The sequence below is a fragment of the Talpa occidentalis genome, unplaced genomic scaffold (genome assembly GCF_014898055.3).
Source record: "Talpa occidentalis isolate TD23 unplaced genomic scaffold, MPIMG_talOcc4v2.1 talOcc4.11, whole genome shotgun sequence".
In the NCBI taxonomy this organism is placed as follows: domain Eukaryota; kingdom Metazoa; phylum Chordata; class Mammalia; order Eulipotyphla; family Talpidae; genus Talpa; species Talpa occidentalis.
The window spans coordinates 57,334,775-57,456,670 of NW_023601104.1; the positions used below are offsets into that span (position 1 = coordinate 57,334,775).

A 121,896-nucleotide genomic window follows, 5' to 3' on the forward strand; every position below is an offset into this window, starting at 1 on the left:
CATAAATTTTGTGACTTAAAACAACACAAGCTCATTCGCTTACAGTTCTGAAGGTCAAAATTCCTAAATGGGTCATAAAGAGTCGGGTAAATGGTCATGTTGTCAGCAAGTCTATGTTATTACTAGAAGCTAGGGAAGAATCTGCTTTCTTTCCGTTTCCTATCTCTATAGGCTGCCTGTATTTCTTGACTCATGGTCCCTTCCTCTATCTCCAGAGTCAGCAGGATAGCATCGTCAAGCCTCTATCTTTAGGGGGGCCATTATTCTGCCCACCATACTGGCTCTATCTACTCTATTTTTTAGGACAAGGTCCTCACCTGCAAAATATGTGCTTATTTGAGTACATCCCTGCTATTTAACTCCCAATAAAAAAAAGTACACAGACACCTTTCATTTTAAAGGTTTTACCCTAGAAATATGACTGCAGAACTAAGGCTGCTAGAGGGGGAGAGAAGGTGGAGGTGGAAACTAACAAATAGTGAATTAGGCCCAATGACCTAAGATTATGGGTGCTACAACACTAATGATAAAGGACTGATCACAAAAATCTACAAAGAGCTGCCAAGATTCAACTAAAACAAAGTAAATAACCCAGTGAAAAAATTGGCAGAAGAGCTAAAAAGAAACTTCTCCAAAGAGGAAATGCAAATGGCCAACAGGCATATGAAAAAATGTTCAACATCACTTGTAATCAGGGAAATGCAAATCAAAACTACAATGAAATACCATCTCACACCAGTGAGAATGGCACATATTTAAAAAACTAGCAACAACAAATGTTGGCGAGGATGTGGAGAAAAAGGAACTCTTCTGCACTGCTGGTGGGAGTGCAAACTGGTCCAACCACTATGGAGAGCTGTGTGGAGATTCCTCAGCCTGCTAAAGATGGAGCTTCCATATGATGCAGCAACTCCACTCCTAGGTATTTACCCAAAGGACACAGAAACATTAATTCAAAAGGGCACCTGCACCCTTATGTTTATAGCTGCACTATTTATATAATAGGTAAGCTTTGGAAAACAACCCAAATGCCCAAAAATAGATGACTGGCTCAAGAAGATGTGGTACACAATGGAATATTACTCAGCAATCAAAAAAGATAAACTCGTGCAATTTGCAGCAACATGGATGAAGCTGGAAGGGATCATGCTCAGCAAAATAAGCCAGAAAAAAAAAAGAAAAATACCGGATGGTCTCACTCATAGCAGGAATTTAGAAAATCTAAATAAGGGACCAGGAAAAAGACACACAATGGGGGGGGGGGAACAGAGAAAAGGGAGTAGGAGCAAAACAAAGGGGGTGGGAATTGTATGGGGAATATAACCAAGATGAAAATGCATATATTGTGCAAAAATGAAAAATGATGTAAATATATATATATAAAATAAAAAATAAATAAATAAAGATTATGGGTGCTTTGATGGTGAGGGTGTGTAGTAAGATACATCTGACAAGGTGTAAACCTATTACCCTAAATCATATGCAGTGTTGTAAACCTATATTACCTCCACAGAGAAAAAAAATAAAAATAATTCATAAGGTTTTAATTGCTAATCTTCATAGAGACTTAATGGGAACAATGAACGTATTAAATAAGCAACACACTAAAGGTCCAGGAAACCTGACAAAATTAGAAATAGTGAATTAGTGCTCAGACTTTAGCATTGACAGAGCCAGAGTCAGAAAGCCAGTTACCAACTTTGACTGGCTCAATATATTCCTCTTGGTATTACCAAACTCAGATTGTGGACCTGTTTCAGTTTAAATTAACTTCCTCTGGAAGGAGAGAATTAGAATTTTTTTTGTCCGTGATTGAAAAACATAGCAAGTATGCAAGGGGCTATAATATCCTGATTGGGGCATGGCCTCTGGAACCAGGTTGTCTGACCAATTATTTCAACTCTGAATGCATCTAAAACACTTAGAACATTGCCTGGCACATAGGACAAGCTATGATGCTGTGGTGATGGGGACTTCCATATGGCCATGCAGGAAATGGCCTAAGAGAGAAGTAGACCTGATTACATGAACATGTAAACACATATTAGGGCAAACTACAATGTGGGTGACAATGAAAGTATTAGTTAACCTTGAGCACATAATGTCAGCCACCTTGCTCAGGAGTTTAGAATGTCTCATTTATGTGGAGTAACACACTGATACACTCCCTGAGCACAGGCCAGGTAAATGAAATCAAAGGGAACTGCTAAGCAAATAAAATTTTTCCTGTTTCCTGCTAAAGAGTCATAGGCAGTACATAATGCAAATTAAGTGTAAATAACAAGTTTGCTTCCTTAATAAGCATATCTAAACAAGGTTGGACAGCCTGCCAGGTTGATTCATCTCCCCGGGCATCCTCAATTATCTGCATCTTTCCCCCTTTTGTCAAGAATTTTTATGCTAACTGACCAATGTTATCAATGTAAGATGGTTATGTATAAAAGAAACCCTTTGTCTCTAGATGGGTGCTCGGACCTTAAGGGGCTACCCAGGTATGAGACCTCATGCATGAGTAAAAAAGCTTCTCCTGACCTCAACAAAAAAAAAAAAATAGGATGTCTCATTTAATTCCCACAATACTTCAATCAACTCAGTCATTTATACTTAACTGGGAGGTTTTTATAATTGTCTTTTTTTCCCATCTGCATATGGCAGTGTTGTTTCCAACCCCACTGGTGTTGCTCATACTCCCTCTTCTTCTATGTCATCATGTTACCTGCAAATAGTGATAGTTTTATTTCTTCATTACCAATTTGGATTCTTTTTTTTTTTCTTTTGCCTAATTGTTCTAGCTAGGACTTTCAATGTTGAACTGTAGTGGTGAAAGTGAGCAACCTACTCTTATACCTCACCTTAGAGGGAACATGTTCAGTTTTTCACAACTGAGTATAAAATGGTTTTGTCATCTATAGCTTTTCTTACATTGAGATATGTTCCTTCTACCCTCATTTTATTGTGAATTTTTAATCAGACTTCTATTACATTTCTCTTTTTGCCTCCTCTCTCTTTTCCCTCTGATTAGGAGGTTGCAAGAGAGTAGGAGGAAGAATGAGAAGAAACTTTTTTTTTTAATTTAGTTTATGTTTTGCATCCATTTTCCACTGTCATGGCAAAAAATCGAATTCTAATCCTCTCCCCTGGGTAAAGAGCATTATTTTCATCCTTCTTTGAGAAACCTGTCCACCTACAAGGGCACCTCCACCTGTACCATTCCCTAAAACCAACAGTGTTCTCTAGGGTTTAAACCGCACCCCTCCCCCGCCCCCGCAGATGTGCTCTCTGGTGGTTGACCCAGGGTTCTTCCTGCTTGTACTCCTCTCCAGAGCAAGAGCCCTGTCCAGTGAGGTCCTTTCAAGACCATAACATCCTCTTCAGTGTCTACTTGACTCATATAACAGACAAATATCTGTCTCCTCTGATCCCCACTGTTGCCCTCTCTCAGGCAGCCTCCCCAAATCAGGACTCCCCAAGTAAGATGTGGTCATCAGTTTTGATCTTCCTTAGATTTTAGCCTTAAGCCCCATGCAGATGTATCTAGTTCTATTACAAGCTCTCTCATGCCCACATCTCTGCATTTGTGCTGCTCAGCATGATGCGGTCTGTACCTTTGTGCTGTTCAGCAGACATACAGCAAAGAGAGGAGCACAATGTCAGACTCTCCTTACAAGTAGCCTCCAACCTCACCAGGAAACCTCTTTTGTTCTCTCATTTTTCCCTGTGGAAACACTCAAAGATGCATCTACTATAGGCTCCCTTCAGAGAATCCTGCTATAAATGTCCAGACTTTACTTAAAAAGGTTGCTGATGATGATGGATATTGGGATGTTCAATCCTCTGGCACCTTGCCTAGTACCTCTTTTGAAAATCTGGGACATTTACTGTGCATTGCCCTCAGCTTTGAGGATTTCACCAGAATTCCATTACAACAGAAAAGATCTCATTTAACATCAGGTATGTATATATACTTTTACAAAAATGGTATTATGTGTGTATATTAATAAGCATTATGTCTCAAAATGAATTGCTGGCCTATTATGTCTTTGGTATTAAGAGAAAATAAAAGATGAATGATAAAATGCCTGTCCTTGAAAAAGCCTGCAATCCAGCAGGGAAGATAAGACATATGAACAAATAACTATAATAAAAAGCATTACAAGTGCCATAAAGTGACAAAAACAAAGCATTATAGGTGATACAGAAAGAGAAGATAGCTTCCAGGATGGCATATGGATGCACATTTCGTAGGAAATGTAAAATTTCAGTCAGGTTCTAAAGAAGTGGTAGGATTTCAATAGTGTAAAATGGAGGTAGGGGAACACATATTCCAGAGACAAGAAACAGCATGAGTAAAAATGCAGTGACTGAAAAGCCTAACATGTTTTCAAGGAATACTGAACAGTCCAGTTTTCTGCGAAATACGATATTGTGGGAAAGAACTGAAAACATTTTGGAGCTACATTGTGAGGGGTAGCTAGAGAATTGGAACTGTTCATTTGGTGCTAAGGAACTGTGACTTACAAAGAGACACCAAACTGTGTAAGGGCTAAAGGCAAGAAGGGAAGCAGCAAGGAAGCACATGAAATAATCCTGCCAGAACTAGAATCATGGAGGAGGGAATGCAAAGGGACGCTCTAATTCAGGTGGCATTCCATAACCTTTCAAGCATTCATCTCATCAATTACCCTAATAGCAGTAAAGCCTTGTTAGACAGGCTTTGGGTTGACCATCAGATAGTAATGAAAGATTTGCACTGAGAGTATGAATTCCCATTTCTTATCCCTCTCAAGTCCAGGGTAATACGTTTTTCTAAGAGCTGAAATCCTGCTCATAAGAGAATCAAACTCACCAACAGAGACAAAGGGTCATAGGTACATGTGAGGAGGTTTTAATAGCAGGAGAGAGGAAAGGGATGGCAAATTGACTAGCATCTTCTTGAATCTGCCTCCATAGTAAAATTTCCCCTAAAAATATTGAAATGCCCAGGTTAAGCAATGATCTGTACTAACTGAGAAACAAGAATAAATACTACTATGGATCGTGAATAAACTTGTGGTGCTAATTTGAAGTGCTATAGATCATTCAATTTTGTACTAATGCCCTAGTAATGTGTCAATCCATGACCATGAATTTTTAATATCCTTTTTTAAAAAGATTATTTTTATGCATACAAGAGTTAGGGTACAGACCAGAGGTGCAGGAGGGTGAGAAGATTCACCAGAGACAGAGTGGGGAACAGAACAGGCAGATTTAGTGAAATACACTGCTGAGGGGAGCAGCAGGTGAGTCAGGAGAGGTCTGCTGCGCCGTGTGGATTGCTCCCTGGCAGGGGATCAAACTCCTGCTGCAGTAGCTGAAGTTAGCGTCATAAGTTGTGTCTTAATCCTTGCACCACCAGGGAGGCCCCAAATTTTTAATATTCTAAGCTTTTTATTGTTAGTATCATTAAAATGTCAAGTTTAATGGATATAAGACTTTGTAACACACTAAACCTGATCCAGCATCCTGTAGATTGCTTGATGTTTTACAAATTTTACTTTGATGCCAGATATAGGGAGCAAATGTTTCAAGAGTGGGTCAAAATGGGAAATAATGAAAGGAGAAAAAGCTATCATTGGCAAATGAAGGTCATCTTTGTAGAAGCAGAACACCAGTTGTGCACATCTTGCAGAAACATCTTCAAGCTTCTTTAATGGTACTGTACTGCCACCTAGAGGCATAGCAACATGCCAATAACAACATAGCTGAAACTGTTAAACGGAACACCTAAAACAAATTCAAGGACAATTAAGGAGAAACAGAAAATGTGATATTCTAGATTAATCTTTTCAAAGAACTACTGCCTCAACAGGAAATAAAAATGGCTTCTGAATTTTAAAAAAAAAGGTACAGATGTTTTGAGGTAAAGAATATGTATTTTCTGAAATACAAAAAATAGTTAACTATGAACTTGCAGCAGTGTAAAGACCAGAATATAAATGGGTAAAAAGAAATCTGGAGAGGGGACAATAAAGGGAAAAGTTTACTGAGGAGGCAAGTGACATTAAGGACTTAAATAGTAAAAGATGGTCTAGAATTTTACGAACGCAATATAAAGCTTGGTCAATTTTATTAACTTGGTCAATTTTATTAATTTTATTAAGTAGACCAGCCAAATTATAAATCATTTGAATTTTACTTTTTAATTATGAAAAAAATTTTTTTATCTTTTCACATACATCCTATTTTTCAGGAAACAACTCTGAAATAACATGCTGTCACCCCTGCTTAAAGGCAAACCACCAAAAAGATGAAATTGAGGGCCTCCCCAGTGGCGCAGCGGTTGAGCGCTGGGTTGCGAGGCTGCCCGCAGCCTCTGCAGCACCGGTTCGATCCCAGGCTGCTCCCCGGCCACTGGAGGAGGGTCCCGCATGGCAAGCAGACCTCTCCTGCCGCCCGCTGCTCCCCTCAGCAGTGTACCTTGGTCCTTCTGCCTGCTCTGCTCCCCGCTCTGGCTCTGGTGAATTCTCTCACCCTCCCGCACTTCTGACTGTACCCAGTGCTTGTATAAATAAATAAATAAATAAATCTTTAAAAAAAAAAAGATGAAATTGAGCAGTGGTCCAGGGTTCTCAGCTGAGGGGATCTCACTTCCTGATCTGACATACATTTCTGAAAATCAGAAATATCATTCCCCAAAACTCTCAGGGGTATTGTAAAAAATAATCGCATCATTCAATGTTATAGTTGTAGAAATGAAGTAATTTTTTGGCTTTTGGTTTTTTTAGTAAAGGTAAAACTAAGAAGAAAATGCCACTTAACATTGTTGCTATGTCAGGAAAGTTCATCAGGAAAAATACTCTGATAAGGTTTTCTCTTCAACACCAAGAAGACAGTCCAGTCCAAGCTTTAATATTCTTCGTGAGGTTTCACTACATGTTTATTTTTATCTTTTTCCACATTTCATGTTAAAAGATGAATACAGGCTTTAACATATTAATAGGAGCAAATCCAGTAGCCACTGATTTCTTCTCAAGAAGAAATCTAACCAATTAGATAGCCTGGGAGTTTCAGTCTCATGAACAACCTAGCCATGAAAAACTTAATAGAATACAGATGAGTCCAGTGAAAAGAAGGAGGACTCTACTGAGTTTTGGAATATTTGGTGCATTGGATTGGTCCAGGGTTATGAAACCTAAACCTCCTCCTTTAAACAGGAAGATGGATATAGGACATTCCATAATACATTATCCATTGACTCTTGGGCCAGGAAAGCTACTGGTCTCTAACGCCCATGTTCATCAGTCATAAATCCAACATTTGGAGGTTCAACAATCACATCATAAATTATTCTTCCCATGTTACGGAAGTAAGACACAGCTGCCAGAGCATGTACCATCACTAAAGGCACGGGCACCCAGGGTGGCTTTGTCAGCTTCAGATTGGGATATAAGAGCACTAAGCACAGGACTCTATACAAGGTCTTCATGCTGGTAGTGGTGGGAGCAGTCTATTTGCATTTTTTTAAGATTTATTTCTTAATATAAGCACTGGGGTACAGGCCAGAGGCACAGGAGGATGAGAGAATTCACCAAAGACAGAGCAGGGAACAGAAAAGGCAGAAGAACCGAAGACACTGCTGAGGGGAGCAGTGGGTGAGCAGTGGGTGAGCGAGACAGGAGAGGTCTGCCTCACCATGTGGGAATCTCCCTGGCCGGCCAGGAATCAAACCAGCGCTGCAGAGGCTACGGACAGCTTCACAGCGCTATGCTCAACTTGCTGCGCCACTGGGAGGCCCTATTTGCATTTTTAAATGCTATTTTTTAATTATCTTTTAATAGCATTTCATTCAACATAAAACAATGCTATAAGTATGACTTCTCATCAGTCCAGAAAAAGAATTATTTAAATACTGGTTTTCTCTGTCATTTTACAGTCCTTAACCCTTCTTCCAGAGTTCTCAGCTTTGGGCTCCACTCATCTGTGATAGTGTCTGTGTTCCTAAACCTAAGGAGACTTAGGAACACAGAAGGTAAAAGGATCACTTGGATGTCATTTGGAGGTAGTGACTCTGATTACTGAAATAAACAAGAACTGTTTCAAAATCATATCTAAAGGGAAGGCAACTGTGTACCCAGGATTTCAGAGAATTTGTGAAGACTCATAATCATCTTGTACTTGATTTCCTATTGAACTTTCTAACTCACTCAAATCTCATCTCCCCAGTCATTTCCTAATTTGGAACCAATGCATCCTTAATTTCATAAAAATGCCACTACACTTGAACGTTTGGAGGACAAAAGATGACAGGGCAAATAAACTAGCATTGATAATAGAGAATAGAGACCTTTAAAAGTCTAATGAAGGGCCTCCTTGGTGGCCCAAGGGGTTGGGACACAGCCTGTGATGCTGCCGCAGCCACTGCAGCACAAGTTCGGTCCCCAACCACACTGGGGAGAGTCCCATATGGTGCAGCAGACTTCTCCTGGCTCGCCCACTGCTCCCCTCAGCAGTGTACTTCGGTCAATCCGCCAGTTCAGTTCCCCACTCTGTCTCTGGTGAGTCCTCTCATCCTCCACACCTCTGGGCTGTCCCCAGTTCTTGTGTGCATAAATGAATCTTTAAAAAAAAAAAAAGTCTAATGGCAGTGACAGTTATGCCACTCCTTTGGGGCAGAAGCAGATGCTATTGGCAAGTTGTAGTTTTAAGTAACAATTTTTTTCTTCTGATTAATAAGTCAATTAACGTCCTTCTTAACCCAAAAACCTATTAGCTCCACCATCTCCCAAGTCTTCCAATTATTACATATAATACATTAGAAAAATATTATTTTATACTTGCATTATGCCACATTTCTTAAACTGATATTGGTACCCAACAAAGTGATCGAAAAACAGTTAAATAGACTTTCAAACTATTAAGAGGCATGGGATGGTAGAGTGGTTGTTGATTATGCAACATCAAACATCATAGAGTCAATTTCTTCTGGGCATTTTATACTTTTTTACTTTCTACTCAACTCTGATGTTGCTATTTTTCTGCATATTTAACCTCTCAGTCATCACCACCCTGCAGAGATGGAGGCACAAGAAATGTAAGGAAAAAATTTCCATGGTAACAAATGTTGTTCATGAATTACTAAGATCGAAAAAGTAAAGTTGCTTTTTTTTTAATTGTAATTGATAGTGAATTTTTTTAATTCAGTAATCTCCTTCAGATATTACACATATTTTCCATTCAAGACTTGTGACAAATCCCAAGCATGAAGAACTTTTTAAAAAATGGTGCAAGGCAGGGGGATACGCAGGAATTCTGCTGTTTCTTACAGTTCAACTTCAAAATGAATCACTCTTTTCTTATTCTCATTTTTCCTTTTTTTTTTTTTTCTTTTTGGTAAATACAATCTACATAGCATTTATGTATCTATTTTCAGCTTAAGATTTTACTATGAACTAAATGTTTTTGTCCCCCAAAATCCATATTTTGGAATCCTAACCTACAATGTAATGGTATTAGAATGTGGTACCGTGGAAGGTAATTAGGTCATGAGTACGGAGGCCTCATGAATGAGATTAATGCCCTTGTAAAGGAGATATTCCTTTACCCTTCCACCTGTTTCTGGTTTTTTCAAAGTGGTCTATTCTTACTGGAATGAAGTGGTTCTATCACTAGTTCTTAAAGTATAACCTGTAGGATTCAATGCAATGCCTATCAAAATTCTAATGGCATTTTATACAGAATTAGAAAAATAATCCACATTTTGTGGCATATCTAGAATCACAAAAGACCCTGAATTAAAACCAGAATTACCATAGGATACAGTATATCCAAAGGAAAAAAATTCAGCCTCAAAAAGATACTTGCTGCACTCCAATGTTAATCACAGCATTATTCATAATAGCCAAGATAAAGAAACAACCTAAATATTGACAAATGAATGTGTGTGTGTATAAAGAGAGTGTGTTGGCCTTCCCAAAAGGATCAGAAGAGTTTTCTCAAACATACCCACGGATTTTTTTCTAAAACCAATAGTACTAAATACCAAATACCAATAGTACTGTAAGAAACATACAATAGTGCAATTCACAATAGCAACCACTAATTGGTCTTAAAGTCTAAAATTGCATTTTTTGGTTTAGCTTATCCTTTTGTTTTTTCTATATACCACATGTAAGTAAAACATACATGACTATCACTGCCACTACGCCACTCTTAAAGTTTAGGACCAAATGTGACAACTTCCCCAGCACCATTTACCAGAAACACAAAGCAAAGTTCTCATGTTTACTGTCATCTGCCATAGAACATGGTAGAAAATGGTGTTATCTGGTGTAGGGTAAGGAAAAATATCAGGCTTTTCTGCCTTCCCGCCATCAGGATAGATGATGGATCCTTGAAGTCCTGAATGCATGCCTGATGGCGGGCTCCTGGAATAGGGTATGGGCATAGGTAGATGTGATTCACCTGGGCTAAGACTGGGCTTTTAAGGGCGGCGTCACATGGATGCCAGCAGCAGAAGCTGAGAGAGAAGCCGAAAGAAGCCCAAGGCAGAAGCAGAGAACACCAGAGAGCCCAGATAGAGTGAAGATTTGCTGGGGGCTGGGAGGCCTGCCAGCCTCCCGGCCCCCCAGCACCCCTGTCTGCCATATACCTGGTGAACCCCAATAAAAGACCTGCAAAAAACCACTGAGGACTCTGACTCCTCCCTTATCCGGTCTGCATGGGATCAGAAAACCTGCACTGTGCCTATTCCTGCCCTTTACATCTGGGAAAAGAAAGATGGACAGAGGCAAAAGAAGACAGAATAGTCCCTGTTGCTTGTGTCTTGCCAGGAATACTGGTTAGTCCATAATAAACATTGGGAGACTGGAATGTATAAAATTAAATGTAACTGAATTTAAGTAAATCCGAGGCTTAAACTCAAGTTATTGGTAATCTAAGAGCTAATCTGCCAAGTGCTTCGCACCAAATCTTGTTTCCCTCAGTTTTTAATTCCCAAGGCTTTGGTTCATCTTCACAACCACAACATCAACAACAATGATCCCTTACTGCCATCTAGTTTCCCACTGCCAAGGACCTGAGCTTCTGCTGAGAACAAAACTTGCCTTGCTGACAAACTAGTGATACTGAAGAACAGAGTTTGGGGAACTGCTCACAGTTTGCGGGTTCTCACCGGTTCTTCACAATGGTAAGACAAGACTCTATCTCAGGGCTCAAGCACAACAGGGTTTATTTACAAAGGGGTGATTGGGTAAAAGGAAAGAGTCCCTGTAGGGTAAATAATTGTCAGGCTTTTCTGCCCTCCCGCCATTAGGATTGATGACAGAGCCCTTCGGTCCTGAATGCATGCCTGATGGCGGGCACCTGGAGTGGGGTGTGGGCATACCTAAGTGGGTTCACCTGGGCTGAGACAGCGCTTCTAAGGGCAGCATCAGGGTACAGAACCATCAGAAGTGAATGGGAGCAGAGCCGAAGAGAAGCAGAAGAGGGAGAACAAGACCACAGGGAAAGCTGCAGAGCCCAGAAAGAATGAAGATTTGCTGGGGGCTGGCAGGCCTCCTAGCCCCGGGGCACCCCTGCCCACCATTTACCTGGTAAACTCAATAAAAGCCTGAAAAAGCCCCTGACGGCTTCAGCGCTTTCCCTCTTTCCCCCATCTGCTCGAATCACAGAGATCCTGCCCTGTGCTCTTCCTGCTGCTACAGTCCCGAAGGCCACAAATGGCTGGCCCTCCTACCCCAGAGAGTCCAGAGTCCCCACCGAAAGCTGCTCCTGCAAGATGGCGCTGGCCCTCCCATGAGAGCCTGGAACTGAGGGCCCTGAGGGCAAACAGGGTTCCACTAACCTGTAGCCTTGGGATAGCAGCAGGTGCCCCCGCTGAGCAGCGCCACAGCAGCATAGCAGCAGTCTGAAGACCAAGTATAGACAGTGCCAGACACCAGACAACTCTTCAGAGACCTGCGCATAGGCCAACGATACTCCCAGTGAATGCAGCTGAAGCAGAGGTCTCTCTCTGAAGTTTCTCCCAAGCTGAATCAAACCTTTCTCAAGCTGATTCTCCCAATTCCCCGTGAGGGCACCCGCCTTTCAAACCTGATTGGTCCGTTTTCCAAAGCAGCTGAACCTGAACCTAACTGGTGTCTGTGGGGACTGGAAACAAGTCTGTTTTCCAAACCAGCTCAGGATTCAAAAACAAAATCCCGGTAGTGTGTCCCGCCTGCCCTGCAAGGTCTCATGCCAGAGCTGGGCAGGTAACTGCTAGATGTGAATGGAGCTGGCCCAGTTCAAATCTGACCGTCTGTCTCCAAACGACCCTGTTTTATTCCCTTTTTTTTTTTTTTTCCCCACGTAGGGTAAGTGAAAAAGTATCAGGCTTTTCTGCCCTCCCACCATTAGGACTGATGATGGATCCCCGAGGTCCTGAATGCATGCCTGATGGCGGGCACCTGGAGTGGGGTGTGGCCATGCGTAAGTGGGTACACCTGGCCTGAGAGACTGAGCTTATAAGGGCAGCGTCACGGGGACACCAGCAGAACCATGAGAGCAGCAGAGAACAAGGCCATCAGAGAACTCCGGAGAGCCCAGGTAGAGTGAAGACTTGCTGGGGGGGCCAGGAGGCTGATCTCCCGGCCCCCCAGCACCCCTGCCTGCCGTGTACCTGGTAAATCCCAATAAAAGCCTGAAAAGTCACTGAGGGCTCCAGGACTCCTCCTTCACCCATCTGCTCGGATCATAGAGAACCTGCCCTGTGTCATCCTGCCCCTACGCCCTAAAACCCATAAACACCCTAAAACCAATAAACTTTGGAGTCAGCCACCAAAGCTGGTCACCTTGGCATAGTGCAGGTCGATGCCACTCTTCTGGGGGCTCCAGAGGCTTCAGAGAACCAAGAACCACCAGGGCTACTTTTAGAACATGAGCTGGGTAAGAGAGTTGGTTAATGCAACCTGTAGGGTAAGGAAAAATGTCAGGTTTTTCTGCCCTCCCGCCATCAGGATAGATGATGGATCCTTGCGGTCCTGAATGCGTGCCTGATGGCGGGCACCTGGAATAGGGTGTGGGCCTAGGTAGATGGAATTCACCTGGGCTAAGACTGGGCTTTTAAGGGTGGCGTCACATGGACGCCAGCAAAAGCAGGAGAAGCGGAAAGAGAAGCAGAAGCTGAGAGAAGGCCGGAGAGCCCAGATAGAATGAAGACTTGCTGGGGGCTGGGAGGACTGCCAGCTTCCCGGCCCCCCAGCACGCTTACCTGCTTTGTACCGGGTAAATCCCAATAAAAAGACCTGCAAAAAGCCACTAAGGACTCTGACTCCTCCTTTACCCGGTCTGCTGGATCCTAGAAAACCTGTACCATGTCCATTCCTGACCCTACACAACCTTAATCACCAAATACATTCCACAAAATCCAAGAGAGCTCCTTAGGAAGGGTTGGAAAAAGGGAGGACCCAGAGACCTAAAGACTCATCTACCCTTCAGAGAAAGGACCATCACTCCGCCCAGCTCTTCCTCTGGCAGCTCAGCTTCCATTCTTGCCAAGACCCAGAGTAGGTGTCCCATCACAGACACACACACACCATCTTGGAGTATGAGGATAGTGGAAACCTCACTTTTGGGAAGATGATTACAAGTAAACCATGGAAAACACCAATTCAGGTATGACACAAATACAGCATAAAGACCAATTACATCCCAGTTTTATGAATGTGAAAGATCCAACGTGCAATACACACGCCCACGTTCACCTTCAGAGTAATCATTGGTGACATAACCTGGATGGGTGAAGAAGGTGCAAGGAAGAAGGTGCATTCTCTTTTACTTGTAAAAGAGAATCTGCCACAATTTTCAGGCTAGAGTCACTTATGGAAACTGACAAATGTAGGAGGACATTCTTTAGGGGGGTCCTTGAGGTGTTCCTTGGGGAATTGTCCTTGTGAAAAGATCGGCTTTTTAAAAAGAAGCCTCCCGAATATTCCAACTACAGATTACATCCAGCTGCCCTATGAAATCACCAAGGAACCAGGCTATAATATATTTGGATACAGAAGAACTGAGTGCCAACAGACAGTATCCAGTCCCGTCGAACTATCCACCAGTTCTATCACTGTCTGTCATGGCTGTAGCAATGCACAGTGATGCCACTCACAATGCTTTGCAGTCTTTAAAGATGGTATCAGAAAGAGAGAAAACTTGGAGCAACATAGAAAACTCATTAGTAGCCCTTAAAAAGTTCCCCTTTCACCCCATCGCACATAAAAGGCCTACTATAATGTTTCAGTCTGTGTGTTGTTTCTAAATTGCTTCATAGATTCCATCAATACCCACATTTAATTATTTACTAGTTATTAAGCTCTTTTTAATTGCTTCAACTTTGTATTAGTATATTCTATTTCTAAACTTGTACCATAAGCAGAGTAGAGAAAAATTTTAAAACACGGTCCGTAGAAGAAAAAAACTACATGCTTATTATTATTGATGATAATGAAGAGTGAAAACTGCCAACAATCAACAGTCTTTCTTATTGGTACATACCCTCTTCTTTGCACAAGGCTTTGGAAAAGGAATTCTATGAGATTAGAATTAAGAGTGTTGAGTAAAACACAACAGGCTTTTATTGAATGCAATTGTTCTGTTGTGAATTTGAATCCATGTAATAAAGAGCTGTTGTTAAAAAAAAAAAAGTTTTAAGAATTTTTAGGACCAAATATACAACACGGATCTTTGACAGGGGGTGGGGGTGGATATATAAATACCAAAATACTGGGAAATCAGCAGTAAGCAATGAGATATTCAGCATTATTGCAAGAGCTGGATCAAATGAATAAATGAATTAAAAGGCCAAATACAGGGCCTCCCTGGTGGCGCAGGTAGTTGAGCGCCACACTGTGAGACTGTCCGCAGCCTCTGCAGCGCCAGTTCAATCCTGGCCGGCTGGCCCTCGAGAATCCCACATGGCACAGCAGACCTCTCCTGTCTCTCCCGCTGCTCCCCTCAGCAGTGTATTTCGTCAGTCTGCCTGTTCTGTTCCCCGCTCTGTCTCTGGTGAACCCTCTCACCCTCCCGTGCATCTGGTCTGTACCCCGGCTCTTATGTAACAATAAATAAATCTCAAAAAAAAAAAAAAGGCCAAATACAATCATTACAGATCTAATGTTTTAATTATAGCTCTTAAATACCTAAGTACCTTAAGAAAGATTTTGAAACTATTTTTTTATTCTATATAACTCTTGAACAAAATGTGTTCTCAATAAACTTTATTTGTGCTTTTAAAAAATGCCTAAAAGGGGCCTCCCTGGTGGCAAAGGGGCTGTCTCAGCGCTATCAAGCTATCAAGCATCACTGTGGTCCAGCCAGGGAGTTAATCCACATGGCGCAGCAGACCTCTCTCCTGTCTCTCCCGCTGCTCCCCTTAGCAGTGTATTTCAGTAAATCTGCTTGTTCTGCTCCCCACTGTTTCTGGTGAATCCTCTTACCCCTCCCACCTCTGGCCTACACCCTAGTTCTTGTATGCATAAATAAATAAAAATAAATCTTAAAAAAAATGCCTGAACACCAAAGTTTTGCCATTTTGAGGTTAGTTTCCTCTTGCCCTATAAAGAGTTTGTTCCTTCTTTATACCCTGCTCAAAACATCTGAAGTTGTCTCTGCAAGTCTACAAGCCCCTAAGTTCCTCCTCGTTCCAAGGAAGTAATTCTCTTTCCTAGCAAGACCAGATCTCTGCTTGCTCAGGCTTTGGTCTCAGTCAAACCTGTCCTGACCCCAAAGTGAACCCTTTTTCTTGCCAAACTCATCCAGGGCATCATGCAAGCAAGACCATCTGCTGCAGGGGGGCTGCCACAATTTAAGCCAGCTTCTGCACACCACACAAACGCCAAAGTCTTCCTACCCAACACTTGGACTCTAAATTCTACACTCTCTGTTTACTCATTTAGCCCCACAGTGAACAGCAATATTTAGGAATGCAAGGTGAGGTTTGGATGACATTAGGGTGACATTAAGTTCAGAGCCTACCCTGCAACTCACCTCTCCTGCCTATATTTTTCCAATCAAGAGAACTATAATTAAGGAACAGGAATCAATGGGAAAAAATACCACTTTATTAATAGCCAAGCTAGCAACCAAGTCAAAGCTGGACTGAAGACTGTGGCTTGGTACTAAATGGACTTCTCATCTGCTCCTGATCCCCCTGCCCCAAGATAAAATGGCAAGGTCTGAAGAGAAAACAGACTGTGCCATTATGTAGCCACCCAGATGCAGATATAGGAGTTGGGTGGAGGGTAGGGGGATAAGAGAGAAAACCAGTCTTGTCTAAACAGTCAATACAACAATTCGAGATGGAAAAGAAGAGGAAGATGCCTGGCCTGTACTTAAAAAATAGGACCTGCTTGAGTGTACTGACCACACAAAGGTGAAAAGAACAAAATGCGACACCACTCATAAATATTGACATGTGAAGCACAGTACCCTGTCTACTAGAAATGCAGAACTGAACGAACATTCTGGACCATAGCTAATCAGACTATTTTTCCCTCTTGGGTAGGAGACACTAAGGAAGGAATGAACAAAGAAGAAGAGGTGTAGGCTTGTGTATAGGACAAAGCTTAATTTCTGCAGAATTAGGACACCATCAAAAGCTAACAAATAACTTCATAAAAGTAGCATCCAAGACATAAAACTAGCTCTACAGGCAGAATCAAGACGAGGACTAAGGTGATCCAAATACGACACTTAAGAGACTCTTTAAATTTTGAGTCTTAGTCATTTCCCCCTAATCCTGACCCTAGGCTGATTTAACATGCAGAGAGGGAGGCAATATGATTCAGAAGTGAATGATTGCAAAAGCATCACGAAATCCAGGTTTAACTAACAAAAGAGACTCCAGAAACTGCTATTCAGCAGTCATTACTGGATTACCAGAACCTGAGCCTAAATGAGCAAGTATATCATGAAGTACATCTTTAGAACACTAAGATTTTAATTTTAAGTCTTTCATTGTGTTTGTTATTGATTGACACATAACCACTGGCCAAAAATTAGTGACAAACAACATTTATCATTGCAGTTTCAGTGAGTCAAAATCTGGACACTACTTAGCTGGATTTTCTGATTCTGGGTCTACACACTAGAGTCAATATGTTGGCTAGGGTTGGAGTCATCACAGGGAAGGATGTTCTTTCAAGCTCATATAAAATATATTTATACACATTTTAAAGGGTTTTTTTTTTCTTACAAGATAATTTTAATATTGAGTGAAATTTTCTTGTGTGTGAATTCCAACACAGGCACACTAGTTAGAGCCTCAGATTCCTCACTGTGAGAATAAGATAGGACTACTATACATCATATGAAATGCCATAAGAAATAAGAAAAATAAAGACACTAAAAAGACCAGGCTTCCCAAGAGTTATTAATTCTTCTTTTTTGGACAGAGCAATCTTTCTTTCCTCTATGCTCTGAGAAGCATCCAATTCTTCCCAGCTCCACCAGCAGTTATTATCTTAAGTCTACTTTCTTGCCAGCCTCCATTCCTTTATCACTGAACTTTTTTTTTAAGATTTATTTATTTACGCATACAAGAGCTGGGGTACAGGCCAGAGGTGCAGGAGGTGAGAGGATTCACACCAGATACTGAGTGAGGAACAGAACAAGCAGAGTGACTGAAATGCACTGCTGAGGGGAGCAGCAGATGAGACAGGAGAGGTCTACCGCACCATGTGGGTTGCCCCCTGGCCGGCCAGAGATTGAACTCATGCTACAGAAGCTGCGGATTGCTTCAGGGTGCTGTGCTTAACCCTTTGCACCACCAGGAAGGCCTATCACTGAACTTCTTCACAGAGGTCCATAAGGTCCCTGCCAGAGCTCTGGCTAGCTAACATTTGTTAGAAAGGCATCCAATCTCTGCCAAATTCAGCATGTGCCTGAGGACCACACTAATGTGCAGGTCTAGTTTCAAGCTCTCTGTAGCTCAATCCTTTTTTTAAAAAAAAGATTTTATTTTATTCATGCATACAAGAACCGGGATACAGGCCAGATGTGTGGAAGGGTGAGAAGATTCACCAGAGACAGAGCGGGGAGCAGAACAGGCAGACTGACTGAAATACACTGCTGAGGGGAGCAGCAGGCGAGACAGGCGATGTCTGCCGCGCTATGTGGGGATCTCCCTGGCCCGCCTGGAATCAAACCTTTGCTGCAGAGGCTGTGGACAGCTTCACAGCGCTGAGCTCAACCCGCCGTGCCACCAGGGAGGCCCTCAACTCATCTTTTAATGACTAGATAGGGAAAATGTTAACAGCATCCCTAATTCTAAATGCAGATGGGAATATTTTTTCAAAAGGAAAGCGACAGAGGCTTTAATACTTCAAAGGAGGGTGCAAGAACTAGGGCCTACAGGACAAGGAACAGTAGTTGAGCCCACAGACACTTAGCAGTGAGCAGTTCTAGCTTCAGCTTCCAGCAGCCACATCATGTGTGGGAACTGATGGTTCCAAAATGCAATTTTTCATCTCTACAACGGGGTAAAAACTATCCATTTTCCCCAAATATGATAAACTGCCACTGGAAATTACCATATGTAGGTCACTCATCGTAACACTAAAGAGCGCTTTTAATACATTAATTCAATTTTTCCTAAATACATCCTAAAATAAAAAAGCTTCAATAATCATAATTTACTGACAAAACAAAGCTTTCCCTTTCTGAGCGGACAACTTGCAAAGACAAGACTTACTAACAAACCTCGAACATAAAACCGCACAAACCTCAAAAAAATCACGTCTGGCCCACAAAGCTCCGCCTCCGGGCAAACCCGGCCCACTTCCGGCTGCCCCACCCACCCTGACACCAAAACCCCGCCCCTCTCTGAGAAATCCCGCCTCCGGCGCCAGATCCTGGCTCCCATTGGACGAGTCTGGATGTTGTATACACAGCCGCACACGCACGTTTGGCCAGGGCGTCCTCGCGCCTGCGCAGCAGTGCCGTCTAGCGGCCGGGGCCTGGGGACGGGGGGAGGGGGGCGGAGGTCAGGCCGAATCTTCCTCCGTAATAAGAAGCTACGCGTCCCGCGGTCCTGGCTCCGTGGGTCCGCTCGGATCGGGCCAAGGCGCTGGAGCTGCTGTGGCTCCCGCCGCGGCGGGTGCGATGGAGGCCGTGCCGGAGCCCAGCACGCACGCCGGGGGAGGCCGACACAGCCGGCGGTGCTAGTAGATGAGGTGGCGGCGGCGCGGCAGCACGGGCTCCCATGAGCAGGCGGCGGCGGCGGCGGGTGCGGCGGCACCGGCGGTTTTCGGTCCCCGGGGAGGTACGAGCAGCGGCCTCCTCGCGACGGAGACCGGCCGGTGTGGGGACGCCCTCGCGGCCCGGCCCTCCCGCCCCCTGCCTGCGGTCCCAGGCGCTCGGGGGCCGGAGCCCGCTCGCGGGCCGGGGCGCCCTGGCTTCTCACCCGCGCCAGCTTCGGGGACCCCCTGCCCTCGAGGCCTGCCCCGGGCGCTGCGGGCCGGGCGGGGTGGGCGTGGCCGCGGCCGCGGGGCCGAGAGGGGCGCCCCCCGGACCGAGATGGGCGCCCCCCCCCCCGCGCCCCTGGTCCCCGCGCCCACGCCCCGCGCCGCTGGCAGGGGAAGCGCGTGGCTGGTTTTCAGATGGTTTTGGGGCGCTCATTCAAGAGCTGAGTCGTAGGCGCCCCGAGTTTCTTTGCGGGTCCTGCGTTCAGTGTCTTGGGCAAATGGTCGGGTTCTCGGGACCAGCGGGCAGTACAGATGGTCACCCTGGGAAATTGAGCCGAAAAGAAAGGGGTCATTTTGTCGAGGAAATAGAAATCGGGCGAGTTTCCCAGGTTTATTGAAAATGAGGGCTTGTTGAATGGGGAAATAAAGTCACGGCTTCGAATACAGTATCTGAAGGGACAGTCGACCACAGGGCGAAATTTTAAGTACATTTTGGAAAACATATTTTAAGTGAAGTTCTTGGAGCTCTTTCACCATCTTTTTTATTGTAATTTGTTGGGTTAAGTTAATGCTGAAACCAAATTAAGTGTCTTCTAGTTCTTCCATTGCTCTCTGACCGCCCCCCCTTTTTTTAGAAAAAAGCTAAAGTTTCATTATATGTAGTAGACGGTAGCACAATTCTCTTAGAGTGTTACTTTTGCTTTGGAGATCTATTGTTACTCTTCATTTGATCGCGTCCAAAGAGAATTTGAAGAAAAATGTTAGAGATTTACCATTCCTTTCCAATGCTATATTTAGGAAACTGAACTCAGGTTCATAATCGTAATGAACTTGCTGCTGAATTCTTTAAACAAAAAAATTAAATCATGAAGAAAGCTAGTTTCATTTTTTAAGTTGTGATTTTTTTAAATATGCTCTGGGTTTCTATTAATAAGAAACCAAGTTTGTTTTCTCCAGGGTCCAGATTTACCACGCCCTCTTCCTGAATAAGGTTGACTGGAGCCAATGTGTTACGGACTATATATAAACACCTACTCTTCAAACTAAATATAGTATTGAATATTTTAGAGCCCACAGTATTTTGCTTCAAGCCAGAAATACTGTTTGTATGTTTCCTCACATTAATAAACCTAGAAATAACTGAATTTTAATCTTATAGTATTGCAAAATTGGATTGAACTTGATCTCACAAACAAAACATATAGGTATGCAGCACTGCGTGTAGTGTTCATGTTGTGCTTGGAAGGAGGTGGTACTTGAAAAGATGGTCAAAGAAAGACTCTGAGCCCAGTCACTTTCTTTCCTATCCTTCAGATATTTTTTCTTTTCGTAAAAATAATACTTTTCCACAAAAGTAACATTTTGGAAAACCCTATTTCTAATTTATTCATTTGCTTGTCCAAAGTAAAGTAAAGCAATTTTTTTAATTCAGTTTATTAGGACCTTTAATTTTTTCTTAATTTTGCTTTCTATAACATATTGATATATGACACAAATATGTTTACTGAAATACTGTCAGTGACTTTAAAACAAAATGTTTAGCGGTCCTCAAGACTGGAGGAAGGATAGGTGCCAGTTTAAGTAGGGGTGACATCTCAGTTCATTCCCAAAACAGGCAGATGAGAATCATGATACTTACAAATTTTGACTCTTCACAGCATAGCCTCTATATGTTATAGGATATTTATATATCTCCATAGTTAAAATTATGGGATATTTAACATAGTCCTAAATTGCAAGTAAAAATCCCAAAGTGCATAGAAATGATTTTTGAACCAGCTATGCTATATTAAGTTCTCAAAATTACTGTTCATATTTTGTCTTTGCTTGATCTTACTCTGTAGCCCAACTAGGACTTCTATAATATCAGTTTCCTAACTCATATATTAACACGTTAACACATATTAACAAGGAAATGAAACACAGCTTGTATTTTGGAGGAAGAGGTTTATATTAGGAATGCACCCAATCAGAACTTATATTTTTAAATAAGTTTATTTTCATTTAGGATTTTTTATGATAGAATAATTTTCACATAGAATATGTTATAATTAATATGTATTAATTATAATTAATATAAAGGCGGGCCTCCCCGGTGGCGCAGCGGTTGAGCGCTGGGTTGCGAAGCTGCCCGCAGCCTCTGCAGCGCCGGTTCGATCCCCGGCTGCTCCCCGGCTACCGGAGGAGGGTCCCACATGGCGCACAGACCTCTCCTGCCGCCCGCTGCTCCCCTCAGCAGTGTGCTTCGTCCGTCTGCCTGCTCTGCTCCCCGCTCTGGCTCTGGTGAATTCTCTCGCCCTCCCGCGCTTCTGACTGTACCCGGTGCTTGTACAAATAAATAAATAAATAATAAATCTTTTAAAAAAAAAAAAAAGTTTAAAAAAAAAAATATAAAGGCCTATCAAATAGTCCTTTGTACCCAAGAAAGGTTTCAGCTTCATTAAGTGATCTTTATAGAGATTACTTTACATTTTTTAATGGAATTTAGGCCAAATTGTTTAAATATGTTGGTACTTAGGGAGGTCATCTAACTGAATGTAATTTGAATCTTTAGATAGCTTTATTTTCATTTAAATATATTTCATGTATCTGACATACTAAGTCATAAGTTTATATTTCTATTTTAAAATGCAGGATGAAGACACTGTTTGAAGAGATCAAAGCATCAATTAAAAATAACTATAACCAAGATCGCTCATTTTGGAGGCCTGTTCTTCCTTGGGGAGGTGTTTTTACTATCAAAGCTGGCCGCAAAGCAGTATCCTGTACACCGCTGTATGTTGAAATAAGACTGAAAAATACTTGCACCATAGATGGATTCTTGATGTTATTATATGTCATTCTTAATGAAAATGAAAATTTCCCCAGGGAACTCTCTCTTCATTTAGGTAGAGAGTTTGTAGACTGTTTTCTTTATTTAATGGACACCTACAGCTTTACAACTGTGAAGCTACTTTGGATTTGGGACAAGATGGAAAAACAGCAATACAAATCTGAAGTTCATAAAGCTTCATTAATAATTGATTTGTTTGGGAATGAGCATGATAATTTTACTAAAAATCTTGAAAATCTCATGTCTACCATACAAGAGAGTTACTGTTCCAACTGGCGATGCCCAATTCGTGTGCAGGAAGATCAGCAGCGCACAATTAATATAAAGTAAGTTTCTCTAAAGTCTGTTTTGTCATTTCACCAAAAATCAACCTTTTTAAGTGAGTGTTACTATAAATATATGTACACATTTTTACATGTAAGTATATATACATATATATGTATTTGGACATACATAGTCAACATACTTTTTAAAAGTACACCTCTTGTGTGAGTACTTAAAGCCACCACACAAATGCAAGACTTTTTAATAAGTCTCATGACAAAAACATTACAGTTTATTATAGCTAAACATCTTAAAATTTACAAAACCAGCTGATAACTGTTTTGCTTGCAAATTTAAGAATTATTCTGTATGCAAGATGTTTTACTGTTGCTTTGAAATTTGCTAATATGACTAATTCCTGTGTCACAATTATAACCTCTGGAAGAACACAGCACTGTTTTAGAATGTTTCATCTCTTGAATGTATCTCTGTCAAGCAGGCTACATGAATGAGAAGATTGAAACTATTCCTTCAGATCATGGCCAGGACAAAATTATAGACAGAAATCCCAAACTTAGAACCTTAATACCAGGAGATGATATGGATGTGAGGAGTTACTTTACTGACTAGGAAAGGTTCTGGTAGCCTCCTGAGTATTTTTGGCTGTTGGAGGAAGGGCAGACCTCCAAGCTAGTCAGTGACAGGAAGGCGAAGCTGGTCATCCCTGATAGTGTTGGGAAACATTAAAGACCTTGGGGAACATGAGTTGGGAAGTGATAATTGCTAGTGGGGGAAATAAAAACAGGACCAAAAAAAACCAAAAACATTGTGGTCAAGAAGTATATTTGATTCTTTGGTCCAGAAAAACAGCCTATAAATGGTTCCTTTTTGGCATGTACATCGCCTTCCCAAATTTATTAAATTCACATTTCTTTATAGCATATTTAGGTTAATGTTATGCTGTGTATGGAAAGCATTATGCTGTGTATGGAAAGCTGCAGATCCTTTATCCTTCTGAGAATCTGCCACTGTCCTTTTTCTGAAATATACTTTGCCCATTTTCTGTATTGCTGATCGGATAATGTTGATTTTGAAATTTCTGTCAGGGAGAAGAGTTTTGTTACTCTGAATAGTAATGGACTAAAAAAGCTTTTCAAAAAACTTTGTCTTTTTAAAAACTATTTTATATATGTTTTAAAAGTATAATGAATTATTTATAATCCTTTATTAATACTATGCTTCTCTAAAAATATTTTTCATTATACTCTATATAACTTTTTAAATGATTTGTTTTTACATATATAAATATATATATACCTTTTATATCTTTTCTATGTATATTTATATATATATATTTAAAGCAACCTCAAATATGTAGGAAAAATTTTTTTAGCTGATCAGATTCAAAACATGTTAGGCTTCCTAAATAGTTTTTTTACTTGAGACCAACAGTGGCCATAACTTGCATTTAGAAGAGTAGAGCTAATCAGCTGCTCTCTCTCCCTATTCTATGTCCTGCTTTCAACCCTCCCCACCCCCAGTGCCTCTCTGTTGAAAAAACTCTCAAAAAACAATTTTGGGCCTCCCCAGTGGCATAGTGGGTTGAGCGCAGCGCTCTGAAGCTAGCTTGTCCACAGCCTCTTCAGCGCAGGTTCAATTCCTGGCCTGGCAGGGAGATTCCCACGTGGCACAGCGGACCTCTCCTATCTCACCTGCTGCTCCCCTCAGCAGTGTATTTCAGTCCTTCCGCCTGTTCTGCTCCCTGCTCTGTCTCTGGTAAATTCTCTCACCTTCCCACGCCTCTGGCCTGTACCCCAGTGCTTATATAAATAATTTTTTTTTAATTTAATAGCAGCTGCATATTTTAGGATCAGTTTATAGAAATATTTAATGTTTCTTGGAAAGTTTAAGGCATTAAGTTCAATGGGGTTTCTATACTTTCTACATGAAATACAAAGATGAATAGTAGAGTTTAACACTTTATGTACTTGGTTTGCTAATAATGAATTGACCTATAAAATTAGTTTTCCTATTATTTACCTATAATATGTTGAAGCAGTTCTTTCATGCATTTTGCAATTATTCTAGTCCTCCCCAAGAAATTCCACATGGAAACTTGATCCGACTGGCTGTGGATGAGTTATTCTGTTCCAAAATTGAACTGTGTGAAGAGCGTGGGTGAGTATATGATAGATACCTAAGGTGAAGGTATTTCTATATTGTTCATCAAGAAACCTGAACCAATAAACTCTTTTATATTAATACTTAATGAAATGGCAACTCATGACTATTTAGGAAGCCTAACATGTTTTGAATCTTATTAACACCTTCTAATTTACTATGACATCTTGTGTTGTCATTACCAAATATCGATATATAGAATGTAATACTACAGTTAATTGATGAATACAAAGCAAATGCCTTTTCTTTTTTTCCCCACTGCTGAGTAGGTACAATAAAACCTTGGTTAACCGGAACCCAGCTAATCGGGACCCTCAATTAACTGGATTTTTTTTCTGCACTCATTTAGGAGAAAGAGGTAAATGACAACCAAAAAATTTAACATAATAAAGACAGGAAAAAAAGAAGTTGTAGTTGTAGTCCATTTTTCATACCAATCTCGTAACAATTTCTATGTCTACAGTAATGCATAAGAATATTTAGGATGATCATATAGCTATTAAATGCAAAAGGAAAGAATAAAACAAGTTCAGTAAATTGTACTTAAGTCCAGAAAGTGAACTGATGTATTTTAGTCACAAAGATGGAAACAAAATGATTTTCTGGTTAACTTAGTTTAGTTAATAATGTTTATTAAGCAAAATACCATACCCTGAGCATTCCGGTTAATCGAGATTTTACTGTATAATTGTATTTATTTGTGTCTGATCCATATGCTTAATACTTGATAGTACTTAGAAAACAGAATTCGCTTCATCCTATGACAAAAGGAAGCAAGTAGGGAATTTTATCCAGTCTAAAGAAGACTATAAGAATCATATTATTCTCCTCTTTGCCATTATTTTTCTTTGAAACCAACTTGGAGAAAGAATCATTTATAAATGAAAGCCTTTATATCAGTCCAACAGACTACATGCTTTTATAAGCTTAGATGAGAAATCACTAGTTTTTCCTGAAGTTTTAAAAGTATTATAACTAGTATATAGAATCTCACAGTTTGAAAATAGGTATATAAGATATGAATATAGCCACACCATTACTATAAATAAAATAGATAATTATGCTTATTATGAAATTAAGTTATAAAGACAACCCAGAACTGATAAAAGACAGCTTTGTCCCAACTGTAATAAAGTTCATGCCTATTTTCAATTTTAGGTGTGGTGGCTTAAGAGAATTTTCACAGCGAATTTTCTGCCATGGTGCACCTCCTTTTGTTGTCTTAAATATGCAGCATTGGAAGTCTGAAGATCTGGCATATGTACCCTATCATTTGGATTTATCTGATCATAAGTAGGTGTTTCTGTTTGTTTTACGAAAAGTGACAAGTAAATTTATTTTATATTTTCCTGTTATTTTATCATGATTTTTGAGTAGCCCTCAAGGAAATATTATTGAAAAACATCATAGCTATTGCTAAATTTACAAGATTAGAATCTACTAAGGGAATCAGTCACTGGCATTATGTATAATGGTTAATTGCTTAGACTATGAAATAGAATGAGTATCAAAACCTAGCCCCACCTTTACAAACTATATGACCTTGGGCCATTAACCTAACCAGATAAATACATAAGTTTTCTTATCTATAAAACATAAATGACCATCTTTATCTAATGTTATTATTTTGAGAATGTAATGAAATAGCACAAATGTTTAGGATAATACCTGACACACAGTCAATAGTGGTTATTGCACTTCATGTCAAAATAGTCTATAGTGGGCCTCCCTGGTGGCAAAAAGGTTAGGCATCCGCACTATGAAGCAATTCACAGTCTCTGTAGCATGAGTTCGATCCCCGGCCAGGGAGCAACCCACATGGCGAGGCCGACTTCTCCTGACTTGCCCGCTGCTCCCCTCAGCAGTGTATTTCACTCAGTCTGCCTGTTCTGTTCCCTACTCTGTCTCTGGTGGATCCTCTCACCCCCCTGCATCTCTGGCCCGTACCCCAGCTCTTGTATACATAAATAAATAAACTTTAAAAAAAATAAAAACAATAGTCTATAGTATAAGGTCATTGTCTAACATAAAGTGATAGTTATCATTATACACAGAAATTATACACAGAAATATCTGCATTCAATTTGTGTCTTTCAACATTTTGCTTTTTGGTTTTTTTTTTGGTTGTTTTCTTTTTTTTTTTAAGAGTTATTTATTTATGCATACAAGAGCTGGGGCACAGGCCATAGGTGCGGGGTGGGTGAGAGGATTCAGCAGAGACACAGTGGGGAACAGAACGGGCAGATTGACCAAAGTACACTGAGGGGAGCTGTGGGCGAGTCAGGAGTGGTCTACTGTGCCATGTGGGTTGCTCCCTTACTAGCCTGGAATCACTCCTGCTGCAGTGGCTGCAGACAGCTTCATAGGTTGCATCTTAACCCTTGCGCCACCAGGGAGGCCCCAACATTTTGCTTTTAATTGTGTGTGTGTCTTGTATGTGTGTTTAATAGAACTGTACAGATTGTTAATCTTTTAAAAAAAATTTTTAATTCTTAAATTACATCAATTTCTAAAATTCTTAAACATTTACTCTAAATAACCAGTTGTCACACATAATTTCTACAGATGGATGTCTTTTTTTCAGGGAATAGAATGCAAAACATCTTAATTTTTTTATTCTTTAGTTACAAATTTAAGGAATGTTTATTTTAAGAAAGATACTAATTTTCTGCTACACTTTGTCATTTAATTTGCAGGTATTTGTTGGAAGGTGCCACATTATTTAACAAAGAAGAACATCATTACTCTGCAGCTTTCCAGATTGATGGACATTGGATGCACTATGATGGCCTCAGAAATGTGAATTTAATTTTGTTAAATAAACCCCCAGAGTTTCTCCTTTTGTCATCATTGGTTTATATTAGAGCTACAGAGAAATAAATATAGAATGATGCTAAATTAAATTGTTTTCCCTCCTGCCCATGCTCCCCCAGATGAAGGGCTTTTATTTTGTATAAACTTGGTATCCAAGGAAATTGTTCAACTATACTAGTTTCAGAGGTATATTTTCCAGTGTTTATCCCCAGGTGTAAAAGTTTTATACGGAGAATCTATGCAAAAATGTTTGTATTTCTTTTTTCTATATCCTGGGTTATTTTTATACAAGCATATTTTATGTTGAAATAAAATATATCTTGTAGCCTTTGTATATTTTATTTATATGTACCTCAAAGGTTGTTTATGATTCTTTGAATCCAAAAAAAATACTTCATTTGAATTCTAAATTTTTCTTTTTGGATTTCCAAATTAAACCTGGGTATAAGTCAGTATTTAATTTATATAAATTTAACAGTTCAAAATAAATTTGACTATATTTCTTTGCCCTACCTCACTTATAATCCAAAGTGCACTATTGGATTTAGTATGGAATTGAATGTACAACTTGTCGATGGCTTAGTTTATTTTTACCTGTTGATTTGTCTAATTGCAGCAATTTTTAAAAAACAATTTAGTGAAAATGTCTTTCTGGGCTTGAATTATTTATTTGTAATGACGAATTTACTTGCTTGAATACAATAAACTTAGCAGCAGATTTTAAGTTAACTAAGCACCCAAGCTTAATTAAGGTTATCATTAACAAATAAATTATATAACCTAAACAATTATTTACTAATTAAATGTAATGGAAATTCTCTAATAAAAATTTATTTTGTAGAAAACAACTGTAGAAAATATTAGGCAACTGGATGTTTACTAACAGTGGATTAACAGTAGAAATGTATTGTAAAAATATATTTAAGGGGAAATGGGTGTCTGGGAATATTTCTTCTCCAGTAAGTCATATTGGCACCAAGAAAAAGTTACTTAAAATTTTGGAGTAACATCTGCTGTCTCCCTTATAAGTGTAAATTGACAGCATGAAATTTTAGTTTGCAATTTAAATCACTATAATTTCATAGTTATCAGAAGATTATGATTTTTTTTGAAGATCTTAAAATCTTTTTGCAATTTGAACAAAAAAAGTTAAGAGATTCTCAAGGGAAACTACTTTTTTGAAATGTTATCACTATTAATTTTAGTGTTTACATTTCAATAAATAGTTCACATTAGGTTTTGGGTTGGATTGAGAACAATATATTTGAGACTTCTACATAGAAACACAATTCACTGCCGTAATTCAATATACGAAATTGCTAGGATTTAATTCAATAAATTGTCTTACATTGGCTTTGTACCATGTTGAGATAACTTACTGAAGAATAAATAAAGTAAAAAGGCTGAGAATGCCTCACTTTGAGCAAATGCTTTAAACATTCCTTTTTTTACATAAGAAAAAATAGTGATTTGCTTTACAAAAACACCCAGGGCCTATTTAAATTGTTCCCCACATGTATATCTAAATAGTATTTGATTTACAATGAACTTTTCTGGGGACACCTCATTGCATGAATCAAAGTATACAAAAACACAAATATTAGCCTATACGTAAATGATATCATTAACAGAATTATTCCTGATGCAGATTTATTCTTTTAGGAATTGCACTTTTTGGAATAATGCTAGTTTATCATGAAGCAATGATTTACCTACCTCACAGGGTTGTTGTGAGGATTAAGATGTTTGTTAAAATCTTGACTACCTTGAATATGCTAATAAAAAAATTACTGTTTTTTTCTACCTCTTTCATGTGCAGGCAAGTGTCCTAGATTCTCTTATTAATGAACTTTTCAGGTCTTTTTAAAAATCACTTAAATATGCCTTCTTGACCCCAGGTATTTGCAATTTAAGGAAGTTGGTTGATTGAATGTTTCCCCAACTGACCAAATAGTAGAAAATAGGTGAAAAAGGATGAACTAGATTATCTGCAGAAAGTGAAGGTGAGGTTTAGAAAATTCATTATAACCTTTAGCACCCTTAGCGAAATTGGAATACTTGGGAAAGGGGGAAGGGTGAAAGATGATGAAGTAGTCAGATAATATATATATATATATATATATATATATATTTAAGATTTATTTATTTATACAAGCACTGGGTACAGTCAGAAGTGCGGGAGAGTGAGAGAATTCACCAGAGCCAGAGCGGGGAGCAGAGCAGGCAGAAGGACCGAAGTACACTGCTGAGGGGAGCAGCGGGCGGCAGGAGAGGTCTGCGCGCCGTGTGGGACCCTCCTCCGGTGGCCGGGGAGCAGCCGGGGATCGAACCAGCGCTACAGAGGCTGCGGGCAGCTTTGCAACCCAGCGCTCAACCGCTGCGCCACCGGGGAGGCCCCAGATTATATTTTAATCAAAATGCCACAAATACTACTACATCCTACGGGAAAGCAAAAATGACTTTAAAAGCCTATCATCAATCAGTAGGTAAAGAGCAAAGCAAACTTGGGCCCCCAGCGCCAGTTAAATCCCCGGCTGCTCCCAGGCCACCAGAGGAGGGTCCCACATGGCGTGCAGACCTTTCCTGCCGCCCGCTGCTCCCCTCAGCAGTGTACTTTGGTCCTTCTGCCTGTTCTGCTCCCCGCTCTGGCTCTGGTGAATTCTCTCACCCTCCCGCGCTTCTGACTGTACCCAGTGCTTGTATAAATAAATATAAATAAATCTTAAAAAAAAAAAAAAAAAAAGAACAAAGCAAATTTAACAAAGAATCTCCAACTTTTCAACAACGTTTTTCTTCCACAACTTCAGTAAATAATCTTAACATTTACACTTTAAAAAGTAGCTTTTCATTTATTATTAGAGTTGATTTAATATCTGAGGCATTATCATTGGATCTGATCCAATAAAGAGGAAAAGAAACTAAAAACTACCATAAATTCCATGTTCTATTTCATTCTTAGAGTATAAGCAAACAATTAAGGCATATAAGCAGATAACCCCTGTGATAATTAAACAAAAAGTTGCACATATTGAGCATAACAATTTACTTCTATAATTAAATGATTTAATATTTAATAATTTGAGAAAAAATTATGACCCACAGTTTTCTCGATGAGATTTTCTGCAAAGTATGAAGAACAGCACTTGAAAATGAAAAAGTGAGCTGCTCTGCAGAGTCCTCATAAAGCCGATGGAATGGGATAGGAGCTTAGGAAACAAATTATCTGTATGGACAGGTTAGCAGTAGAACAGTAAGAAGCCTGATGTTGATATGCTTAGCTATGTTTTCAGTACTTGCTTTTGAAGTTGCACCTTTAATATGATTACAGAATTAATATATAAATCAGAAGAATTAAGTAAACCCAAATGAAAGTGTAAAGAAGATAAAATTCATAATTTCTCCACTCAGAGATAATCATGGTTCATGCTGATTAAAACCTTTTTGAAAAGTTCAGCATAGCTTTATAATACTGAAGAGAACCAAGAACCAAGTAGTTAGGGCTTTGAAGGAAAAAAAAGCATATAGTAGTCCTCTAATAATGTCTTTTTTTTTTTTTTTTCAGTTCAGCTTCGCTTTGTTATAACTTTGACAAGTTAAAAAAAGCAGTTTCCACCAGGGCCAGGGGGAGTGTGCACATTTTCACCATGTCTTGCTGATGAAAAAATATATTATTGAGCAAATGAATATAATAAAGATTCCAGCAGAACTTCCAGCTCAGGTGCACCAAACATTCCAATGCAGGCATAATTAGTAAGTTTGCTTACTTACAGCTCCTTCCCTTTCAAGATTCATGGCCAGGGCCTCATCATTCTTGTCTACAAGGTAAGGCAGCCAACCAGCTTGTATGTCTCTCCAAGGCCATCCCCACATGCCTGCATCTATCCCCTCTTGCCTTGCCCCCCTTGTCTGGGGACTTTGCAGCAAGTGGTTGTGCCTGCTGAATTGGTGCTATCAATGTAACACATATGGACACAGTTGTGTATAAAAGGAACCCTTGGTCTTCAAACCAGTGCTCAGATCTTATAGAGCTTCCCAGGTCTGGGACCTCATGCATGAGTAATAAAGCTTCTCCTGACCTCACCATTCCTGAAGTACTGCTTGTTCTTCCTCTGCCTGGATAAAACGCTAGAATTTCTTTCTACAACATTGCGGGTTTTCCCAGGCTACTCAGTTTCCTTCCCATCCCAAAGGTATGAATGTTAGGTGAATGGTGGTGTCTAAATCATCCCTGCCTGAGTAAGTGTGGATGTTTAGGTGAGTGCACCCCACAATGGAAGGTCATCTAGTCCAGGGGTTGGTTTCCATCTGAAGTCCTGAGATGCCAAGTAGGCTTCAGCCAGCAGAGAACTGCAATAACTGGATTCAAAAAGAATGAAGGAATTAATTAATTATGAATGTATACAAATTATTGCTTCATGCTGAAAGTATTTTTACTTAAAGTTGTGGTGATGTTTTTGTGACCAGAAACATGCCATAGGAAAGTTAACTCTTGTTTATTCAGTAAGCCTATGGCAAAAATGGGTTTATTTATACATTGTGTCACTTAAAGTTGCAGTTTCAAAGAACCTGTGCATGATGGTTAAGTGAGGACTTATTATATACTCTTGGGGGCTAGCATAGTGCTGATAAAAACAATCAACATGAAAAAGAAAAAAACTTAAAAAGCTCAGAGAGGAAAGTGAGACTGAAGAAAACTGTTCCAGTCATATGCTCAGACATTTCTCACCTTGACACTTATCTTTAGAAATGTTCATCTTTTCAAACCTTCAACCACACTCAGTTATTTTATAGAGGATGTCATCTCAAAGCTAGAATCCCAAGTGTCAGAGTTGGAAAGTAAGATCTTAATGGTATGAATTGTCCCAAGACAGATACAACCAAATAGATTTTCTACATCCTTGTTAATCTAATACGATTGTATAAAAAACATTAAATTGCACAGAGCATTCATAGCTTGCTTTAAGAGTGGAAAGACCCTGAGTGGGCAAGATTGTGAAAATGAGAGAAGCAAGCACAATGAATAGCTCCACTCACCCAACCAATATATGGGAATTGTAAGGTGGAATGAAAGAAGGGCAAAACACAGTAAAGTTGATTTGTGTTCAGGTCAAGAAGAGACCTGATAAAAGGTTTGAATGAAATGACTGGCTGGCTAGGGCTATCTTTACCTTAGCAGGCTAAGCTTGATGTGGGAGCAGTAAGCCTGCACAAATGAATGGGAGACAAACTTTCACAATTACTGAATGGTTTCACTCATTTCCAGAGTATAAACAACCAAAGAAAACTGCAAAAACACAACAAAAATAATTCATAGACTCTGTGAAAAATACAGTGGTTACCCGAGAGGATGAGGGAAGGAAAGAGGGAATGGGGAAGGAAGGTAATAATAGGGTATTGCCTTTGGAGGATGAGTGAGAAGTGTGCACACAAGGAGGTGCGAAGTTGTATTCCCAAAGTATGCAGTTAATCAAAAAACTTTAAAAGCATCCACTTAGTCACCACATTTTGATCAAGGGGACAATACTTCAAGAAGAAATAACACTCATTAACATATACTCACCGAGCGCTGGGTTGTGAAGCTGCCCGCAGCCTCTGCAGCCCACAGCCTCTGCAGCGCCGGTTCGATCCCAGGCTGCACCCCGGCCACCGAAAGAGGGTCCCACATGGCGCACAGACCTCTCCTGCCACCTGCTGCTCCACTCAGCAGTGTACTTTGGTCCTTCTACCTGCTCTGCTCCCCACTCTGGCTCTGGTGAATTCTCTCACCCTCCCGTGCTTCTGACTGTACCCAGTGCTTGTATAAATAAATAAATAAATAAATAAATAAATCTTTGAAAAAAAAAAAAAAAAAACATATACTCACCAAATGAAGGAGCACCAAAATATATCAGACAACTATTGTCATCTCTGAAAACAGACATCAAAGAAAACACACATATAGGAGACTTCAACACACCACTATCAACAATGGATAGATCAACGAGACAAAAAATAAGTAAGGACATTAAAGCTCTAAATAAGGACCTAGAGCTCGTGGGAGCTCATCTATAGAACACTTAACCCAAAAAAATCTGAGTACACATTTTTCTCAAGCACACACGGATCATTCTCCAGAATCGATCATATACTGGGACACAAGACAAACATCAACAAATACACCAAGATTGAAATCATACTGTTATAAGACAGGGAGAGGGGCAGCCCAAACCCCGCAAACCTGCCTATTCTAAATGGGTTCTGCCATCCGCCGCATCAACACAAAACATAGGAGACTTTAATGGGAAGGAAATTTAATAAAACTAGGAAACAATACAGGTAAGGCAAAGAGTCTAGTTTCTAAATGAAGCACCCAAAGTCACCCGTCCCCTCATGGGTAAAAGTCCATCCATATGGGATCAGCCCAGAGCAAGGCCCCAAAGCCTGCCACAAGTCTAAAGCATCTTCCAGTTGGGACCCACAGAAAAGGGTCAGAAACTACCAGACAAGCCCAGAAGGAAAAGAGCAAAATCAACATCAAGATAAAAGCTGCCATTGTCACCTCCCCATGGGTCTCACCCACATCTGTGTCACCCAGTCTATGACCAAAAGGCAAGCGCAGTTTCTTCACGTGTTTCTAGGCTCCTTATGCCTCCTCCAGGTCTCCTGGCTCCATCCTGCTCCTTCCTTCCTCAGTCTCTTCTGCCGCTTCTCCTCTCCCTGCTCAGCTCCACCCTCCCTTGGGTGGGACAAGGAACCTCCCCCTTTCCTGGGGACCACCCTGTTACAATACCAACCATCTTCTCTGACCATGAAGGCATCAAATTGGAAATAAACCATAAAAAGAAGGCAAGGAACTCTCCTACCTCATGGAAATTGAAACCCACACAACTGGAAGACCACTGGACTAACGAGATCAAAGAAGAAATTAAAAATTACTTTGAGTTGAATGACAAGGAGGACACCAATAACCTTAATGTATGGGATGCAGCAAAAGCAGTAATAAGAGGAAAACATATAGCAATACAGGATCACATCAAGAAACAAGAAAGAACTCAAAGAAACAAACGATTCTCATGGCTCAAAGAACCAGAAAAAGAATAACAACAAAAAAAACCCAGTAGAAGAAAAGAAACCAGTAGAAGAAAAGAAATAATAAAAACCAAAGCAGAAATAAATGAAATTGAAACTAAAAAAACAATCCAAAAGACCAATGAAAGCAAAAGTTGGTTCTTCAAAAAAATAGACAAATCCCTAGCCAGGCTTACAAAGGAAAAATGGGAGAAAGCACAAATAAATAGGATCACAAATGAAAGAGGAGAAATGACAACAGACACAGCAGAAATCAAAAGAATAATCAGAAACTACTATGAAGTTATACACAAACAATCTCAACAATCTAGAAGAGATGGACAAATTCCTACAACTCTACAATCACCCAAAGCTAGATAAAGAAGAAATGTAACACCTAAACAGACCAATTACAAGCAGTGAAATTGAAATGGTAATCAAAACCCTCCCCAAAAACAAAAGCCCAGGACCAGATGGATTTACAAATGAATTCTACCAAACATTCAAAAACAAATTAGTGCCTATCCTTCACAAACTCTTTCAAAAAATTGAGAAGGGATAATACCAAACACGTTCTATGAAGCCAACATTATACTAATACCAAAACCGAACAAGGGCAACACAAAAAAGAAAATACAGGCCAATCTCTAATAAACACTGATGCAAAAATCCTCAATAAAATTTTAGCTGTCAGAATCCAACAATGTATCCATAAGATAATTCACCATGACCAAGCAGGATTTATTCCAGGGACAGGAGGATGGTTCAACATGCGAAAATCAATCAAAATAAGGGGGGTTGGGCCTCCCCGGTGGCGCAGCGTTTGAGCGCTGGGTTGTGAAGCTGCCCGAAGCCTCTGCGGCGCAGGTTCGATCCCCGGCCACCGGGTGAGGGTCCCACATGGTGCACAGACCTCTCCTGCCGCCTGCTGCTCCCCTCAGCAGTGTACCTTGTCAGTCTGCCTATTCTGCTCTCCGCTCTGGCTCTGGTGAATTCTCTCATGCTCCAGTGCTTCTGACTGTACCCCAGTGCTTGTGTTAATAAATAAATCTTTAAAAAAAAAAAGGGGGGGTGCAAATTGTATTGGGAATATAACCAAAATGAAAACACATACATTGTGCAAAAATGAAAAATGATGTAAGAATTATATAAAATAATATAAAATATAAAGAAAAAAAAGTATCCCCTAAAAAAAAAAAAATGCAGTTTAGGGATAGTTGGCATTCTAACCAGGAAACCCGTAATCCAGGAAGCTACAAGTTCTTCCTGTTATCCATAATTTGGTAAGCATCCCATGTTTTGCTAATTAGTATATAAAATGTCAGGGATATTTATTGAGAAATAGGGTTCACCAACATGAAAGTAACAGAATCCTAAAGAATTTTGCATTGCCTGCTTCAAGTAAACCTTTCTTATAATTCTGGTAAGGCTGGTAAGAATCTAAAAGAACAAAAGGCTTGGACTGCATTGAACTTACTGACTGAACTCTTCTGTGCCTACTTTGCTAATGAGTATCTCTTTAGTAAGCATCTGAATAAGTGGCAGAATTTAGCCTATAAGCTGGTAATGAGGATGTAAAGGACTAGCTAACCCACACCCATCTCAACTCTTATGGTCACTACCTATTAACTAAAAAAAAACCTAAGAGTTGAGCATGACAAAGTTCACAATAATGGAAACATACAAATCACGGTTTTTAGATTTATTTTAAATACTTCACATTAAACGAAATTTAACCATAGTCATTACAGAGCATTATCACAATAGTACACATAAAGAACTTCTAAAATAAAAGACAATACAACCTTCATCAAGTTAAATGCCACTTTACTATGTAAACAAAAATAAAACCCTGATGCTAAAAAGATATACTCAGAGGTAAAATACATATACAAAAACAGTTAAACATTAACACAATCCATAACTAGATCACATTCTTTGCAAGAGAGTACAAATTATTAGTACTCTACATCTACAAAATTTCAGAATCCTGTTAAAGTCAAAACCATCTCTGGTTTATGATACAGCACAATTCATAAGGCAAAAATATAGGCATTATCATCCAGTTCTTTAATTTCACTTGTATTTTAAGGCAAACTTGGAACTTTTTGCTTAGTATTTTAAAATAAATGGGACTTACACATAACTTTACAAAATTAACAATAAATTATCCCTAAGTATAATATAAAAGACATATGGATAACAACTTTTCTCTCTGCAGAGATGTAAACTGGATTTTTATTTGACTCCATATTCACACCAGTAAGACAACTTGTAAACCTGTAGTTTTTAAAACCTGTATTCCTCACTCTTTATAAATGTGTATCAACACTGAATCAATATACTATAAATGAAAATCCATTATATATATATCCAGCCATAGAATAATCATATCTAATTAAATCAGGTCTAATTAAAGTGCTATTTTACAAACAAAAAAAAGTAGAACTGGATGTTAACTTGACATGTGACATCTTATAATTTCTTAACTTTGACTACAGAGGTTATAGAGGTTATCACAAGTTTATTGAACTTTAAGCTGTATATTTATTGTAGAATCTGATTTTCCTGAAAATGAGCACTTAGGTGACAATACCAGAAATCCAACACCAAAACTGAAAACAAACATAGCATTATATATACATATATTTCCTTCAATGTTAGCCAGTCTTGATAAATATAGTAAATATTTTTTAAAGTTTCTATAATGTTGTTTTCCACTAGAAAAAATATCCAATCCCAGGAAGTTTGGAGTTCTATAAACATTAGGTTTTTTATAATTCTTACTTTTATGTCAATAAAACCTAACTGAACATTAAAGGACACAAAAATTTATACATAAACTGGGCCTCTAATCATTTCTTATAATATTAGAGATAAGGAATTAGTTTCACACTTCAGCATAATAGTTACTTGGGCACAGGTTTCCCTCACTATATTTTATTCTTTGAGTGAGAAGATTCTATCTTATTTACATTTCTAGTCCTGACAGCATCTAGCACAATATATCATACAAACAGTAGATCCTCCACATTTGTCAAGCTATCAAAATAATTTTTCAAGACCTAATGCCATTTTCCTATCACTTGATACCACTTCCTATAATTTAATATTCAAACCGTATTGGTAACATATGGAACTTTTATGTAATATCCTTTGGGCAACATTAAAAATCATTAAAGTCCTACAATTTTATATTCAACAAATATTAAGTAGTCAAACATTCCTAACAGATTAATTCTTCCTAACATAATTATAGAAGGCAATCATCTCCCAACTGATTAATTTCTGTACCTACTTCCCCTACACACTTTTTTCCAAAATATGTTTTGGGTGATATTAAACAACTTTCTTCTTCTTGCCTGAGTATATAAAATTATTTCTAATATCTTTAGCCCTGGGAATTTATAATTAAACATTTTAATCCTCCTAAACATAAACATGTTGACTAAATTTACAATCTGTCAGTGGAGCACTCATGATGAAACTTCTCATAAATCTATACAAGAAGACTATATTATATAGTTATTAGCTGTCAGGTCACATTAGTATTTCTGGTAGTTATTAATGGTATAGTACATTTAGCAAACCTAAAATGAGTATTTCTAAATTTGGGCTTTTTCTCTCTTCTTCTAAAGGATTTTCATAATTTGTTCCTGGTATAGGCTCCTGTCCAAGATGTTTTACATTTAGTTTTCACCAATAAGAAATTTAGATTTTTCTAAATTTTTTCTAAATTTTTCCAAAATTTTCCAAACCAATGATAAATATATGCCTTTGATCGAATTTGTCAATTTTACATTTTATACTATCTTCATGGTGAAGATGACAAATGAGTAATACACTGCAAAATAAAATGTTTATCTGTTTACAATTAAAATAATTCTCTAAGTCTTTCACATTCCCTTATAATCTGGGGAGTTAGGATGTATTCAACAATCTTATTGGTATAAACAGAAAGAAACTGAGCTACAATTTAAAATTAAATGATGAAATTTATTCTAAATTGCTTTTTTAAAAATAAAGTCTAGGCCAATCATAATAGTGCACCTTGTTTCTATTCAATGGATATATTCAAATTAATTAAAAAGTTATTGCTATATATCATGTTATTCAAACAAGCAACATAGAAAATATTCAGTCTATTAATTTTATCAGTAGCTCCTGTTGAGTTCTTAATCTAAAGTCTAAAATTCACTTGCAAGGTTTTATAATCTGTGCAAATATTCATAAAGCATGATATTACTTATATGAGTAAAGATAATTTTACATAGTTTTATAGTATATATTTAAATCTACAACTGGCAGTTTATGGAAGAACAAGGAAAACTGCAAATTTCCCGGCTATAAAGTTTCCAAGAAACAACATATGCAAACAAATAAACCTACATCTTATAATTACAAATGGCTTCTTAACAATAGTTTAGAACATTGTGGCACTTAAGAATGCAGTATGAATGTTTTCTTAGGAAACAAATATACACTGGTTTTGCAGAGACTATAATGAGATAGTGAACAGGTAAAAATAAAATCAAAAGAAAACAAAATGACTACAGTACCAAAAAGACAAGTACCATCCTAATAAAACACAGGTATGGTTATGTATTCAAGACCCACAGACATTTACTAAAGCATGCTAAAAAAAAATGAGTTAACCACTTCTTTTAAATTAGCTGTCACTTGGCTATAGTTAACAATTTTGCTTTAAAAGATCGTGTCATTAGTCAAAATAGAACTGAATTTAGAACCATTACTCACGTAAACATTGAGTTCCAGTTTCCTCATTATCTAAAATACTGTTACCTAAGAAATGTATAAAGTAATGCATAACTGCCTAATGCTTTATATTTAATGCATATATTCCTGTATTAAGAAGGACATATAATATCTAGCACAAGACAAAAGAAGATAAAAATCTTTCTTTAAATCACTCATGAAAAGCATAACCTAGGCCTTGTAGGTGATTTTTGGATGTTAACATTAGTATAATCACTAACATTCTATTTATTTATTTAAAATCACTAACATATTAAATAAACACAAATGAATCAAGCTCATTTAAATAAAAAATACTACCAAGACATATCATGCATTTCTCATACTGAACATTCAAAAGGAACATCATTATAGCCTTGTTAGAGATCCTACAGTTAGCACCATTTTTATATCTGAACACTTTGAAAAAGCAAAGAACTAAAATTATTAAAAGGATGTATTTTAAAAAACCAACACGCACTACAGATGATCAACATTTGTCAAATATTTACATCAACACTGGGAAGCCTATAGTATGACAAAAAATAAATTTAAAAACCAAATAACCAAAACTTTTATGCTTAACTGTCTATCCATGCTTAGCATAGCAATGATGGATAACTAAATTCATCCAGCCTTAATCTGCCTGTACAACAAAGGCATAAACAATAAGTATTTGACTTTATCTTTAAAATAGGTCATCAAATATTATGACAGTAAGCGTATTTGTCCTGCAAACTTAATACATCCCCAGCCCAAACGCGATTTAGCAGGAAGAATATTCAAATGATTCAATGTGGCATGTAATTTACAACCCTTACAAAGTACTGGGGAGGGTGGGGGGAGCAGCCCTTTAGTTGTTTAAAATGTGAAGCATATGAATTTATAGCTAACAGACAGTATCATCACTCTGTCCATTCATTCAATACACTCAGCAGCAAAGCATCTTTCATTCTAGTAAATTATGGTGCATATCAAGAAAAGGGAGAGAGCTGAAATTAAACAAAGAAACAAAGCAGCAAAGTGCTCTCCACATATACTCACGTGAACATAAAACTATTCTCAGTACTACAAAAAAAAAAAGTGCACAATTCAACTGGCAAGAACTTCTCCCCCTTTTTTTTTGATTATTGATTCACTATATATATATATTCAAGAGCAACCAAAGCTACTTGTCAATTCAAAGTGCCCAACAAAACATTTGAGTCTTCATGCCATTTCAAGTTAAAAAGAAAGCAATGCAGCTTTTGGGTTTCAGGAAATTCGGCATCCTTTCATGCGGCACAAGGTTCATCACCATACTATTTCCACAAGTCCATACTTGTCAAAGTGCAGTTAATCCAAAATTGCAGCGGCAGTATATCATGCCAGCTGAATCCAGCCACGTATCTGAGATAGGGTCATATTTCTGCACGGTATTCAGATAGGATGACCCTGAGTGACCACCAACTACATAAAGGTAGTTATCTATTACGGCAGCACCAACTCCTAGAAAATGTGAGTAAAAAGAGGAAAAAACATGTTAACTCATGAAGCAGACATCTCATTAAAAATAAATGATTTGTATTTAACATTTTCTTAAAATACATTTCAACCATTTATTGCTAATTTTATAGCAGTATAGCAATAAGTGTTTACTAGGGGGAAAAATCTAAAAGTGACATCTAAAAAAATAAAAAATAAATAAAAGTAACATTTTCCTTCACCTCTCCTCCTAAATCCTATTCTGCATCTCCTTTACCACAGGAAAATACTAAATATGTAGTATATATCTTTCCATGTATTTGTCTGAATTTTGTTTACATATATATTTATAAATCATTTTTGTCAAGTTTTCAAACGCATCAAAATATTTTAAAATACATTGACCTGTATAATCTATGCTTTAAAAATTATACTTTATGTATTATTATATATAGTTCTAAGAAGAATAAGGCCACCCCAATTTTTTACCTCTCATTGTTTTATGGTTTTTCCTCTCAAAGATAACTCAAGAAATTAACTATAATGAACAACTAAATCAATTAATTCCATTCTGTCCTTATAGTTTACTTTGCAAGTTTATGTTTTAGGACTCTTTAAAATAATAAATACAGGGGCCTCCCCGGTGGTGCAGCAGGTTGAATACACCGCTGTGAAGCTGTCTGCAGACTCTGCAGCACGGGTTCGATTCCCTGTCGGCCAGGGAGCAACCCTCATGGCAAAGCAGACCTCTCCTGACTCTCCTGCTGTTCCCCTCAGCAGTGTATTTCAGTCAGTCTGCCTGTTCTGTTCCCCACTCCGTCTCTGGTGAATCCTCTTACCCCCCACCTCCGTATCTCTGGCCTGTACCCCAGTTCTTGTATGCATAAATAAATCTTTAAAAAAATGCGATTTGAGTTTTGGGTTCAAAGAGTAATTTCTTCTTTCCCTCTAAGATGTTTTTGTTTTTCTCTAGGAACCCTAAGTCCAACTCTTTTTTGCTCAATTATACCCCAGGAAGAGAGAACACCTGAAAGTGAATATGCAGATTGCCTACATACAATAAAAAATAAAAGAACAATCCAAATATTGTCTCTGTATGTATAACAACAAAAAAACATTTTTCATCATATAGAGAAAAAGAACTTCTGTAAGGTACACTCTATAATCACCATTTCTCAAAATGTGTTCTCCAAGCTTATGAAATCATAATATATACATTGGCATATTAAGATGGCAATAAAGAAATCTATTTAGTTTTGTCTAAACAAGTTGTCTTTCAAGTTTACTCCCTCCCCAAATTCCTTTTCCTGAACAAGGAAAATCCTTATTATTGTATTCCAGGGAACAACTGCAAGGAGTATCACTATTAAAAATATTGTTTGACTGTTTAGAATTAGTAAGTTGTTATTACCTGTTCTGGGTTCTTTCATTGGTCTACAAACAGTCCACTGGTTTTGATGAGGGTCGTATCTTTCAATGCTTGACAAATGTGAGACTCCATTATGTCCACCCACCACAAAAATAAAGCCTAGCATGACACCCACACCAAAGTGAATCCTTTTATCTGCCATAGATGCAACTATCTCCCAGGAGTCCTTACTTGGATCATAACGCTCCACACTGCAAATATTCATAAAAAAAAAGAATTAATTCATAGATCCTTTGTGTCACTCTTCATACTAAAACCCACCATAGTTTTAAAAGTTCAAATAAATAGATATAAAACAAATGTTTCAATTTTGCTGACAAGATTGCATGGATTAAAGCTTATCTATGGACTCAGTAAAATAGCCATGATTTATTTCATTATACTGTACAAGCACCAAGGTATATTAATGGAATTGAACATGAAGTCAGAAAACCTAGTTCAAGTATAATACTGCATACCTAGAGTTGAATAAACTCTAGCTCTAACACTATGAACTTTTATAATCCTGGATAAGTCACTTCCTCTCACCTGCAAAAACAGGGATAATACAATCTCAAAGGACTCAGAAGAAAAAGTTAAAATGAGTATGCATGTGAAAGTACTTTGATTCTCACAAACTGAATATAAATGTTTTCTAATGACCTTTACACAGCTAAAGGAAAAGGAAGATAAAGAGAAGGAAAGAGGAGGAATATTTTTTTCTTGCAGAATTCATGGTGATTTACTGCAAACACTGCAAATTTCATAACACAAACTGGCTAACGAAAATAACTTGAGTGATTTAGGAGAATTCAGGGATTTAACACAAGTCTGTATTCCAGACACACTTGGTAATTCCTAGTTGTATTACGGAAGTACAAATTAAATCAGAACTCCTAAAAAATTTCCCCAGAAGACCTCTCAGCTTATGTTTTCCTCTGAAGAGATACAAAGGCAAGCTTGTTGAGGTTGTTCTTGTCCCAATTTAATAGCTGAAATGTCTAAAACATTTGAGAGTCAGTAACATAGTTCTTAAATTCAGAATAGAGAAACTAGATTATGAATTAAACTCTAACTGTCTCTGAAAGGACACCAGGATAAAAGCCACTGGAGCAAAATCACTGGACAAGAAGTTGATAAACTATAGCAAGAACTTAAACTTCAAAGAGTATTCTCTCACAACGAAAACACTTAACCTAGTTATCTTATACATTTCTGGCAGCAGTTTTTCAACGAGTAGAAATGCATGTGTGAGTCCCAAATACCTTTCTTTCAACTAAGGGAGCAATAAAGAGTGTGAATATTTTAGCTGACAGAGAAATAAAAATTTGTAGCTAAAATGCTGTTATGCTATTACTTTCTTATGTGAGTTAACAAACCATAATATACTTTGATTAAAATGCTCACATTAATAAAATATACACCACTCTAATTATTATTAGAGTGAAGGTTCAGTTACGATTTATTCTCCATATAAGCAGTCACTTTATGTTTTTGTTTTCTCACATATATTTTTCCTTTATTCAAAGAATAAAAACTACATAACCCTTATACATCACGAAATATGTATGATTATGGATTAAGAATCCAGAAAGGTCTCAGTAAGGCTTAAGTTAATGATGGGCAGTAATACTATATGGAGTATATTACACTTTTCACTTTATTCTATTAAGCAATTCAGTAACAGACTATATCTTCACACACTTTTATGTGTGTGTGTGTGTGTGTGTGTGTGTGTGTGTGTATATATATATATATATACAGAGAGAGAGAGACAGAGACAGAGACCAAGACCACCCGGAATCTAAAGTTGCCTAATTTTATCTTATTTTTCAGATTTCTGAATAAAATCTAGCCCATTTATACTGAATGAATGAATGAATTTAATGAAATTAAATAAGAGGGAACTGATTCTTAGGTTGTATTACATCCCCATATAAAAGAACTACAATTGTGAAGCACATCAAATTTCCTAAATGTCTATCAATATTACTTTTAGTACTATAAGGGGAAGTTTATTCATACACACAATTGTTTAAAATCCAATCATTATCAATGAGACTTTAAAAAAATTACAAACATATTCAATTTGATTAAGTAAAATACCTGTTCATGTGGGCAGGGCCATACCCACCAATTGCATATATCATTCCATCCAAAACAGCTGCAGCAAAACAACTTCTTTTTGTAGTCATTGGTGCCACAGGTTGCCATTTTCTTATTTTAGGAATGTACTTCTCTACAGATTGTAAATATGACTGCCCATCATATCCACCTAAAGCATAAAGTTCTCCTGCAAGTACTGCGACTCCAAGGGTACTTCGAATCTCATTCATTCTTTCAAGAGAAGTCCAGGTATTTGTATCAGGATTCCAGCATTCTACTGAATTTTCATGTTTTCTCACAGTGACGCCAGGACGCACATTAGTTTCAATACCACCTACAACATAGACTTTTTGGTCTAAAACACCTATTCCAAATTCATAGCGAGGAATGTTTAGGGGTGCCAAACCAATCCAAGAGTCATTCTGAGGAAAATACATCTCCACACTAAAGAAAAAGCAGAAAAATTAATTTTAAAAAATCAAAATGACCCATAGACAAATAAAAATATGTTTGATCTCATTATTATAAGGGATATGCAAACCAAAACCACACCAAAACCAAGACACTTACCAGACTGGCAAAAAATAAAAATCAGTAACAACTGTTGGCAAGAAGATGGATACAAGGAATGTTTAATCTGTTGGTGAGAGTGCAAACTGACACAAGCTACTCTGGAAAACAATTTTACATTATCTGGTAAAGAAGATATGTCTGACTCAGCAATGTATCTAACTCTATTGAAGGTCTATTACAGTTAGTTTTGCACCAGGATACACAGACAGAAATGTTCACAGCAGCACACTGCAACCATCCATTAAATGGGTAGATAAGAGAATGAGTAAAAAAGATGCAGTATATCCACCCTATGACCAAATAATTCCATTCCTAGATAATATAGCCAAAAGAAATGCATATGTATATATGTGTGCTCAGGACGTTCCACAGTGACATTAGTTGTAATAGTCAAAACTGTAAACAATTCAAATATAAAATATATTCTGTATCTTTTCATTTGTATCAATTTCAAAAACATTTCCAATCTCTGGATTAGAAATGAAGATAATGGTTACCTTTGGGGAGGACAGGGAAGATCTAATGAGTGGTTTCTAGATGTTGGTCATATTCTGTTCTTGATCTGATTTTTAATGCTCACTTTGTGATAATTCCTAACCTGTATATTTGGGGTATGTACATTATGTATAAAACTTCATAATGCTTACAATTAAAATGTTCACTGTAGAAAGAAAATATTGTATTATGTCCATATACTATAATACCAAACACCAATGAAAGCAAATGAGTTATTTCCTCATACAGGCTCAGAGATGAATTTCACAAACTTACTGTTGAGTAAGAAAACAAAACTCTGAAGACTATATATTTCCGCATTTATATAGAAATACGTAAATCTACTATTTTGGAGCACATATATGTGATGAAATTACAATGAAAAGCAAAGGAAAAGTATATAGAAAAATCAGGATAACAATCCCTTCCTGGGGGTAGGAAGAAGATGGCATCAAGTAGGGGCAAAAAGAGACTTAAAGGTATTGTTTAAAGTATTGTTAAAGGTATTGTCTATTTCTTAAGCTGACTGATAGGCATTTGGATATTTATTTTTTATATTATATCCATGCAAGTGACAATAATATGTATCTTATTGCAAAAAAAGGTTGGAGAAAAGTAGCCAATTTTCCCAAACTCAGTAATGCAGATGCATAAAAATATTCTGTCTAGTATGATTAAAGGATATTCATTAGTTACTGATGGCCTATTTATAGCCAGCTTTGCTATATAAATAAATAAATCTTTAAATAAATAAATAAAACATGAATTTGTTTCAATGAAAATAATACATCAGGGAACAATTTGACTTTAATGAGGGCAGTTTCAGTGAGACAGTGGAGATAATTATTGTCTGGAGTGGTTCAAAAGAGAATGGGAGGGCCTCCCCGGTGGCACAGCGGTTGAGCGCTGGGTTGCGAAGCTGCCCGCGGCCTCTGCGGCGCCGGTTCGATCCCCGGCTGCTCCCCGGCCACCGGAGGAGGGTCCCACATGGCGCGCAGACCTCTCCTGCCGCCCGCTGCTCCCCTCAGCAGTGTACTTCAGTCCTTCTGCCTGCTCTGCTCCCCACTCTGGCTCTGGTGAATTCTCTCACCCTCCCGCGCTTCTGACTGTACCCAGTGCATGTATAAACCAAACAAACAAACAAACAATAAATAAATAAATAAGACATGCCTCTAGAAAATTAAAAAAAAAAAAAAAAAGAGAATGGGAGAAGAGGGAGTGAAGAGTGGAGTTAGACCTTGTCCATATTGACTATTGCCTGCCAATTGCTTATTAATACTTAGAAATAGTATGTCATGGCATTGTCTTTGTGCACTTCCCATGGTCTCCCAGGATCTTTCCTTACTTGGTTTTTGTTTAGCCATCAACACTCAACTTGGACATTAACTTCTTCACAACACTTCCCTAGATCCCTCAAAAGGGATATACGCTCACTTTAATAATTGAACAGAATTATCTTTATCACTGTCTTAACACTAAGTATTATAATGAACTATTTAAACACTTGCCTCCTTAACTAAATTATGAACTTGCTGAAGAGTCATAATCTAATATGCTATACTTGATGCACAGGTGTTTAATATTTTCTGTAGAATTGAATAATTATTCCAGTTTCTTCCATAGTTATAAAAATACTGCAAGAAACAACTCTGTGTAAGTGACATTGAAAATTTTTTTTAATGAAAGGAAAATCTTTTCTTTAAAAGATTACTGGGTCTAAAAATATGAACAGCTCTTATTACTCTTCAATAATTTGTAAGTTTTAATAGAGAAACCAAGAGGCCACTGCTTGAGAATTTTTTGTCAAGACATTTAAATGACTAATATGATTTACTTCATGCCAATATTCAATGTCTTTAAGAGTTAACTAATTCATGTAGTCACCATAACTAATGTTATAAATCCCACCAATCTCAACATTACCTATTTTAGAATATAATTAAGATGTATACTGAGAATTTTTTTAAAGACACAAAATATCAGTTGACATTGATGAAATACCAATAGTTTCCTACCATTGGAGGTGGGAAATGCAACCTACCAAATTTTTAGAAATGGCCAGAATTTCATAGCATTAAAGAAATACACAAAATCCCAACATTTTCATGAATCAGTTAAAGTCAAAGGAAAACCTACATGGTTGAATATGTAACATCCAGCTGTATTTTCAAAGTAGTAGAGTTAATTTCATAAAACTCTAAATTAGGATTTGGCAAACTATCACTCTGGGTAAAATTCAGCTCATCAGCTACTTTTGTAAATAAAGTTTTATTGGAACTCAGCTGTTTATGGTATCATCCATATATGTATTGTGTATGCCTACTTTCACAGTGCAATGGCAAATTTGAATAGTAACTTCACAGCCCCTCTATTCTAAGTTAATAGGAAAGCAAGCACTTAACTGTTACTAAAAAATATTTACAATGAAGAAAATAAATTGCACATAAAGCCCAAAATGTGTACCAGTACTGAATTTTTTTCTTATTTTGATGTGGTTCTTCTAATTAACTATATTCATTCCAACCCATTTTGTCCCTAGTCTGCCCTCATAATAGATTGCTAGCTCTCCTTTTTAACATCTTCTGATATAGCTAGCAATAATAAATACTCTTGATCTGGTCTGACTCAGAGATGTAAATGGCTTCACAAAGAAAATTTAAAAAGACATAAAGGGGCCTCCCTTGTGTTGCAAGGGGTTAAGTAAGATGCAGCCTGTGAAGCTGTCCACAGCCTCTGCGGCACGAGTTCGATCCCTGTCTGGCCAGGGAGCAACCCACATGGCGCAGCAGACCTTTCCTGACTCACTTGTTGCTCCCCTCAGCAATGTACTTCAGTTGATCTGCCTGTTCTGTTCCCCGCTCTGTCTCTGGTGGATCCTCTCACCCCCTACACCTCTGGCCTGTGCACCAGCTCTTATATGCATAAATAAATCTTTGAAAAAGATAAAAAGAAAAATAAATAAATAAATAAAAGAGATAAAATGGGTTAGTTGAGTAGCCAGGATGGATAAAATTTATGCACTGGGAGGAAGAAGTCATGTTAATAATTGAAGGTGTTGTAGAGAATGGATGATATGATTGAAACAACCAGGTAAAATTTTTTAGGAAAAGGAAAAAACAAAAAAGAAGATAAGAAAATAAAAAGAAAGCTATTTTTTAAAACAACAGAAAGTCAGCACACTTAAAAAGTATAAAAGATCTATTAGTAGCAATCCTTTAACAAAGACTTCTATTTACCTATCCAAACAGGCAAACAGTCCAGATTTTCCTCCTACAGCACACAGTACTTTAGGAGCACAACGAGGTCGTGTCATCAAGACCGTCTGATGAGAGAGTCTATGTTCAGGCATAAAATGGTACTTCAGGGCTTCATTCAAAAGCTGTTTACAAGTGCGATCATCACGAATAAGATGATTTGCTTCATACAGTCTAGTGAGAAACTTAACACTCAGCAATGGTAATCGCACACTGTTAAGTAGCTGCGCTAAGTATTTCTGGCGTTCTTGTACATCATACTTGATCCAAGACTCAAGTGCATAAAAAACTGTCTCTTCAGTAGCTACATTCAAACAGTCATTGGAAACAATTTCATCCAAATCAGCATGTGTAAGCTCAAAAAACTCTTCAGTCTGGCAAACTGCTTCAAAATTCTGACATATGTATTTAGTGGCTGCCAAATAAAGGTCATGACATCCGTAAGTCTCTGCAAAACGAGAAATTCCAATACAATTACCAGGATCAAGTTGGCTTTCAAGAAATGCACAGCATTCTTTCAGGACAAGTTTTATCTGGAGTAGGTTTGCTGCTGGGAGGAGAGATTCAACTGTGTCTTGAGAAATAAAAACAGTTCCTGTATAGGCATACTCCACAATGGCCTGGAGAGCAGTTTCATCAATGCACTGAAACTCAACCTCACTGTTCTCTTTTTCAGAAAGGTTCCCAGTGAACATTGCTTTGAAATATGGACTGATGCTGGCAAGTACCACTTTGTGAGCATGGATTTTAACATCACCTACTCGAAGAACGATATCACAGAGTTCGTGATGTTGCCGAAGAAGGTTTAAGCCCTGCAGAAGTTGTTCAGAATGTAGGTGTGCTAAATTAGCAAGCATGTAGGTTGGGGATGTGTGGTCCATCTACAGAAAAACAAAAAACAAGAACAATTACTTCAAAACAATTTTGTCAATATGATTCCTTATTTGAAATAGTATAAAATGAATTAGATTTGTCTTTTTGTTGGTTTTAAATACTTTGTACTACAGGGCCTCCCTGGTGGCGCAGTGGTTGAGCGCTGGGTTGTGAAGCTGCCTGCAGCCTCTGCATCACCGGTTCAATTCCCGGTCTCCAGGTGAGGGTCCCACATGGTGCGCAGACCTCTCCAGTCGCCCGCTGCTCCCCTCAGCAGTGTACTTCATCAGTCTGCCTGTTCTGTTCCCTGCTCTGGCTCTGGTGAATTCTCTCACCCTCCTGCACTTCTGACTGTACCCAGTACTTGTATAAATAAATAAATCTTTTTTTTAAATAAATAAATAAATACTTTGTACTACATACCAAATAGGTTTTTTTTTAAAGATTTATTTATTTATTTGTACAAGAACTGGGGTACAGGCCAAATGCACGGGAGGGTGAGAGGATCCACCAGAGACAGAGTGGGGAGCAGAACAGGCACACTGACGAAATACACTGCTGAGGGGAGCATTGGGTGAGACAGGAGAGGTCTGCTACGCCATGTGGGTAGCTCCCTGGTCAGCCGGGGATGGAACTCGTGCTGCAGAGGGTGCAGATTGCTTCATAGTGTGGTGCTCAACCCCTTGCACCACCAGGGAGGCCCCATACCAAATAGATTTTAAGAGTTAAAAGGGGTGTTAGCAATCATATAATTCAACTGCTTTATTTTGGTTATTAGGGAAACAGTGATTCAAATATTACGTAATATATCCTTCAATCACTGAAGTCTCTTGACAATGGCTTTTTAGATAAAAACTCTGCCAGTTCTTCTGTTACCCATCTATAAATTCAAGTCTGACATACATATGGAAACAAAATGCAAATGTGTGTGGGGGAACCTTGCTGGAAATACTGCTAGTACTATTTTCTCAATAACAGTATATGGCTACTTTCTCAATACCAGTATCACTATCGCTATCAACCTATCAAAGACGCTTCAATTGCAAAGGAATTTCATGCCAATTTACACATTTTAACCAAAGACACAATATTACTTTGATAATAGGTGATGAATTTAATAAAGGTACCATTACTATCAACTAATTCATCAACAACAAAAAAGTAATGTGAACACAATCTGATGTCCTGTACTATGAACAATATAGTTCACTTACTAATCTAAGCCATATCAGCTAAATCTTGATAAAAAATGTAGATCGTACTCAATTTACTTTCCACTCTATTCTTCCAGAAAATGAAAATGAATAAAAACAAAAGAGAAGGAAAAGTAGAGGCAGCAGCACTGTGGTAGGTTGTTAATGGCTCTCCCAAGACTTATATATTATAACTGCTGCAACCTTTGACTGTTACTTTGTATAATAAAAGACCTTGCAGGGGCCTCCCTGGTGGCTCAAGGGGTTAAATGTCAGCACTATGAAGCAACCGGCATCTACTGCAGCACAAGTTTGATCCCCAGCCAGGGAAGTGACCCACATGGCACAGCAGACCAATCCTGTCTCACCCCCTGCTCCCCTTAGCAGTGTATTTCAGTCAATCTGCCTGTTCTGTTCCCCACTCTGTCGCTGGTGAATCCTCTCATGGGCCCCCTAGCCCCCGCACCTCTGACCTACATCCCAGCTGTTACATGCATAAATAAATAAATGCTAACAAAAAAAGACTTTGCAGATATGATGAAGGATTTTGAGAGATGGAGATTATGCTGGTAGACCCTGAGGACAGTCACACATGCCTTATAAAAAGGCAGTAAGAGGGACTTTTGACACACAAGGAAACAGAGACAGTATATGACCACTGAGGCAGGAATTTGAGCAATGCAGAAAATAACCTAGCAACACTGACAGGTCACCAGGAGTTGGAAAAGGCAAGGAACAGATTCTCCCCTAGAGCCTCCAGAGGGAGTAAGGCCCAGCCAACACTTCATTTTCAGCCCAATGATCAGACTTAGTCTCCAGAACTGTGAGAGCATAACTTTCTGATTTTGTGGTAATTTGTTACAGCATTCATAAGAAATTAATACATGGATCCTCAGAATGAATGGTAGCAGCTGCTTATAACAGATAAAAGACATACCCATACAATATGAATTGTTTCCTCCTGTCTCATTCACACATCAAACTTAAGTTAGAGGAATAATTAAAAAGTAGAAAATCTGGCTTCTGTCTTACATGTATTACCAAATAAATGCAAACATCCTGAAACTATTAATATAAATATTGGCAGGCCTAGGAGCGCCCAGCACTTCATTCTTGTGTATTTTTGAGTGGACAGACTTTATCTTTAACAACAATGGCATTATTAAACATGTTTACATCAAATTTTAAGTCTGTCTACAAATTATGTTAACATAACCACCTAATAGCTGATATCACTACACTTACTTCTGCTATCTCCAAATAATCCCCACACATCTAGCAGAATAATTTTCAATCATGGTATGAACAAGTCTGAAAAACTTCTGGGTCTTCCATGGGTACTTTACTCCAGAATAGAATATTTGTAAGACAGCAACCAAAAGGTATAGGTTTATATGTGGATCTGTTCTTTAACTTATTATAGAATTGATCTTGTAAACTAACTACTATTAGTTTTTCAATCACACTCATGACACTGAATGTCAACTATATGACCTTCTGGAAAAGGCAAAACTATGGAGAGTAAAAAGATCAATGATAAATAGGAGTTAGGAGAAAGAGAGTGATGAACAGGTAGGGCACACAGGATTCTTAAGGCAGTGAAATTACTCTAAATACTATAATAGTAGATACATATCATTGTACATTTGTCCAAACCCACAGAATATACAACACCAAGAATGAATCCTGAGCTAAACTGTAGACTTTAGGTAATAACCATGTGTCAATGCAGGTTTATCAAATGTAACAGCCAATCAGTAAAATATAAAGAGCATCTAGAACACCTTTGATCAATTATCATAATAAATAAATTACTGTTCCATATTTTTATGATTAACTCCCCTCATCCTCAGAGTAACACCTTAAGATAGACATTTTCACTACTGTTGCTATTTTACAGATGAAGGTCCCAGACAAGATTTAAACCTTGGTAAGCTAGTCTCCAAAGTTCTTTAATACTATGTTACTATGTTAGATAAAATTAAAGCAAACTTTCCATAGTCACAGAAGCTTCACAGTTTTAGCTTCTAAAAGAAAGCTAACAAAGGTCAGGCTGTGAGTTTCCTGAGTACTTAATTGACACCCAAGCTACAAAACAATGGTGCTGAAATCAGCTGGGAGGCAATTATCTGCAACAATGAGCAAATAAGTGTAGAGTGAAATGATTGTTTATTAAAAAAAAAAAAGAAGAAAAAAGAAAAGCCCAAACAGAGACTTCTCTATAAAAAGTGTGATTTATGAATTAGAAAACTATTTTTATCATATGGGCTTTTTTCTTAAAATTCTTGCCCACAGTTCAATTTTCCTCACAGAAGATTTTATCTGATGATGGTGTAGTATTTTGTCAGTGAGCCTATGGAACAAGTTGGCATATTTTCCTTTTCTCGTAGGTTGACTTTCATTACATCTAGATAAACAAAAGTTAAATTAAAAGCCTATTATAATACGAATGATTATATCATGGATTCGAGTATAATACAAAAGATAGAAATTCCTCCACGCCATTATTACATCCAGTTAAAGCTCTAAATTATGTAATTACTCTGTTCACTGAAAACCTGGTGGCAATGGATGTGAAATCTTGCTAATTTACACCAAATTAGTGCTTAAAAAGCAAAAAAACAAAAATAGATTTTTGTTTAAAATTATTGTTTTGACTTAGGATAGAAATGTACAATGGCTTTGGAATCTAAACCTAATAAATGAAACTGTGACTTGCATATATCAAGAAAACCTGTTTAATCCTAATTATATAAAATGGAGCTCATAATTTCTTATCCTTATTATATATATAATCAAGCGATACACAATAAAATATGAATTAATGGAAAACATCTAATTTTATCCTACAATTTCAATACTCTCTTCACCAAGACTTTTCCAAAGCTCTGAGGGAGCAACTAAAGTAACTAATTTTAGTTTTATTTTCTTCCTCTGCCCAATTATTATCCAGTGGAAACACCCATAAAATGTTCTGTAATACAAATGTAGAGAATGTAACATTAAAAAACTGTGAGGATTAAATGAATTAATATTCATTAAGTATCTAGCACAGCATATGGCACATAGCAAAAACTCTATATATAGTAATGTTATTATAATCACCTATTAGTATTAATAGTTATATTTCATTTATGCAGGATTTCTTCTCAATAATTTCTTAAACCACCCAAAATTCTTAACAGTTAACAGAATTCACACTGATTTCAATATTCCTAGATTTCTATAAAATTTGAATAAGAACAGAAAAAACTACAGCATTATCTCTGACTACGGGAAAAAAAGGTATTTTCTGGGTAATTGTGTTCACCTTGCTTAAGTTCAGCTCTAAAAATTAAGACCCGTATTACAAACATTCCCGTAATCCATTAATTTAATTAAACCTTTCTGAAATTATTGATATTTTTAACTTATTTTACCTGAATTTGCTATTTTCAATATATCTTTAGTTACCTCCTATCAAATTTCAGAAGTGTACTATTAGTACGCCTAATGTTGTATTCTACTACTATCGACTTTGAAATAAAATTTATCCTAGCTATACCTATGGTTAAGTATAGAAGGCTATTTCCATCAATTTATAGAATTGCCTGGATTTCTAAAATTCAAGAATAAGACTGTTTAAAATTTGTTTTGTAACAGAAATAAACAGAATATACATTAAATGGATGATATTATCTTTCATAAACCCAAAAGACAATAAGGTATGTGATAAGTTCTATATGTCCATCATGGAGACAAACGCATCTTCAAAGTCTTAATAAAAAAAAAAAAGTGGCAGATGTAAATCGCATTCTCTAACATAATGATCTTCAGAGAAAAAGGTCAAAATGAAAATTCCACTTGCTTTGTTCCAAGAAAAAGGTTATGATGTCAGTTGATTAACATATCCAAGACTTTTGAAAAGTAGTCTCTGTAGAAAGGATAATTCTTAAATTTCTAGCATGATGATGAAATATCACTCAATACTTTGCAAGTTCTTTTTTTCTAGTTCCATGATTATAACACAACTTCTACTTATTAACTTGTCATGCCAAGTTCTTAGACACAGGAAAGGGTGCACTGGATTTTCAACCTGAACACTCTATCAGTGGAAGTGTTATCTTGTACTGCAACAAAAAAACTAACATTCTAATGTGTACATACTAATGTGTGCTTCATGCTCTTGTTTAACTTAGCTTGATTTAGATTCCTGAAGTCTGAGCACGCATGACAAGTATAAATTTGAACTTATATTGTAAATATAAGAATCATTAACTACTGCTGCAATTAGCTCTTGGATGTCAAACCCCCTCCCTCTTACCCTTCCTCTACCAAAATATGCTAGCCAAACCAAATTTAGGCAGATTCATTTAGACACCAAAATGATTAATATCAATATTTACCTAGAACTTAAGCCAAAACATAAAAATGCAAGGCTAACTTACATTTACTCTATTCCTAAAAGAAAAAAAGAAACCTCTGTTGATTAAAATTGTGCTTTAAGACAACATCCAGTGGTGATTTTTGAATTTGCATCATTCAGCAACATTATTTATAAAGTGACTGTCATATATGACTCAATTGCCGTTAAGATTTTTAAAGTATTTAAGAGCCATCCCATGTGGCAGAGAGCACATTAAAAATACTTGCATTTGAAGAGCATTAAATTAGGGACCTCAAATGATAACTGACTTTTCTCTCTGGGTCATTCAAAAGTAACAGTGTTCAAAACAACACTCTCCCACACTCTTAGGATGCAGCCTCACACCAGGCACTCAAGTTGTTCGACTGTGTCCGCTTAAGTTTCATTTACAAACGCACAGTTCGGCTAAAACAAAGAAATATCTACTAACAGCTTTAAATGCACAGGGCGGAATTCTCCAAGAACCGTGATATTCAAAACTTCCACCGCAACTGAAATTGTCTTTGCAATCTCGGTTTCCAGGAGACTGAAAGGCTACAGAGCCGCGTGAGGATCCAGCAGGGAGGTTGGGGTGGCGGAGGAAGAGGCAGGGGGAAGGGGGGTGAGTCCCACAGATGAACTGCATTAGGAGACAGCTAGCTCCTAAAGAAGAGGCAGTTATAGGAAAAAACAGATTTATTTCCAGATAATTACGTCTTCAAAGAAAAGTTGAAGTGCTAAAGATAAAGAAAAATAGAGGCCAATAACCCTCCACGATCCGAGGGTAAGAAACATGAAAAGGGGGAGCGGGCCCAAAGCGAGGGTTTGAAGAAACGTACGTGCGACCCATGAGCTTGGCCTTGATGCGGAGAAAGCTCATCGCACGAAGAAAAGATCGCACTTTCTCAGGGCCACAATGGTGACAAGAAGATGCACAAGAAGATGTCGCCCCTCCCACTCTCTCTCCCTCCCTCTCTCCCCATCTCTCCCTCCCCCTCCTTTCTTCTCCCCTCTCCTTCCCTCTCTTCTCTCTCGCCTGGGTCTCGTTCGTATCTTCCTCTAGCACCAGCGGCCTTCCGGCAACACTGCACACGCCTGCCGGGACGACAGCAAATGGAAAGTACCTGAGTCCCAGGAATCACGCCGCCAGCGACCGGAGGAGTAGCCGTGGGCAACTGGAGACTGAGCAGATCCTCACTTGCCTCCAGTCAAACCCTAATTCTTACGGGTGGGGCGGGAAACTTCCGCCCAGAGCGAGAATGGCGTCACTTCCGCCTACTGCCTTCCCCGCCCGCACCCCCCCCGCCCGCACCCCCCGCCTCGCCCGCACCCCCCACCCTCGCCCCCCAGGCCTTCTCCGTTACGTTCGCTACGTTCGCAATGTTCTGACTTCCTTTTCCAGGAGTCTTCGACTTTTTCGTAACACCCGACGTGGACTACAAGACCCAGCATCCATCATGACATATTGATTTCCGGGTCAAAAGGTCCGCGCTGGGTCCATCACCATGGAAGCGGTCGGTTTGGTCACGTGGTGCCCCTGGTTACGCCCGGTGGCAGCAGTGGGGTCTGGGGCTCCGGCGGGGGCCATTTTGCCGAAGGCGGCCTCCAGGGTTCGGGGGCCAGATTTGGCAACTGGCTGAAGCTCTTTCTTTTCATCCTCTGCAGCTTGCGACTTGGCTTGGAGTAAGAAGCTTGGGCTCCATCGAGCCTTTCAGAGAGGATGGTTTTCTGCAGCCTCCGCCTCCTGACCACCCTCCATGGCGGCTGCGCCCTCCGCGCTGCTCCTACTGCCGACCTCTCCAGCTTTCTGTACCTATCGCCTCCAGAGCCGCTGTCGTCCTTCCGCCCCAGAGACTGATGATAGTCGAGGTGGGAGCACCATGAGAGGAGAGAAAAACTACTGCTGCCGTGGAGCTGCCGGAGATCACGGTTCCTGCCCCCCGACACCATCACCCCTGGCCTCAGCCCTCTTGATGCCCACGGAGGCAATCTCAAGTAGTTGGTCTGGGTCTGGGGGTGGTTTGTCAGGGGGAGACGAAGAGGAGACGCGGCTTCTTCAACACCTACGCACCGTGCCTGATCCTTCCGAGGCCTTCCAGGCTTTGCAGGCTGCCTTGCCCCGGCGGGGTGGTCGACTCGGCTTTCCCCGACGTAAGGAAGCGTTGTATAGGGCCCTGGGCCGAGTACTCTTGGAAGGGGGTAGTGATGAAAAGCGACTCTGCTTGCAACTCCTTTCGGATGTTCTCCGGGGTCAGGGGGAGGCAGGCCAGCTGGAAGAGACGTTTAGTTTAGTGCTTCTGCCTCAATTAGTTGCCTCCTTACGAGAAGAAAATCCTGCTCTACGGAAAGATGCCCTGCAGATTCTACACATATGTCTGAAACGTAGTTCTGGGCAGGTGCTGAGAACACTTATACAACAAGGATTAGAAAGTACCGATGCCCGACTTAGAGCTTCCACAGCACTACTGTTCCCTATCTTGCTTACTCCTGAGGATTTGTTGTTCGGCCTAGATCTTACGGAGGTGATAATATCCTTAGCCCGAAAACTTGGCGATCAGGAAATAGAAGAAGAATCTGAGACTGCTTTCTCAGCACTTCAACAAATCGGGGAGCGACTAGGCCAAGAGAGATTTCAGTCCTATATCTCTCGCCTGCCTTCTGCTCTGAGGAGACACTACAATCGCCGCTTGGAGTCCCAGTTTGGAAATCAGGTTCCTTATTATTTGGAACTTGAAACCTCTGGATTTCCTGAAGATCCCCTTCCCTGTGCAGTGACTCTTTCCAACAGCAATCTTAAATTTGGGATTATTCCTCAGGAGCTGCATTCAAGATTGTTAGATCAAGAAAATTACAAGAACCGGACTCAGGCAGTTGAGGAACTAAAACAGGTGATGAGACGATTTAACCCTAGTTCTACCCTTCATTCTAGTCTTGTCAGTTTCATTAGCTTACTTTATAACTTGTTAGATGATTCTAACTTCAAAGTGGTCCATGGCACACTTCAGGTCCTGCATTTACTAGTTATTCGCCTTGGAGATCAGGTACAACAGTTCTTGGCACCAGTTATAGCAGCTTCTGTCAAAGTGCTGGCAGATAACAAGTTGGTGATTAAACAAGAATACATGAAAATCTTCCTCAAGCTAATGAAGGAAGTTGGTCCTCAGCAGGTGCTTTCTTTACTTCTGGATCATCTCAAACATAAGCATTCCAGAGTAAGAGAGGAGGTGGTGAACATTTGCATCTGCTCCCTCCTGACATATCCCAGTGAAGATTTTGATTTACCCAAACTGTCTTTTGATCTTGCCCCAGCTCTTGTAGATAGCAAACGCAGGGTACGCCAAGCAGCTCTAGAAGCTTTTGCTGTGTTGGCATCATCAATGGGCTCAGGTAAAACTAGCATACTTTTCAAAGCTGTGGATACTGTTGAACTGCAAGATAATGGAGATGGAGTTATGAATGCTGTGCAGGCCCGATTGGCTAGGAAAACCCTCCCAAGGTTAACTGAACAGGGATTTGTGGAATATGCAATACTCACGCCATCTTCCGCGCAGGGTCGGTCCAGCCATTTGGCACATGGAGCAGATGCAGATTGGCTTTTGGCTGGTAACAGAACTCAGAGTGCACATTGTCATTGTGGTGATCACACAAGGGATAGCATGCAAATTTATGGATCTTATAGTCCAACTATCTGTACTCGAAGGGTGTTAAGTGCAGGAAAAGGAAAAAATAAGTTACCGTGGGAAAATGAACAGCCTGGAGTAATGGGAGAAAATCAGACTTCTAATTCCAAGGATATAGAACAGGTATGCATTTTCTTGATTTCCTTGAGTTAAACTATGAAAGAATTTAAAATGAAAACATGCCTGTAATGACTTAAGGGTAAAACTGCTGGAGGGTTTTTATGATTTTTAAGTCATTTTGAGTACTGGTGTGTGGGTATCTATTACAATGGTTCAAATCAAATAGGAACATTTATTTGGCTTCTTTGCTTGATGGATTTGATTAAATTTGAGCCACAGTGTGTAGACATTCCTAGAATCTTTGTTTTAACCTGTCTGGCATATCAGTTATCTCATTCATACAACAAACTCTGAATACATGTTAGGTGCCAGTTAAAAGAGCTAGATTCTGAGAGTGAAGATTTCTTTGTTTTGTCATGACAGTGACTTTTTTGAAGTGTCTGGGTAGTTTCTAATTTTGGGTAATCTGGGTAGTTAAAATTTTTCTCATGTACTTAATTCTTATAATTAACTTACAGTTTCCATCTGGTTACATTCAAGATAAACAGTTTCAGCAGAAATATTACATAGGAGTCTTGTGAACATTGCATTACATCAAGAGTCTATCAGGTTGTCCCACTATTGGTGAAGCTATATTTTATCACTTGGTTAAGATTGTGATAACCAGACCACCCCACCTTGAAGTTATATTTTCCTCCTTATAGTTTAGCACAGCATCTGTAGTTTGATGCTTTGAGACACTATGAATACTCCCACAACCTTTCACCATTCTTAGCTTATACTAATAATCGTTACCTGATCGTTTATTACATTGGGAGCTACTAAGAAAGGTAGCTTTTTTAAAAAAAGTTCTAACGGTTTTTTCATTTGTTATCTGGCATTTTTTATTCTTTGAATAATAAGTATATACTTATTCCTTCTGATATTAAAATTGCCTCAAAGTTGACCAGTGATTGGCTCATATGTCTTTTTAGACATGACTCTAGTCTTTGAACATCCCTTAATATGAGCATAACATGACACTCAGGCTTACCTTGTACTTTTCTTGCTCCAGACATGGAATAAACTATTTTTTCAATAATGCTACAACTACCTTTTTAGTGATGAGTGGAATTAAAAAACAAAGTCTGCATATATAGATATGCTCATTGCTATTGCTTACCATTGCAGATTGGCCGTTTCAGTGTGCAGAACCATGGAGTATCTATTTCTCTCTCTTTTTTAAGTGAGTTTATATTTATACCTTCAATTCAAATTTAGCACTTCAGGGTTCTTCCTCATCTTCATTTAGTCTATATTTATATCTCGCTTCTCTCACATAAAAAACAAATTCCCCAAAATCTGTCGTATTTATTCATATGCTACATCCTACATCCTACACAGAAATTATACCAGTAACACAATAACTACCTGTTAAATCAAGTTCAAGATTCTTTGCAGTTCTTTATCTGCTTAGAATTATCCCACCCTCAGAGTTCTATGTTCAAACTTAAATTGTATTCTAGGTGATTATGATTCAAATGATGTGGTAAAAGATAAACAGTTTGCCAAGTGTGGATGGGTCCTGGTAAAGTTCAGACCAAAGGAATATATGTTCCAAGATACTGAATTATGAAAGAACTTAGCAAATTAATAGGAAATGGTGAGTTTCAGCACAGCTGACACAAGGCTTCTAATGGGAAGTAAAAAAAGATGAAACTAGAGCTGTAGGCAGGGGCGAAATATAAAGACCTTTTTTTGTAAATAAGGAGTTTGTACTTTTTGTCTTAGACCTCGAATGGAGGTGAGATAAATGTTCTCAGTGGTTCCTTTCAACTCCAAAATTTGTTCATATAAAAAAAAATTTTTTTTTTAGATTTACATAACCTACTTACATAGTTATTGTGGTATGTTGAAAATAATGCCGGGCAGTAAATGATTTTCTGTAAGTATTCCTCCGAACTGTTTATTATGTGTTGAGTATAAGATGTCATTGTATTATGAAGATTCTGGTATTGGCCAAAGAACCAAGAATCTAAAATTATGTTTCTGAAATGCCAATGAGAAATATGTTGCTTTTGAAAGATGCTGTGATAAAGTGAAAATTTACTCCAGAAAAATACACTTTTCTTGTTCAGAAATGGCCTGTATCAGAACAACATGTTCTAAATGTAGACTAAATTTTTAAATATTTTTTATGTTTGCTGTTTTTAAAAATATACACATATAGATAAGCGCTCACTTAGCATCTTCCTCAGGTTCCAGAAACTGGGACTTTAGTGGAAACAATGTGCAGTGAAATTAGTTTTATCATAGGTAATCAATACAAATGAGTTAAACTCTTGCAGCATATTTCTGATCACAAAGATATCACCAAAATTCTAAATAAAAACTCCAAACACTTTTAATATAAAACAGTAATTTGCATTTATGTATTCGTTCACTTTTCAACTCGTTTTTCCTGTTCAGGATCATGGGTGCCAGAACCTATCCAGACAGCTCAGTGTTCAAGCAGGAATCCACCCTGGACAGGACACCTTCCATTGCAGGGCTCTCTCACACACACACCCACACTCAGACTGGGGCAATTTAGACATGCCAGTTCACCTCATGTACACAACTTTGGGATGTAGGAAGAAGCTGGTGTGACTGGAGAAAACCCACACAGATGTGGAATGAACATGCAGACTCCACACAGACAATGGCCCTGGCCAGGAATTAATTATTTTTCCCCCTTGTAAAGTTATAAAAAAAGCTTATGGCCTGTACCCTAGCTATTGTATAAATAAAAAATAAATCTTTAAAAAAAATGACATTGAACAAAAGAACGTCATTTAAGGACCTGTAGTATGTATGTGTGTGTATACATATATATATGTACATATATATGTACATGGCAGTACCTATATATGTATATATATTTTAAACGTTTTTATTTATTTTGCATAGAACTTGGGTATAGGCCAGAGGAGCGAGGGGTGAGGAGATTTACCATAGACAGAGTGGAGTGCAGAACAGGTGGATCTATTGAAATACACTGCTGAGGGAGCAGCAGATAAGACAGGAGAGGTCTGCTGTGCCATATATGGGCTAGCTCCCTGGCCAGGGCTTAAAGTGAAGCCATAGAGGTGGGCCATCATAGTGATAGCACTGAGATTAACCCCAAGGCCACCAGGGAAGCCCCATATATATTTATTTAATAAGCAGTTTTAGATTTATAGAAAAATTAAATAGAAAGTTCAGAGATTTCCCATATACTCCCTGTCCCCACACCTGCACAGCCTCCCCACAATAGTCCACACCCAGTGGTATTTACATTTAATGGACCTGCATTGACGGAGTCCATAGTTTTTCATTGGTGTTCTACATTGCATGGGTATGGACAAATGCATTCACATTCAGTATCCACCACTGTAGTATCATATGGAATAGTTTCACCTCTGCTCTCTGCCTATTCATCCCCCGCTTTTTCTTTAACTTTCATCTTTCTATTTCTGCCATAGTTTTACCTTTTCCATAATAGTTGGAATCAAACAGAGCCTTTTCAGCATACTTTTGGCTACTCTCACTTAGTAATAGGCATTTATGGTTCTATCATGTCTTTTCAAGACTTGATAGTAGTTAATTTTTTTTTCAGCACTGAATAGTCCATTGTCAGGATGTATCTCAATTTATTCATCCATAGAAGTACATCTTGGCAGCATCCCAAGTTTTTGGCAGTTATAAATAAAGTAACTATAAACTTTATGTGCAGATTTTTGTGTGGAAATAGATTTCTAGCTCATTTGGATAAATACCAATTATATTGCTGACTTGTATAGTAAGAGTATGCTTAACTTTATAAGAAACCATTGAAATGTCTTCCAAAATGGCTATATCATTTTGCATTCATGTCAGTTATGAATAAGAATTCTTCTTCTTGTACTACATCCTAGCCAGTGGTGTTCTCAGTGCTCTGGATTTTGACCATTCTAATAGGAATGTGGTGGTATCTCATTGTTTTAATATGCAATTCTTTAATGAAATATGTTCTTGAATATCTTTTCATATGCTTGTTTGCCATCTGTTTATCTTCTGTGGTGTCTATTAAGGTCTTTTGCTTGATTTTTAATCAGGTTGTTCATTTTCTAATTGTCAAATTTTTAGAGTCCTTTATTTTAAATAACAATCCTAATTAGATGTGTTTTTTATAAGTATTTTCTCCCAGTATTCTCACTTACTTGACATTGTCTTTCCAGGAGAAGGTTTTTAGTTTCAGTGATGTCCAATTTAATAATTCTTTCATGGATCTTGCCTTTGGCATTATAACTAAAAAGTCATTACCCTATACAAGGTTATTTAGATATTTTTCTGTCTTCTAGGCATTTTATAGTTTTGTGTTTTACATTTAGATCTGTTATCCATTTTGAGTTCATTTCTGTGAATGGTGTGTGATTTGTGACTATTCATTATTTTTACATGTGCACCATTTGTTGCAAAGGTTACATTATCTCTATTGACATGCCCTTGCTCCCTTGTCAAAGACTTTATGGAGGTCTGTTTCTGGGCTTCTCTTAGGTCTGTTTCTGGGCTTCTCTTTTCTTTTTCATTGATATATTTGTTCTTTTGCCAGTTCTGTAGCTTTAAAATAAAATCTTGAACTTGTGGTGGAAGTCCTTCAACTTTGTTCTTCTATTTCAGTATGAAGTTGGTTATCTTAGGTCTTTTGCCTCTCCACATAAACCTTAGAATCAGTTTGTTGATATCCACAAATAATGTGTGGGAATTTGGTAAGAATCTGTTTTTCAAGTCAAGAACAGATGCTTTGAGGGCCTCCCCGGTGGAGCAGCGGTAGAGCGCTGGGTTGCGAAGCTGCCCTAGGCCTCTGCGGCGCCGGTTCGATCCCCGGCTGCTCCCCGGCCACCGGAGGAGGGTCCCACATGGCATGCAGACCTCTCCTGCCGCCCGCTGCTCCCCTCAGCAGTGTACTTCGGTCCTTCTGCCTGCTCTGCTCCCCGCTCTGGCTCTGGTGAATTCTCTCACCCTCCCGTGCTTCTGACTGTACCCAGTGCTTGTATAAACAAAACAAACAAACAAATAAATAAATAAATAAAAACATGCCTCTATTAAAAAAAAAGAACAGATGCTTTGACCACATTCAATCTTCCTGTCTATGAACATGGAATTTCTCAACATTTATTTAGCTCTTTGGTATCTTTTATTGGAGTTTTGTAGTTTGCCTCATCTACCTTTTACATGTATTTTGTTAGATTTAAACCACATATTTCATCCTTTGAATGCTAATATAAATGATACTGTTCTAATTTCAAATTCTACTGGTTCATTGCTGGTATAGAGGAAATTTGACTTTTACACTAACCTTTTGCCTTATCAACTCTAACTTTTCTATAATGGCTTATTAGTTCCATGATATTTTTTGATGATCCTTTCAGATTTTCTACGTAGATAATAGTGTCACGTGTGAAAAAAGTTTTACTTTTCCCATCCCAATCTTTGCATCTCTTATTCCCCTTCATTGTCTTACTCTCTCTCTCTCTCTCGCTCGCTCGCTCTCTCTCTGTGTGTGTGTGTATATATATATATATATATATATATATATTTGTGTGTGTGTGTGTGTGTGTGTGTGTGTGTGTGTGTGTGTGTGTGTGTGGGACCCTCATTGGAGGCCGGGGAATGAACCAGCACTGCAGAGGCAGCCGGCAGCCTTGCAGCCCAGCGCTCAAACGCTGCACCACCAGGGGAGGCCCTGTCTTACTATATTTGTTAAGATTTCCACTGTGATGTAGAAGTAGAAGTCAGGGGTTTTTTTTGCCTTGTACCTATCTTAGTGAGAAATATTCAAGTTTTTCTACTGTTAAGTATTCTCTTGGCTGTAGGTTTTTTGTAGATATATTTATGAAGTTAAGGAAATGCCCCTTTCCTAGTTTATTGAGAATTTAGTTTACCTAACTTGTCATGAAAAGATATTGGATTTTGTTAGATACCTTTTTTCACATCTGTTGATATTCTTTTGTGAGTCTTCTTCAGACTGTTGGAGTAGATTTACATTAATTTTATTTATTTTTTTTTAATTTTTTTTTTTTAGAGGCATGTTTTATTTATTTGTTTGTTTGTTTTTTTTGTTTATACATGCACTGGGTACAGTCAGAAGCACGGGAGGGTGAGAGAATCCACCAGAGCCAGAGTGGGGAGCAGAGCAGGCAGAAGGACCGAAGTACACTGCTGAGGGGAGCAGCGGGCGGCAGAAGAGGTCTGCGCGCCACGTGGGACCCTCCTCCGGTGGCCGGGGAGCAGCCGGGGATCGAACCGGCACTGCAGAGGCTGCGGGCAGCTTCGCAACCCAACGCTCAACCGCTGCGCCACCGGGGAGGCCCGATTTACATTAATTTTAAATGTTTAGCCAGCCTTGTGTATCTAGGAAAAAATCCCACATGGTCATAGTTTATAATTAGATTTATACATTGTTGGGTTCAGTGTGCTTTTTTTTTCCATATGAGATACAGTTGACATATAACTCAATTTGATAATATTTTGTTGAGGATTTTATATCCATGTTTGTGATATTGGCCTGTTTTCTTGTAGTGTCTTTATCTGGTTTTGTTATTAAGGTAATTCCGGCCTTTTAGAATGATTAAGGAAGTACTCCCTCTGCTTCTAATTCTGGAAAAGTTTGTAGAGAATTGCTTTAATTTCTTCCTTGAATATTTGATAAAATTCACCAGTGAAGCCATCTGTGCCTGAGTGCTTCTGTTGGAAGGTTATTAATGACTGATTCAGTTTCTTTAATAGAGTTTTTGTCAATATGATACTTTAATGCTTGCTCAGTTTTTTCAATTTCTTTTCTTTTTTTTTTTTTTTTTTCTTTTGGTCTGATTTTTGGTTGAAAGGTAGACATGATGTACTGGGTAGAAGAAACTTTGGTAATATAATGCTAGGGTATGAGGAGAAAGAAAGCATCCTATAGTCCTATGATTAAGTCTCAGTATTTTGGTGAGCCTGTAGCCCTGCACTCAATTGCACCAGGGTTTCTCAGCCCCAAACCGCACTCCATCCTCAGGTTGTTCAAGGGTGCGTAAGAGGGCTGGAGTTGTGTCCTTCTCTTTCCCTTATATGGAAGGCTAGCGGGAACTCCACTTAGGCATTTATTTACTATGTGGACTGATGGGGCAGATATTCACTTTGAGAAACCAGTAGAGCTTTTGGAGGTAAAACTCACAAAAGCATACCCCTCCCCCATCTCCTATTAGTGAGTCCCTCTTGAATTTTTAACTTTCAAACTTGTCCATGGTGAGCCAACAACAACTGGCCAATAATAATTCAGATTTCCTATCCCTGCACTAGTTCCCTAAAGGAGGTTTCTACTGGAATTTGGGGATTTTTCTATACACCTGTGGGTTTCTCAAAAATTGGGGGCAGCAGTTTGCCCAGTGACTTCACTTCTCTAATAGAACTAGAAAGAGTGGGTGATGTTTCAGTTTATTCAACTTGTAACTTGTTACATTGCCATTTGACAAATATTTATTTAGTGTTTATTTTTGTGTGGCAGACATTATTCTAGGTAATAAATGGTTTGAAGACGAGTATTTCTGTAATAACTAAATTTGGTTTTGAACTAAATCCTTTGTTAATTCTTTACATTTTTCAGTCAGTAATCTAAACACACACCTTGTAAGGGAAAGAACTATTATCCAGTTTTTAAGTATAGAAAGTTAAGTAATTTCTTTTAGGTTACCTTGGTAACAAGTGATGGAGCCAAATTTGAACTCAGTTATAACTCATAGTGCAAGTTCTTGTGTGATTTATTATTTGTTTGTCTTAAAGCTTCCTTATATCTGAATTAATCTCCTAAGAACATTTTTTTTTCCTTTAGCAACTTGATTACATTTGTTTCTTTAAAATTTTTTTGTTGGGGCCTCCCCTGGTGGTACAGTGGTTGAGCGCTGGGTTGCAAAGCTGCCCGCAGCCTCTGCAGCTCCGATCCCCAGCCACTGGCCGAGGGTCCCACATGGCGCGCAGACCTCTTTTGTTGCGCCCGCTGCTCCCCTCAGCAGTGTACTTCTTTGGTCTGCCTGTTCTGCTCTCTGCTCTGGCTCTGGTGAATTCTCTCACCCTCCCGCGCTTCTGACTGTACCCAGTGCTTGTATAAATAAATAAATCTTAAAAATAAATAAATAAATAAATAAATAAAAATTTTTTGTTGGCACTCTGTTCCTTTAATTCTCTGCAGAAGAATTGCTGATTCTTTCACCATTCTTTTTTTTTTTTTTTAAGATTTATTTTTAGTTATTTATGCATGCAAGAACTGGGGTATAGGCCAGAGGTGTGGGTGGGAGGAGAGGGGGTTTGTGAGTGGATTTACCAGAGACAGAGTGGGGAGCAGAACAGGCAGATCTACTGAAATACACTGCTGAGGTGAGCAGCAAGTGAAACAGGAGAGGTCTGTTGGGCCATGTGGGTTAGCTCCTTGGCTGGGGATCTATCTCATGCTGCAGTGGCTGGCCATAGCTTGATAGTGCTGAAATTTTAACCCATGCGCCAACAGTGAGGCCCACCATTCTTGTCTATATATGAAGTGTGTAAAAAAATTTATTAAACAGGGCCTCCCCGGTGGCGCAGCGGTTGAGCGCTGGGTTGTGAAGATGCCCGCAGCCTCTGCAGCGCCGGTTCAATCCCCAGGTGCTCCCCGGCCACCGGAGGAGGGTCCCACATGGCGCGCAGACCTCTCCTGCCGCCCGCTGCTCCCCTCAGCAGTGTACTTCGGTCCTTCTGCCTGCTCTGCTCCCCGCTCTGGCTCTGGTGGGTTCTCTCACCCTCCTGCGCTTCTGACTGTACCCAGTGCTTGTATAAATAAATTTTAATAAATAAATAAATCTTTAAAAAAATTTATTAAACAGATTTTTATCAGAACACTCTCACATTAATCAACTGAAAAAAATGAGTAAATTATACATGAATTCATGAATTTGATGGATGCCCAATAGTTGAAAGCCAAAATATAATACAGAAATAAATGTTAAATTGAAGTAACTTTCGTTTTCTATTACAGGGAATAACTGTCTCTTGTAAGATTATCAAACTCTTATCAGTATCTTCTTTACTTTTGAATGCACATACTTACACACACATATACATACACATTCACACATCTTAAGTCTTAATAGGATGTCTCCTAATAGGGTTGGAAGGAAAATCAGTAAAGTAATACATTGAACAATTTAATCTCAAATAAAACAAAGTACAACTTATTAATAACATTGAGTTTCTTCTTTATGATAGGCCTTTATCTTTAAAGAAGTATAATTTAAGCAAAAGCTTAATGATTTTGTGGCTAAAGTAAGCAATAATGCCATTGTAGTCTCAAAGAATCCAAATTACCCTCAAATTCTCATGCTAATAATTATAAAATATAAACCATTATTTATTCTCTAAAGGTAGTTCACGTGGTATAGTCCAGTTCTTTTCAAAAACAAAGACTAAAATCTATCATGTATTTTAACACCTTCAGCATATTGAAATATTTTCTGTATGAGGTCCCTGTGTCCATATCCTATATAATAATGGTATTGAATTTTCTTTGTTTAAAAAGACTAAACTTAGGCCTCCATAGAGGTGCAGGAGTTAAGTCTCAGCACTATCAAGCTGCCAACCCCACTGCAGCATGAACTCAATCCCTGTCCAGGCCAGGGAGCTGACCCACACTGCACAGCAGACCTCTCCTGTCTCTTTCCCTGTTCCCCTCAGCATTATATTTCAGTAGATCTGCCTGTTCTGCTTCCCACTCGCTCTGGTGAATCATCTCACCCCCCACCCCCGCATCTCTGGCCTACACCCCATTTTGTATGCATAAATAAATAAATCTTTAAAAAATTACCTAAGGGAACCATGATACAGGTTACCATGTATACATATATACACTTGAGTTGTAGCTTATGGATAGTAAATTTATTTTACTATGAATCAAGTGGGATGCTTGTTGATTAGTGTCCCTGCAACTACCATTTAATGTAATGCTCAAAGATGGCATCATGTGGCAGGGTTATGCTGACTCAGAAATGTTCTTTTCGCTATTTTAGCTGTCATTTTGCCCTTTTTGTCAATTGTGTTTTTTCCTTCCTAGCTACCCAGATGTGTACAGTAGAAAGGTAAGGTACAGAAAAGTTTTGGGGTAAAATAGAAAGGGGAAAACATTTCTATCATAGAATGAAAACATTTTTATCATAGAATGAAAAATACCATACTGATGTACCATACTATATGTAGCTGTTTATTTGTGTTATTATATATTTGATAAATTTTTCTTTTAATCTGAATTTCATAATTGGGTCTAAATTATATAATTTATTACCAACTATATTTAACACAAATTTGCTAATTTATTGTTTTGTTCTTATAGTTTTCAGCATATGATTTCATCCCATCACCAAAATTAAAACCCTCTCAAGGCCAATCATCAGTCAATGATGATTTATGTTTTAGCAGAAAAAGAGTGTCAAGAAACTTATTTCAGAATAGTCGAGATTTTAACTCAGACTCTCTTCCTTTATGTGCTACCGGTAAGTAAAAGGTTACAGGTAATATATGAACATACTGAATTAAGTTTAAGATTTTTCTATATTTCATAGTTATTCAAGGGCTTATAGAATTAATAATCAAGTAAACAATTCAGATGTAATATTTGTTAAAGAATAGAAACTTTGACATAATTGTCTCCTAACACTCTGGAAGGGTTTCTCACTGAAATCCTTTAAGTAATAAGGTAAGGCAATATTTGCTTAATCAACCACCTATGTTTAGTGAGTATCTCCTCAATAGTAGGTACTTCTCTAAGTACTGGGTTTGCGTCAGCTAACATAAGAAGGAAAACCTACTATGCGACATATGGTAGGTTAGTTGGTAATAAATGCAATGGAGAAATATAAAACAGAATATATGGAGGAGGGCTGTTTTAAATAATATAAAAGAAGGCAATATTTAGAAGGGAATATTTGCAGCAAACTACATAGATAAGAGTGAAGAGCAAATAATTGCAAGAAGAGGGAATTGTCAGTGATGATTACAGGACATGTTCAGAAAGATCAAAAAGGCTAGTGTGTCTAGAGTGAAATGAGTCATGGTAAGAGAAGTGGGAAATGAAATTAAAGAACTAATAGGGCTCCTTATTTATAAGGCCTAGTGGACTTTTGAGTGAACTTTGGCTTTTACGCTATAGGAATGTTTTGAGGAAGGTAGTGACATCAATTACCTTATATTTTCCAAGGATGTAGGGCATTACACTTAAAGTGAAGGAGGGCATAGGCAAAAACAGAGTAGTCCTGGCTAGAGTTGTTAGAGTTTGACCAGGGTAGCACTGAGTGTAAGTGAAAAGTGATTGAATTCTGCTTATGTCAAAGGTAAAGTTGTGGTTTGCTGATGGATTAGGACTGGAGTAAGAGAAGAGTCAAGAGTGCTCTAAGGGTTTTTGCCTAGAACAATTAGAAAGATGTTTAATTGCTGAAGTGTTACAGAAAGTAAATATTATAGTAGTTCAGAAAACATGGTCTTTGTCCTGGACTTTATCAGTTAGAAAAGATGTTAAAGCCATGATAGTATTTGAATGTATCCTTTTGGAATGCATATGATACAAGTATTTACAGAGAAGGTATTAGAAGAACAAAGGTTTATATTAGGAATGGGCTTGAGATATTCTGGAAGCTGGGTAAAGACAAGATTTATCTTAGATGATTGAAGAAAATTGGGATGTGGGGAATCCATGTGAGCTAAGCTTAAAAATTTAAGTTTCTACTTATGAAACTCTGGAGAACTAATTGGGATCTTTTTTATAAAGGAAAAAGAAGCTAGGGTGATAAAGTTATTTGCAGATGATACATAAAATAATTTTCAGAAAAATACGACTGGATATAAAAGATGAAGAAGGGGAGTAGAGAAAGATCAAGACTTAGCACTGAGATAATTAGAAAAAATGGCAATGTGTTGACAAAATAAAACCAGTTGGGAAGTGAAAATTGTTTAATCAGTAAACATTCAGTTTGTCATAGATGTTAACATTTTTTAAATATCCAAATGATGTCAGTAATTGAAGTTTGTTACCTATAAGTTTGGACACAGTATTTAGAAAACATTGTTATCCTGGGGAAACTTACAGGCCTTTATGCAATAAAATTCCATAATATTGTCATGCAAAAATGAGTATATAATTGTGTAGTTTAATGCTTATTTAATAGAGAGAAAAAATAGAAAATCTCAGTTATGCTCATACCACTACTTTAAATTTTTATAGAACTCATAGTTTCTATACCGTAGAGCAGTTCATTACCTAGTTGTATAGATTTTTTTGTTGTTGTTGTTAAAGATTTATTTATACAAGAACTGGGGCAGAGGCCAGATGTGCAGGAGGGTGAGAGGGTTCACCGGACAGAGTGGGGACTAGAACAGGCAGACTGACTGAAATACACTGCTGAGGGGAGCAGCAGGCGAGTCAGGAGAGGTCTGCTGGGCCATGTGGGTTACTCCCTGTCCAGGGATTGAACTCATGCTGCATTGGCTGCAGACATTTGTAAGTTGCATCTTAACCCCTTGCGCCACCAGGGAAGCCCCAATTATGTACTCTTAATTACTGGGAAGAGGGAAAGATAGGTCTGGAGAAACATTTTGTGGTGAGAGAAGGGAGCGTGTAGGAAGAAACTGCCATTGTGCATATTTTTCAGTATTTTTCTTTGTTCTTTACCAGTCTGTATTCTGCCCTTTAACCCATGCCACTAATCAGATCTACCAATACCAAAAACTCTCATCTGCCTCACTATACATACATTCCTATATTTATTCCTACACAAATAATACCAATATTTGTGAAATTCAGATGTGCTCATGAAAAGTAAATATTAAAATAAAGGTTTTTTTAAATTTGTTTTTCTCCTTTTTTCCAAAGGCACTACTGGGACTTACCAAACAAATACTTCCGGGAAATGTGGACAACTTGGATTTTCACAGATATGTGGTAAAACTGGCAGTGTGGATTCTGACTTACAGTTCCTGGGGACAACTAATAGTCATCAAGATAAAGGTTTAAATTCTAAATTTGTTTGAAGTTCAAATGATTTATAAATATTATAAGTGTGGGGTTTTCAAATACAACTTATATGTTACTTTATTTTTTTTTAAGATTTATTTATTTATTTATGCATATAAGAACTAGGGTGTAGGCCAGAGGTGTGGCAGGAGAGGGGGGAGAGGATTCACTAGACAGAGTGGGGAGCAGAACTGGCAAATCTACTGAAATACACTGCTAAGAGGAGCAGTGGGTGAGACTGGAGAGGTTTGCTGTGCCATGTGGGTTAGCTCCCTGGCCCAGGATCAGGGATCAAACTCCTGCTGCAGTGGCTGGCCATAGCTTGATAGTGCTAAGACTTTAACCCCTGCGCTACCAGGAGGCTTTTATATGTTGTTTTGTATAATTATACTCATCACAAAAAGAAAGGAACATTGTTAAATTTTTTATAACTTTTTAAAATTTAAATAACATTTTAAATAATTACCCTAAAATGTTACATTTAGTAATCTTAACATAAATATAACTGAATAAAATTTGAGAGTTTAGAAACTGATGGTGGAACTCAACATTTTAATACCAAGCATCTGGAAATAACATCTGTTACAGCAGAAGACAATTATTTTCCTGAATAGTTTTATTTTTATTTTTTTTAAAGATTTATTTATTTTTGCATGTAAGAGCTAGGGTACAGGCAAGAGATGCAGATGGGTGAGAGGATTCACCAGAGACAGAGTGGGGAACTGAACAGGCAGACTGAAACACACTGCTGAGGGGAGCAGCGGGGGAGACAGGAAACGTCTGCTTCGCCATGTGGGTTGCTCCCTGGATGGTCAGGGATCGAACTTGTGCTGCAGAGGCCTCAGATTGCTTCATAGTGCACTGCTTAATCCCTTGTACCACCAGGGAGGCCCCCTGAATAGTTTTAAATTTTAAGGATCTTTAGAATGTATTATGTACCCTGTAAGGAACCATAATTTCCTGTCATTTCAGATAAGATACAAGACACAGAGCAAAAGGAAGGTTGGCTGTCAAGCATATGAATTTTGGATTGGAAGACCTTCTTAAATTTCCATTAATTAATAGATTTTTTTCAATTATTTAGAAGTAAGATCAAGTCAAATACTTCTAGAGATATTTTAATTTTTGTTGTATGTCCTTTAAATTTTTTGACTGATAGGAATGCAAAAGTAACGATCATTTAAAATTCATGAACAAGGATTAATTAATATACCACTTAATTTTAGCTATATTTTCTTTGTGTGCACCCACCCACCACAATGGGGTACATGACTCCATTAAGTGTTTCTTTGAAATGTTATTCCCTATAAAATAGTCCATCTTTTTAATGGCATTTCCTAAATTTTCATTAGATACGTTTGTGCCTCATAATTAGTGGAAGCAGAGGTTTCTCTGTGTTGTTTAGCCTATTCCTGTTTAGGAATCTCTTAATGATTTAGTTTTGAAGACTACCGCTTTCAATGTTTAATTTGATCTTCATAGCAGCTCTGGATTTCTATAACTTCTTAGAATACCTATTAGCAATTTGCAGCAACATGGATGGCGCTGGAAGGGATCATGCTCAGCGAAATAAGCCAAAAAGAAAAAGAAAAATACCGGATGGTCTCACTCATAGCAGGAATCTAGAAAACTTAAATAAGGGACCAGGAAAATGAATAACTATAAGAAAGTGAAAATCAAAATCAACAAAAAACTATGAAACAGAGACACTTTTTGGGGGTGGGGGCCGGAGGGGAGGGATTGGGGTCAGAATGGGGGGGTTGCAATTGTATGGGAAAATAAAAATAAAAATAAAATTTATTATTTAAAAAAACAAAAAACATAATTTGCCAAAAAAAAAAAAAAAAAGAAAACCTATTAGAGGACTAACTGAAAGGATTAACTGAAATGACTACCATCATATCAACTAACATTCTCCATGGGATTTCTGAATCCCATGGAGATTGGGTATGAAGGACTTTGGTTATGGAAGCCAGATGCCAAACCATCTAGAAGTTCCCATCTCAATTTTTAAAATAATGCTACGGTCCAGAACAAATGTTGGAAATATTGGTATAATTTGTTGTATTTTATTGGTTGTTTTTATATGAACAAAAAGATCAGGTATTTGATTTCTTTGTAAGAAATACTTCTCATTTCTTAATTAAAGGAATATATGATAAGACACTCTGAAAGAGCAGAATCTATTAATAGAGCACTGTAGTTGAAATCAGGGATCCATTCTGTATATCAATTTGTGACTGCTTAAATGTCCTCTGTTAGGACTGTTAGGCTGTCCTAACCATATCAGGTATGAATTAAAAATAAATGATATGATATATGTAGTCATTAAAGTTTTCATAAGAATGACTTTTAGTATAAATAATGTAGGTCTTTTGCCATGGAAAATTAAAAATAATAAATAGAAAACACAATATAAAACAGCAGAATTAAAACCAAATATGTCAGTAGTAACCATAAATATAAATGGACATAACCTACGATTTAAATCACAAAAATTATCAAATTTTATTTTACTTTTTTTAAGGAAATAAATGCTATTTTGAAGAGTCACACCTAAAATACCAAAATAGAGTGGAAGAAAGTAAAGCATGAAAAAGATACAGTGGGCAGATACTTAAGTTTATGTACACTAAAATTAAAGACATTTTAGTGTTAAAGAGAGTTTATAAATTAAAAAAAAAAGAAGATAAGACCCAAGAAGTGTCTACGTATTAGTAGAAATTTTTATAGGCTAAAGAAGCTTTAATAAGAAAATACAGAATATTTGAATAATATAAATAATAAACTTGTAAAAGCTGTCTCAAGTAGAAATAGAAAACCTGGATAGACCTATAATCATTAAAGCAATTTTAGGCTTAAAAATTTTACCCACAAAAAAAAATTCCAGAAAACATTTATTTACTTCAAGGAAGAGGTAATCCAATCTTAATGAATTACAGCAAGTTTTCATTTACATCACTGATATGTTCTTAGAAGCAGTGACTTTAAAAGAAAAGACGTATCAATAAAACTGGTTCTGGAATAACGTTTCCTTAAGTGTCAGCAGGGATATCTTAAGGACCTGCTGTAAGAAAAATGGAATTTATTTTATAAACTTACATTTTATGACCTTGAGGTCATGACCATGTAAGATTACTGAATAAAGGAAAATAAATGGCAATCCAGTCTCACTTTTATGAAAGTCAGTGTCTGAAATAAACTATTAGCAAACCAATATGTTTTTAAAAATTGTGTTTTTAAAATTTATTAAAAGGGTTGGATTCTGATGGCCATAAGGTTTGGAAACTAATTTATTGTGTATATTAATGTAATGTAAATAAATTTAGGACATTCTCAACCTAACTCAAAACTCAAAGTATAAAATTTGAATAGGAAGAAATATAAATTTGCCATTATTCTTGATAAAACATGGTACAAAGTAGTGGTTTGGGAGCAGAGTGCCTGGGTTCATATTCCCAACTTTATAATTACCTAGTCTGTGACTTTAAGCAACATACTTATCCCTGTGTATTTTTTTTTTTAATCTGTAAAATAGGAATAGTTCTTTTCCACCACAGGGTTGTTGTAAGGATTAAATTAATTAGTACCTATAAAGTGCTCAGCACACCACTTGGCATATACTAAGTGTTCAGTAAACATTAGCTCTTAACATTATCACTGCTGTAGTCATCATCATTATTAATACAATTATAAAATTATCTACATAGAAAATCCAAAAAGATACTCAAAAAACTATTAAATATTAGGCAGTTTATCAAAGCTGCCAGATACAAAACCCTAATAGAAAAGTCAATAAAATTTGTGTACACCAGCAATTTTCTCTTTTTAAAAGATTTATTTATTTTTGGGTAGAAGAACTGGGGTGCAGGCCAGAGGTACAGGGGTGGGGTGGAGTGAGATGATTCACCAGAGACAGAGTGGGGAGCAGAACAGGCAGATCTACTGAAATACACTGTTAATGGGAGCAGTGGGCGAAAACAGAAGAGGTCTGCTGGGCCATGTGTGGATTAGCGCCCTGGCCTTAGATCGAACCCAGGCAGTGGGGTGGTAGTGCTAAGGCTTAACCCCTAGGATTCCAACACATCATTAATTTTCAAAAAATTAGGTTTTTAAGAAAGAAAAACAGTATGAGCAAAATTTGTTAATATATAGAAACTAACAGAAGATTTGCATACCCTTTATTATGAAAGCTAAAATAGTTTTTTTTAGAAACATGAAAAGACATAAGTAAATTGAAGAAATTTCCATATTTTTAAACAGCACATTCAGTATCAGGAAGATGACATTCTTAAATTTGTAAATTCATTATTATCCCTATCAAAATTTCAATGGGGCCTCCCCAGTGGCACAGTGGTTGAGCGCAGGGCTGTGAAGCTGACTGAAGCTTCTGCAGTGCCGGTGGCGAGAGTCCCACATGGTGTGCAGACCTCTCCTGCCGTGCATGCTGCTCCCCTCAGCAGTGTACTTTGTCAGTCTGCCTGTTCTGCTCCCCACTCTGGCTCTGGAGAATTCTCTCACCCTCCCGCACTTCTGACTCTACCCAGTGCTTGTATAAATAAATAAATCTTAAAAAAAAAAATTTCAGTGGGATCCCGAAATACATATGAAGGTATGGAGGGCCAGGAATAGCCAAGATAATTCTAAAGAAGATCAAAATGGATGGAGACTCACCAAGTAGCATAATGATGAAACACTGCAGTGCTAGTGTAGAGATAGACAAATAGACTAATGGAACTAATACAAAGACCTAAGAATAGACCCAAATTTATGTATGGGAGCTCCATAAATGAAAGGGAAAGAACAGAGAGTTTAGGAGCATCCCTGGTGGCACAAGGGGTTAAGACGCAGCCTATGAAGCTAGCCATAGCCACTGAAGCATGAGTCCTATCCCCTGCCAGGGAGGAGACATGGCGCAGGAGACCTCTCATGTCTTCCCCACTGCTCCCCTCCCAGTGTATTTTGGTCTATCTGCCTGTTCTGTTCCCTGCTCTGTCTCTGGTGATCCTCTCACCCCCCACACCTCTGGCCTGTATCCCAGTTCCTGTATGCATAAATAAATCTTTTTTTAAAAAAAAAGTTGCCATTAAAAAAAAAAGAACAGAGTTTAAAATAGTTACTGGGGAAATTGCACTATCTATATTGAAAAAAGTTATATTAGTTCTTCATCTCCTACATAAGTATACCAGATGGGATTAAAAAACCCAAATGTGAAAGGGAGGGGGGAAAAAAGAACTTTAAACTGCTAGGATATGTGTATACATTAATAACATACTGTCTTATTTTATTTCAGTGTATGCCAGCCTAAATTTTGGCAGTAAGACACAGCAAACAATTGGTAGTCAAACAGAACGTACTTCGTTATACTCTGGTTCAAATCCAAGTCCAGGAGCCTTCATCCTTCCATCTTATCCTCTCTCATCACCTCGAACGAGTCCAAAGCACACATCTCTTACTGTATCTCCAAAGAAGACTCAAGATAATTCTGTTAATTTCTCAAATTCCTGGCCTCTTAAAAACTTTGAAGGACTATCAAAGCCAAGTCCACAGAAAAAGCTGCTCAGCCAAAAATCATCTGACCTTACAGGTAGAAAAGATGCACAAAATTAATGCTTTTTTCAATTATATATTTGGATTATTACTTTGGAGTTAGAATTGTTAGGTCTCTTAAAACTAATAAATTGCATTTTATTTTTCTGAATTAGTAAAAATCTAGGAAAAAATTGAACAATATGTTAAATAGGTCAAATAAGTAACTTCAGTTAAAATAGTCATTTCTTATATTGCCACTTTTAAAATTCTTTTTTAAAGCTAGGCATAGAAAAATGCTTTACAATTGGGGCTCCCTGGTGGTACAGGCGGTTGAGCACAGTGCTGTGAAGCTGTCCGTAGCCTCTGCAGCGTGTGTTCCTGCCAGCCAGGGAGATTCCCACGTGATGTGGTAGACCTCTCCTGTCATACCCACTGCTCCCCTCAGCAGTGTATTTCAGTCAGTCTACCTGTTCTGTTCCCCGCTCTGTCTCTGATGAATCCTCTCACTCCCCACACGTCTGGCCTATACCCCAGTTCTTGTATAAATAAATAAATCTTTAAAAAAAAAAAAAAAAGAGGTCCTCCCTGGTGGCGCAGAGGTTGAGCCCTGGGTTGCGAAGCTGCCCACAGCCTCTGTAGCACCGGTTCGATCCCTGGCTGCTCCCGGCCACCGGAGGAGCGTCCCACATGCCCGCAGACCTCTCCTGCCGCCCGCTGCTCCCCTCAGCAGTGTACTTCGGTCCTTCTGCCTGCTCTGCTCCCCGCTCTGGCTCTGGTGAATTCTCTCACCCTCCTGCGCTTCTGACTGTACCCAGTGCTTGTATAAATAAATAAATAAATCTTTAAAAAGAAAAAAGAAAAATGCTGTACAGAGAACATGAACAATATCAGGGCCTGCTAATTTTAGTGTTACAAATACAAAATACAATTAATATATTTAATGTTTCATTTAGTCAGCGTTTATTGAATGCTTAGTATATGGTAAAATTATTTTGAAGCATATTCTATTATTATAAATTAAAATATGCTTTTCTTAACAATAGTCCTCTCCAAAATCATGAGATAAGTATACAAGTTTTATTCAAGACAGATCAGTGAAAATAAAGTCTATTAAAGTCAACCCCATATGTCCCAAATGTTTCTTATCCCCAGCCTCCAAGAGATGTTCTCCTTTAAACTACCCCACGGTACTACTGTTCCAATTTATAATCATAATGAGATTAATTTATTACATAACTTTATCACTTTCTGATAGCACTGAACCTTTGTTTTTTTCTGAATGTCTTTCCTACAAGATCAAATATTGTTTTGAAAGCTGAGACCTTATTCAATTTGTTCTCCCCTGTGTCAGTATTACTGCTTTGCTTTTCAGATAGTCATTCAAATGTTGCTTCCATAATTAAACCAAGCCTGAAAGTGGCCCTTCTAGCCTATGATGAACTTTATCATACAAAGATTAATCATGTTGATGTGTATGAAAACAGAAATTTCACTTGGTATAATATTTTTATTTAATATGGAAGAATTTCCAGTGACTCATTTTTGTTATATTTGTTGGAGAACTCTAATACTTTCATCTCTGTTTAAATAATAATCTCTCTTTTCTCTTCTTTCTTTAGTAATCTTCATTTCTAAAAAAAGAATATATGTGTGTGTGTGTGTGTGTGTGTGTGTGTATAGATAGATAGATAGATTTGAAACAGTGTATTCCAACCACAAGTGTTTTCTTAACTTCTCTAAAGTTAAGAAAAAAAAGTAAAATATGTATTTTTCACACAGGAGAAAACTGTCAAGAAAAACCGTCTGCAGTTCAGCTTACACCTGCCCTGGTGAGATCACCATCTTCTCGACGAGGCCTAAATGGGACCAAACCTGTCCCTCCAATACCAAGAGGAATCAGCCTTTTGCCTGATAAAGCTGACTTAAGCACAGTAGGACCCAAAAAAAAGGAGCCTGATGATATTTGGAAGAGTGAAAAAGATAGTCTTACAATTGATCTTTCAGAATTAAATCTCAGGGATAAAGATTTGGATCAAGAAGAGGTTAGTACCAGATACCTTTTTTATTTTTATTTTTTTGTGACTTTTTTTTTTAAAGATTTATTTTTTATTTATACAATAGCTGGGGTACAGACCAGAGGCATGGGAGGGTAAGAGGATTCACCAGAGACAGAGTGGGGAGCAGAACAGGCAGACAGATCGAAAGCACTGCTGAGGGGAGCAGCGGGCGAGACAGGAGAGGTATGCCATGACATGTGGGAATCTCCCTGGCTGGCCGGGGATGGAACCCTCACTGCAGAGGCTGCGGACAGCTTCACAGTGCTGCACACAACCCGCTGCGGTACCAGGGAGGCCCCAGATACCATTTTTAAATGCTTGTAACTTTCTTTATTATATTAGTTGTTATTGAAGCAAAATCAAGTATTTTTTTTATCCCAGAGCATGTTTTCTTATTTATGAAAATGTTTTATGTTCATTATGAAAAGTGTCTAAGCTATAGTAAAGTGTTGGGAAGAAAATTCATCATACCAAATCCCACTACCCAGAATAATTTAATGCGTCTCCTCCCAGTATTCTCTGCATATATTATTCCTTTCTGAATTAAAAGTAAAAATAATATAGCAGTATACCTACACACTAATCCTTTGCAAAGGAGTAATGTCATCTTTGTTTCCTATTTTTTAAATAAATGAAATATAACATAGTTCATCCCCAAATCCAGTTGTTTTCCCTCCTTCACCAGAGGAAATCATTATCAGCATTAATTTGTATTTTATATATTTTTGTACTTTTTATATTTACTAGCATTTTGATGTGTTTATTTATGGTACACTTGTATAATTGTTTTCACTTTTATATTTCTAGCCTTTCGCTATTGCAAACATGCTACAGTGAACTTTCTTGAGAATGACCCTTGTGTATATAGGTGCAAATTGATTTATTTTTGTGAAATTGAGATAGATAATTGAGATATTATATACTCATCTTTGAATCCTAGGTCACTCCATTTATACAATAAAAATACATTGCCAATACGATAACTATATATAGCAATTTTGTCAGAGAAGGAATGGCATTATTATTTTACCTAAGACTTATACAGTATTTTCATAGATACTTCTTTTTATCATTTTACTCAGCCTAACATCAGGTTTTAAGAAGTGTCTTTTACATTAAATATGTAAACTGAAACACTCAATCATAATATGTTGTGATCTTATTTCAGCCTGTTATAAGATGTAAACAGTATGGACTGATAGTCTACTTATTAAAATAAATATTAATGCAAATTAATTTTATAGCATGTCTTAAACATTAAACATGTATAAAAGTAACCTATAAAGGTTACCTGTAAATAACCTATAAATTCATTCTTAATAAATTAGCTATTCCAACTTCTGCTTTAAAATCTTTTCCTTGATTTTTTTTCCCAATTGTATTTAGTCGTACTAAGAAGGTAACTCACCTAAAGAAATTTATAAAGGAGACACTTTCCTATATAATTTACAAATTTTATCTGATTGTACTTAATAATTTGCATTTTTTATAACTTATAAATAGCCCTTTTTCTTTTAGTAGGTAATTTTCTTTCATGTAATTATTAGTAAATATAGGAAGATACTACTGTTTTACATCATCAACCTTCCAAGAATTTACTGGGGAACTGACCATACTATTGAAATAGTATATAAATACTATTTATATACTATTTAAATAGTATATGAAATACTATAATAAACCATTATAGTTATTATTATGAAAATGTAAACAAAATAGTTTATGTATATTTCTTTGGTCTTTAGTTCATTCAAGGTTTTATTCCCAACCTTAAGATACTAGTTTATACTAGTAATTTCTACTCTGCATTTTTGGAAATACTTGCCTGCAAAAATTACATTCAGTGATCTGAACTTTAACACTGACAAATTTGATATAAACATCAGATTTTAGAAACTGATTACTTTTTATTGACCTTAGAGCTTCTAAATACCCACATCATCACACCAGTGACCTAAGATTAGCTGCACCTCTGTGACTTGAACTCTACTTACATGTCATTCAGTGATTAGTTTATTAGTTCAGTTCTAATGAACTGAACTAATATATAGTGAACTGGTCATTGTGCTTAGTCCTGGAACAACTGTGGTAAATAACTGGATGTAACTTGCAACCTAATAGGTTGTTTATAAATATCTAAGTGATGATACTGTGTACAGGTATGTTAACATTTATTTTGTTAGTACTCGATTAGAGAGTGGCTAAGTTAGTTAATGAAGTTTAAAATTTAAGGATAATGTCTACTGATATAATTATCTTGCATAGTTAACTGTTTTTGTTTTTTCTTAGATGCAGAGTTCTCTTAGATCCCTTCGTAACAGTGCAGCTAAGAAAAGAGCAAAACTGAGTGGCAGCACTTCAGATCTTGAAAGCCCTGATTCTGCTATTAAGCTTGACTTGACTATGGACTCTCCATCTCGATCTTCCTCTCCAAACATCAGCTCTTACAGTGAAAGCGGTGTTTACAGTCAAGAATCATTGACTTCTTCTCTATCTACAACTCCCCAGGGGAAGAGAATAATGTATTCTATTTTTCGATATGTTAAATGAATGCTAATATGTAATTTATAATCTAAAGCCTTAGTATCACATTTGAAAAAAACTTAAAAAATTTATTTTCTAGTTTTTAAAATGTTGAACTTTATTTAAATGACAATGAAAAAGTTTACAGATATTAACTTGCTTAGCTTTTATTTGTGTTGGAGGTAGAGAGAATGAACACAACTCTAGCTGTTACCTACAGCACCTAAATTAATGTAAACCCTTTTCCCAAAACCCCAATTGTTCTTTTGCTTATCTGTGTGATTTATCCTGCTACTGTTGTTCTTAAGCTCTTTCCTGGGTCATTAAGTCACTTGCCAGTTGACCTATAGCTGATACTACTGCTTTCATTTAAAACTCAGCACTAATTTCCTTTAATTGATGAATAAACTCCACCTAGCTGCTACCCTAAGTATTTCTTCTATCTTATTATTCTGTTATCTTACAAGTTTACATATGTTTATAAACTTAAAATATGCCACACCATAGCTTTTACAGTCCTCTCAGGATCTCCTTAGACCCTATCAGGGTCTCCTCCTCAGGGTCTCAGTAGTGCTGGAATTTAGCCCTGGCCACCCCACACTGACAGAAAGTCAGTACCAATTGAACAGATTGCCTCAATAATCTCTAATTCTTTTTATTTTTTAAAGATTTATTTATTTATGCATAGAAGAGCTGAGGTGTAGGCCAGAGGTATGGGTGGGTGAGAGGATTCACCAGAGACAGAGTGGGGAGCAGAACAGGCAGATTGTCCGAAGCATACTGCTGAGGGGAGCAGCGGGTGTGTCAGGAGAGGTCTGCTGCGCCATGTGGGTAACTCCCTGGCCAAGGATCGAACTTGTGCTGCAGTGGCTGTGGATAGCTTCACAGTGCTGAGACTTAACCCCTTACACCCCAATAATCTCTAATTCTTAAATAGTGATCCCATTTTAATTTCTGGGACTCTCTGTGACCCTACTCTAGGATTTCAGTGGAATTTTTTCCCTTTTTATCTTAGACAAAAACCTAAGAGTAAAATTACTAGGCCATGGGCTAAGTAACTGCTAAATATTTTTTCAGGGTATTGTACAATTTTCTAACCCCAGCAGAGTAAGAGTGCAAGTTGTTTCACATCCTTGCTAACATTTGGTGTTCTCTATTTTTTAAATTGTATTTTCCTTTGATATCCTGAGCCATATTTTTATATAACTATTAGCTTTAAATATTTTGTAATTATTTTTATTAATAACATAAGTAGAGACTGCATAATCACAAGAGAAATGGCATTCTGTTAATTCATTGGACAAGGGAAATTTTTTTTAGCAGTTAATAAAATTAAACTGAAATTTTTCATCCTATTGTGAGAGGTTTGTCTCATCCCAGGATTTCCTCCTCCACAGTTTAAATTTAAATAGCAGCTTATTTTAAAGCTAGAATTTTTTTCTTACTGGGAATTCCTTTGTTGTAATACCTAGATAGAATATTGCATTATATTCACAAAATGAATTTGGAATAGCTATATGGGCTCATGAAATAACTGTGTTTACATTAAGTCACCAACATTTAAAAAAATCTGTGTTTAAAAAAAATCTGTGTTTATCTTTTAGATTTAAAGTTCATTCCTTATCGTCCATGAATGTGAAATTTTATATATTCCTATAGTTCAAGGTCCTGTAAGTAATTTGTAATCCAGTTGGGGAGAAAAATTCATTTTATATTATAACATTTAGAATTCACTATTTCCTTTATTATCTCACATTGTTAATCTTTTCAAAAATTGAACTCGTTGAAAATGGAGTTCAATTCTCATTTATAAACCAGATTACCTCTAATGAATTTAGTATTTGCACGTTTAGTTTAATAGCTTTACAGCAATTATTGTCTTCAACTTGCATCCTGCATTAAGAACCATGGCCAAAGAAAGGCACTGCTACTTCAGGTGGGGCTTTCATCCTTAAGTGTTGAAAAGGAAAAATTGTTGCAAACTACTCTTGTAGGGGCTAAAGTATTTTCTTTATTCTTCATATAAATATAAATGGATAGTAATCTATTATAGAGAAGTTACTCTTAAAATATTTAATATCAGTTTCTCACTAGGCCCATTAATATGCCTTCCCACCTACTAAGAATTGTAATCCTTTTAAGGTCTTTTTTTGCAATATGCATTGCTGACTTATTGATACTATAATACTTACTTAAAGCAGTTTCTTACATTCAGATTTAACATTCTTTAGCTTGCTTTCTTTGTGAAACAAGTCAGTAGGCTTTTTATCAAGAAAGTACAGAAGGGCATCCCTGGTGGCCTAGGACTTAAATCTCAGCACTACCTCTGCAAAGGCCTGAGTTCAATCCCAGACCAAGGGGCTAACCCACATGCCGCAGCAGACCTCTCCTGTTTTGCCCACTGCCCCTCCTCAGCTGTGTATTTCAGTCGGTCTACCTGTTCTGATCCCACTCTGTCTCTCTGTCTCTGGTGAATCCTCTCACCCCCTGCACCTTTGGCCTACACCCCAGTTCTTCTACACAAAAATAAATAAATAAATCTTTTATTTAAAAAAAGGAAAGTACAGCAAAAAATAGTCCAAGAAGAATGTCATATTTGCTCAACTCTGATTGATCTTTTATTTATATTATAGTTAAGTTGCTCTTTTTATAGTATTGTATGTGAGGGTGGTATATTAGATAATTAGGAATTATTTGGTTTAGTTTTAGATCATTTTAAGTCATTGTCACTATTTTTTTTGACCTAACCAAAAATGATGCAGTACGAATTTGAGAGTCTTCATTTCCCTTGGCAGTCCTCTCATGAAGATACAACTATGTATTAAACAGGATTCAAGTTCAAAAAGTGAACATAGAATAACTACAGTTACTCTTAGCTGTTTTTCATACATCTTGCTGCTTTATTATCTAAGTTTAGTGAGTTATTAAAAAGCATAGAGAATTCTGGTATGAGTCTTGAACAACTCTTGATCTTAAATGTTTATTAAAATTACTTTGTTTCACTGTAGGTCTGACATATTTCCAACATTTGGATCAAAACCTTGTCCAACAAGACTTTCTTCTGCAAAGAATAAAAATTCTCAGATAACTGATGAAAACGCCAGTACAGGTATTCTATGACTGTTTTATAAACATAATTTATAGAAAGTATAATTACTATTAAAATTGATAGTGAATGCATTTCAGATTAGTAGTTACTAATTAAGACTATTCTTTTTAATTCCTTAAAGGCCATTTTGACAAGAATGAATTATTCTTGAAGGAAAAATATCTTTACCTGAAAATTGATCCCCCTTTAAGCCCATGGGTATACCTATGCCTGGCTCCCACACCCAGATATTTTAATTTAATTGATATGAAATTTGACCTGGCTATCAAAGTTTAGAGAGCTCTCCAGGTGATTCTAATGTGCAAAATAATTTCAAAATCACTGAATATTCACAAAAAACAGTATTTTAAAAAATAATATGTAGATCGTAGTTAAGTTCACATGTATCTTGTGTTAACAATTTGTGAACTAACCTGTAAAATATCTATAACATCACTTCTTAGAAAATAGATTTAGTTATTAGTAATAAACTAGAAAAATATTTGGATATTTAGGATGGGAACTGCATTGATTCTTTAAGATTTAATAAAGCTATTGAATAATGAATTATAACAAATTGGAATGTGATACTTATTTTTACACAATCTCAGTGTAAAACCCTAACAATTTTAAAGCCATTTTACCTTCCATCATAATTACCTTCCTAAAAATGTTGTGTATCTTAATGTTTGATAAGAATTTTAGTTTCTAAATATATCTTGATTTTTAGTTTGCTTTTAATCCTTCTATTATTCTTCCTCATTTCTTACCTATTTAACTTCCTGAGATTTCTCTCCAGCTTTAGTCTCATTCACTGACAGTCCATTCCCCACATTATAAATCTTACTATATTGCCCAGTCAAATTTTATTTGGAGCATTCCTCTATGATTGGATCCTGCCTCCCTGTTTAGCCTCATTTTTCATTTCCCTCTTTTTTTCTTTGTATTTTTCTACACTTGTTCATTCTGTTAGTATTGATGACATCTGGACACCCTACCACACCCTATTCAGTAGTGAAAACTGCTCAGTTGCTTTCTCTGGGAAACCTTCCCCAGTTCACAAACAAAATTGATTATTAACTTTTTTGTGATACCATGATACTTTACACTGACAACTTTATTAGTAATAGAATAGTATAATTACTTTACTTTTTTGGATTCTTGATCACCACGGTATACTTCTCTGATTACCTGCCAAATGGCTGTCATAGTCATGAATGCCCAGATTAATCATGTATACCTGGTTTCTGCCTTCCGCAAAGCCAGTGTTCAACAAAAAGATAGCTACTCTGCTAGGCATGGGAAGCCAGTGTATGTGCTTTACAGTCAGAAATCCTGCTGGAATCACAATGTGATATTTTATAACCATATTCATAAGCTTAATTCCCCCATCTGATAATGTAAACCTTGAGAAGGGTAGTAAAAATTTAAGTATATTACATATATTAAGCATCTAGTGTGTAATGGGTACTTGGTTTCTCTAAAAGGAAAACAAAGAAATATACATAAACTTACTCCTTAACCCATTTTTAAGGCTGATCATCATAACGAGTTATAACTTGCTAAATATTTATGTGAATTTGAAGACACATTATTGTTAGGTTGTCTCTACCATTTATAAAAATGGAGCCCTCTTTTGAAAGAATATCTTTGGATTTAGCAAATAATAGATTTAGAAAACATAGAGACTTGAGTTTCCCTCTGATCATAGTTGTATGACTTTGTGAGTGATTTTAGTAGAGTGATTGGTCTTATAGTAGTATATATTTTTATATGCAATATTCATTGTTTCCCAAACTTATCTACTATTCAGTGTTTTTTCAAAAATGCCTAATCCTAGGACTCACATAGGATACATAGAACAAAAGTCAGAGCCTCATCACATACCTGGTGAATAAATCTTCAGGGTTAGAAATCTGTATTTTTAACAAGTAATTTAGGTATATTTCTAGGATCAGGTTTTAGACATTATAATTCAATTCACTATAAGATATTTTTGGTTAAATTTAATATGCTGCCAAAATGTTAAATTGCTAGTGGGTTAGGATTTTGCAAATTTAGGTTTACTTTTCTTGTTATTATAGGATAGAGTTTATTTTGTTAGTGTAGGATAGTGAACAAATGATTCCTATATCATTTTGTAATTGATAAAGCATAAAGATGGTGATCAGAATAAGAATATCTGAAGATCAATGTAAAAATTATAAATCCACTGTCAATATTTCCAATAAATATATATTCCACTGCTACCTATTACATCAATTGTGCTAATTTCCTGAATTATGTTATAGCAAACTATTTTTCCTGTAGCTTCAGGTTGATACAACCTATTAACAGAAAGCATTTCCACCTAACATCAGTATCTTTGTGATGCTTACTTTATGAATTAACTGCCAAATCTAAGAAAAATTTAGGAAGGATATATCCACTTACTTCCAGCAGACCTTTATCATTTAATGTTAAATGTTTTCTGAGTGTTTCTCTGTGAACTTAGTGCCCTTTATTCTTGCTGTCCTCTTTAGCCCAGCTGCCACCAACAGCCTCCTCTCTGTACTATCGTGTTTTTTTTTGTTAAAGTGCCTACAACAAAAATAAAATGCCTACAACGTTATTAAAAACAAATTATATTTTATTATTACTTAATGATTTAGAAAGGAGTTGTATATAAAAATGGGTGATGACTCATATATTGCCTGAAATTTCCCATTAGTAGACATTTCACAGTTAACAGCTGCAAAGATTAGTATATGGCAGTAAATTTAAACATTCAAATATAGATTAACATTGTTGGTATTTGTTAAAAGGAAGCCTACATTAGGATTTTGTGTTTGTTAAATGAGGAATATATGAACACTTGAATATTCATAGCATGCTAAGACCTTTGTACGTGTTTTCTTCATTGAATCCTCACCATCATCCTGGTAGAGCTACTGTTCTTATGCCATACTACAAATAAGGATTAGTGTTTTTCCCAGGCTTTATTAGCAATTTAGGTCACGGTGCTATGATTTAAAGCCAAGAAACATGGTTTCAGATTCGGTTATCTTAATCACTATATAGTTTGCTGTCTCACCAGCCAAACTAATATAGACTTATTACATGAGAGTAGGAAGAAGAACAAAATGGATAAGTGTTTCTCAGGACACAGCTTAAAAATTCTCATTTAAAATTTTTTCTTTTTGCTGTTAGGTAAAAAATGTCATTTAAACATTAAATGCCTATCATACTTTAAGAATATATGTATTTGATTATCTCTTTCAAACACTGAATTTTGTATTACATAGTAATCTCAAAGCATGCTTTATAAGTGTTGTACTATAGTGTACAATAAATGTTCTTTTCTGCTAGTAAAATAAAAATAATTTAAAAATTTTAAATAAGATAAAACTTTAAAAATTACTATCATGTTATAATTTCTAATCTTATGTTACTTTTTTAAAAAAAGATTTATTTTATTTATGCATACAACAACTAAGATGTAAGCCAGAGGTGCAGAGGGTGAAAGGATTCACCAGAGACAGGGTGGGGAGCAGAATAGGCAGATCTACTGAAATACACCGCTGAGGCAAGCATTGGGCGAGACTGGAGAGGTCTGCTGTGCCATGTGGGCTAGCTCTCTTGCTGGGGATCCAACTCATGCTGCAGTGGCTGGCGATAGCTTGATAGCACTGTGACTTAAACCCTGCACCAACAGGGAGGCCCGAGTTTACTGATTTTTATAAAAGTTTAGAAATAAAAAATTTAGAGTGGAGATATGTACTTATCTTTAATATTACCTAAACCATTCAAATAAATATTTTTATGTATTTATTTTGTAGGGATTACAACATCCAATGTAAGCATAATCGGCCAACGTATGAACTATGGGTTTGGATGTGGTGATTTTGACGATGATAGGTCACATGACATTTCACCTAGTGTTTTAAAAATACAAAATAAGGAACACCCAAGACATAAGCATACAAAAGGTTAGTAAATTTCATGATAAGTTCATTTTAAGATTGGATGTCTCTACATCAGAATTCACCGTAGTGAAAAGCTAGGGAGATTTCTCAGTTTCAAGATTTTTTTCTTACACTTCTGCTGATGTGTTGTTACTTAAATAATTTTGCAAAAAGAACACACAAATTCATGTGTTGGTTTATAGGCTTGTCGGGGGAACCAATGTAGAGAAATGACTGCCCAAGGGGTTGAAACTAGAGAATCCCTACTGACCTCTAACACCCAGGACACACACACACGCTCATTTTTACCACTAAAATCAGTTGGAGAAATCAAGTGAGTTAATGACTCCCTGATGCCTACTTAGGTTGTAACCATGGAGTAAAGCTTTGGAAGCATTTTATTTCCCTGTGGTAGAACCAACATAGGAAGGCTTCTTGTTACCACTAAACATTAACAATTTCATTCATTTTTTTTTTTAACTTATTAGCAAGTAGCACCTCAAAAAGCTCTGGCCTTTTTTTTTTTTTTCAGAAATCCTAATACAGATGCATTTTTATAATTTCCCTTAGAGTAGAAAGAAAGTGATTTTGAAAAGTTTAAATATTTAAAGAGAATAATAAGTCACCAAGTCACCTGTATTTAAGTATTGTAATCTACCAGTCAGCGTAAGAAGTCATATTTTTTGTAGCAACAGTGATCGAACGAAAATCAATTTTTTAAATTTCTGATTATTCTATTTAATATATGAGCAAGTAGCAGGCATTTTAAGGACATAGGTATTTTCAGAAATTACCCAAATTGAGTAAGAGGAAATTTGATTAGAAGTTTTTTCTTGTTTTGTTTTTTAATCTCCTAAACTTTAACCTGTAATATAATTCAATAACTGTCTTTGTGGAAGACATCAGTCACTTGTTATTTTTGCAAGAGGGTTTTTTCATATTTACTTATATAGGGTTTTTTCATATTATTTACTTTATTACTCATATAAAGAAAATTAAGTGCAAAAAAAAGACTTTTCCTAAAAGTAACTCATACCCCTAATATAACATTTTTAAAGTTTCTTTTATTGTTAATATGTTCATTCATTGCTGATGGCATCCTTTTTTAAACAGCAGAATCACAAGACTGTATCTCTTGACCAGTAGTAATTCTATTCCAGAAAATTAATTCATACACAATTATAAACCAAACTACTAGGTAAGACTGGTCAGTAAGAATAAACATACTCAAAATCAAATTTACCCTTCCTTTCAGATTTGTTCCTCTTTGTTATCTGTTTTTACTAATAGCATTACCATTTAAAAGTAAAGATACAGTCATCTTTGTATGCCCACACTATCCCCATTATGCTTTGTATATAATGTTATACAATGCCATTTATTAAATGGATGGTGTGGTGCCAAGCCAACCAAAACTAATAGTGTAACCTTGGGCACAGTTTCTCCAAAATCACATCCCCAAATAATGAGATTAAAATGAATATTGAATGCAATTCTGAAGGAAATAAAGACATCCAAAAGAAATACAGGTTTGTAAGCGGTATAAGTGAATGTATTCATCTTGTGATAAACCTCAGACTTTTTAATAACCTAATCCCCAATTAATGACTTAAAGTGATTAATGATGAATACCTACATTGTTTGCAAACTAGATTATGTGAGTTAATATTTTCTTTCTCCATTTGAATGAAGTATACAGAAGTAATGAAAGATTATATGAGGATAGTTGTGTGTGAAGAATCTTTTAAGCATAGTTTTTCTGTTTTCAAATTTAAGACTTGAGCCTATTTTTTTGTGTGGAGAAAATAGAGTGTAAATGTAAAAGTAACAATAAAAATAACGAGTTATGTGAGTTTCTCTGATAAATGAAGTTAAACTACTTAAAGATAACATGCCTTTCATATAATTCCTCATGAGATTTATTTAATTATTCAATAATTTCTTGACAGTTTTTGTTCATGAATTATTGTTGAAAAGATTGTTTCGCTTACTGAGATTTGCTTCCCTTTGTCATTGAACTTCTATTTTTTATTTAAGATTTACTTATTTATGCATAGAAGAACTGGGGTGTAGGCCAGAGGTGTTGGTGGGTAAGAGGATTCACAGAAACAGAGTGGGGAGCAGAACAGGCAGATCTGTTGAAATACATAAGGTGAGCAGCTGGCAAAGCAGGAGAGGTCTGCTGTACCACATATGGGTTATTTCCCTGGCCTGGGATCATACTCAGGCTGCAGTGGTGGTTAGTGCTAAGACTTCACCCCTACGCCACCAGGGAGGCCCTGTCATTGAACATCTTTTGGAGCTACCTGTGTATCTGTTAGTTAGCATGTGCTGATAAGATTGTATATTAAACAACAAAGCTTGTACACTGATTTGGATTATTTCAGACTTGGGAAGGAAAATGTGAAAAATGAACACATTTCATCCTTTAATCTCTACCATGTTCACACATAGTCAGAACAAATGAGCTTTAGCAGGTTATTAAAATAATGTTTGCTTAATTTTTTATAAAAATGTATTTTATTAATCTTACCAATAATTAACTGTTTTTCTTTCTTATACCCTAAATTAAGTCTATTTTACTTTTCATTTTCCTGCCTTGTAACATTCATCTAACATTTATTGAACACCTACTAGGTACCAAACGTTGTGCTACAAGGCTCTAGAAAAGAATGCTAGTCAAAATGAGATACTTTTTTTTTTAATAAATCTTTTTTTTTTTTAAAGATTTATTCATTTATTTATACTAGCACTGGGGTATAGTCAGAAGCGCGGGAGGGTGAGAAAATTCACCAGAGCCAGAGCGGGGAGCAGAGCAGGCAGAAGGACCGAAGTACACTGCTGAGGGGAGCAGCGGGCGGCAGGAGAGGTCTGTGCGCCATGTGGGACCCTCCTCCGGTGTCCAGGGAGCAGCTGGGGGTCGAACTGGCACTGCAGAGGCTGCGGGCAGCTTCGCAACCCAGCACTCAACCGCTGCGCCACTGGGGAGGCCCAAAAATGAGATATTGATTCTATCCCCATGGAACTTACAATCTAGTAGGAGAGAGAATAATTAAATCAATAATCACAAAGTGATGTAAAAGTTAACCTAGAAAGTATGGATTGCAGTGGAATTGACTTGATCTGTTTTCAGGGGGTAAAGGCTTTTTTCATGGTTATCCTTCTGTTGCTTGTTTATTTTGCTGTGATTATTTTCTTGTGTCCCTTCCCTATTCTTAATCCTGGCATGTATAACCTCCTTAAGGGAAGGAAAATTTCTTTTCTCTCTAGGGTCTTAGATATTCTAGTTTTAAAAACTTATTGAATTAATGAACTTCCATAAATAAATGATAAATTATTTCTATGAAATAAATTTTCAGCTTTAAAAGACCATATTACAATATCCTAAAATACTATATAATTATTTTTAATATGGGTTTTTTTTTTTTTTTTAGGATTTACAGGGTCATCATCAAATTTACAGCAGATTTCCAGTGTTGACTTCACATCCACAAATCACCTAACAGAAGATTCAGTAGTAGTTGTTGGAAAAGGTATTTCAAAATTATTGCCTTTTTAACTGCATGTATATTCTTCACACGTAAGCAAGGCATATCAATAAAGAATACAGAAGAGTGTGATTCAGGTATTGAGCAGACCTTTTTAGAAGTGAATACTTCACTTTTCTATTCTCTAGTGAAACTATTGATACAATAAATTTAGTGTCAGTAATTTTCAGAGAGAAACAACTCCAGTTGAGGAACTTCTAAGATACCTTTAGAATAGTTAACAATTTAGTTTAAATTTTTTAGTTTAACTAGTTTCTTTTAAATTGGAAAACTGAATGTAGTGATAGACATTGAGAATGTACATCTTATTTTTTTGGTTAATGGAGTGAAGTAAAATGAAATGGTTAAAAAGCTTTCCTAACAACTTTACTAGATAGCGTCTCACTAAGTTAATTTAAGGCCATCTTCACATTAATTCTCAATTGATCTTGCAGACATACTTTCTGTTATTCATCTATTTGTACCCAACCAAACTAGTTTGTTCTCTCTACATACATGCTTTATACTTGCTCAGTTCTGCTTAGAAGCATTCCCATTTCATAGGATTCCTCCTCTCTTTCCTCATTTGTCTTTCCATATCATTGTGTCTTTCTATCTCAGCCACGCCAACCTTTCCTTCCTGTGAGGCAGCACTTACTATATGCAGTTCTTATTCTTTTTGATTATTTAACATGTTTTTCTTATCACATTATTGTTTACTTCTCGAAGACAAAAGCTTTGTTTTAAACTTTGCTATCCAGATTACCATCACAGAAATACTTAATGACAACTTAACGGTTGGTTGCTTTCAGGTGTATTTGGAAGTCCAAATTCAGCACCAGCAACTTGCAGCCAATCAGTGATGTCTTCTGTGGAAAACGGGGATACATTTTCAATTAAACAAAGTATTGAACCACCATCAGGGATTTACGGAAAAGCAGTTCAGCAAAGTATTCCATCATATCTTGATGTTGAAAATGGAAAAGATGTAAGCTTTTTTGCTATTAGGATAAATTTAAGCCTATAGTATGTCAGTGTTTCATATGTATCAGATTTGAGGTGGTGAAAGTATTTTGGTTAATTTTTTTTTTAATCTCACTGTAATTGAAATTTTTGATTCTTATTTAAGTAATATTTTCCTTTCCTCCAAATATGTTTTTATTTTTGTGTAAAGTATCCAGTGTACTTTATACTGCGCATTTACTCTATATGCATAGACTGCTGTGTATGTATATCTTCAATAATTTTCTAGGATATACTCAAGGAATGACATGCTAACATTCTCAGATACAAATTTCAGTGGGTGTTAGCATTATGTAATTCTGTTCAATTTTAGAATTCCTGAAATAAGGATTAAGAAATGGAGGGTTTTGTTTTTCTGTAGACGTTAATGTCTCTATACATCTGTCTACGATAAAGATAGTTATTTCAGGGCCTCCTTGGCAGCACAGGGGTTAAAGTCTCAACACTATCAAGCTATCGCCAGCCACTGTGGCATGAGTTCTATTCCCGGCCAGGGAGATAACCCACATGGTACAGCAGACCTCTCTTGTCTTGCCTGCTGCTCCTCTCAGCAGTGTATTTCAATAGATCTGCCTGTTCTGCTCCCCACTCTGTCTCTGATGAATCCGCTCATCCCTTGTACCTCTGGCCTACACCCCAGTTTAAAAAGTTATTTTAAATCTCAAACACCCTTAATACTTTCAGATATTTCAACTTTTTTCATGCAGATTAAAGTTTCTATTTCAAAATCTACTTATGACAAGATGAGACAAAAGAGGAAAGAGGAAAAAGAACTTTTTGACATTAAAGACAGCGAAAAGAAGGAACAGAATCCCTGGGAACGAATGAAACATACAGGAACTGAGAAAATGGCATCTGAAGGTAAATGGAATTTAACTTTTGGTGTATTTTTTTTTAACTAGTAGTATTCTTTTTTTTTTTTTTTTTAAAGGGAGATAATTTTTTTTTTTTTTAAGATTTATTTATTTATAAAAGCACTGGGTACAGTCAGAAGCGCGGGAGGGTGAGAGAATTCACCAGAGCCAGAGCGGGGAGCAGAGCAGGCAGACTGAAGTACACTGCTGAGGGAAACAGCGGGCAGCTGTTTCCGAGCTGAGGTTCGCGAGCCATGTGGGACCCTCCCACATGGGAGAGGTTTGCGAGCCATGTGGGACCCTCCTCCGGTGGCCGTGGAGCAGCCGGGGATGGAACCGGTGCTGCAGAGTCTGCGGGCAGCTTCGCAACCCAGCGCTCAACCGCTGTGCCACTGGGGAGGCCCATAACTAGTAGTATTCTTAAATGTAGTGTATTGTGACAACTGAGGGTTGTGTGACCAATAGTGGAGGAATATGTTGACCTACACCACTGAAATTTTCAGGACCCTAGTTACTCCTAACTACTATAATAAATATGAACTCTTTATTATAAAGAGGAAATTGAATGATTTTTTTTCTCCCTTCTAGACTTCTGTTTTAAATGCAGTTGAGCTTGTGATTGCTATATATCATCAAGTGAAATTTCCTTGTGTTTCTCACATATTTCATGAACATTTTCTTACAAATAGTATGGTTTATAAGTACCTTTATTTATAGTCATTTTCTAGTCCCTAATATTACCTTTTAAAAGTAGTTCTGAACTTGTACAACTTGTTCATTTACAAAAGTTATTATGCATTCTATTTCATCTTTTCTTTTCCCATACCTCCACTACACGTCTTGCATTTTTGTAGTGCCCTCAGCGAATCCATTAGCACACAGTGATGATTTGTTTCTTCAATATCTAGAGTAATGCCTTACATCTGGAAAGTGGTTGATAAATATTTGTTTATAGAAGAAACATTGCACTTAATACTATTCATGGTCTTAGGATTTGTAATAGATCATTGGTTCTATACCAATAACAAAAATAAGTGTTTTTAGAATTTTATATACTAAGGTGCCATGAAACTTCATTTTCAGATGTCAATTGTATGGTAAAACAGATATATATCCATGTTTTTACAAAATGAAATCATAATGCTTCTTACTTTTAGCCTTAAAGCTGCACTTTACTGTATGACTCATAACTGAGAAACCAATTACACTTATATTAAATGTAATTTAGTAATTTTATATATAAAAGTGAAGTTTTAAATGGCACTGGTATCTAATCATTACAGTTTTGTTGGAGACTAAATGAGTAGTACCAGTTTCTGTCAGAAATAATCATAGAGAGAGCTTCCAGGTTGGTAATTGTGAAATTTGGGTAGAATGGTACACCTGCAGTTTGGTGATTTTCCCCAAAACCCACCCTGTTAAATCTGACTGTTTATTTGTATCCTTTAGTGTCCTTTGTAATAAATCAGTGATCTAGTGCATTAAAAATACATATTTATAAACCCTTTAGGCAGTATACTATTTGTACCCCTCTGTATCAAAGTTCTCTGATGCTTTAATAGGTATTTTTGTTTTAGACGAGGCATCTCCTGGAGCTATTCCACAGTATAAAGAAAGAATGTCTTCTGTCACTCATAGTCCAGAAATAATGGATTCGTCAGAACTACGGCCATTTTCCAAACCAGAAATAGCACTGACAGAAGCCCTGAGGCTTTTAGCTGATGAGGACTGGTAAGTTTGTCATACTTAACTTTATTTTTTTTTTTTTAAAGTTTTTTTTATTTATTTATTTTATAGAGGCATGTTTTATTCATTTATTTGTTTGTTTGTTTTGTTTATACATGCACTGGGTACAGTCAGAAGCGTGGGAGGGTGAGAGAATTCACCAGAGCCAGAGCGGGGAGCAGAGCAGGCAGAAGGACCGAAGTACACTGCTGAGGGGAGCAGCGGGCGGCAGGAGAGGTCTGCGCGCCATGTGGGACCCTCCTCTGGTGGCCGGGGAACAGCCGGGGATCGAACTGGCGCCGCAGAGGCTGCGGGCAGCTTCGCAACCCAGCGCTCAACCGCTGCGCCACTGGGGAGGCCCCTTGTCATACTTAACTTTAAACTAAGCTGAGTTCCAAAAGTTTTCTGTAAATATTTTATTAAGAACCTTGAAACGGGGCCTCTCCGGTGGCACAGTGGGTTGAGCACATCACTGTGAAGCTGTCAGCAGCCTATGCAGTGTGGGTTCGATTCCTGGCCAGCCAGGGAGGTGCCCACATGGCACGGCAGACCTCTCCTGCCTCACCTGCTGCTACTCTCAGCAGTGTCTTCGGTCAGTCTGCCTGTTCTGCTCCCCACTCTGTCTCTGGGGTCTTGTATAAATAAAAAAATAAATCTTTAAAAAAAAAAAAGAACCTTGAAACAAACCAACAAACTAAGAACCTTGAAACATTCTCTATTAAAATAGTCTTAGTGGGGCCTCTCCTAGTCGCTCAGGCAGTTGAGCGCCACACTGTGAAGCTGTCCGCAGCCTCTACAGTGCTGGTTCGATCCTGGCCGGCCGGCGAGGGTCCCATGTGGCGCGGCAGACCTCTCCTGTCATGCCCACTTCTCCCCTCAGCAGTATATTTCATTAGTCTGTCTGTTTTGTTCCCCGCTCTGTCTCTGGTGGATCCTCTCACCCTTCTGCGCATCTGGCCTGTATCCCTGTTCTTGTATAAAATAAATAGTCTTAGAAATGGTTATTTTAGTTCTCAGGCAGCCTGAGTTTTATTTTTTTTATTAATATTAATGTACTGTACTCTGGTTTTAAAACTGCTGTATTACCACTTATAGTCTAACTTACATACCATAAGGATATTGTTTTGCTTTATCATAGATTTTGCAAACCTTTAGGTATTAAAATATAAATTTCACCATTTCCCCAAGTGTTTCTCTGAAAAATATTTCCTATAACAGTCCTGGATATACTTACCTGTTCATACCATAGCTACTGCAGCCACCTAGCAAGCCCAGTCAGTAACTCAAAAGAAACAAAAAGACAATGACTTGCCCAGCTGAAGCATCCACTGTCTGTCCATATCCCATTTTCTCCTCTGTTCCTTTAGCCTCTTTCTTCATTCTCAGTCTATCCTTTTATCATCAGTTTTGCTTCTCTGCTAGATCGTACCCATCAACATAAAAATACAATATCTCTGATTCTTTAAAAAAAAAAAAAAACTCCCTCAATTGTACATCTCCAGATTTCTTTCTTCCTCCGCCATTAGCAAAAGTCTTAAAAACACTGACTTATTGTTTCTTTTTTTTTGCTTCATGTTCTCTTACCAACTTTCTTGGATTTTCTTTCCAACAGGGCCACAACTTCACTAAAGCTGCAAAATTGCCTATTTTGCCAAATCTACATTGATCACTTATTAGCCTTCATCTTACATATCTTCCTGCAACATTTTACACCACTGATGTTCCCTTCCTCTTGATGTACTGTTACTTTACCTTGGAAAAATCAGAGTCATGGGTTTTTTTCTGTCTCATTACTTTTTAATTTCTTCTTTTCTGTTTGACTTCAAAATTTAGGCATGCTCCAGAATTCAGTCCATTGGCATTCTTTGCCTACATTCACTCCATAGACCTGGGCTGGTAATCTTTCTCTGTAAAAAGCTACATAGGAAATATTTAAGTGTTTGTAGGCCAGATGTCTCTATTTTACTCAACTTTGTTGAGTTGTAGTGTAAAATCCATCTTAGACATTATGAAAAACAAGCTGTGTTCTAATAAAATTTGCTTATGAAAACAAATCTGATGGGACTAGATTTGGTCAATGAACCATAGTTTACCACCCCCTTTCTTAAATAACTTAATTCACCTCCATAACTTTAAATCCCATCCATACTCTGCATATGAATATCTGGATTCTTTGGTATCTTCTTTAACTCCAGTTTTATAATCCAACTGCCTACGTAACATTTCCACTTTGGATGCCAGTGGACATCTTAAATTTAACATGTCCAAAATAGGATTCTTTTTATTACACTTCCAGCCAAGATGGATTAACAAGCATTAGATTTGCCTTCACATCTAAAATAATTAAAGAGATCATATAAAATAAATGAATCAGTGGCTTTCAAGGTATTTTTCCTTAAGCAATTAAAGATAGTGATCTTTGAGAGATAGGAAATAAATGAGCCCAGGGTGCTTCCTGCAGATCACAGATCAAAGGTGGGAAAACCATACAGATAACAGAAAAAATGATGGGTTTGGGAGTTTGGGAGGGTCGAAGTAGCTAGAGTTTGCAAGACAGAATGCCAGAGAGAATAGCACTCTAAAAGAACTCCAAAGGCCTTCAGAGGACACTTAAATGTTTAGCTGAACACCAGTCAGTGCATGCAAGTAAGTAAATTATCAGAAACCAGAATGAGGACCATTCGAAGTTACAGAAAGTAATCTCTGGAGCATACACAAAACCAAGAACTTCCTATTCCAACCAGCAGAATGGAAAATCTCATAATTGACAGGGCATGGGTAAAATACTCAGAAGAGTTTTGCTTCATATTTTGTAAAAATTAACCCTAGGCTAAAGAATGGTTTGGTGCTGCCTAACAAAGCTTAAAAACAAGACCTAAAAGAATCAAACTTTACGAAATGGCTGCATTCCAGAACAAAGCTCAGAAATATTTATAGGAGGGGCCTCCCTGGTGGTGCAAGGGGTTAAGACGCAACCTATGAAGCTGACCGCAGCCACCGTAGCAAGAGTTCAATACCCGGCCAGGGAGCAACCCACACAATGCAACAGACCTCTCCTGACTTGCCCGCTGCTCCCCTCAGCAGTGTATTTCGGTCAATCTGCCTGTTCTGTTCCCCACTCTGTCTCTGGTGGATCCTCTCACCACCTGCACCTCTGGCCTATACCCCCATTCTTGTATGCATGACTGGATAAATCTTTAAAAAAAAAAAAAAAGAAAGAAAGAAATATTTATAGGAATATAAGCATCTAATGTAAATTTCATAATGCCTAACATCCAATAAAAAATTACCAGGCATAGGCCTCCCTGGTGGCGCAAGGGGTTTAAGCACAGCACTGTGAAGCTATCTGCTGCCTCTGCAGCTCAAATTTGATCCATGCCTATCCAGATGGCATATCAGACCTCTCTTGTCTCATCAGCTGCTCCCCTCAGCAGTGTATTTCAGTAGATCTGCCTGTTCTGCTCCTCACTCTGTCTCTGGTGAATTCTCTTACTCCCCACACCTCTGGCCTACACTCCAGTTTTTGTATGCCTAAATAAAAACAAAAATAAATCTTTTTAAAATTTATTTATTTATGCATACAAGAACGGGGATACAGGCCAGAAGTGTGGGGGGTGAGAGGATTCACCAGAGACACAGAGGGAAACAGAACAAGCAGATTGACTGAAACACACTGCTGAGGGGAGCAGTGAGCGAGTCAGGAGAGGTCTGCCGTGCCATGCGGGTATCTCCCCAGCCATGGATCGAACTTATTCTACAGCGGCTGTGGACAGCTTCATAGGTTGTGTCTTAACCCCTCCTTAACCAGGGAGGCCCAAAACAAAAATAAATCTTAAAAAAAAAATTACCTGGTATGCAAAAAAGCCGGAAATACAACAATAATGAGAAAGGAGAAAACAAACATTAAAACCAAGCCAAAAAATTATACAGATGATAGAATGAGTAGACAAGGACATTATAACTATAATTATGATTTTTTTTGCATGCATTAGAGACGCTAGAGGAAAGATATGCAAAAAGAATCTGATTTATAGAATAACTTACAAAATCTCTTTTGCCACATAAAGTAACATAATTGAAGAAGTGATTTGCTGTTATCATTCTTGAAGAGAGGTTACTACATAAGGCATGTACGCCAGGGGGCAGGAATTATGGGTGCCCTGTTAGAGTTCTTTCTATGACATCAGGAATAAAGAGGGTCATTTTAATTCATTAATTCATCAAGAGGACATAGCAATCCTTTACATTAGTTACATATAGCAGAGTTTTACAATACAGCAAGCAACTGTTGCCTGCAAGGAGAAAAACACAAATCTACAATAATAGTTGAAATTTTAACAATACCTAACTTCTAATATTATTTCACCATTTCACATATAATGTAAAAACATTATATTAGTAGATTTCTTTGCCCCATTCCTTTGATCAGAATTTATGGCATCAGCACCATTTTCAGATTTCTTTGAAATCTGTTCTACTTACCTATGTATTTATTATTTCCATTGTTCTTTATGCTTTTCTGTAGACCTCGTTTCCTTCTGATATTGGTTCCTTTTGCCTAAAGCATTTCCTTTAGCACTTCATGTAGTGCTGGCAACAAGACCTACTGGCAACAAGTTATCTCAGCCTTTGTAATTAAAAAAATGCCTTATTTTGCCTTTATTTATTTTATTTATTCTTTTAAAGATTTATTTATTTGTTTGTTTGTTTATACAAGCACTGGGTACAGTCAGAAGCACGGGAGGGCAAGAGAATTCACCAGAGCTAGAGCGGGGAGCAGAGCAGGCAGAAGGACAGAAGCACACTGCTGAGGGGAGCAGCGGGCGGCAGGAGAGGTCTGCGTGCCATGTGGGACCCTCCTCCGGTGGCCGGGGAGCAGCCGGGGATGGAACCAGGGCTGCAGAGGCTGCAGGCAGCTTTGCAACCCAGCGCTCAACTGTTGCACCACTGGGGAGGCCCTTGCCTTTATTTTTTAAAAGATGTGTTTTTACTGACTATAGAACTGTAGAGTCACAGATTTTTGTTTCCTATTAGAATTTAAATTTTGTTTGATTGGTTTCTGGCTTGCATTATTTCTGACCTAATATCTTCTATAATTATAATTTTTGTTCTCCTTTGCATGGTAACTCTTACGAATATTCCCTTTAACATTCTTAAGCAATTTGACTATGATGTTCCTCATTGCACTTTTTTGTGTGTGGTTTTCCTTTTGGGGTTTGATCTGAGAGTTTATAGTTTTGATCAAATTTAGAAAAATTTCAGCCACGATTTCTTTTTCTTACACCCTGTCCCTTAATTCCACTTTGTTATTTACTTTTATGTGTGTAGAATTGGGTTGTTTCTGCATCTTAATTCCATTGGATTGTCAGAAAAGTCATGATGCATTTTTTTTACGTTTTTCAAAGAAAAAAGACGTCATGACTTTTCCAACAACCCAATAATGGTAAACTTCTATGCTCATTCAAAAGCTGAAAACTTTGAGACAAACAACAACTAGTCAATAAGTTTTCCCTTGCTGTTATGGCAATTTTTAGCTATTTCCTGTGACTTATTTAGGGGATTTAAATGCTTTTTAAAAATCACCATTAAGGGCCTCCCTGCTGGCACAAGGGGTTAAGCATAGCACTATGAAGCTATCCCCAGCTTCTGCAGCACAAGTTTGATCGCTGGCAGGCCAGGGAGATACCCACATAGCATGGCAGACCTCTCCTGTCTCACCCACTGCTCCCCTCAACAGTGTATTTCAGCAGATCTGATCTCCCTGTTCTGTTCCCCGCTCTGTCTCTGGTGAATCCTCTCACCCCCTGCACCTATGGCCTGTATCCCAGTTCTTATATGCATAAATAAATAAATCTTTTTAAAAAAATAAAAATCACCATTAATATTACCAACTAAAGAAACTCATCTTCCCTCACATTTGTCAAACCTCAGAATGATTCTGGGATGTTATATCTGTATCCCACATAAATTCCACCTCTTGTTAGTATCCACCAACCCTTCCTCTGTTTTTTTTAGGTCAGATAACAAAAAAGAATTCCAAGTTGTAGAACTATCTCCTAGTTTTCTGTTCTTAGTCATATATTCTCCAACATGGTAACATGTTTTCCATCTGTGTTTTTTTTACTGCTTCCCCCACCTTTTCTTTGCCAGTCCTCGCCCTTCGGTTCTTTAGAAAGAATATGACATTCTTACTAAAGGACAAATGTTCCCTTCTATTTACTAAGAATGAATGTAATTTGACTGTCGCTATTCTTTTTGGTTCTTAAAGATCTTTTGAACCATGAAATAGCAAACAGAACTTTAGATACTTCTTTTTTGAATTTGAGGGAAAAGAAGCAATGTCTCCTCACTGGCCATATAATATAACACACTAAAGAAGATAACTATGATCCTATCCCAGTCCAGTCCCACTTAATAAGTGATTTTGTCATTTGTTTCTTTTTCTTATAGGGAGAAGAAAATTGAGGGACTGAATTTTATTAGATGCTTAGCTGCTTTTCATTCTGAAATACTGAACACAAAGTTGCATGAAACAAATTTTGCAGTAGTTCAAGAGGTAAACTTACTTTTCAGCTGAGTTAAGGATTGTTTGAATAACAACAAAAAGAGCTACATTTAGCATTTAAAGGAAAACTCTAGTTTATAAGTAAGCTTGTATGTAAAATAGCACATGCTTTATTTTGCAACATTTAAAAAACTATTCTTGATTTTTAGGACCTAAAACATATTACTTTATAGTAAAATTTGGTTTCGAAGTCATTATTGCTGATTTTCTTTCAATATATCAACAAATATACATTTTGAAATTTCTTTAGGTGAAAAATTTACGCTCTGGAGTTTCTCGTGCTGCTGTTGTCTGTTTAAGTGATCTTTTCACTTACCTGAAAAAGAGTATGGATCAAGAACTAGATTCTACAGTAAAAGTTTTATTACACAAGGCTGGGGAATCAAATACATTTATAAGAGAAGATGTTGACAAAGCACTGAGAGCTATGGTGAATAATGTAACTCCTGCACGTGCAGTTGTTTCTCTTATCAATGGAGGACAAAGGTAATATTCAAAATAATCTTGATACAGCCTTAAACTAAAAGTTTAATTGTTTGCATTTTGGGCTGGAGAGAAGAACAAGCATATTTCAGTATTCATTTTTTAAAAATTATTAAATAATCCCTATGCAATAGGCATCATATCAGATACTGAGCATGCAAAGAATGATGATAATATTAATCTCATAATATGGTCACAGATCTGAAATTAAATAAATGTCAGTGATTATGACCTTTGCTTTCTATTTTAACTTGTAGAGTTAAATTAAATGAAAATAATTTGTCATTTTAGCCTTGAAGGATGATTGTTGAATAGTTTAATAGTTTATTTAACTTTAAAAGTAGATCTTTGGAAAAGAATTCATATATCAATTTTGTTTTAATTACCGTTGTTTTTCTTGTAGCCATTTACACATTGCAGTAAGAAGATGTACAGCTCAGCACTTATCAGATGTGGTGGAGTTTATGGAGCCAGAGCGTATTTTAGCTGGAACAAAGGACATGGCGGATCGTATATTACCAGCTGCTGCTAAGTTTGCTCAGGACAGCTCACAAGAAACCAGGTGAATAGCTGCTGGTAATATTTGCTGAATCTCTTTTTTTTTTTTTTTTTTTTTGGTGGGACCCTCGCAGGCGGACGGGAAACAAACCGGCGCTGCAGAGGCTGCGGGCAGCCTCGCAGCCCAGCGCTCAACCACTGCGCCACCATGGGAGGCCCTATTTGCTGAATCTCTTAATAAAGGGCTTAAAAATCGGAAACAAGGCTTAAAGAAGAATAAACATTTTTCTAAATGGAAAAATGGGGTCCCCGGGATTGGTATTGGGGGATAATCCAATTTAACCAATTTGTAAATGATCTTGAGGGAGTGCACAGTGAATTCATCAAATTTGCAGATGACACTACATACTTCTGGGCAGTAAGATGCCACGTCACAGGAATGAACTGCATAAAAATAACATAAGGCTATATGACTGGGCAGAAAAGTGCAAAAGAACTTCATTCTGGGCAAATGATAGGTAATGCATTGAGGGAAAAATGGCCTATTTTTCAAGCAATCAGGTAAAATCAAGGAAATAGATAAATATGAAAAATATAGAAAACAAAATGGATAACATTTTATCACTTGAAAAAAGTGAATTTCTGGTTACTATACTTGAAAAACAGTTTTATAAAGGATAAAAAGAGTTAGAGAAAGATAACAAAATAAGATGTGAGTGATAGAGTAACTGTAGTGGTGATAGGAAACTTGGACATAGTCAGAATCCTGTTTCAATATCTAATCTCAGTCATTTTGTCCTTAAGCAGATTATTTAACCTCTGTTAGCCTGTTTCCTCATCTGTCAAGTTAGGGAGGTTGGACTAGGTCACTGATAATGACCCATACAAAATCTAAGATTTATAGCAGTTGTATATGAAGATAGATTTAAATGGGGGGAGAAAGGACCATGAGTTCATAGAAATTAAAGTAAAGGAAGATAGAAACTTTTTAAGCACTTTAAAACAAAGATGGCTATTACTTAACTGAAGTTAATCTTGTAAAAGTCATTATACTAAAAGCTAATAAAGTAAATATATTCGTTGTCAATTGATTCACAACAGATTTCTACAAACACAAGCTTAAGGCATCACCAATTTTTTAGCTTATTGTTCTTTTTTTTTTTTTTTTTTTTTTAAAGATTTATTTATTTATACAAGAACTGGGATACAGGTCAGAGGTGCAGGAGGGTGAGAGAATTCACCAGAGACAGCGCGGGGAGCAGAACAGGCAGACGGACCAAAGATATTGCTGAGGGGAGCAGTGGGTGAGGCAGGAGAGTCTGCCGCACCATATGGGTTTCTTCCTGGCTGGCTGGGAATTGAACCTGCACTGTAGAGACTGCGGACAGCTTCAGAGTGCGGCACTCAACCTGCTGTGCCACCAGGGAGGCCCAGCTTATTGTTCTTTACACTAGAAGTCTGACATGACTCATCTGGGTTGAGGGTCTCACAAGACTGAAATCAAGGTCATGATAGTGCTGGTTTCTTATCTAGAGGCTCTGTAGAAGACTCTATTTCCAAAGTCATTTAGGTGTTGGCCAAATTCAGTTCCTTTTGGTTCATTCAGTTGCTTTAGGGTTGAGGGCCCCCATTCCTTGCTGGCTTTCAGCCAGGATCTGCTCTCAGCTTCTTTAGGCCTCTCACATTCTTTCCATGCAGTACTTGCCAAGCCAGCAACAACGTATCAACTCACCCTCAGACTAGAGTATCTCTGACATTCTTTTGCTATCACTCACAGAGAGCACTTTGTTTTCAGGGCTCCTATAATTAGATTAGGTCCATCCAATAATTTTCCTATCTTAAAGTCAGTTGTAACAAATAACATAATCTTAGAAATTATATTTCATCATATTCACAAATTGTAGGGACTAGAGCAGAACATCTTTGGGGAAGCAATTTAGAAGTTCTGTATACCACAGTAAAGTTCGAAACAATTTAGTAGGTTTGGAATGTCGATTAGTTAGGAACAAAAAAGGATTCATGTTGTTTCGTGTACATCTTAAACTTTTCTGAATGACATAGTAATTCTTCTAACCTATTTTGTCATTTCTCAAATTCTTATTTGAAGTTTTAAAATTATAGAATGGTTACAACTTTTCAGTTTCAATATATTTTACATTTGTGTCCCTAGTGCTTGCTTGTTTACTTACTTGTTTTAGCAATTCCCATGTCATTGGGGTATATGGTAGACATACACCCCATAACTTTCTGAGCTAAAGTTAGACTGCCTTTGAAACTCTACTGATTAGGAGATGCGGATTTGGATGTAGGACTTTTTTCAAAATGTTGAGAGAAAAAAAATTTCTTCTCTGATATTACCTTTCTGTAATTTCATTATATTTGAAAGAGTATGGTTGATGAAAATCATTCTGAGATTATTCTCTACTCCTCCCCATCAAAAGCCTGCCTTCTATGGTTCTAGCCCTATATATTCCAAAGTTGTAGGCAAAGTATTTATTTTAGGACCTTCTTGAAGAATAATAATATGATATTAAACTACTCTAAGATGCTTCTATCCAAATATACCTCCAATATATACGTCCTTGAAATCTGAGGTTCTTCCATTAAGATATCTTGACTTGAAGTGTTATCTTAACAGAATTATTTCAAAACTCATAACATAAAAAGCCTAGTTTGGAGCATATTACACATTCATTAATATATCAACCATGATTTTCCAACTAATTTGGAAAGAATAGATTTTTGAAGAATTAGAACCCAGCTAAATTTGGGATAGGAAAAAATGAGGATCAGAAATACAGAATCTAGAGAAGCTTAGATCAGCCAGACATGTGACTAGCAGGTGAGCAGCAAAAGGTCACTGTGCAAGGAGCCCATGACTAACACAAACTTCTAACATGTAATTTGAGAAATCCCAGATTGATATGGACTTTAGGGTTCCAGAAAAAGAATCAAGGTTTTTGGATTTCCATCTGACATAAAGCTGCAAGATTTGAAGCTATAGTGTTTTCTCAGGGTGGGATGGAGGGTGGAGGGGGGGAGGCAGGAGAATGCTATACTCTCCAGTCCATTCATATACTACATTTCAGTGACTTACTAAAGATACGTAAAACTTAATAATAAAAGAAAGAGGGGCCTCCCTGGTGGTGCAGAAGGTTAATAAGGTCTCAGTGCTATCAAGCTATCACCAGCCACTGCGGCATGTATTCGATCCCTGGCCAGGGAGCTAACCCACATGGTGCAGCGGACCTGTCCTGTCTCTCCTGCTAATTCCCTCAGCAGTGTATTTCAATAGATCCAACTGTTTTGCTCCCTACTCAGTCTCTGGTGAATCCTCTCACCCCCTGCCCCCACACACTCACAGAGACACCTCTGGCCTGGACCCCAGTTCTTGTATGCATAAATAAAATCTTTTTAAAAAATTAAAAAGAAAGAAACAGGGCCTCCCTTGGTGGCACAGGAGGTTGAGTGCCACACTGTGAAGATGTCTGCAGTGCCGGTTCGATCCCCAGCCGGCCAGTGAGGGTCCCACATGGCGTGCAGACCTCTCCTGTCATGCCCACTGCTCCCCTCAGCAGTGTATTTCATCAGTCTGCCTGTTCTGTTCCCCGCTGTGCCTCTGGTGAATCCTGTCACCCTCCCACGCATCTGGCCTATACCCCAGTTCTTGTGTAAAATAAATAAATAAATCTTTAAAAAAATAAAGAAAGAAAAAGAAACAACAAAACAGATACATAAAGTGACTTATGGTTTTTAAATATCCATAGGTATTATGGACGAAAGATGCTTTTCCTCATGATGTGTCATAATAACTTTGATAAAATGCTTGAAAAATATGTCCCTTCTAAAGATTTGCCATATATTAAGGAATCTGTTAAAAACTTACGGCAAAAGGTATGTGGAAATGTTTATTATATAAACAAATTTAAAAACAAAGTTTATGTGTCCATGAAGATAAAGGATAGAAATACTCCTCGCTTATTTCTGTTAATAATTCAGATTATATCTACAATAACATTTCAGCAACTGCGGTAATAAACAGATATTCATGTCAGTGAATGTTTATTAAACAGAAACTTGTTATTTGGCAGAATATGGTAGTATGACACATTAGAGTTGTAAGACTTGGATTTGAATCATAGCTCTGAGAATTAGCAACTATATAATTTTAGGCACATCCTTTATTTAATCAAAAATGTTATTTTTATAAAGTGACAGTAGTGATGTTTGTCTTGTTTGGTCCCTGTTTCATTTATCTTGTATGTTCCACCATTAGAGCTCCTACCACACTGCAGAGCATTGATAAGGGAAATCCTTGAGTGGAAGCTCCTTGTCTTATTAATTCTAGTATATAATGGAGATTCAGTAGTTTCTACAAGATGAGTGACTGAGGGAATACTAAGTGAAATAAAATGTGAAAAATGTCATATAAAAAGTAAACCATTTGTATATTTTTTGCAAAATTATATTTAGTAATAAAGAATTTTTCTGTGATAATTTAAATCCTACCTCTGATAATCTTGGGCTAAGGATTCATTTACGAAGGGATAATATTTCAGAGATGTGGGGCCTCCCTAGTGGCGCAGGGGTTAAAGACAGCTCTGTCAAGCTATGGCAACATGAGTTTGATCCACAGCGGGCCAGGGAGCTACCCACGTGGCTCAGCAGACCTCCTCTGTCTCTCCTGCCGCTCCCCTACACAGTGTATTTCAGTAGATCTGCCTTTTCTGTTGCCTACTCTGTCTCTAGTGAATCCTCTCACCTCTCACACCTCTGGTCTACACCCCAGTTGTTGTATTTATAAATAAATAAATCTTTTTAAAAAGTATTTCAAAGGTGTATATAATATATATATTTTAGAGCATTTTTTGCCTATTTTTCTTAAAAATTTCAGCTTAACTCATAGTTCGAGTGTTTCATATAAAATTCATTATAATAAGACCTCCCTGGTGGCACAAGGGGTTAAGTCTCAGCATTATGAAGCTATCACCAGCAACTGTGGTGTGAGTTCAATTCCCAGCCAGGGAGCTAACGCACATGGCCCAACAGACCTCTCCTGTCTCACCTGCTGCTCACCTCAGCAGTGTATTTCAGTAGATCCGCTTGTTCTGCTCCCCACTCTGTCTCTAGTGAAATGTCCCACCCGTTCTTTTATGCATAAATAAATAAAAATAAACCTTTTTTAAAAAAGATCAATAATGACAGCTATGAAAATTACATTGAACTATTTCTTTGCTTTTACTAGTTTTTTTTTTTTTAAGATTTATTTATTTATGCAAGAACTGGGATACAGGTCAGAGGCGCGGGAGATTAAGTGAATTCACCAGAGACAGAGCTTGGAGCAGAACAAGCAGAAGGACCTAAAACACTGCTGAGGGGTGCAGCAGGCTAGACAGCAAAGGTCTGCCGCGCTATGTGGGTCTCTCCCTGGCCGGCCAGGAATTGAACCTGCGCTACAGAGGGTGTGGATAGCTTCACAGTGCTGTGCTCAACCCGCTGTGCCACTGGGGAGGCCCTGATTTTACTGGCTTTAAGACTTTTTTTACACTTTTTTTACACTGCCTTTTTCTGTATTTATGTATAGGGTTTGGGGGAGATACCACTAGATACTCCTTCAGCAAAAGGAAGACGATCTCATACCGGCAGTGTTGGAAATACAAGATCATCATCCATTTCTAGAGATGCTTTCAATTCATCTGAAAGGTAGGATCATTTGATAGTCCATGTCATTAGAGAAATTACTCCCTAGTGCTAGCATTCTCATTTGGATGTTTCCATAAATTATCCCAGGAGTATTTATCAAATTTAATGGAGTTTTGAAAGTTGGTAAGAACTTAGAAAATGTAAATTAATTGGTCTCAACAGGGAAATTATATATTCATAAAACCTTGCTTTAACTTGCACTAAACATTAGTAAAGTTTTAGAGTTACTAAAATTGTCGATATTAGGCCTGGCTTTGAAAAGCTCTGACTAATTTTCTTTTTTTTTGCTTGTTTTTTTTTTTTAGTTTACAGCCTTTACTTTTCCCTGTGTTTTATAAAAGTAATGGATAATTATGGTTAAAGGACAAAAAGTAGCTTTAGGTAATACAAACATGAAAAGAAGAGTGGACCAATCACCCATAATACCACCAACCAGAAAATCCTACTACAAAATGTTTTTGTGAATATAATTGTATATCAATTCTGTAACCTGCTTAAACCACATATCAGCATTTAATAAATGGATTATATAATTTTTAAATCTCTTTTCAAAAGTATTACAATGATATCTCCAATATATTTTTAAATGTTTTAAGCTTTATTTTTATTGAGACAACATAGTTTTAAACATGGTATATTTTAGGAGTAGTGGTTCACACCTCTTCAAATGTATATTATTATATCACTCTCACCACCAAATCACCTTAGTCCATTGGTCCCCTGCACCCCTTGGCTTCTGACCTCCTAAGCTTCCTTTCTGGTAACCTTATTTCTACAGCCAGAACTCAGTGGTTTATTTTGATCTAGTTTCATCTGTTTCTTTGCTTTGTTTCTTTATATTCCACATGAGTGAAATCATCCAGTATTGGTCTTCTTCCTCCTGACTTATCTTAGCTTAATGTCCTCCAATTTCATCCAGACTGTCACAAATGACATCTTATTTTTAATAGCTGAGTGATATTCCTTTGTGTATATATACCACATCTTTATCCAGTCATCTGTCATTGGCCCTTGTTGTTTCTATAGCTTAGCTGTTGTAAATAGTGCTATAATGAACATAAGAATGCATATTTCCCTTCAGATTAGTGTATTTGCATTGTTGAGAGTAGATATCTAGGAGTGAGATAGTTAAATCATATGGTAGATCAATTTTTATTATTTTGAGAAACCTCCATACTATTTTCCACAGAAGTTGTGCTAGTCTACATTCCCACTGAAAATGTACCATTTCTCCACAATTTGGCCGACAGTTGCTGTTTCTGGTCTTTTTGATATGGGTTATTCTCATGGGTATGATATGGTATCTCATTGTGCTTTTAATTAGCATTTCCTTGATGATAAGTGATAATGAACATTTCTTCAGGTACCTGTTGGCCATTTATATGTTTTCTTGGAGAAATGTTTACTTACCTATTATACCCATATTTTGATTGGCTTATTTTCTTTTGTTGAATTGTATGAGTTCTTTGTAGAGTTGGGATATTAGACTCTTGTCAGGTATGTGATATGCAAATATTTTCCCCCAGGGCCTCCCCTGGTGGTGCAGAGGTTGAGCGCTGGGCTGCGAAGCTGCCCACAGCCTCTGTGGTGCCGGTTCAATCCCCGGCCACAGGCAAGGGTCCCACATGGCGTGCCAGACCTCTCCTGCCGTGCCCGCTGCTCCCCTCAGCCGTGTACTTCGTCAGTCTGCTTGTACTGCTCCCCGCTCTGACTCTGGTGAATTCTCTCACCCTCCCACACTTCTGACTGTACCCAGTGCTTATATAAATAAATAAATAAATAAATAAATCTTTAAAAAAAAAAAAACAAATATTTTCTCCCACTCCATAAAGTGAATTTTTGTTTTAATGATTTCTTTTGCTGTGCAGAAGGTTGTTAGTTTAATGAAGTCCCATTTGTTAATTTTTGCTTGTTTTCCCTACCATGGTAGTCAAGTACCCAAAGACATCATTAAGACAAATGTCTCAGAGTGTTTTGCCTGTTTTCTTCTATGCATTTTGTGCTTTCAGGTCTTACCTCCAAGCCTTTGACCATTTTAAATTAACTTTTGTATAAAGTCTCAGACAGTGGCCTAGTTTCATTCTTCACAAGTGGCTGTACCATTTTCCTTGACTGTTTGTTAAAGAATCTTTCCTTTCTCCATTGTATTTTCTTCTCTTTGTAGCCATAAATTAACTGTCCTCATAAGTGGGGGTTTATTTCTGGGCTCTCAATTCTATTCCATTGATTTGTGTTTCTTTTTACTCCAATACTATACTGTTTTGGTTATTGTAACTTTGTGATATAGTTTGAAGTTGGTTGCATTCCTATATGCAAACAAGAAGCTAGAAAAGAAAGAAATTAAGAAAATGATCCCATTTACAATTTTAAAAAGTGTCAAAAAGAAAATAAAATTCATCTAAGTTGAAGAGAGTGAGAGGGGAAAAAAGTTAACAGAGTAGGCTTCTGTCCTTGGAAAGTTCTGCTTGCAAAGTTTGCCTTTGACTGGCATCTGGAAACTAGGAGGATTCTCATCACTCCCTAATTGATAAGTGTAAGTTTACTGTGCCTAAATTATTTGGGAAAGCAATATAGTTTCTGTTGAAAACTTGCTTTACTTCTGGAATCTGAAATTTTGATGTATCATAGGCAGAGAATTCCTACATGACCAATTCTCAGTAGAACCTGAGGGCATGGGCCATCTAATAAGCTTCATTTGGTAGACAACAATTTAGATGTTTTGTCACAGTTTCTTGCTGGAGGAATCATGTGCTGCTTGATTCCACTGGGAAAAGACTTTTGAAAGCTCCCCTCTGTTTTCCTCCATTATTTAACCCCATGCACCTTTCCCTTTGCTTATTTTACATTGTGTTCTTCTGCTTTCATAATGCTAAACCCTATGAGTCCTAGTTGATCAACAATCCCAGGGACTTCCAACAGAGATTTTGTGGTTATGGGTTATATAATTTTTTGAAAAAATTAATGTATAATGAGAATTACTATATTTTAATAGAAAACCAATATGAAATTATATTTGTTTTTCTTTCACCCTAGAGAGGTAACTGAAATTCGTGAAGTCACCCGTAAACCAGTTCCCCGTAATTCCTTAGAGAGTGCTGAGTACATTAAAGCCATAACAGGTTTATTAAATGCAAAAGACTTTCGTGATCGCATTAATGGGATTAAGCAGCTTTTATCAGACACTGAAAACAATCAAGAACTTGTTGTTGGAAACATTGTGAAGGTAATTTTCTTTTTCAATCTGTGACTAATACAGTTCATTAGTATTTTAAAAATGCCCTAAATCTTAGGGTGGGGATGAGAGGATTCACCAGAGAGGGGTACAGAACAGGTAGATTGACTGAAATACACTGCTAAGGGGAGCAGCAGGCGAGTCAGGAGAGGTTACTGTGGTTAGCTTCATAGGTTGTGTCTTAACCCCTTACGCCACCAGGGAGGCTCAATAAATATTTTAAAAACCAGGACATTTAAGAAACTTGATATTACTTTGATATTACTTTGAAATAGATAATTAAATTTTTTTATTTGTATACTTACTTTCAGGAAAAGAAGTAATATAAAGAGACATTAATCTATGTTAGTGGTAGCAGAGCATGGGCTATGCCTCATTAGAATTTAGTTTGATTAATTCCATTGGTAATTTATTAAATTCCATTTTAAATTTATAATGTGTGCATTAAACTTTGCAAACATAATGTAATTACTCTTTGAATTCCGCTGGTGTTAATTTTAAGAAGAAAAAGTACATTCACATTTTTTGTGAAAAACGTAAAGTTACATTTTTTGATGTCTTTTGAGTACCAATTAACCACTTGGGAAGATTATTCTTAACATGAATAATGTTATTTATACATCAGTTTTATACACACACACACACACATCTCTATATATAGATAGCTACATACCTATCTATCTATATAATTGATATATATATTAGTTAATAGTCCCAGCCTCAGGGAATAGCTCTTCACTCACCTGATGTGACTAAAGAATTGTTCAGCATTCACTCATTGTATCTGTGAAAGTCAAGGATTCTGAAGGGCAAGAAATAATTGTTAAAATAATCAGGCTTAAAGGTAATAATATAAGTTGAAGTTGCATTATTGCATCTAAAATTTCATGAGCAATCTAAATTGAAATGAGGTCAAATCTCTATACAATAAAACTCACATATCAACTTCTGCTATAAATAACAATTAAATTTTTCCTAAATTCTTAGATTAACTGAGCTAACCTGCAATTTCCAGAAAACAGCATTTTAATCACATTTCAGTAAATCAGTTTTGGAACTACTGAACCAGATTTCTGAAACTTAATTCATTAGGTTTTTTGGTTTGTTTTTTTTTTTTTTTTTTGGTGGGACCCTAGCCGGTGGCCGGGGACCGAACTGGCGCTGCAGAGGCAGCCTTGCAACCCAGTGCTCAACCACTGCATCACCAGGGGAGGCCCTCATTAGGGTGTTTTTTGGAGACTTCTCTTTTTGCTATAAGAAAACTTGACACTTAGATTTAGCATCAAATTTGTATGAAGTTCCTATTATCTTAAGTATAATAAGACGCGTGTGTCTGTTTTCAAACAGTGCACTGAAGTAGAAGAAATGTTCTTACCAAAGGTAAATATGAATTGCCAAAAGAAATTTAAATGTAATGGTTATTAACGTTATTTATCTTAAATAATTTACCAATTTATTTTCAGATCTTTGATGCTTTTAAATCTCGACTTCATGATTCCAATAGTAAAGTAAATCTGGTGGCTCTAGAAACAATGCACAAAATGATTCCTTTGCTTAGAGACAACTTATCGCCTATAATTAATATGCTCATTCCAGCAATAGTAGATAATAATCTGAATTCCAAGAATCCAGGCATCTATGCTGCTGCTACAAATGTTGTTCAGGCCCTGAGTCAATATGTAGGTAAGAGATCTTGTCTTGACATTATTGTATTTTGACATTACTTTTGTACTTTTTGATTCTACATATTTTGATTCTAAAACTTTTTTTAATACTGAAGTCCTTGTTATTCAATTTCTTGTCATTTAATGTTATAAATTATTTTATATTTAGTATTTTAATGATTTTTTAGTATCTCATTAAATTGAGTTTTTCTTCACATATCTTTGACTTTTCAGTTCTACAACTTCACGGGATACAAAATGAACTAAAATAGTTTGTTTCTTTTTTTAAAAGATTTATTTATTTATTTATACAAGCACTGGGTACACTCAGAAGCGCAGGAAGGTGAGAGAATTCACCAGAGTGGGGAACAGAACAGGCAGACAGATGGAGGACACCGCTGAGGGGAGCAGCGGGCACGGCAGGAGAGGTCTGAGTGCCATGTGGGACCCTCGCCAGGCGGCCAGGTATCAAACCAGCATTGCAGAGGCTGCGGGCAGCTTCGCAGCCCAGTGCTCAACCGCTGCACCACCGGGAAGGCCCCAGATCACAGGTTAAATGTAAAACTTAATTGTAAAGCTTTTATTTATTTTTTTTAAAAATTTATTTATTTATGCATATAAGAACTGGGGTACAGGCCAGAGATGTAGAGGGGAAAGTGAGAGGATTCACCAGAAATAGAGTAGGAAACAGAACAGGCGTACTGACTGAAATACACTCCTGAAGGGAGCAGCGAGTGAGACATAAGAGGTCTGCTGTGCTATGTGGGTCAGCTCCCTGGCTGGGGATCAACCTCCTGCTGCAGTGGCTGACTATAGCTTCATAATGCTGTGACTTAAACCCTTACACCAGGAAGGCCCCGAATTGTAAAGCTTTTAGAAGACAACATTGAAAATTTTTCTGGACCTTAGGGTTTGGCAAAGAGTACTGATACTGAAAACATGATATATAAAAATCAATTAACTTACTTCATCAAAATTCAAAACACTTGCTCTGCAAAAGATCCTATTAAGATAAAGAGACTTACTGTAGGTAGGAGAAGATATCTGACAAAGAACTCATATCTAGAATAAAGAACCCTCAATATTCAACATTAAAAAAAAAATCGATCTAAAAAATGGACACAGACATGAAACATTTCACTAAAGAGCGTATTTATGGATGACAAACACATGAAAAAGTGTTCATTATCACTGGTTTTTAGAAAAATGAAAATGTAAGGCCATGATTACTATACAAATATCTTAGTCAGGGGTCCTCCCTGGTGGTGCAGGGGTTAGTCTCAGCGCTGTCGGGCTATCACCAGCAACTGTGACATGAGTTAGGAGTTCCATCCCAGGGCCAGGGAGCTGACCCACATGGCGCAGCAGACCTCTCCTGTTTTGCCTGCTGCTCCTCTCAGCAGTGTACTTCAGTCAATCCACCTGTTCTGTTCCCTACACTGTCTCTGGTGAATCATCTCACCACCCCACACCGCTTGCCTTCATCCCAGCTCTTGTGTGCAAAAATAAATAAATCTTTAAAAAACAAAACAAAACATATACTTACCAGATAACTTACCAACTGCATACCTAGGAATTGATACCATAAAAATGAGAATTTATGTCCAAGCAAAAGCATGTACAATTGTTGGTAGTAGCTTTGTTTGTGATAATCAAAAACTGGAAACAACCAAGATGTAATTCCCTGAGTTAATGGTGAAGCAAACATTGATACATCCATACCATAGAATACTACTTAGCAATGAAAATAAATGAAATGGGGCCTCCCCAGTGGCGCAACAGTTGAGCGCTGGGTTGCGAAGCTGCCCGCAGCCTCTGCAGCACCGGTTCCATCCCCGGCTGCTCCACGGCCACCAGAGGAGGGTCCCACATGGCGCACAGACCTCTCCTGCGGCCCGCTGCTCCCCTCAGCAGTGTACTTCAGTCCTTCTGCCTGCTCTGCTCCCCGCTCTGGCTCTGGTGAATTCTCTCACCCTCCCGCGCTTCTGACTGTACCCAGTGCTTGTATAAATAAATAAATAAATAAATAAATAAATAAATAAATAAATAAATAAATAAATCTTTAAAAAAAAAAGAAATGAAATGTTGTTACACATAACAATTTGGATCTCTAGAGTATTATACTGAGTGAAAAAAGCCAGCCCCCAAAACGGAATCACATGCTATAAGATTCCATTTGCATAACCTCAATGTGACAAAATTACAGAGAAATAAATTTGACAAAATTACAGAAAAGAAAATTTGAAACAAAATTATACAAAAACAGGTTAGTAGTTGTCAAGAGTTTAGGGCTGACTAAAAGAGGAAAGTCTAGATAGATATAACTAAGAAGACAGTAGCATTTGGGAGATCTTTTTGGTGATAGAATAGTTGTGTCTTAATTGCAGCAATAGATGTACAAACATATACATGTGATGAGGTGAAACTATATATACATGTTGTACCAACTTCAGATTCCTTGTTTTGATATGTATTCCTTGTTTTGATATGTTCAGATTCCTTGTTTTGATATGATACTGTAGTTACATAAAAGGCAACCTTTGGGTGAGTTACATAGGACATGTCTGTACTATCTTTGCAACTTCTTGTGAATTTATAATTACTTCAAAATTAAAACTTAGAAAAAAATCAATAAACGCAAAAGTCTACCTCAAAAAAGAAATTTTTCCAAACCTATATAATGTTATTTGAAATAAGATGTCTAGTAGATAAGCAGTTCTTCCTTCATTATACTTCTGATATCTCCTTTAATATTCTATGAGGTATTTTTATTTCTCATTTTCTCTAAGAATATTTTTCGGGTAGGCTTTATAGAGAATTTTAAATGATGACTAAAAAGTATGTAGATTAAAATTTTTAACACATTTGCATTTATTTTCATATTTTTCCATTCAGTGTTAAATAGAAAATAACTAAAATCTTGAAACTACTTAAACATGTGTCTTTGTGTTATTCTTTTTGTTTAGACAATTACTTACTTCTACAGCCATTTTGCACAAAAGCTCAGTTTTTAAATGGAAAAGCAAAACAGGATATGACTGAAAAGCTTGCTGGTAAATATTTTTGAATTGTTATTTCTAAAGAAATTATTAACTAAGTATCAAGTGATGGACATTTAAATTTAATTTTAGGTAAGCTGCTAAATTCAGTGTGATTATCCTTGAAGTAGAAATAAATTACATAATGATCCACAAAAGAACCTTTTAATCTTTACCCAAAATTTTTCTTCAAAATAATTTTTCCCCAGTGTTTAGTCTTCCTGTTAGTAGCAAAAAAACAGGATAAATAAAATGACATTAAAATAAAATATTGGTATTCATAGAAAACTACTGTTTCAAATTATATGTTTGGTAAATAGTCCATGAGGTTTTTTTTTTTTTTTAATGTGTAAATTTCTGTTTAACTACATGTATTAAACAGTGAGATGAATTTTGGGTTGATTCCAATCTTTATTATCTTTACCTGACCTAATCATGATGTATGGAATTCTAATGCTTGACCATCCCAATCGTGGGGAGAAAAATTTCTGACCTTATTTTAAAGATGCTTAACATTTTAGGACAAATGGCATATGGAAGAAGCTTAAAATGTTTGATGTGCTTTTCAATTAGCAGAACTTGAATTTATTTTCTAAAAAAATTCACTGTCATATTTTTGTGTTTCAGATATAGTTATGGAACTTTATCAAAGGAAGCCCCATGCCACAGAACAGAAAGTGTTGGTTGTTTTATGGCATCTCTTAGGGAACATGACAAATAGTGGCTCTCTGCCTGGAGCTGGAGGAAATATACGAACAGCCACAGCTAAATTATCAAAAGCACTTTTTGCACAAATGGGTCAGAATCTATTAATTCAGGCTGCATGTCAACCACCACATATCAAAAAAAGTTTAGAGGAATTGCTTGATGTAACAGTTTGAAAGAAATTATGAAACTTCGATGAAATATGGTATGATGAACAAAACTGTTTACATGATGACAAATGGAACTTTTTTAAAGTTACATTTTCAGTGCCTGCACTTCTCATCCAGTAAATTAAGTCAATGGCTATTTTTATTTGCAGCTTAAAAGTACACTCATCAGCCCCATCACTTGTACCCATCACACACAAACTTAAAGTAATTAATGTAACCTAATAGTCATGAAATCTGAGGCACGTGGAATGCAACCAATTTAATATTTTGAGAAAAGTCCTGCTCATTTGCACTATTCTATAGAAACTGCAATTTGTTGCCGTATATGTACAATTAGATTTGTAATTAAAAATATACTTTTTATTATGTAATCATGTTCTGCTATGTCTCATTACTCAACCTTATTTTATGAAGTGGAAGATAAGTCCTTGAACTATGTTATCACAAACTAAGTTTTGTGTGCTATTTGTGAAAAACATGTATTTCCAAAATCAGTTTGCTAATATCATGCAGTATTAGCTTGCTTTTGCTCCTGTGTTAATGTGATGTATTTACTTACCATTTGGGTTTAATCATCTACATAATTGTGAAATTCAACAAATTATAATAAAGCATGATGACCAAAGTTTTAGAATACATTTAAACATTTTAAATGTGCGTTCAACAAAACGTATTGAATGTAACTTCCCTATTTTTGTGTGCAAATACTAAATTTTATTTCTATATGTCCTGACATTTATAAAGGTGTTATTTTGCTGCCCAGTTGTGTAATTCTCAAATAGTGCCAGGTCTTCTATAGATTTTCTCAGAATCCTTGGGCTATAAGTACTGTATGCATCTTTGAAAAAAAAGGAATATTATAAAATAAAAAGTTTTATTTCTGTATATGCGTGAGAGATGTCCTATTTTTCCAACTTTCACTTGCTATACTTAATACTGACCTAACAGTAAACCTGTGTTACAGTTCTAACTTTGTGGAAAATTCCCTGTGTGGCCTTGGGCAAGTCACTTGCCAAGTCTCGGGCTCAGTTTTCTCATCTCTAAAATGTGATGGGTAGATTATATGATTTTTTTTTTTTTTAAATAGAGGCATGTTTTATTTATTTAGTTTGTTTGTTTGTTTGTTTGTTTATACATGCACTGGGTACAGTCAGAAGCGCGGGAGGGTGAGAGAATTCACCAGAGCCAGAACAGGGAGCAGAACAGGCAGAAGGACCGAAGTACACTGCTGAGGGGAGCAGCGGGCGGCAGGAGAGGTCTGCGCGCCATGTGGGACCCTCCTCCGGTGGCCGGGGAGCAGCCGGGGATCGAACCGGTGCCGCAGAGGCCGCGGGCAGCTTCGCAACCCAGCGCTCAACCACTGCGCCACCGGGGAGGCCCAGATTATATGATTTTTAAAGTCCCATCTGGTTCTAAAATTCTGTAATTCTGTTAGTGGTTTATTTTATGATTGTTAAGACAATCAGGAACTTTGTTGCCACTTTGCTGCTGCAGGAACTCGAGGAGGGACAGAGCAGTCATGGAGCAGATTGGCAAGATAAGACTCTGCTACCTGAGCAGAAGCTCTTGTGCCATTTATTGACAGCATACAGGCTAGTAAAAGCTGATCATGCAACAACAGTATGAGGAATAAAGTCCAGAGGGTAGGTTGGAACGGGGGACAAAGTTTTATGAGGGACAGGGAAGGGGACATCGTAACCATATGTCAAAAGACATTTGCATCAGCAAAGTATTTGATGTTATCACAGGCAGAGTATCCCAAGACCACCATGGAGATAGTCACATTATCAGGTTAACAGCGGCCTGGGCATCCCAAAGCCTGCTTCATGGTACGAACTATACTCCATAGGTAGTCAAGGAATGCCCTGCTGTGATTTGTAGATAGCAAATAGGTGACAGTTGCCCATGAGTGGCCAACTAGTAGCCAGCTCATAGGAACCTACATGATCACTATTATAATTGTGAACTATTGTTATTCTTTTTCTTTTGTCACTGGCCAGTTTTCTAATGTATTTGTTTGCCTTTAACATTGTGATTTTTTTTTTTTTTTTAAGATTTATTTATTTATTTATGCAAGCACTGGGTACAGTCAGAAGCGCGGGAGGGTGAGAGAAGTCACCAGAGCCAGAGCGGGGAGCAGAGCAGGCAGAAGGACCGAAGTACACTGCTGAGGGGAGCAGCTGGCGGCAGGAGTGGTCTGTGCGCCATGTGGGACCCTCCTCCGGCGTCCGGGGAGCAGCCGGGGATCGAACCGGCACTGCAGAGGCTGCGGACAGCTTCGAAACCCAGCGCTCAACCGCTGCGCCACCGGGGAGGCCCAACATTATGATTCTTAATATTAATTTGTGACTTCAAAAAAAACCGCAAAAATAGGGCCTCCCCAGTGGCGCAGCGGTAGAGCGCTGGGTTGCGAAGCTGCCCGCGGCCTCTGCGGCGCTGGTTCAATCCCCGGCTGCTCCCAGGCCACCGGAGCCCGCTGCTCCCCTCAGCAGTGTACTTTGGTCCCTCTGCCTGCTCTGCTCTCCGCTCTGGCTCTGGTGAGTTCTCTCACACACAACAACCCCCCCCCCCCCCCCGCGCTTCTGACTGTACCCAGTGCATGTATAAACAAAACAAACAAACAAGCAAACAAATAAATAAATAAATAAAAATGCCTCTATTAAAAAAAAAAATCTTTAAAAAAAAAAAAACGCAAAAATAAGTTTTATTGACATCTGAATCTAAACTGAAAGTAGAGTGAAAATTTGCTTGCTTTTTCTATTTATATGCAATATTTTATCATTACAAATAGTAAAATTCACAAATTTAGAGATCTAATGGGCTTTATTAAATGATTTATGAATGGAGCAGCATTCCTCTGGATACTACAATGACTTACACAAGATGGGATTGTTTTGTTGTTGTTTTTTAAAGATTTATTTTATTTATGCATACAAGAGCTGGGGTGCAGGTCAGAGGTGTGGGGTTAGGAGGGTGAGAGGATTCATTACAGGGTGGGGAGCAAAACAGGCAGATTGATTGAAATATACTTCTGAGGGGAGCAGCAGGTAAGACAGGAGAGGTCTGCTATGCCATTTGGGTTAGCTCCCTGGCGGGGATCTAACTCGTGCTACAGATAGCTTCATAGTGCTGAGACTTGAACCCCTGTGCCACCAGGGAGGCCCCAGTATGGCGGCTTTTTAATAGAAGGTAGGACAAGATTATTGGCAAAAGGAAAGATTATCTCAAATAAAACCATCTGCCTTGTTTTTCTATTGTTAACAATGCTCTCCTATTGATCATAATCTCAGCCTGAGAGTATTGATCAAAATTTATGGCATCAGCACCATTTTCAGCTTCCACTTCTCAGTTTTTGCTAATATCCTCTGGTATTCAAAGGTCATTTAGCTCATGGCCTCAGGTTCTCATTCTTTAAATGAATCCTTCTCATTTCTCTGGGGTTCCAGTGTCAGTGAGTTCTTTTTCTAGGTGGTCAGCAGCTAAAAACAGGCATTTACAGTTTTTAAAAGAATGCAAAGTGCCAACGGAATTATTAAAACTATAGGCAGCGTAGTTCCTAATGCTTTGAGTATGCTTCAGAACCAAGGTTCCAGGATGCAAATCAAAGTCCCTGCCAAGGGAGTCTTCTAAGCCAAAAGGCTTACTCAGTTTCAACTTCCAGAAGTGTTAATCCAGGTACAGCATATGGTGTCGTTTTGAACTTGACCAAATATAGAAGCTTACA

General features: G+C 37.3%; 3 protein-coding genes and 1 pseudogene across 8 annotated transcripts; 2 read left to right on the forward strand and 2 right to left on the reverse strand.

Moving 5' to 3' along the window:
• Window positions 1–7,003: 7,003 nt before the first annotated feature.
• LOC119238266 (oligosaccharyltransferase complex subunit OSTC-like) lies at window positions 7,004–7,465 on the reverse strand (annotated as a pseudogene).
• Window positions 7,466–19,029: 11,564 nt separating this feature from the next.
• CUNH14orf28 (chromosome unknown C14orf28 homolog) lies at window positions 19,030–27,828 on the forward strand. The gene is made up of 5 exons (XM_037503252.1): window positions 19,030–19,270; window positions 22,047–22,571; window positions 24,598–24,687; window positions 25,849–25,983; window positions 27,387–27,828. Exons 2-5 carry the CDS (start codon window positions 22,048–22,050, stop codon window positions 27,568–27,570), a joined length of 933 nt encoding a protein of 310 aa, XP_037359149.1. The 5' UTR covers window positions 19,030–19,270; window position 22,047; the 3' UTR covers window positions 27,571–27,828.
• Window positions 27,829–35,861: 8,033 nt separating this feature from the next.
• On the reverse strand, window positions 35,862–60,251 carry KLHL28 (kelch like family member 28). 4 transcript variants are annotated; one of them, XM_037503258.2, is made up of 5 exons: window positions 59,959–60,251; window positions 48,589–49,487; window positions 44,285–44,728; window positions 42,182–42,390; window positions 35,862–40,794 (listed from the first exon to the last, which is right to left on the reverse strand). In XM_037503258.2, the coding sequence occupies exons 1-5, from the start codon at window positions 59,959–59,961 to the stop codon at window positions 40,631–40,633; spliced, it is 1,719 nt and encodes a 572-aa protein (XP_037359155.1). In that variant the 5' UTR covers window positions 59,962–60,251; the 3' UTR covers window positions 35,862–40,630. The 4 variants fall into 4 exon arrangements, with proteins under 4 accessions (XP_037359155.1, XP_037359157.1, XP_037359156.1 ...); XM_037503260.2 differs by having other exon boundaries at window positions 60,207–60,247; XM_037503259.2 differs by lacking the exon at window positions 59,959–60,251 and adding an exon at window positions 56,181–56,304.
• On the forward strand, window positions 56,601–119,053 carry TOGARAM1 (TOG array regulator of axonemal microtubules 1). 3 transcript variants are annotated; one of them, XM_037503255.2, is made up of 21 exons: window positions 56,601–58,859; window positions 69,169–69,328; window positions 71,701–71,835; window positions 77,135–77,428; window positions 79,153–79,415; window positions 81,720–81,952; window positions 84,962–85,062; window positions 88,860–89,009; window positions 92,420–92,518; window positions 93,325–93,500; window positions 94,243–94,396; window positions 95,967–96,120; window positions 102,565–102,670; window positions 102,930–103,165; window positions 103,566–103,724; window positions 107,428–107,554; window positions 109,245–109,363; window positions 112,397–112,586; window positions 114,059–114,278; window positions 117,226–117,312; window positions 117,925–119,053. In XM_037503255.2, the coding sequence occupies exons 1-21, from the start codon at window positions 56,814–56,816 to the stop codon at window positions 118,176–118,178; spliced, it is 5,463 nt and encodes a 1,820-aa protein (XP_037359152.1). In that variant the 5' UTR covers window positions 56,601–56,813; the 3' UTR covers window positions 118,179–119,053. The 3 variants fall into 3 exon arrangements, with proteins under 3 accessions (XP_037359152.1, XP_037359153.1, XP_054546114.1); XM_037503256.2 differs by lacking the exon at window positions 88,860–89,009; XM_054690139.1 differs by lacking the exons at window positions 114,059–114,278; window positions 117,925–119,053 and having other exon boundaries at window positions 117,226–117,306.
• Window positions 119,054–121,896: the final 2,843 nt, after the last annotated feature.

Coding starts and splice junctions, on each gene's coding strand:
- CUNH14orf28 (XM_037503252.1), top strand. CDS start 22,048: ATGAAGACACTGTTTGAAGAGATCAAAGCATCAATTAAAAATAACTAT. Junction 24,688..25,848: donor GAACTGTGTGAAGAGCGTGG/GTGAGTATATGA, acceptor TTTCAATTTTAG/GTGTGGTGGCTTAAGAGAAT. Junction 25,984..27,386: donor TTGGATTTATCTGATCATAA/GTAGGTGTTTCT, acceptor TTTAATTTGCAG/GTATTTGTTGGAAGGTGCCA.
- TOGARAM1 (XM_037503255.2), top strand. CDS start 56,814: ATGGCGGCTGCGCCCTCCGCGCTGCTCCTACTGCCGACCTCTCCAGCT. Junction 92,519..93,324: donor AGTAGTAGTTGTTGGAAAAG/GTATTTCAAAAT, acceptor GGTTGCTTTCAG/GTGTATTTGGAAGTCCAAAT. Junction 109,364..112,396: donor GCTTTCAATTCATCTGAAAG/GTAGGATCATTT, acceptor CTTTCACCCTAG/AGAGGTAACTGAAATTCGTG.
- KLHL28 (XM_037503258.2), bottom strand. Junction 44,729..48,588: donor CTGTTTGCCTGTTTGGATAG/GTAAATAGAAGT, acceptor CTTTTTCTTTAG/TGTGGAGATGTATTTTCCTC. Junction 42,391..44,284: donor GGCCCTGCCCACATGAACAG/GTATTTTACTTA, acceptor GAATATTTGCAG/TGTGGAGCGTTATGATCCAA.